This window comes from Fundulus heteroclitus, chromosome 20 (genome assembly GCF_011125445.2).
Source record: "Fundulus heteroclitus isolate FHET01 chromosome 20, MU-UCD_Fhet_4.1, whole genome shotgun sequence".
Classification (NCBI taxonomy): Eukaryota; Metazoa; Chordata; class Actinopteri; order Cyprinodontiformes; family Fundulidae; genus Fundulus; species Fundulus heteroclitus.
Window position 1 is genome coordinate 27,789,604 of NC_046380.1, and position 126,247 is coordinate 27,915,850.

General features: G+C 42.9%; 1 protein-coding gene across 3 annotated transcripts; it reads left to right on the plus strand.

The window, feature by feature from the left end:
• Window positions 1-727: 727 nt before the first annotated feature.
• On the plus strand, window positions 728-120,845 carry foxp4 (forkhead box P4). Of its 3 annotated transcripts, none has more exons than XM_036152093.1 (18): window positions 728-1,339; window positions 42,244-42,423; window positions 65,821-65,910; window positions 80,059-80,181; window positions 85,371-85,517; window positions 90,841-90,979; window positions 94,444-94,645; window positions 94,992-95,090; window positions 97,027-97,125; window positions 101,631-101,718; window positions 103,704-103,787; window positions 105,929-106,154; window positions 106,401-106,477; window positions 106,561-106,662; window positions 111,022-111,143; window positions 111,628-111,694; window positions 113,452-113,624; window positions 114,978-115,125. In XM_036152093.1, the coding sequence occupies exons 2-18, from the start codon at window positions 42,253-42,255 to the stop codon at window positions 115,123-115,125; spliced, it is 2,157 nt and encodes a 718-aa protein (XP_036007986.1). In that variant the 5' UTR covers window positions 728-1,339; window positions 42,244-42,252. The 3 variants fall into 3 exon arrangements, with proteins under 3 accessions (XP_036007986.1, XP_012730347.3, XP_012730346.2); XM_012874893.3 differs by having other exon boundaries at window positions 729-1,339; window positions 85,365-85,517; window positions 90,844-90,979; XM_012874892.3 differs by having other exon boundaries at window positions 730-1,339; window positions 85,365-85,517; window positions 114,978-120,845.
• The last annotated feature ends 5,402 nt before the right edge of the window (window positions 120,846-126,247 follow it).

The following is a 126,247-nucleotide window of genomic DNA, read 5'->3' on the forward strand; positions in this document are numbered from 1 at the left end:
ACAGATTCAAATTCAGTTACAAACAATGCTCCACAGTCCCGATGCATTCGGAATTAGCAATTTTCTATTAAAAGGGAATGTATTATTCATTTTTAATGAGTACTGGTACCTGCATTCAATAAAAATCATATCTAGAGTATATATTATGAAACATACTTTGGAATAATTAAGTCCAGGTAATGATTGAGCCCTCAGAAACACGTACATTTACTACTGTGACCCTTTGGGACCTTTGGAAACTACCGACCCATGGTTTGTCTGGAGCATTATACTAAGGAGTCTCAACTTGGGCCTGCGTTTGTGGACTTCTAGAATAAATTAAGGATCACACAGGCTTCTAATTTAGGTTGTCGGTTTTAATCTAGATTTTTACATTAAAATCAGTTCGAGAAATATTTGTTTGAGACTGGAAAAGTGTGACCAAGGACCGAGCAGCAGAGCTGTTTGGCTTGATTGTGCTTTGTTTTTGGCGGTTTCTGGGCTCAAACTTTGTGCAGGCCAACATCTGTTGCTCCCTGGCTCCACAATAGCACAACTCAGCAAGGATGCAAAGCGGGTCAAAAGATCAGTGCCTTCCCCTCGCTCTCTCTCACACACATACACTCACACACACACACACAGACATACGCACACACAGGGAGAGCGACAGAGAGACAACGCTCCTCGAATGCTGTGCGCCACGACTTTGCGCACCTGCTTTAGAGGCATTACGGTAGCTCAGCAAACTGCCCCCCCGCGCCACACACACACTTCACACACACACACACGCGCTCCGCTCAAGTGATTCAACCCTGATTTCCAAGCGAGCAACAAGACAGGATGCCCAAAAGTGCAGACCGGCGGGGAGGTTTTACGCGCTGATCGGGCTTCTTTGAGAAGAAAAAGCCGGTGGAAGCAGGAGCAGCAAGTGAGGAAGACGAAAGAGAGGCGCGTTGTTTCTCCCGCTGCAACTTGCGCTCTGTGCCAGAGTTTTTAGCGGCAGTATTGTTCCGACTTCACTCCAGAGGGGCCACTCCGAGGAGAGAGGACGCACACAAAAGGGGGGAAAAGGAAAAGGGACTTAACGAGCACGCTTTTGGTCCGCTTAAAGAAGTAATGGTCTTGAGACCCTAGATTTCTCTGTCTGTCGCTCTCTTTTTCCTCTCTGTTTTTTTTTTTTTTTTTTTTCATTTTCATTTTGAATTTTTTTTTTTCCGCGTGCCGTCGGGTTGTGTGCCCCCTTGTTTGTCGCCGTGAAGAGAGAGTGTGGACGCGCCGGGGTCCGAGGAGCAGAAGCGGGCTGTCCACATGGTCCAACCGCGGGTGTGAAAGTTGACTTCTTCAGAAACCGAGAGAACAGGTTGATGCATTATCTCTGCACTCTTACTTTTTTTTAACTCTTCCTGCTTTCCTTCTTTCTGTCCGCGCTTCCTTTGAAACTCTCTAGACGCACAACTTTTCCACTCGCTCAATGTTTGTGAAGTTTTATCATGTTATTAGCCTGTTAGAATAAATAGAGAACAAAGGGACACCGTCATGTTCTCTTTCTTTTTTCTTTTCTTTCTTTCTCTTTTTTTTTTTTGGGTCATTGCTTCATTCCCACTTTGACTTTTTTTGACCCGAAACTTCAAAAATCCCTTGTTCGGCCACTTGTTGTGGTCTTGTTTTTTAATAGCAGAACGATGATCGCTGCCCCCCCTCTCTGTTTGCTACTTTTATATAAATTAGCAGTAGTTTAAGATTTTTTTTTTAAAAAATCTCTGTTGCTTCACTGGCAAGAGACAAGTTTTTATTTCTTTTCTTCCAAATCACATTTATTGACGCGATGATGACCAAAAAACGTATTTTTCCCCCCACATCAGCAGCTCAATTTTGGGGATCCGAATTGAAGAAAGCAACTTTAAATCGGGATTGTATAACAGTTTTTATCATTTTACGCGGATACAGAGTGATTTGTTTGCATTTATTCTATAAAATTGCCCTAATAGCGTCTTTTTAAAGGTTTGACCTTTCATTAAGCTGCTAATAATTAAACCATACCGATTAAAATGATAGAAAATGACTTGCATTCCCTGCCTGGAGATAAAAGGGCTCTTGTCTTGAGAAGAGGGGGGGGGGGGGCTGTTTGAGCTGACATGCTCAATAGGTTTGGGGGAACAATACTTTCTTTTCAAAAGATTCTGACTTTTGAAACTAGAGTCGCTCTGTGAGACCTCGCCGAGGTTTGATGTGTCCGCGATGCTTCCCTCATTTCTGTTTTTTTTTTTTTTTATGTTTCCTTGCATTAGAGGGTTAAGAAACGCACCCAAAATCTCGTATTTTTGGAGCTCTGATGCGAGAAAAACTGTAAAACTGTATTAATACGGATTTGAAACGCGCAGGGCTCCAGGCAGTGCCGGCGCCTTTTAGTTCTGTAGAACACACCGCAGCTAAATGAGCTTGACCATATTAATGATGATAATAATAATAATAATAACAGCCTACATTAAAAAAACGCGACTTATTTAGGATAAAATGCACAGTGGATCGCCACATTATATCCTTCCTTAGATTCGTTATTGTCTTAAGGTGGAAACTAAATGTTTTCCCTCCAACTACAGACCTCCACCACTGAGGAAACTATTTATCATTCCAAAAAGAAAAACAACAACAACGTGTCATGGATAAAAAGGATATTGTAATGACTTACATTTTAGTGTATGTGCATATTTATGCAAACACAAACCAACAACTTTATTTGTGGAAAAAAAATAGTTGCTTTTATCTAATTAAAATACAGATTATGAAATAAAATCAGACAGCAGATCTCTGCGTGTCAGCTGCACACCAAAAAAAAAAAAAAAAAAAGGAGGGGGGGGGGGGGAGAAATGAAATGACAATTAATTGCTGTTAGTTGTCTGTCAGTCAGAGACAAGCATACAGGCCGTGTGGGTGCAACACCCTGACACGGGCATTATTGCCCTGTGATTGATGGGCGCGGGGGCATTTGGCATAATTAATTTTATTTACTGTGTCCTCGCTGCGGTGTTGTGTACCCCCACCTACCCCAAACCCCCCCACCCCCCAGTCCCAGCCTCGCCACCACCACCCTCCTTGTTCTCTGTGGCGGCATTTTCGCGACGTGATGACATACTTTTAATTGCGCTTTAATAGAAGATCCAGCGGGAATGAAAAAAAGAAAAAGAAAAAAGAAAAGATGCTCTTTATCATATTTCACGACCTTGCCATGGTTCAGGATTTAAATACGAAGGCCTTTTCTTTTTTCTTTTTTTTTTTTTTTTGGCGTTGGCGCACAGCCCCAGGTGCGCACCGCATGCGTAAATAACTATTACCATGCAGAGTTTTTCCATCAAGTCGACTTTTTGTATGAAAGCCTGCGCATTGTTCTTTTCCAGCTCTTGGCCTTCTCTCCATCTTGTCGCGATTTTTATCGAAAGTTTATTTTTTTAATTTACATTTTTTACAATAATGCACAAAATCATTAATTCATTTTGAATGCTCGTCAGCACAGTTTTTTAAAAGAATTGTATATTTTCACAATTAGTTTAATTTGGTTTTATAGGAATAAGATAAATAAATACTTCAGACACAATTACACAAATGCACTCTCAACATTTAAAACACTTCCTGTGACTATATAGCCCGTAAAGAAAACTTTCTCAGGTTCATTTTCTAATTTTGAAATAGATGATGATTTCCACTGCTGTTTTTATATATATAAAAAAAAGATTTATCTGCATCGGTGTCTCATCTTAAAAAGTCATCTCTTTTGCATCTTATAAAAAGAACTGCGTTTAGGCTCTTCGTATATTTATATTTGTAATAAGCTGACTGATCATAATTACTGATTTCCCCTTCCAGTTAAAAACAACAGCACCATAAACAGGATAAAGTCATTATGGAGCAGTTATAGTGTGGTATGTTCCTTTTTAGGGCAACGCAACAAAGTCAAAATAAAACAAAAAAAAGTAATGCAGATACAATAAGTAGTTTATTGAAGGAGAAAACTGATAATGTGGAGGAAGCTGAAAGTGTCTGAGGCATGACGACTCTCCCTGCCTGCTGTTGGCTATTGTCTGTCTTTGCAGCCTTTTTTTCCATCTGACTTGCTTCAACACTTTTCCCTCTTTGCTGGATTTTTTTTTCCCCCACCCCTCTTCCTACAGCTTGTGTGTCTTTTGAAAGTCCAGTTTTATCTCATTGTGCGTTTGAATTGCCCCATGTCCCCCATATTCCTATCAGTTTCAAACGATTGTTTCTGTGCTCGCCCATTGCTTAAATGCAGAGTTTTCTTTTTTTCTTTTTTAGAATGGTCCTAAAGTATGTGGAGTAGCGCGTGCACGGCTGGGTGTGACTGGAGCCGTGTAGGAAAACCGTCTAGAGAGACAGGCAATAATAATGAATCTGATGCGCTCTAAAAACCCCTTCAATAGGATTAAAAGCCACCGACGTGATTGTATTATTCCATAAACTCACTCACGGGGTCCTTACCTACAGCATGAGTACATGTGAAGGTGCATGTGGAATAGTGTATGCATCTGAGAGTGTGTGTAGTGTTTTTTTTTTTTTCTTTCCTCAATTCACCTGTCCTGCGCTGTTGAGTGAAAATGGACAGTGTTTGAGGTTTTTAAATGTCCTGTGCGTTGGAAGCATATCGACAGCTCAGTGCTGTCTGTCTCTGCATCGCTGATGCTCTCTTCATTAAAAACCTCTCCCGTCATCCCAAACCCACAAGTCTAAGTGGGCTTTTTGCTCCAAAGTGATGTTGAAGAGGACGAACATACCACTGCAGCTATACATGTAGGGTTTGACCCGTGTTAGACTCCCGTTGGAGAACTGGCACGTTTAAAAGCTGAAGTCTTAATAACCATCCGTTTAGGTTTGGAGAAAAAGGGCGACAATGTTCCCGGATGAATGTTTTAAATGTTGGTCTCGAAGCTAATGAAGTACAGTAAAATAGATGTGTTTTTTTCCCCCCATTTCTACTGACGTGAAATCATATCGACTGCTACAAAAATGCCATTAGGATTTTTTTTTTTGATGAATTCTGAGTAAAAAAAAAAATATGAGTGATTGTTTTGAAGTTGGAATTGCTTTGTAAGTGATTGACTGCACGGTAAAACTGCCGCCGCACCGCTTCAGACTGAGGCCTGATTATACATGTGGTTCTAATTAAACCTGTTATTTAGGAGAAGCTGAGGGGTCGAACGCTTGTGCAAAAACGTGTGCGTCTGTCTCATAATAAATCCCACACATTTTCTTTTTTTTTTCCGAGCTTAGATGTGTTTTCTTGCAGCGGGTCAGGCGGCGGTGCTGCACCGTAAAGTTGCTGTGCAGCAGATGAGGGGAGAAAAGATCCTGTAAGGTTTTAGTTTTTTTTGTGAGTGATATGATGGCGAGATGCACCGATCTATCAGTCAGAGATCGGAATTGACCAATTTTTCTCAAATCAGCAATGGTCAGTAGTCGAGAAGGACAATTTAAAAAAAATCCTTATTTAACAAATGCATCAAATACTCCCAAACCTCCATTTTTTATCCCTAAGCACATGAGCCATTAGCTTGTGTTTTCATGCAATTTTGTTTAATAAAAATCAGATTTTAATGACTTTCTTAATTTTCTGTCAGATTTGAAACCAGTATCTATATCAGGTTACTTGCAGCACATATGTCTGTTTTCAGTAACTTAATTCTTTGGAAAAAAATGTCTAAATTGCCACAAAAAAAAAAGATTAAAAAAGGAAGAGATTTAATGCTCTCTACATTTTGGTTTTGAACAGAACTGTTATTGTAACTTGTGAGTTCTTTCTCTAAAACTTAAGCACCCTCTGCCTTCTGATTGATAACCGTGTCGTTGTGTGTGACACGGTGTTATAGCCTGTGGTCATTAACACGTCTCCGCATCGAAATTACGAAGCTTTCCCTGCATTTTTCAGTAATGCAGGCATTTCACCGACTCTATCAGAGCTCTGCCCCATTACCGGCTGATGGATGTGGGAAGAAGTGACCCAACAGCTAAGAGCGGAAGAGACTGTTTCCTATGGGTGTGGAGGGCTTGGCTTGGGGTTGGAGGCAGAGATAGAAAATATAAGGGGGAAAATCTGCACTCTGTGAAGGAAACAACTGTGTGAGAGCGCCATGCCTGGGTTGTCGTGGCCGAGGAAGCATTAGATCAGCCTCTCCGGAGTGCTGCTTGGCACCTGAGAGTTAGAGCTGGAAGGAAAAGAGGGGGTGGGGGGTGGGGGCTGTGGAGTCTGGAGGACTAAGAGCGGAGCGTGAAGTGAGCCGATCGGAGCGCAGTTTGATTTCAGAGTCATGGCAGATCAGGAGGTCATTGGCGCAGATCGGCTAGAGCACTCAAGATGGTCAATGTGGGCCAGAGAGCAAAGAATGAAGCTGCGAGGACGCCCGTTGTGTTCAAGCGGAGCTTCCTCCAGAAAAAAGCTCTCATCGTTCATTGTGTCCCCCCACTAACTCTGCATTGCTTCTGACAGCTATATTTGTGTTATGGATTTTCCTTCAGTCTGTCCTGTCTTCCTTTCCTTTTCTCCCCTGCCTCCTTCTCTCATTTACTCCCCCCCCCCCCCACAGCCCCCTCCTCCCTCCACCCTATGACCTTTTGTAAGCACTTCATCAGAGAGCCGTTGGTGTTTTGTAAAGCCCCGCGACAAACTGACAGGGCAGCCGTCAATCGAGCGCAGCGGCGGAGAGAGCCTCCCCTCTGAACAACAATGTGGCCAAACTTTCTGCAGCGCCGCCTTTAATGTGTATTGAAGTGATGGCTGTGGTGAAGGAAGGGGTCGGTGACAGCTGCGAGGCGCGGGACCCTGGACGTCACGCACCCGGCGCCCGCACGTTTTGCAGATTTCACCAACAGCCAGGCTGCGTGGAGGAGCGCTGCGCAGCTCCCGAGCGCTCGTTTGTCCGGTAGAAGTCTTCTGAGCAGACGAGAGAGAGAGAGAGAGAAAGAGAGAGAGAGAGAGAGAGGAAAAATTAGAGACTCATCCAAGAGTACGCGGTGAGCTCATGAGTTCAGATGCAGATTTCTCCTCTCATCAGTTGGATTCCTGAAGTTTAAGTAAAAAAGAAATAAGGAAAAAGTTAAGCAGATTTATTTTTAGTGTTTTCCGATATCTCCCGTTACACCCGAATATTCCAATTCCTTCAACTTGGGGGTAGAGCTTAGATTAACATACGATGATAGGAAATTAGCCACGCTGCATTTCCCCCCCCCTGTTTCTTGCCGTCCCGTGCTAAGGGAGGTAATAACCATTTAAATGCATCTCATTATGTTTCTAATCCGCAAAGTATCGAGATGCTGGCTAACACAGGCAAAAAGTGAGGCTCTTTTATGGTATTAGTATTTGTGGTATTAGTTCCAGGGGACATGGGATGCCTACTTAAGCTATTAGCATGTGAGGCGCCGCGGGATGATCCGTCCCCCTGACAGGACGAGCTGTTAGCCAGTGTTAAAGCACATCACAATGGGCTGCCGGGGTTGACGGATTGACAGAGCTCCAGAGCACCAGTCGCCTGGGCCGCCCCCCTTCCTTCCTTCCACCCCGCAGCTACATAACATCTTAAAGATTTATTCACTTAAGGCGGGAGCGGAGCTGGGCAAAGCATACTTTCCCAAAACTTCTGGAGGAAATACGTTTAGAGTGGGCGAATTGGCAAACCGTAGAGGACTGAACGCTTTGTGTTTCTTACACCTTTGACCCCCGTTTTCCTGCTCTTTGCTCTGCTTTGCCATCAAAAAAAAAAGGAGCAACTGGTGGCTTGGCCCAGTTGGGTTCAGACCTAATAGTGTGTGTTGGGATGATAGTAGCTGCAGCTGCTACTGAGATGCATTGGACTGCATGCTCGGGTATTCTCTCGTTTAGTGTAACCTTGCGGTTCTTGCGTGTGTGTATTCACACCAGGCATGGGCAGGTGTGAGACTCTCGTGGTTTGCCATGGTGGCACAGCGAATATATTTAAATTGAAAGAGAACCGATAGCCCTACTGCTAATAAAAAAAACTTATTTGATTGGTAAGGTTACCCAAATGTCTTTAACATGCTTTCATTATTGTGAGATTGACATATAGCGTAAATCAGGAATATAGATACATCTGAACGTCTTTGTAGAATAACATAGGTAATAACAAGCTTATATTGGAGAGTTAATAAGTCAGGGTTGTACCTTTTATTAAGATGACTACCAGGGCTTTTCACAACCCGAAACACTTCCAACTTTGACTTTCTTGTAAGCGAGGGTAAAAACGTCAACTGACCAGCCTGGGCAGGAACAGTCAGGGCTGCATCGAATTAAGCTCCATTAGGCCCTAGATAACTTTCTAGCATCTCATTAACCGGATTTTAAACCGTAGGAACAATACGACAGAAATCTTCTCAGTTTTGAAATCAAACCTCTTTAAAACGTTCATCCCTTATATGTAAATGTAGCCGCTAAAACATTCAGACGATAGAAAGTGGAGAGAAATCTTTTTTATCAGCGATACTGACGATTAAATGAAAGTGAAGGGAATGTGGCTACACAGATATTCAGCCCCTGCAGAAACATATGAAAATCTGAACTGATATAAAATGAGTGAAATCTACCGGTTCTGCCAGGAAGGCCGACACGTGCCACCGTTTCCATTAGGAAAGTTTTACTTTCAGGAGTTCCACGTCGTCAAATCTGCACTCCAATGACGACCAAAGAAAAATGGTTACGCAGACGTTCAGTACTTGTTGTGAGTTCCGGTCACTATATAATTGTTTCTCACATCTCATTAAAAGTTTTTGTTGTTTTGAAGCCATAACCTTTTAGAATCGAAATGATAAATTTATCGGTCGAATGAGAGTAAAGTTTTGCGGGCAGGCCGAGGGAGCAGCGTGAGCCTATAGGACCTCATTCTGCTTCGTATGAGACCATTGCGGCTCGGAGTGTGGACGCGCGCGCACAGGCACGCACGGCTGTGTGCGGTGGGCATTGTTGACCAAGAGACATCTGCCACTAGATTATTCCCAGCTGTTATCTGAATAATTGTGTATCCCCCACCCAACACCCTCCGCCCGCCTGCGCGACACTCCTCCCTCTCCTCCTTCGCTTGCTCCCTTCTTTGCCCCCACGTCATTGCTTCCACCACCTGATGAGACAGAGAGTGATGGGTCTCTTCTTTGGATGCCCCGCTCCTTTTTTTTCCTACTTCTTTCTACCCCCCCTCTCCTCCATGAGTGTGTAAGCTTTTTTGGCGTGTGTGCAAAGAGTGCATGTATCTCCGCAGCCCCCCGGTCACCGGTCGTTGTCTGACATTTGTAGAAGGATTTGAGCGCCTCCTTCCACCACTCCTCCCTCCCCACCCCTGTGGCTCTCGGGGAAATAAAAGTAGCCTAATCCTGGCAGATCAAGACTGCTGTCCACCACAGCTTTACCAGCCTGTGAATTAGAGCCAGCTCTCATGTTCCCGGGGAAGGAGAAGGGGGCGAGCGAGGAGGCGGGTGTGTTTGCGCTGTCCCGACTGCTGGCCTGTGAAGCAGCGTTAACTGTTTGCTGTCGGGGCGTCGGGCAAAGAAGAGCAACGCAACACAGAAAGGCAACAATGAAAATCAGATAAAACATTCTGTTGGATGGCAGGTCTTTGTATATATATATATATATATATATATATATATATATATATATATATATATATATATATATATATATATATGTGTGTGTGTGTTGTTTATATAAAGTTTTAGTTTTTTAGGCCTGTCAAGTTTAGTGATATTAATTTTTTTTTAAATACACCTCAATTGTTTTTTTGTTTTTTTTATAGTTTTTGAAACCTCTGGAATAAGTGTAAAAACAAATGCAAATGATGTTTTTCAAAAAGCAGCCAAATGCAACGCTCTCAGTTTGCCGCACTGCCTCTATATCTACAAAGTCGCACACAACAAAGACCCAATTTTGCTTCTTTCATGGACAGATTTAGCGGACGGCCGGTGGAGCATAATTATATGAAGTTGAAATATATTCATTTGGGCACGTCATTGGTTGTTTTTGGTTTTATTCTGTTACTTTTTAAGCATTTTAAGATAAATGTTTGTACCATTTATAACGCTCGTAGACAGTTTGCAGACTTTCCTTCAGTCCTGAAAGGAATAGCCTTCTTTTCCCATGTTGGGGCTCAATCGTTACTCAGTGTGAAGGACTCCACACTTGCTGCTTCTCTTTTCTCTCCCCTGCATCTGATTGTGTTGCACTTTTTACCATCCACCCCCAATGTCGGTCTCCTTGTTTCTTTTTTCCTCCGTCTTCTCCTCGACTTGCCTGAGTTTTGTGTTCGCTCTGCAGTCTTCCTTACATCCAAGATCTTTGCGGCTCACCCCAACAGTCGCTCCTTCTGGTTAGGCCTTGTTTCATCCGGATTTAATAGTGGACTGACTAGAACGGATCTGGGTTCTGGAAAAAAAAAAATCTGGATTTCAAATATTGAACTCAAAAAGACTGATCTGTTGAGTTCACTATTTTCACTCACCTTTGCGACAACACAACAATCTAAAGCAAGAAGCTCCAATTGCGATTTTCAATACAAAATAATTTAGGCCTTTTTTAAAAAATGACTGAAATAGGATTTTATGTAAAAACAAAAAAATTGTCAGGACACCTCCTTTTCCCTGGACCACAACCTTTAAAAAAGAAAACAACCTTAAAGGGCATTGCTATATTACCTGCCACACGACGTTCATCGGTGCGTTTGGTGACCAGAAATGATGCCAAAATAAGTGCATCTTTCTTGTAAGTGAGGGAACAGTGCAGCAGCCTTTTTTTTTTATCTGCCTAGCAGTGAGTATCAACAGGTGGGGGAATAATAGCATTATTCTGAACGCCTCTGTAAAAAAAACTGGCTTTTGACTCTTTAGCCCAGGAATGGCACGGCAGCATAGTTCGTGTTTCTTTTTAACCGCCAACTATGTGAAGCACAAATTGGCAGTAAAATAAAGCTTTTGCATAAATACTTGACAAATATGATGCACTACAGTGTATATTTGACGTTATGTGGGGAAGCGACGATCATTTCCTCAAAACCTTAGCCCAGTTCCATAAGTTTTTACAAGTGGCTACTGGGCTGTTAGATAAGCGCATGCCAAAAATGCTCATTTGCTCACTGAAGGTCAGAGCGGCTGTGTGCAACCTGTAGCTCTAATCGGTAACTTCTGCCGCGGCAGGTTTCCATTGTCTAAAGGTCAGTCGGGAACCGTGCATTAGCCTCGGAAAGTTGTTAGCATAAACGAGGGAGGGGACCGAGGGAGGAACCAAGGACTAAAGTAAAAAAAAAAAAAAAAAAAAAAACGAGGCCAGGAGGGAGACAGGAGGGGAAGGGCGAGTGGCAAGAAACCCCCGGCATGCTTTTGTGGCGCATGCGCACGGCTTCTGGGGGTGTTTGTGCAAAGTTGGCCTGCAAAAACTGCGCTGAAGGCTGGCTGGATTTGGTTGTGAGCGGCTCCCCCGGGGGGGGGGTTTGCTCAACGAGTGGGTGGAGGAGGGAAATGAGAATGCAAAAAAAAAAAAAAAAAGGAAAAGGAGAGGAGGAGAGCAAAGGGAAAGACAGCAGGCGTGCCATCACAGTTGTCCGCTGTAACAGGGCACAGGCCCTAAGTCGCTGATCTAAGAAGAAACTCCTGGCTAAAGTCTCCCTTTTTTCTTTGTGTCATTTTTTTTTCATCTCCTTCCCTTTCGCTCTGCTTCTTTCTCGGCTTTAAGCTTCCCACAGGTCTGTGCTGCCCTTTTAGTGCTTTCCATTGACGTACAGTCGTGCATTAAGGGAACACAAGCTGAGCCTATTTGCAGGTAATGAGAATAGGGGGGGCCCGCACTGTATCGTAACTTGTTTGACCTCTGTTGGTGGGGTCAAGTTCATCCTGAAGAGGTTGTAATTCTCTCCCCTCTCAGCTGAAACACACGACCGTACCCCCGGAGGGAGAGAGAACGCAGATTCTCTGCTCGGATCTTCTTTATTCCAAGTTTGAATTTCTTTATTCCTTTCTCTGCACTCTGCTGCTCCTCTTCCTTGTCCCCCTCTCTCGCTTCCCTTGGGGTTAATTGAAGGGGAAATTGATAGTTCTGTGCGGTAATTGTGGCTTTGAGAATTCTCCGTCTCCCACAGAGAGAGACAAGGGCCGCAGTAGCGCAGACAGAGCGATGCGCTGTAAGAGAAGAAAAAAAAAAAACAGAGAGAAAAATACGAGCGAGAGAAGCAGTTGGAAAGAAAAATTTAGAGACTCCAACGGAGCCCACCCCCGCGCTGCCGCCACCCAGCTGGGGGTTTGATTGGTTGATGAGGGAGCAGCGTTGGTTGGCTGATGAACTGAGATTTCTGCCCCAACTTTACAAGCCAGGCTCTGATAATCATTCAATTCATTATCCAATCAGCGAGACTTGAAACACCGCTCTTTTTCCTCACTCACTGATTCTCGCTTTGACCCCCTCCCCCCCCCCCCCCCCACCTCACACCCTTCTCCTTCCAATCCTCCCATAGCTCCCCAAGGAGTCTGGGATGGACAGATGAGCGGAGTGCGCCATATCAGTTCGGTTCTGCTCCGCTGCGTGCTGAAGCAGAGAGAGACTTATATTCCACCAATACCCACGCTGACTGGAGGCTATGCCTCACTTTTTTTTTTCTCTCTCTCTCTCTCTCTCTCTCTCTCTCTCTCTCTCTCTCTCTCTCTCTCTCTCTCTCTCTCTCTCTCTCTCTCTCTCTCTCTCTCTCTCTCTCTCTCTCTCTCCTTCAGGAGGGGCTTCTCTTTCTGGGGGCAGAGCTACGTAATTAGTCTCTTTCCAGAAATAGAAAACTAGTTTTTCTACAGAGATTTTATGACATCACTAGGCAGGGGCTGGTGTGAGTGTGAGTGAAATTAGCACGGTATTCAAAGAAAAACAGTTGAGCCCAAAGTTATTCATATTCCAGGCAGATGTGGATGTAAAGTTGTTTTTGCTGTCTCTGATAGGAACTCCAAAGTTAACAAAACAATGTTTATAATAAAACAAAACTTTTCTATTTCCATTCTAATAAAAATGCCATGTTTAATTTGATTTATTTTCTGAAAAAAAAAAAAGGTATTTTCAGACAGTACTGCGATCAAATACTTCTGTACAAGCGTCATGCATGTTTCCACTATTTTCTCTTTGCCGGTAAAATCTTTGAGGTTCGATGACCTTCTTGCCACTCGTCACTTCACCTTTGGGTTTACCAGTAGTAAGCTGGTAAGTTTAAAACAGAAAAGCAAAAACGACTCCAACAGCTGCAAAACTTATAATTTTTCATAATTTTTGCCATACGAAATATTTTCGATATATAAATCTTCGCCAAGATTTCGCATAAACACCAGCTAAGTGTAATATTTATCTTTAAGATAGCTTTGTTATTGATATTTATTACAACTACTTCACGTTTAGGTCCTTATAGAGTAACACAAGCATATGGCAGCAAATATTCTGTCTTGTAATGTTGTAGTAGCGGTCTTTCATTCAGCTGAGGGAGGGAGAGCAGCAACAGGTGAGAGAGGGGCAGCGTAAGAGTACTCTGCTCTCGAGAGCTCAAAAAGGATTTACATCCCTGCTGTTATTTTCACACTTTTTCCAATTGCTGTAAATAGTCTGCTGTTATGTACGCACAAGTATACACGCACATGTACTTTTTTATATATATATATCCCACTCAATTGCAAATATCTATGAATCATAGTATGCTATTTTGAATACTTTTTTTTCTTCTGCTGTGAATATGCCCTTACTGCACAGCCTCCTGTTCTGACATTCTGCTTTTCTACTTTTACCTGCATGTGTATCTGCATTCTTCTATTGGCCTGTCACTTTGCTGCTGGTACACCTGCATTTCCCCCCTGAGGGACAGTAACACATATTTCTATTCTAGTCTTCTAGACATTGTAGTATTGTTGTCCACTTTGTCTAAACATTTAATTTCCAGTGAGTGAACACATAAAAAGGTGTTTATCGGGTTAAAAACAACTGTGCGATGTTTACTTGAAAAAGAAAAATCCATTGATTTAACCCATCAAACACCTTTTTTATGTGTTAACTGAAAATGAAATGTTAGCATAAAGTGGACAACTTTTTTGAGCATATATCTGTATAAAACTCTGGTTACTCACCTTTTCTTTCATCCCATTGACACGACCTTTATTACTGGAAAGGTCTGAAGGGACTTTTTTTTTGTAGTTTGAAACTAGCTTTTTTAAACCTTGGTTTACCTTAGTACCAGTACCCAGCCCATCCCTGGTACATAGCTTCGCACATTTTTCCCCCTTTCCTTTCTAAACACAGTTAAAGTAAAACAAGATGATATTAAGCTGGTTAAGTGGTCGGATTGTCGGCTCCAACAGAGCAGATAGCTTTCCACCTGTTGTTTCAAAATAGTTTTACCTTAGTAGGAGCGATCGTGACGGTTTATGTTTTTTTGTCTACTTGTCCTTCTTGTTGCGATGGGAAAATTGCAGGAGTCTTTTTTAAGCCAGCTGACCAGTAGTGTGCAGCAAAAACAGGTTTGAGACGGTAGAGTGCAGCAAATCTGCTCTGCTTAGCCAGAGAATAATCCAGTCGGTTCAATCCTGAAATGAGGTGCTGTATGGCATCTCATTACAAATTCCTTAACCCATAGAAACAGTGTGGTAGAAACTTCCATTGGTTTGGAAACCAAGACTTTTTGAAGAGCTCTCTCTTTCTCTTGATATATATTTTCTTTTTTACTGCTGAAGCATCCATTTGATAGAATTCCTGTCATTTCTGTCAGCGATGTCCCTTTTCCGCGACGCATTTTTGGCTGTGAAAGTGTCATGTAAGGCTCAAATGCACAAATATATGATGAAAAAGAGAACGCAGTTAACCAGACACTCAGTTCCTGCAGAAACAGCAGGTCTTGTTTTAGCTCCCGGCTTGGTTCTTTTTTTTTTTTTTTTTGTTTAGTCTCTGCTCGGGCCGCCCCAAGGCTGTCGCCCAGGCAACGTAGTACTTGTGTTTTCTTCCTATTATTTAGTTTTCTAAAATTTGTCGGTGTCTTCAGTCCTCTCTTTGACTTTATCTTTGCCATTGAATCATTTTTTTCCACTCCCTCTCTCTCCTCCCTCTCCTCTCCTCTCCTCTCCTCTCTCTCTCTCTCTCCCCACCACCCCTCCCTGTGTGCTTTCTCTGTACGTTAATGAGAATGTGTTAACGAGAAAGAAAGATCTATTGGGTGTAGCACAATTTATCAGAAAGGCAGAGGTTTGGACAAAAAAAAAAGAATAAAAAAAGGCAGAGGCCCCCTTCAAAGAAGTCCTATTCTTGTGGTGGTGAATGTTTGATGAGACAGTGAAAAGTTGCCCCTCTAACGTCATGGTGTCTGAACAGAAAAGAACAGAACCGTTCTAATCATGGCGCGCAGAAAGAAAAAAAAAAAGACTTCCCGCCCGATTTAATTAACTGATAAGAAACAGCTTCAAATTAATTTTTCAAGGATGTTAGATTTTGATTAAGAAACTCCTAAAAGAAATAGACGAATAATCAATTTTTTTAATCAACTTACCCAAATGGTAACTAGTTAATATGATAATTCCAGCAATTAGGGCAAATACTGTCAAGCAGCAGTTTCTATGCATCCCGTTAAAGGAATTATAATATCTTTACATCTAATTATCATGGTGATTTAATTTTTTTGTATGGCTACCTCTCAATTTTACCATTCCCCCTTTTTTTCCCCCCTCTATCTGCCATTCTAGAGATAATGAAATGAGCAGCTGCAGACTTTAAGATGATGAGATTTGTGTAGGAAGCAACCTGAATGTGGCTTTTTCACGTGCCACATTTGAAAGAAAGAAAAAAAAAAGGGGGGGGGGTGGCTTTCACCGTTTCAGTTGGTTTTACATAGAAAGCTTGGCTAAGATCTTTAGATATAATGCAGCAGATTAAAGAACCAAATTGTTCCTGGTCTCTCTGTCCGTCTTTCTGATGAGCAGGTCGCACTGACTCTAAATGTGCTCACCACTCCTAATCCAAAAATCACCTGTTCAGTTCTGTGAAAGGAGGAAAAAACAGATTTATCCCTGAAAGAAGGTAAGATCCGGTTTCTCACGTGCGCGACTGTGCATGTATTTTTTTTTTTTCTTTAATTGGGACACGGATTGCAGCGGAGGTGAGCAAGGGCCAGTTGAGGAGAGAGTGAAGGGTGGGTGGGGGGGGGGGGTAACCACACAGAGACAGAGCTGGCTGGAGATAGGGTTCTTTACTTCAAAGGCAGCTTACAGCCTGGACAAACGCTAAGCATGCTCACATGCTACCGGAACACATACACACACACTCCACATCCAGTGGCTCTTTAGCGTCTCATGAGATGAATATCCATCCTCTCTCACTGTATCCCCTGCTCCCTGTGTGCCCAACATCAGTGGAGTCGGGCCATCAGAGGGAAATATTGACAAAGCATTTGGAGAGATGGAATGGTTCCTTTAATTATATGCTGCTCTTATGATGCATGGAGTTTCTTCGCCGGCTGCTTGCACGCACACACACACACACACACACACACACACACATACGCACACGGCGCACAATCCTCGCCGATCAGCTGAATAGGTATTTCTGGCACCAACCCCACACATATTCAATTAGCAAAACTCATTAGCAAAACTTGGCATTTGTTGTTGTTTTCCCCCCCCCCCCCCTCCTTGCTCAGAATTAATGGTTTTGATATGCTAATTAGCGGGTAATTTAATTTCAAAAGGCCTCAATTAACAGCAGCGTTGTGGACATGAGGAAGTTAAGCAGCATAATCTAATTTGCATTAGTAACGAGCAGGGAGTAATTAGTCTCTAATTAGCCACTTCAGACAGCACTTGTGTTTACTTTCCTAATGAAGTGGAGGGGCTTGCTTTTTCATACAGCGATGCTTGCGTGGGTACATCCAAGCATGTTTATGAGAGGCTGTGCGTGTGTGTGTGCGTGGAGGTTGGGGGTGCAGTGGGGGGGGGGCTGGCACCAGCACCAAAGTGGCATATGGCTTACAGTTTGGCACGGGTTGCACACGTTCACACAAATGCACGCACAAAGTGACACATCCAGACTCACAAAGAGGTCGTCCCCCGCCGTCTGACGTGATTGGACACATACGCGCCGTGGTTTACACTCCATTGAAACAACTCCATGAGCTCGCTTACACATGCCACGAGGGATTGACTGCCTGTGTTTGAGGGTTTTAATATAGCTTTATTTTTTCTGCTGCAATAGCTTGCAATGTTTCTTTCTTTTTTTTTTTTTTTGCTTATTTTGCTGCTTACAGTATAATAATTATAGGGGGGGATTTGCTGCCCCTACCGACCATACAGTATTATACAGATAATATTTCTCTATGAATATTAATTTATGAGAAGAGAAGATATATTTGAATAGATTACAACTTTTGTGTTGTTATTTACTGTTCATGTCATTCTTTTGGCTCCAAGTCAATTTATGGTCCTATTTTGTACCTATTTATTACCATATATTTGCTTCCTGCTTCCTTTTTGTATTCATATACCTAAGCTATTATGTATTGATTTATTTCTCTATGTAGTTTAGTATTTTCACCTAGGCTGTGGGTCATTTTGCTTCCGGGGTGACGCTCACCCGCTTTGCATGCTGGCGGTGGTCGAAGGGCCCAATGGCGCCGATTGCATGGCAGCCCCACTTCTGTCAGTCTGCCCCAGAGCAGCTGTGGCTACAATGTAACTCACCACCGTCAGCGTGTGGATAAATGACTGAATGTAGTGTGAAGCCCTTTGGGGTCCTCAGGACTTGATAAAGCACTTGTACTAGTACACGCGATGCTTGCTTTCAGCATTTTGTTTATGAAATTGTGCTGTATGTCTCATAGTGACTGCATCAATTTGTGATTGCAATCAACAGTTTATTGGTAAATACGTAGTTTACTATACTCCTCTCATTTTCTATTAGAAGGAAAATTGTTTAAATGACTGCAATAACTCCTATCTATCAGCAGATGGTTGCTGACACTTATTTTGCATTTTGTCAGCGTTCATTATCTCTCATATTTCTTCAGATTCTATTGCCAATAAATTGAGATCAGGGGAAAAAAATGGTAATATGGTACATTACAACATTTTCATATCATGGTAATTGAATTAAATTATATCTGAAATTTGAAGATTTTCACAACAATCTTACCTGCATAATTTATGAAAACACAAACAGCAATTTTCTTAGGCACAAAGTTGTGTTGAGGGATGAGATGGCAGCATATAGATATAAAATTCCGGTATTTAGATAGATGAAGGGGCTAATTGATTCAGAGCCCTCATGAATTTTGCCAATAAGTAGTCCTAGAAATTAACAACTCTTATGTATAAATGAATGTAGTCGTATATTATTTGCTTAAAACATTTTGAAAATGCTACGTCGCAGGCAATATATGACAGATACAAACCTTTAATCAAACCAAAATATCCCAGGACAAGCTGCTGCTGGTAAATATTATTTATCAAAGTCATGAAATCTCATGTCCTTGCATTAGACTGCTGGTAAATAACAGGAAATGGGTTCAAATCATTCAAAGAACTGTGACCCTAACCGGTACAAATTCACACATTATCAGTAGAAAATATCCCGTGGCATGTAGCTCCATTTCATAACCAAAAAGCCTCTAGAGGGTAAAGGGATGAATATTTTTATTTTTATAATTTGGCCTTAATGGCGCAGCACTTTTGAATTTCCTTCCCCCGTCTCCCCATACACAATTACAATGTAGAAACATTTAGAAAATTCTATTATGGGATAGGGTTTTGGCGCACCGGCCTGAAAACGATCAGTGGCCCCCATCTTTTCACCCTTTTCAAAAGTTTCTGGAGGCGCCCCTGCATGTCTGCCAGTGTTGACAACACAGCAAAACAATAAAGTGAGGGTAGGGCAGCCGGATACAAAGGGAGATCGATGAACAGACCACACCACTGCTTTTTCTCTTCTATTTGTCTCCCTTTTGAATGAATTTGTCCCATGAAATAGTGAATTAATACACTGAACACATGTAACCTGATTTGTGATGAGTAACTCAGTGACTTTGCCATCACGGCCTGTTTCAAAACAAGTTGAAACAACGGGCTTTCTTCAGATTGTTTTTTTAAGGAAGATGGGGTGGAAGGGGTTTTAAGAGGAGGAGGGACAAGCAGCTGCCCTATTAGTCCAAAGTCTGTTGTTCAGAGGAGGTGGGGAGGAGGGTGGAGCAAAGCCACTGAATTTCCTCAAAAAAGTGTGCACACTTTTTTTTCCACCCCCCTTTGTGCACAAGAAGCTTTATTATGATATGTTGCCACAAATGAAAGCATGTTTAACTCATTTCACATGTTCAGGTGTAGATCTTGTCCTGTTTTTTTTCTTTTTTACCCACAATCCTAGACATATAGGGCAGAATGTAACATAGGGACCCATTAAGAGACGGCTTCTGTGATGGAAAGGGTTTTTCTGACGTCTTTTCTCCGGCATTCTCTGGGAGGTCACCAGTCTGGGTGACTTCCCACAGTAAAAGAGTGGGGTCAGGGTGTCGGCCAGTAGAAGAAGTCGGACTTAGAGGGCATGATTGGGACACACGAGATGTCGTGCACAAATATTCCTACCAGCTCTTCCGTATTTTGTCGTGTTACAGCCACAATCTTCCATGTATTTTTATGGGATTTTATGAGCTAGACCAACACAAAGTAGCACATAATTGCTAAGCGGAAGGAAAAGGACGTTTTTTTTTCTTTCTATTTTTACAAAAAAACAATCTGAACAATATGAAAAGTGCATTTCTATTCAGCCCCTTTCACTCTGAAAACCTTAGATTAAATCAGGGGTTTGCTAGAGAACATCATTGAAGAAGACACATGAAGTAGAGCAAGGCATATAGCAGTTAGGGATAGAGTAGTAGAGAAGTTTAAAGCTTATGGAGGCCTGTTCAGTCCACCATTTTGAAAAAATGGAGCGGCAACGGCAAACCTACCAAGACATGATCGTGCACCTAAACAGGCGGGCCGGGCAAAGAGAGCATTAATCAGAGAAGCACGTAAGAGGCCTGCGGTGACTTTAGAGGAGCTACAGAATTCCTCAGCTCAGGTTGGAGCATCTATCAACAGAATTACTATTAGTCGTTCTCTACAAATATGGCTTTTATGGATAGTAGCAAGAAGAAAACTACTGTTGCATAATAATCCCTTTGCAGTTTGTCACTAACAATTTAGAAGACGTGAAGGAGGAGGTGCCCTGCTCATGTTAGACCTAAGTTGAACTTTTGGGCCGCCATTTAAAGCGCTACGCGTGGAAGAAAACTAACAGTGCTTTTCACTCTGGGCAAATCATCCCCCAAGTGAAAGTAGGCAGCACAGCTTTAGGAAGACTTGACGTGTTGACAAATTCTCTCCGTCCAAGCGGACTGTGAGATGCTTTGCAAAGAAAAATGGATGAAACCTTTAATCTCTACTAAAGTCCAAGGGGTGTGAATACTTTAGTGAGGCACTGCAGTGAACAAGCTTCAACTCCTGCAGAACTGGCATGATTTACACGCGGCGAGGCCAAAAGCTACCTTGGATAAATTTTAATGAATGAAGACACTGGTGATTATGAGCCCATTGCCGATAATGACCTCAGCCAGCAGGTGCACACCCCCGTATTTATTGTCACAAACACCTGCAGACATGCGCATATGGGCACGCAAACACTCACGTGTGTAGATCCGTAAATAGGCAACTGATTTACAAATGAGCTGACCTGTGCGTTGGCCTTGCTCTCAGATAGGCTCACACCCCCACCAGGATGCATAAATCACAATGGACATGCATATGCATGAGCATCTGAGGAGGTGGGATAAGTGTGTGTGTGTGTGTGTGTGTGTGTGTGTGTGTGTGAAAACCAGCCCGAAGCGGTGTTCGTATCGATCACTGAGGCTTAGTTAAGTGCTTTTTATTTCGCTGAGTTAAAGTCAAGGACCACGGACAGGCCTCTCTCCGGCGACTGTGCTGCTTTTGAACGGGCGAGAAAGCAGAGAAGGGGGAAAAAAAGAGAAGAACTCTTGATCTGCTCCTTTTTCTCCCTTTTTTTTAGTGGCATCCGGGGAGCACACATCACATTAATGGAGCAGAGATGACGTTTCACATCTTGTCTCTCTGTGTGGAAGAAGTGGTTTTGGCGTTGGACCTTTGCCTGATGTGTGTGAGCACAATGTGAGCTGCTTTAACCTCCCCTTGTTTTATAGACTTATACATGGCTCTGGATCGCACTGCTGCTAAATTAATTTACACACCACTCACACATGCGTGCCAAATCTTCCTCCCTCTCTCTCTCTCTCTCTCTCTCTTTCTCCCTCTCTCGCCCCTTTCTTAGCAAAGACAGAGCAGAAATTGCCTGGCGAGGTAAATAAATTACTTCCATCGATTGCCGTAGTTGTAGAGTGACTTTATCGCAGTTTGACTTGTCCAGATACAGATCACCGAGTGACAGTGGGTTTTTGTAGCGCGCCGCTGTTGCTGTGTGCGAGTTTTGATGTGTGTGTGTGTGTGTGTGTGTTTGCAAAAATCAGGGTTAAATCTAAGTGATGAATATCTCAGCATATTAAAAGTCACTGCCATGGTGCCGTTTTGGCCACAAGCTGTGTCCAAGTATGTATATCTAATTTAGCGGCACGCATATTGAAAAGCAGATACATGCCCTCAGTTATTAGAGCAGGAGCTTACAGCCCAACGTGTGGCCAGGTGTGTTATTTCTTTGATCACCAATATCCTAAAAGAACTACAGATAGATGGTATCCTAAAACGGTTTAATGCTGTTATCTGCTCTCATAAGTTTTATCTTCATATATATTGTGCTTTTTTTTTTTGCTATTCCTCGATGCTCTAGATTTTGTTCTATTAAAAGAGGTTAAAAGTTCAACAAACAGTATAGCAGTCTTTTTTTTTTTTTTTTTTTTTTTGCCTGTGCGTCTGCAATGCGGGCCGCATGCTGTTTTAATAGTTGCTGTGCCCGTGCGGTCGCAGAGGCCAAGAAGCCACCGTTAAAAGACATAAACTGGAAAAAAGAGCAAGAGGAGGCCCCATCTGTTTGTACTAAACAGTGGAAGAACTGACCATTTAGGGAGCAAACGAGCAGCAAATGAATAAAAGATATCTTGACTACTTTGGCATTACGCCTCAGAACTTTTCCTCGTTCTTTTTATTGAGCTTACATTCCTCAAAGAACATTAATATTTGGTGATGTTTATAGTTTTTTTTATATATATAATTTAAAAAAAGACTTTGCATTTGTCTCTCAGATTTTCTGTTATAAACACAGACGGATGATACAGATCTAAAGCGGTGGTTGTCAGTGTTGGGTTCGGGAACCAAATGGGGGTGGTGTGTGGGGTGTTTGAAATTATATTCAGGATTTAAACTAAATGACAATAATAAAAAAAAGCTGAGGCATATTTATGATGTAAATGTTGTTTAAAAAAATTATATCATTTTAAAAATGGTAGGTGATAAGTGCTGTTTGTGTTTTTGTTGTGCAAAAAATATAATTTTGCTTATTATGATTACAATGCCAAAGAAAGCCAAGCATTTTAGATTAAAAGAGAACTCTAGCGTTGGGGGGTGCCAAAAAGACACCCCCAAAAGTAAACATTGAAAGAAAAGCTGTATTTTCTGACAATTAGCTGCCAGGATCTAAAGGGTAAATAATAAACTCAGAGTATATTGACTCTTCTCCACAATTCCTATTTATTTCTTGTGTGACAAGCTGTTGCCTTTTTAGCGCCAGTTCTGTCTGTGATTATTGTGATACATGTTGCACTCTGAAGAAGTGACAGACAGCAGTAATCCCTTCAGGCCCCAGCAGGATATTGACTCCTCTTCATTCACTGTTGGATTTTAAATGGCAACAAAATAACAGGGACACTGTCATATTACACAGAGCTCAGCAAAGGAGGTAAAAGGTTTTTTTTTTTCTTCTGCAAAGGGAAAAACACAACCTGATTCAGATACTCACAAATGCAAAATTACATTTAATTGCATTTAAATTAATGTAAAAACGTACTCTTAATAGAAGCTTTGAAACGGCCTGTTCAAGTTATTTATTTATTTTGCTTTTTGCATAACTTCTGCTGAGCTGCTAATGAACAAAGCGGGGCCTTTTTTGAGTGTCTGCGTAGCCTTGGGAGGTCAGGTGAAAATGCTAATTCTGTGCTAAGATAGGGGGATAAAAACAGGGGGGGAAAAAAAGGGTCGTTTTAATTTTTTAAAATGTTTGAGATGAAACAATAGTTGCATTAGGAAGTCGTTATAATTGGAGTAAACTGCTGACTGGATACACAGGCTTCTGACGATGGCGTAGCAAGCGCACACTTGGGGGTCTTTTTGTATCAGCGCTCTGTTTAAAAATTTAACTTCTAACGAGCATTAAACAGAGGAGGGGAAAAAAATGAAGATACAAGGAGAGGGCACTAATCAGAGATTGACGGTTCCATTCCTCTGTTACGCTTAAAAAAAAAAGAGAAAAAAAGAAGAAAAAAACCCCAAACATTTAACATCTCTACCTCAGCTTTAGCTGCTCGGAAAGCCTCGGCACACACGCGCCGAAGGAGAGCCGGCAAGTGTTTTAATATCACTGCTTGTGCATTCTAATCCCGACACCTCTTGAAATATAATTCTTTCCTCTATTTTAAATCGCGAATGTGAAATTGCATTAAAGCAGGAGTGTGTGGGCATAAAAGCAGGGATGTTAAATGGACATATGAATGCAGGGGTGAATCCTAACCTATTAAGCACTTTTCTTATTATTTCTGAAAGTAGAGCGTGGTAATTAGTTTGGTAGAAATCCTATAGTGGGGTGGAGGTATGGGTCTCAATAGTTGAGCCAAATTAATTTCTTCTGTCACCTTGAGCATACGTTCCTCTTAATAGGTTTAATTTATTTCACGGTGATTATCTATTTTTTTTTTTTCTCCCTTCCTCTTCTCCTTCAACACTTGACTGTGATGTGCATATTCACAGCAAAACCCACTCTGCTCATGAATGGTGTACTCATACCTAAATATGATATATCTGCAGAGCGTCATTGCAGCTTGGCGGTCGAGTCTCTGTGATCTAAGCGATGGCGCTGTGCCTTTTTTTTTTCTCCCCCCAGAGATCCTTGCTGCTGCCGCTGCTGCTGCTCTGCTCCTGCTGCTGCAGCGGCGGCGGCGGCGGCCTGGTTGTCATGTGATCCGCGCGTCTGGCTAAGAGGTCTGTTTTTCTCAGCACTCTCTCCAAGTCTTTTTAGTCCTAAAAGTTAACAATCGGTCTTGATGTTAAATCCATCAGAAACCTCCGTGTGCCACGAGGTTGCTTTAATAAGCTCCTTCGTTTGGATGTGTGTGTGTGTGTGTGTGTGTGTGTGTGTGTGTGTGTGTGTGTGTGTGTGTGTGTGTGTGTGTGTGTATGGGGTGAGGTTATGGAGGGCCATGGGAAAGGAGCATACCTATGCGGATTAGAATGATCCCATGGACACTTTTCCGTGGGACACGTTTGGATTTCTCATAAATTCAAGCACATTATTTTTCTGTGACATCTCACACTGCAAGGCCCCTTTTTTGCCTTTAAGAACAAGATTACCGCCTGTCGGATGAGCATAAAGTCGCTGTAAAAACTCTACAAACCCCTGTTGAAATACACAAATTTTGTGATGTGAAAAGAAATGTAACGCCGGTGAATCATTTCAGGACTTTTTCCACCTTGATGTAAGCCGATAACCGGTGCAACTAAATTTCTGGAACAAACTGAAACCTTTTAGGAGGAAAAACAAACAAAAGGAATAACTAAAATAATCAGGGCTGCTTAAGTGTGCTCACCCTCTTTAAACTGGCCTCTGATTTACCCTAAATAAAGTTCTGATGTTCTAGTCGCCTTTTCTTGACATTGTCTTAGTTGCGGTCCACGGAGACCTGCCAGAGCTGGGGACAAAATGATGCCCAAGGCATTGGATAAACCACTATCATGAAGGGGAGGACGTTTTTTTTTTTGCTATAGTGACCTTACAAAAGACTGGACGTCCATCCAAAATTGATGAAGAGGAAAACACGTCAGGGTCCTCTTAAGAGACCAACAGAGAACGATCCGTTTTCTTTATGTGTCCGGGTTATGGAGCATTGTGGAAAGAGCAAAGATTTAACCTTTTGGGTATATTTTTAAAAGGCATGATGGCTTCAAAAACAACAACGCGTATAACTAACAGAACAGCATACCCACTGTGCAGCATGGTGAGGGCAGCATGCTTTGGGATACTTTTTCTTCCACTGGATCTAGAGCCTTAGTCAATTAAGGGAGAAATAGTTTAACCTGGTCTCCTTTTTTTTTTTTTACACCTCATTTTTTTTTTTTTTTTTTTTTACCAGGGTTGTTTGTAGTGTTTATATCAAATGTAGCTTTAAACCCTAAGGAGGTGCTTGTGTGTGTTTGGTAGCCTATCGTGGCAGGGATCAGTCGGGTTGCCCTGTCTGGTTTCAACTTGCACTGGTAAATTACACCCAATCACTGAAATTACATCCTATAGACTGTCCCACTTCACTCTCCCCCTCTCTGTGCGTGTGTGCGTGGGACCTAATTGTTGACGTCATCTCTCGGCGCTTTTCCCGTTGTCAGCTTTGATTAGACTCAATGAAGTCCAACTATTTTCGTGTTTTCGTCATTTAGGGGAAGCAAAATGGAAACGCAGCTGTTTGGAGCGCGCGCGTGTGTGTGTGTGTGTTTGTGTGTCGGAGGAAATTGCTTTGTGGTGTGTGGCGGCGGGTGCGTAAGACTGGTTGTCAGCTGGTGAACGCTAGTTTTCATTTGAGTAACTCCAGTAAGGAAAGCTCAAAGGGACAAAACTGAGATGGAGCGGCTGCAAGTCTGCCAGTGAGCAGACCAGATGTCAGTTATTGTTGGAGTCGGATTATGGCAATAACTACAGTTGGCCAACACTAATAAGCAGATGCGTGTGTGTGTGTGTGTGTGTGTGTGTGTGTGTGTGTTTGTGTGTGAGCGATCTAACTCCACTGATAGATTTTAAACAATCTTCATTTCTGGAGTTGCTCTGTATTTTATGACTCCTCTGGCACCTGCAGTGTTTTTCAGAGTTCAGTCTCTCCTTTTTTAGTTTTTCAGCATTTTGGAAATATAAACACAGCTAAAACACATCCAGATGTTACCAGCTGTGCCTCGCCACCACAAACACAGGGCTGGGTTGTGTGTGTGCGCGCGTGCGAGTGTGTGTACTCCTCCAAAGACTTCCTGAACAATTGGCTCGCTCGCTCTCAGACGGTCAACAGGATTGTTGGATTTCGTCGTGCGTCACCGATGCGGTGCGCGACGCTAAGGAAACGCGGCGTCTGAGAGTGACAGCGTGCGTTAGCACGGTGGCTTTATGAAGAATATGAAGAGTCAGGATTCAGGTTCTTCAGGTAAAGACGGCGATTTCAGAACAACGTTGGTCCGCCTTCTTAGTGACATCAGGATTTGCGCTGATGCACAGGTCAACTCATGCTAGCTAGGATTGGGGGTTCTTAAAGTCTTAAAAGTATGGCATGTGATTTAGTAATTTTCCAGGTCTGGACAAGTATAGAAACATATAGGTAGAATATAGAATAAAATGATTGGTGACCGGTTTAGGGTGTACCTTGCCTCTTGCCCAATGACCTCTTGAGATACTCCCCTGTCCCTGTGATGCTAAGCAGGCATAGACAACGGCTGTATGGATTGACTTTTTTTTTTATTATTTCTATAGACTTTATTCCCTGCGTCTCTGTCTAATCAACCCCTCCATCCATGTATCCTACGGTGCATAATCTTTTGGCTGGTTCTCTATATGCAGCTCTAACTCAACAGCAACAGCGGCCCATAATGCATGCTCTTTTATATGTAGGGATTTTGGATCTAAAAAAAACCTTCAGCCATTCTGTTCAGTGAGATTCGCATCAGCCTGGGCAGAATTAAGACGAGTCCGACTGTGAACGCAAAGATGTTAGTATTTGTTTGTAATTTTTTTTTACATAAACACGATTGCCTGTTTGACCCAGTCCTAATTAGCAGATGCCCTTAAATTTCCTCTAATGACACGATCTCATTCTTGGTAATATACACACACGTTGCCGTATGCGACATACAAACACACTTAAATGTCAGCCTGGCGCTGTCTTTTCCCGACGTTTCATGGCGCTGTATATTTTTCGGTGTGTGTCTTTCCTGTGTGCGCGCGGCGTGTGTATTTATTCACGCGCCGTGGCCACGTTGAAGCCTTTCTCCTTGGGGAGTAATTACAGCAGAGGTTTTCTGGCCGTTTTCTCTCATTAGTGTGAATATGGAAGGGATCTCGAGGAACCTCAGTTAGCATGAGCAGCGCACACACACACACACACACACCCTGAGCAGCCCCTGCGTTGGGCAGAGGTCCACAAATGTGCACTCTCCCGAGGCTGGTGGCACGATGACTCAGTTCTGGATGTACAAGGTGCAGATCTGTCGCCGCAAGTCTATTTCGGCGACTGCTGCATCGTGCAGCCGTGTTTGCATATGTTTGTGTGGATTTCTCCTGTTCTGTAGCATCTGGCCTGAACCTCGCTCAAGGCCTTCAATTCAGGTTGTTTGTTTGGGTTTCCCCGAGCAAACAGAGCGCTAGGTCTGCCCTCTGTACTCGGGACTATTCTTGGCTCTGGGCTCGGTTTAGCGCAGGCCTGCTGCCTTGCTCACTGGAGGTCCCTGCAGGCAAACCTCAGTGCAGCCAGAGTCCAGGAAGATCCTGACCACAGTGCACCACCCAGCCACCACAGTGACCCTTAGCAGCTTCAGATGGGCTCGCTCCACAGCTACCCTCAAATGTCATCTGGAGGATTTCGCTGTTGGACTTCCTTCGCTCTGCGTTTTTTTAGGTTGAGGGCTAATCTGTAATGATGTAACAAACCCGGCTTCTGCAAACAAACGGGAATAGACGAGAAGTAGGAGCGGGCTCTGTGCGACCAACCTTCAGCCAGTGGAAAAGTATTTGGCGCTGAGGAGATGTAAAGCGGGGGGAAATGAAAGAAGGAGAGTGGGAGGCGGCAGAGAGAGAGAAAGAAAACAACAAAGGTGGTCAGGACAAAAGCAGTATTGTATCATTGAAATGAGTTCTGAGTTGAGAGCCTTAAAAGTCCTCCAGAGAGCCAGGTCATAAAGCCCATTGGATGGGTTTGGCAGCCGAGGCCAGAGTCAGTCGGGCCTGGCAGTCGAGCCCGCGGAGCTTTCAGTAACAGGAGAGGTGAAAATCAATTCACCGTGAAGAAGGTAAACAATCGGAAATGACAAATATGCAGGTTCTTTCCACTGCTCCCTTTTTTTCATCTCTTTCTATTTTCAGCATTATTGCCGATGACAAATGCTGCAGAATGAATGATTTGTCGAGATCCGTGTCATGAGTGGTCCCAGCAGTGTTCAGTGGGATTGAGAAAAGAGGAGGACTTTTCCACTCTGGCCTTTTTTTATTTTTTCTTATTTTGCTACCCCAAACAGTCACGCAGACTTTTGCAGTAAGTGTCTAAAATACACAAATTGTGCTTTAGCAGTGATGCTGTGAGGACACGAGCACGAGTCAGCACTTCTGATTAAAGGGGAGGAGATCGATTCCTCCTCGTGGATGGAAAAACGATTGAGGGATGAGGCGATAACACAAAGAAAAGGGAGAGGGGGTGAATCCTCAGGGGCCTGTTTTTGGTGGTTAGGTGGCCCTCGGGGGCCCCAGCGGAGGCCTCCATTAGAGGAACGATCTGAACCAGGGGGAGCTGGAAGCAATGTGAGCCTTCCAGGCGGGGGCCAGTCTGTTTAGCAGCAGTTTGTCTGCATTTCCTCGTGACATTGATCCAGAGGCGAGCTGCAGCCGTAGGAAGGCTCTTTGCTGCTGAATGGGCCGAGCTGTGGTTTATTGATACGGCAGAGTGGACCAGCGGAGAGCTCAGCACCCTGATGGTCATTTAGTTAAGACAGACAGACCTTGTTCAATACTTGCGCCCCACAGCTGCCCTGTGGCACAGTAAATTGGTCCGTGTGTCTGTATGCCTTTAGATTTTAATCCTCTTTACTTTCTCCTGTCATCCTCCTCGGATGAACAGATCTGCTGTGACTGGCTGGGAAAGAAATGAAAAGGGGCAACAACATAAAAAAAAAGACAGAAATGTAACGTGCTAGAGAGACAAACATGTTTCACAGGCCCCAAAAGGACAACCGCTTTTGCCCTCGTATAACCCCCCCCCCCCACACACACACACACACACACACACACCCCCATAACCTCTTACCTTCTTGAATTTGAGTTAAAGAAATCAGACATTCACCAACTTAGAATTTTGTGGTCAATTTCTAGACCTCAGCTTTTCTGAAGCTTTAACATGCTGATACGTTAGAGAGCAGCTGCTGTTAAATATGAGTTTTACTATACTTATTTTTAACAGCAGCTATTTTGACATTTTGAACCGGCCTTAGTTTGCTATAGTAGCATTTATCCTGCCTAGAATGACTAAATTCCCATTCTGTCTGTGTTTTCCCTAGAGAATGTAGATCCTTAGTTAATTTTGCTGTCTTCAATAAGTTGCCACGATTTCCAGATCTAGCATTACATACAGAGGTTGAAAACTCCAAGGGATTAAACCTTTGTTGTACTCTGTACAGCCTTCCTGTTACGTGCTGAACGTCTTGCCCTCTCACACAGTTTGAATGAACTAAAGACATCAAATAGAAAACACAGTTTCTTTTTAAAATGCTTCCTCCATCGCTGACTTTAGTTTTTACATCTCTGGTTCTGAAAATATCAAACTTTGAGGCTTCTTCCTTCAGTCACAGTGTCCACACTGAAGAGCGTTGCTGTAAACTCGCTTAGTTTGGTTTATTACGTGATCAGAATAAGATTGGATATTTAAACTTCTTGCAAGTGATGCTAAACGTTGTCCTATTTCAATTACCAGCCAACGTCTTAGTAAAAATCTATTAAACAATGTTTTGGCTTTATTTATGTGGCACTTTTCATTTCAATGCGAAGCTTAAAGTGGTGAACAAAGTGACCCCACAAAGTAAAACAGACATTAAAATAAGAACAATTAAAGGCCAGTAAGCAAAAAAGTGTCAAAGACAAAAAACTCATCTTGGTCAATTTTTTTTAAACTCTCGGATATGTTCAGGGAAAAGCTGGTAAGCAGCGTGTGCTGAAGACTTTGCCGGAGTTCTCCTCTGATCTTTTGGCGAATTTGTGTTTTGTGGTTGTTGTGTTTGTCGAGCATCACCCGCCGAGCGCTAACAAACAAAAGAGCCTGAATCCTCTGCGCCGAAGCTATCAGCTCGTAATGAGATAATGACATGTTAACACGCTCGCAGCGGCAGCAGCTCTGTTTACAGACGAAGACAAACCACAAACAAGACGCAGACGCGCCGAGTCCCTTTCTTCTGCACTTTCTGCTGCTGCTGCTCCTCTCTGGCTACGCATTCCGCCTGCCTGCCAGATACTTGTCAGGATAACAGGTGGATAACAGCACACACTGCGTCTGTCTGATACGCAAGCGCTAGAAAGCGTCTGCAAACCAGATTCCCTAATGAGAAAAGAATGTTGTCCACGAAATTCAGGTTTTCCGTAAAGAATCACACACTCATCAAGCCCCTTTCCTGCCCCGAGCTCTCTTTCTCGGAACATAAACGACGAGGTGGGGGATTCCTCCGTCTCTCGTCACCGCGTTCTTTTACTCGTCCGTTTCATCCCTTCGTTTCTCCCTCTCCCATCATGCAGTGCTAACTAACGTGGGCCACTCTTCTCCCTGCTTGTCTCTGCCGGACTGGGCCAGTCTGCTACTGGAGTGGAACGAGCGCGTGACTCAGTGCTCGTCAGACATATCTGGGCGCCACAAAACCGAGGGAACGGTGGCTGATCGCGAGGAGAGGTGTCCTTCTCGGGCCGGCGTAGGAAACGCGCGCGCTGTTTACGGCCAAGTTATGATGAGAAGGAGAAGGAAAAAAACAAATCTTTGCGTAATGAAACTCTTAGTTTGGCTGTGGAGCAACTTTAAACAAAACAAGACAGAAGTTTAAAATTAACATTCAGATACTTTAACCTTGAAATCTCCCCTTGCCAAGGCACCAGCTCCCTCTTTTTTTTTTTTTTTTTTCATCTGTTAAATGTTTGAGTGTTTGATAGTTTGAGGTCTATAGCAGAACCCGCTCGGGAATTAATGTCATTCATATGCCCTGCGGAAATTACTTTTGAAATGCATATAATCTAAAACATGCAAATGAGGCTGACTTTGTGCACTCTGTTTAATATGAATTATCATTTTGTGAATACCTATTATTACTGCGTACATTTCTCCAATTATATTGTTCTTTTTTTGTCACTTCTGCACGGGGACGCACACGTGCGCATCAGGGGCGACGCGCACGCACACGTGTGTCCGTGTGCGTGCGTGGAAAACGTCTTTTGTGATGGGTGCGTTTTAATGAGGAGTTATAAGGATGGTAATGACCCAGTCCACTTCTCTCTCCCTTTTTTTTTTATTTCACCCGCCTGTCTTGCCTGGCACGCGGCTTTTAGTTTACATAAAGCCAAAGAGAATAGCTTCTTTAAAGACTGAAAACATTCTTCTTCTTTCTTTTTTTTTAACATGGAGCACCCCTTTTCCGGATTTTGCACAAATTTACCACTAAACAAGTTCTTTAACTCCAAATGAAAATAACAAGTCGGAAAAATACAAGTGTTGCTCATCCAATTTTCATTAACAGACTAAAATATTGATGCGTTTTAAAAGTGAACAGAGCATGTTTAGTTTGTCTCTTCCTTTTTCTTCTCTGGTAAAATCGCTCTCCTATTAATGCCCCTGTCCATGAGCTAGACAATTTTTTTTTTGACTCTTTTCTCCTAAATCGAACTGAAGCCATCCCTTTTTCAAACGCATTACCCTAGTAATTTATTTATACTACACCATAAATTATTCTATTAATATTAGCATGTTCCAAATTAGTATGAACTCTCTCAATGTTCCTTCGACTTCTATTAATTAGCGCGCTTGTCACTATAACAAAGATTTTTCTTTCTCTGATAAATTATAAAGGAGACATTTTTTAATACAATGAGAACTGCCTGAGAAATTATTAATATTTTAGTTGTGGCCTGTAAGACAAAAGGAGAAAAAGGGAGTAAAAGAACCGAAAACTAACAACAATGTGGAATATATTATATGGGCTGTCACTGCCAGACACCAGTGTTTATTTTTATTACGTTTCCCAAAAGAAAAAAAACAGAAAAAAAAACTTTGTTTCCGCCTGTGCTCATCCCTACATAATGCCCAGGGATATCATCTTGTCTTAGCACTTTTGGGTAGGATACGAATTAATTACCTCTGCAACAGCTTGGACCAAGTTCAAAAGTACTAAAATTCAATTAATTTGAGAACTGGACATGCTATCATTCTCTCTGCATGTCTCCTTTAAAGTCTGGCCTGTTTTTTTTTTTTCGTTTTTTTTACTGTGGACTTATTCAATTATATTTGATTAAACTCGCTCTGATCCAATCTATTAATTAACTAGGAAATGCGAAGTGCCCGACTTGAAAGCCGATGTATAAAATTATATCATGTCCACTTTGAAATTTATTTATTTTTTTAAGCGCTATTTTTAAACCCATTGTCACTCTTTATTATTGGGAGTTGCTGTTGCCCATTTTTCAGGTATTATTAAATCATTTTATCTGCCTTGTAATGCAAATTCTGATCATAAATGAAATTATTTCTCTCCTGAAGGCAAACCGCTGGAACATTTACCACTTTATATAATGCGATTCTTTTTTTTCCTGTTTCCTCCTCAGCTTCGCCCTTTTATCAAAATCTAAGTTGTCGCATTTAATTAAATTTAAGAACTGGGGTATGTTCTCAATACAATAGAATACAATCAGATTGATGAGTAGATCGCTTTCCATGTTAAAATATTAGGTGAAGGGAATCCCATTATTCATGTGCACCTGCAGAGCTATGCAGTGATATTGCTCCTATCAAACGGGAGGAAAAAAAAGACTTAAAGATAGGTTCATTCAGACTCCCAGACTGCAAGACTTTCAGCAGATAATAGGAAGCCTAAACGTATGACAGCAATGTAACTTTCTGGTTTCAAACCCCCCCACCTGTTCTTATGCACTGCCCCTCAACTAGCTTAAATTGGATTCCTATATGTTTTTCCTCGCTGATAAGACAGGTTCAAATTCAGCTGTTTGGTAATAGTTCTGTTCACAAAAACATTGACAGCTTCAAGTAGTACTTCTGTTGTTCAGCAGTATGTGGGGCCTACCTCAGCAGATACCCTGATTAATCACCCAGCGGATCTCAGCTTGTTATGTTTATGTTCTAAAAAGACCAGAATAGAAAAACTGCTTTAAAACTACTACTACATGTAGTAGTAATCAATACATTATATTATTTTACAGCATTAGGAACAATTGCTTGGTTTAGAATAAAAACGCCTTTAGAGAGGAGGGTATATAGCTTTATGAAACCGGGTTACTCGAGGTAATCATGCTGTAAGTGGTTTTCGACATAAGAAATTTGTCTCTCAAATCCAAAAAAAATAATGAAATCTTCATGTGATCCAGCTCGAAGGTTTATTCATCTGTTTTACCCTCGTGGTCATGCCTATGTTTCCCGGATGACTCTTTTCTTGTGTTTTCCTCCATATTTCCCGTCCTCTCCCTGCGTTTCTTTCCCTCTCCCTGGCCCCCCGCCTCCCCTCGCAGTGAAGGTCATTCTAATAAAGAGCTCTCGTAGGATTCAGCTGCTAATTGCTCTGCGGCGCTCTAGCTGGTTTCAGATCCAAATAAAGGCACATCGCCTTTTGAAACCGCTCTTCTACTCCTTGCCCTGCATTCCTCCTCACCTCTGTGCTGCCGCGTTAAATGCAGCATAAGTGATATTCGACGCTGTAGCTCGACCTCGGTCTCCACTGCCTGAAAAATTAAGGTGAAAACCTTCTCTTTTTTTTTTTCTTCCTTTTTTTATCACCTCTGTGATCACAGGTTAATTTCCAGCTCGCAAATGTGAGGCATACGCGTGTGCTTTACCTCTTAAAGAATGTATAAACGCGCAACTTTGGGCCCAGATAAATGAGGTGTGCGTGAAGTCCGCTCCCTCTACAAATATTTGTGTGTATCTTTGTGTCTGTCTCTAGTATTTTTTTTTTGAACAGACAGCAGTCTGCAGGCTGGTAAATCACTTACTCCACTCTAAAATAAGGGTCGGGGTGAAGGCAGGAGTGTATGTTTGCCCTGGTCATATACACACACACACACACACACATACGGGGCGATCTCACCGGTGCGGAATGCACTGTGTGTTTACCTATGGCTCCAGAACACACCTGACTGAGGGAGGCTAATCTTTATGGGCTCTGTAAACAGGGACTTTGTCTTCAAAGAGCTGCAGGCAGCCGAAGCAGACTCACAGCTCACACATGCAAGTGCAAATACAGATGCATGCCCAGGAGGAAGGTGAGAGGATACAAATATGGTATTGTACTGTACATCGATAAGAATGCCATAGAAAGGTTTATTTTATTTCAGCAATTCAGTTTAAAAAGTCATACTAGTCTATTGTTTAGATATATGTATAGATATATGGAGTTATATATTTCAAGCTATTATGTGGTTCTGGCCTACAGCTACTGACTAACCCTCTATTTAGTTTATCAGAGTCAAAGTCAAACTAAAACTACTTTTAATAAAGACCGTGTCCTAGTGTATGTACAGTATAAGCACTTATTACTGAAGGACATCAGCCTGTGGCTCTGCTGAGGTGTTAAGGAAGCCCGGGTTGCTTTAAAGGTGGCGTACAGGTTGTCTGCATAGCTGCTTCTGTTGACTCTCATCTTCCTCTCGCTAATAATCATAGATTCTCTATAAGGTTGTGGAAAAAGACATGTTTGCTGGTCAATCTATAGCAGATGTCTAAACCAAGACTTGGTTTAACATAGTGGACCAGCAGATGACATGGCTCCCCAGGTCATTACTGCATGGGCAAAAGTCACATCAGACCTGAAGGCAACTTCGATCCTGTACCTCTCCACCCTCCCCTCATACCCGGGGACCTTGACTTCTAAGTGAAATGCACAGTTTACTTTCACGTGTAAAGACAACCTTGGACAGTTGACCAACTCTGGCCAAACATATGTAAAGTGACAGCTGTAGCTCGTGTCCACATCTTTTTTTTTTTGTGTGTGTGTGTGGTGACTCATGAATCAGTAACTTCAACAACAGGCAGTGCCTTCTGTATCTCCCCTAAACCTCCACATGGGTTTTACTTCACTATGCCATGACCATATCGTTCCTCAGTCCTTTTTCTGCCTCTCTTTTTCCCTTTTGCCCAAGTTCCGACTAACATGCTTGGATACAGCACTCTGTGAACAGCCAGCTAGCAGCAGCTAGTAGTTGAGCTGTTAGTTTCTTTATTGTCCTTGTTGAGGGTAAGATTGACTGCCTGTTGTCAAGTCAGCGGTCTTTATCCTCATTTTGTAGGTCACAACATAACATTTTTGTGTTAAAAGCCCTTTCCCCAGTCAAATCAAATCCCATATGGCAGACAGTTTTAGACAAATAATAATAATTAAAAAAAAACAAGACCCTGCTAAGAGAAGACTTTCTTATCACTCTCCCCCCAACAGAAAACCTTTATACCCAGCTGCACAGCACACTGGAGGTCATACCTGGAGGCCAATGCCACTAAATTCTCCTTCTAGGTTGTGAACGCTCTTTACAACCATCCAGAGAGCCTGTTGTGGATGCTGGCTCACAGCTAACTATCTGTCTAGGATAATGGAGTTCACCTGTTAGCGCTGGAGTTGGGCCAGGGCGGCGGCAGATATCTAGCGTTAGCTCAGTGCCGCTAGCCAACCTGGTAGTGATGGCCGGCGGCCAAAGGAGCCTGAGGCGGTGCTGTTAGGTGCTGGCGTTACTGACTCATGCGGTCTGCGTTTCGGGTGTGAATACGTCTATTCTATTTTTGATTCAATGTTTTTTGGGGTTCCTGTAAAGAAAAGAGAGGGAAAAAGAAGCTTTTCCGTCCTCTGACCTTCAGTTTCTCTTTTTGCCGAAGCGCAGAAATACCACAATATTTTCTTTATCATTCCTCACGGTGAACATACTGTATTATCAGCAAACAGATGTATCTGTTAGGTATCGCATTGAATGCTTCCAGCAGTTTGTGGAAAAATAAAAGGAAAAACAGAGTGACAATAGGCCGGCTCACTCCAGCAGATCTCTGTGTGTCACTCGGTGTCTTTGAAAATGCATGTGGTGTCAGAGTCACATATTTAAATGTATTCAGCATGTCTTTAGCAAGTCCTTTTAGCATTTGATGAATAGTTTAAATGATGGGTTGCATGGAAATCTTCATGGGAAGGAGTTTAAACAGGTTCACTCCATGCTCTCCTTTCTACGCCACAATGCAAGTCACTGTCCAAGACATTTATGTTTTTCACAGTTCTTCTTGTTTGTCTTACTTGTAAACTTAAAACAAGATTGATGGTGACATAAGAGCCCAGAGCTGGTCATTGGGGTTTCCTCTGGGGTTTGGGGTTTAATCATACACCCTCAGGCCCAACGTCACGGTTTATGTAGAGCGGGGATCTTTGCCAGGTTTGGAGAGCTGCAGAGTGAGAATATGGGCGTGGAACTCGTATTTCCTAAATTACAATCCGTTGCCATGTGTCAACACTCATGTCCCTGTCAAGAGCATAAATAAAAAGCAGAGTCCCCACCCAGGACTGTGACGCTTTTTACAAATCCAACTGCTTGCTTCAGTGACAGTAAATAGTTAGATTGTCTGGACACAGTGACGGCCACCATAGAGATTTCTTTTAATTAGGTGGTGGCCATTTGAGATTGAATATATTCGCATAATTCGCGCATCAATTGTGCAGATGCATTTGTGAGTAGAATATATATATATATATATATATATATATATATATATATATATATATATATATATATATATATATATATATATATATATATATATATACACACATACATATAGTGGAGTTATCGCCTCTGGTAGTCGACCTGCAGTCCGCTGCTTAACAGACGTTTCACTTGTAGATCACCAAATGTAGTTTTGAAGCAGCCTTCCAGTAATAAGAGTGATAAGTTGCACTCCTTTAGATTACACATTGACGGTCCATGTTTACACAACCAGAGGATATTGCCAAATAACCAATCTGGTCTTGCTTGTAAGCACACAAAAAAAGTGTGAACTTTTTTTTTACCCAGCTGACAGGCTGTCAGTAACATGTGGGAGACTAAGTATTGCAGTTATATTAATGTGATTTGTAAGATTCATTTATTGTTACTCTGTTACTTAGGGAAACATACAAAGCCTGCTGCATTTAGTAGTATGTTTTAAATAACTACATAAGTTGTGCAAAATATAAATACCCTCCTCTTTATAGAGTAACAGAAGGTGATATTACCTGGATAGTTAGCCACGCTATCTGCCTGTGTGGAAAAGGCAACTGCAGTTTTAAAATGGTCTTACTTTGACAAGAGTGCTATGTTGAGTGCACACCATGACTGTCAATGTCTTTTCATGACCACAGATTATTGTTAAATACGCCTAAGCAAAAGAAAAAGGAAGCAAACTGCTTTCAGCCAGCTGTCTGGCAGTGTGCAGCAAGAAGTTAGAGAACGGGAGCGCTCCATTAGTCCAGGCTCCCTATAGCAGGAGAAAACTCCCGTCGCTTGAACGGTAAACCAAATACTTCATAAACTCACAAGTCAACAGAGGCTCCTGAAGATTTTGCTTCCTGATTACAAAACAGGTTCGGCTTCCTGCTTCTCTGATACTCGGTCTCTAGAAGAGTGTTTCTCTCGTGTTCACAAATATTGATTGAACTATCAAAGATCATAGGAATAACCTATGTGGATTCTATTTCAGGGCGACGACTTTAATGTTTTCCAGGGTTGAACCAGCTACCACAACCAGAGGTTGAGAAAGTCAGCAAACAGAGTTCAGGAGAGATAATTCAATAGCCGGATTAAAGTTGAGGGATGATAGAGTGTAGATACTGGTACAGACATTTTTTTCCTGTACCCTTCCACCCTCCTCCCCTCCTATGCATGCCCTCACTCCCAGTCTTATTCCCTCAGTTCTTTGCCTAATAAGCAGCGTTCCTGTGAGCTGATGCAAGGCGCAGGAAACAGAACAAGCGTTCTGGGACTGCTGGAAATATTCCCACATGAGGCATAACATGATAAAGACGTTTTATCTCACTAAGCTGCTGTAAACACAGATATACACATAAATACACGCTGTATACAATTCACTCCCTCCCCCTCCCGCCACCATCCCCCCTCATGCACAAAAAAAAAAAGTAAATCTGCTCTGGCTTTCCATTCCTGACGAGCAGTGACCACGAGGAATCCGACAGGGCCAAACCCTCAGACAAAGCCCCAGAGTCTGCGACGGTGAGCCTTTTGGCTCGGCTTGTTTGAACTCCAAACAACCAGTCGGAGGAGCAGTGGGAAGGAGAGCGGAGCGACAAGGACTGATTATTAATAGTGCTAAGATTTTTGGGAACTTCTGAACAAACGGCGTGTCTTAACAGGACTCATCCTAATTCCTCTCCCGCTCATCAATCACAACAGATGCACGCATAAACACATGCACTCGGTACTTGCTGTGAGCTAATCCATTACAGTACAAAGGTAGATGTCAGTCTCCTGGACACACACACACACACACACACACACACATGCTAGAGTCATCAGAAACATGTTCAGTCCCATTTTCCTTCTTCTCTTCACTATCCCAATTAAAAGGCAAAGAAGGCCTTTTATTTCCCTCTCCTCCAAACACATTCTTTATCTCTCTGATCTGTGCCCCTCCCTCGCTCAGTCCCCTCAGGGTAGTGGGAATGTCTCTCCACACACACTCTCAGGTCAGGGGTTCAACTTGAGAGAGAGAGAGAGAGAGAGAGAGAGAGAGAGAGAGAGAGAGAGAGAAAGAGAGAGAGAGAGAGAGAGGTTTTAGCATGTGGGAGATTGAAAGTGCGAGAAAAAGACCTGCAGAAAGAGTGACGGCGGGTTGAGGCAGGCCTCTGCATGGGTAGCTCCTCTTCACTGCCAGAAACACTTAAAAGTGTCTCTCTCTGAGTGTGTATGTGACTAGCATAACCCTAATCAAAGACTTCAGGGTAGATTTATGCCCCTGCCTTTTTCCCGACCTCCATTACACCAGCTTATATACACCCATTACAGGATATGATAAAGCACACACCCTTTAGACGAGCATAGCACCGCGCTGCCTTGGTGCGAACGCGGGCCGTGAGCCGTGCACGCACCCCGCTCTCCCATTTGGTCCTTGTCCACCTGCGAGCTCCGTCTCTTTATCTGCCTCGTCTTCGCCGCTAATAAGGTCAATGGGGGAAGAGTACGAAGCAGATGGGCGTACAGTACATTACGGCACAGCTCAGTTTAGCATGGGCTAGATAGCAGGCCGGTGATTCATGCTTGGTGAAATGCGTGATGATGTGAGGAGTTTCTTCTGCAGTGCAAAGTCAGTGGACTGTGTGGCAAGATGTGCTGATCACTCAGCACTACGCGTCGTTTCATAATATTACCTCGGGGAGTAATTTGACCCATGAGAGGTCTGGGCGAAAGAGGAAGTGGATTGGCCGAGGGCGAATCAAGCAGGAAGACAAGATGAGTGAAGTCCAACATTAAGTGACTAACCTTAAATGTTGCAATAACACTTTATTTCTCAGCCCTGACTTCTCTGAAGAATTGATACCAGGAGTACCACAGTTGTGTTAATAGCCTTTTTTGCACTTAAGCGTCTTGTGATCTACACATATTTATTACACCCCATAAGCAACTTAAGGGTCCTAACATGGAACGGAGGGTTGAAATTCACCCACCAATATTACCCACCCCCCCTATCCAGCTCCAGAGGGAGTACTAAATCTGAAACCACCATGAACTGTAATACGTGATTGAGGAACAAGTGTGACCTTTTACAAAGCGAAGACAACAGCCGCTGCTGTTTAGTGTGCTGGTTGGCACAGAACAAAGATAACATATCGTCTTCTAGTGTCCATTTACTTGGAGAAATATGTTCGCCAGACTCTGATAAAGATAACACCGTGATTAGGATGGTGCTTAACAACTTGGATTTAAAGCAGTGGTGTTGCACAACTTGCAGACACTGAAGATTGTAACACAGAGCTGAGCCAAGCAGGTGGAGGCTGCAATTTGTAAGCCATGCCTCGCTGATTCCACAAACCCTGCTACGGGATCTAAACGCTCCCCTGGCCTGTGATCTTGGAGGATCCCGTTGTATGATTTGATCTAATCCGCAGTAGGTGGTTTGTGATTGGCCAGGAGGGAAGCCAAGGGAAGTTTCTTTATTAGCGGTGACAGTTGAAAATAGCAGAAAGCTAACGAGGCATCGGAAACTACCATTGTGTTTAACCATTAAGAAGCAGAGAGGTCCGTTACAACTTTTATGCATTGCCCCCAGATTAGTAAATCTTCACCTGCATAAAATTCACTTTTCTGCAGATTTTTCCGATAACCTTTTTTTTTTACATGCCGTAAATCAGTGGTTCCCATAAGCGGCGATTGATCCCGCTTCTGGGGATCTCCAGTCAGCAAGTCTAGGGTCTCAAGATCCTGTTTAGAAAATCAAACTAAATGACATGTTAGAAGAGATAAAAGTGGTACTTAGAAATAAATGAAAGCACTACATTGGCTGCCCATGCTGGTTGTGTTGTCATGATATCCCCGGTTCATTGACTTACAGTAGTATTATATTCAACCAGTAGCTGGGAGCCTCTTACACTGTTACTTGCCAGAATTGTAGGATCTAGTTGTGTAAAAAAAATGTGATATTTTCTTTTTTCAGGATACTACTTTTCCTCAGTGACTTTTTAAAAAAAATAATATGCATTACAAATTGTTTTGTACCCACCTCATAACAATACTCGGCAAACCAGACCATCAGGTATCGTGAAAACTTTAGAAAAATAACCCAACTATCAACCTAGCAGGACGCCAACTCAGCAAGAAAATGTTACTTTTTTTTGCTTTTGAAGGAGCGGCTCGTTTAACAAGCACTCCCACCAGCCCATCTGCCTGCAGACGCTCGTATCCCTCACTCAGTTAGCAATACGCTCAGGTCCCTGTCCGTCTGCAAGCATTCTGGCAGCATTCCATTAACCAAGCCACCAGCTCGCTCACCCGCTGTCAGTCTCACAGGAAAAAAATAAATAAAAAACGTGTGCATACACACACTCACGCAAACACGCACAAGTTCACCTGTTCTTGCCTCAGAGGAAAAGAAAAGTTAGATCCTCTCATGAAATGGCTTTTATTGTTTCCCCAGAAGGCATGGCTTGTACGCCTCTGAAAATCACACACAGTCGCAACACAGGGGGCGGGTGGAATGCCTCGATGGCGTTTTGTGTACCCACTCCGGGTAGCTGAAATAAAAGCCGCAGAACTTTCCCCCTTTAAAAGTGTGCACTTGTGTGCGCTAATTTCTAAAACTGGATGAGGCAGAAAGACGAGATTGAGGCCATCATTAGGAGTTCATAGCCTTGCGTTCTTGTGTGAAGGTTTGTTTTGTTTTGCCGCGAGTGTGCGTGCGTGCGTGCGCTCAGCGTGCATACGTCTCCGCTCTCCCACGCTTCGGCTCCTAACGATGGCAATTGCTCCTGTGTGTTTGCGAGGCGTTTCTCAAAAAAAAAAAAAAACACAAAAAAAAACAACAACACATCCAGGAACGGCTCGTTTTGTCAGGTTTTTGTGCAGGAAACACGCTCTAATTAGGGAGGCTCCTCTGAAGGTGCATCAAACGGATCCGTCTCAAAGACCAACCTGATCCCGGCTCGCACGCAGTGCACACATGCCATATCTGATTATTGGAGAATCGTGTGTGTTATTTAACTGTATAGTGGAGTATTAAGAGCCTTGTCAGTTTAGATTTGCTGCTCATCTGATTCTTATCTGCGAGCACCTGAAACCCACATGCACATGAGTACAAAAAAAAAAAAGTTTCTGCCATAGCTGTTGTACCTCTTTGTGAAAAGTTCAACAACAAAGCTCTTTTTAAACATTAGGGAGAGAAACACACCCGCTCCCATGCTCCATTTCTCTTAGTTTTCCTGCTATGCTTGTTTAATCAGATAAGCGTTTTACTCAATATGTTCTAGTCACTTTAGTTTAATCTTTCCCTGTTCCCCCTTTGCATACAGGTGCCAGTGATGATGGTGGAATCAGCCTCTGAGACCATTCGAACAACACCGTCCAACCAAAATGGAGTCAGCAGCCTAAGCAGCCAATCAGACGGAGGGGGAGGCAGAGAGGGTGGGTCTAATGGAGACACCAATGGAGAGATCAGTCCGGTAGACTTACTGCACCTGCAGCAGCAACAGGTATGTGTGTGTGTGTGTGTGCACCTGAGTGTATGTGCTTTGGGGCTCTTTGTATGCTTCTGTTCATCTCATGCATGCACTGTGTTTGACACCATGTTCAGAGAAACAGCGTCTGCAACTTGTGCAACACGTTTCTAACTGCACAGAACAGTTTGTACACAACAGGCATGGGCCCGTATGACATTCTCACATTGTGATAACCTTGAGTAAAAAAACAAACAAACAAGAAAACAATTCATGGTATCCTCGCACACAAGAGTTATGCAACAACTTTAAACAAAAATGCATAGTATTATGTAGCTGCTTTTATTTTGTAGCGACTATTTCTACCGCAGCTATAATAATACAGTTTAATCACTATAGGTTTATTTTTGGTATTGTTGCTTTTATAGAGGCTAAAGCAAAAATCCAGAATAAGCACCTGTCACATTTAGCAGAGGAAGGTTTTTGCACAGAAAACATCCCATTTTGTGGTTCTGTTGGGGACTTATGGTCGTTTGAAAGAAGCCCGTAACAGCTTATTTTCTTATTTATAATTTAGCTGCATACCGCTGGGTACTGGGCACGCATGCTAATGCATCATGGACCACTCAGATGACATTATGGGAATTTGACACATTATACCAGCATCGTATGTATACCTTGCTGCCCTGCGCCACTTGTCCCTGTTTTCTGTCATTCAGTGCCGTAGCAAACAAGGAGCTTGTGAATGAAAAAAAAAAGCAAAAACAAAAAGTGAGAGGAGTGATTTGATTGGCTGAGCAGGTGCACCAGATGCTGAGGTCATAATCCTTGGTCTAACTCCGGGGTTTAACTCCTGGTCTCAGGTCAGTTAGCATATGTATTACCTCTCTTTACACCCTCCGGTGAGAAATTACAAAAACATCCAAAACTAAATTACGGGCAACCACCGCGGCTCGTTCCCTATCGTTTGACTTTCAGAACTGGTTAATATATTTTGTTAATTGTCAAATGTCCCAACAGACCTTAAGGAATTCAAGTTTTTCATGAGATATTTAAGATTTGTCTTCTAAACAAAGGCAAAAGCGAAGCATCAACTGTGGAGCAACGGGTGTGGGAGGGGCAACTCTGCATTACTCTGTATTTTCCATACAGCGGAAAATAAAAAAAAACAACACTGGTCACTTCGGCAACTTATTAAACCGCAGGGACGGTATAATGCAAAATTCATCTGTCTACTTTTGTCTTCTTTTACGTAACTTTTTCAAACTTTGGCATGTGAAAACCGGCCCACGTCTAGTGCACCCCAGGCTCTGACGTAATGTACAGATGTGACAACAGGTCGATGGCCAGGCCCTGGTAATTATCAGTCTTGCCTGTACGAGCAGCGAAGCGCTCTGAGAGGTTTGCTCGTCAGCGCTTTAATTATCCTCAAATCAAAATGTACCAACTAATTCCACTGGTCTCTGTTCACCTTAAGAATTCATGCACACGAAGTTCCTGCTGATATATTATTGCATGAAAAAGTAAATGTCGCCTGACAATGAAGAAGAAACAACGCTTAACATCTCAGCCTGACCCAAACACTTCAAAGACTGCTCAGACGCTCAAGGAGTTCTAACTTGTGTGTCACAGTGGTGGGAGTCAGTCTGTTATTTTTTTTTCCCTTTATTTTTTTCACTGATTCATGAAGTGGTGTTTGACACGTCAGCTTGTAGCATCAGCAGTTATTGCTGTTTTTCTCCGGTGTGTCAGACCGACTCCTGCTTGCACAAATATTAATACTAAGTCTCACATTATCCATTGTGTCGAAACATTTCCCGGAATATCTTGGATTGAATTTTCTTTTTTTTTTTTCACGTTTCCCCATTCCTTTTTTTTAAATTGTCTGATGACTACTGTCCTGAAGAACAAAAACAATACGTTTTATTGTACAGTTGTCTATAAAATATGTGGACGGAAACCTGCTCATTCTGGTTTATTTCTTTAACAATGAGGCGTTTGAAAGAAGAAATATATTTTAGGATTTGGTTACGTACTATTTATGTAATAAAAAAATTTATAATATCACCACATTCACTGTGACACCTACCACACACCTTTAGAAACAAATATCTGCATCCAGAGAAAAGTATGAAGTTCATAAAAAGTGTCCATGCGGGGACAGTGGGGGACGATCACATCCACATTAACAGCACAAACTAATTTTTGTGGCCGTTGGTCATTTTGCCCCTTCTCCGTTTTGTAACTTTGTAGTTTTGGTCATTAAGTCCTTGGGTACAAAATGGCATTGTCTGCTTGATTTCATACTGACCGTGTGTCAGTGCGCAGCAGAAAGAGGCACATCTTGTACCTTTTTCAAAGGAGGTTACTTAGACACCCAATATGGAATATTTTAAAATGATATTTACACCGAGATAGGAAAACAAAAATGAAAAAAGAATTGCAGTTCCTCTGCCATGCCTGTAGTTGGCGATAATGTCAACAATAGCATGGCAAGCAGACTCAGGTTGTTTTTTTTTTAATCGCTTTTTAATTTTATTTCTCTCTTCCCCACTCTAATTAGTCCTATGACCACATGATGGAAAAGTAATTATGTCCGTGTCAAGGTGGATCTCTCCAGATGTCATAAAATCTGTGAAAATGTTGCCGTTGCAGCTGTGGTTGCTATGCTGCTACGGGACACAAAGCAACACAGGTCATGTATAAAGTAGGCTTTTTGATATGCTAAAAAAAAAGACTTTAAAAATTACCACTTTTCCTTGATTTGGAAAACAAAACATTAGCATGTGCAGAACATATGCAGGTTAAAATGATAGTTTAAGCAATTTGTTTTTTTTAGACATGCTAATGTCTCACATTTTTGAGTGTCTGCTTGTCACAAAGGGTCAGTGTGCGTTCTGGGCAAGGTAGAAACGTGTCTGCGTTGTCTTCAGTTAAGGAAACCCAGAGAAGGAAAAAAAAAAAGCAGGGTTTCCTCCTAGCTAAAATTACTCCCTCTAATTATTACGGTGGAGCCTAAGGTGAGTGAAGAACACTTGAAGCCCTTCACTCCCGTCCCTCTTCTCCCTCCTCATTCTCCCTGTGACTGCATCCTCACCCTGCTTTCTCAGCAAGCTTCGGGACACACACTTATGCACAAACGCATACTTTTAACACCAAACCTTTGGCTGATACAAAGCAGGTCTTTATGCCCGTGGTCATGTCTACGGTCTCAATGTTTTTGCACCTGTGTGTGTGTGTGTGTGTGTGTGCGCACACCTGGTATTTCCTCTTTTGAGCGGGTTACCGACCACAAACATTGCTCCCTCTCGCTTTCCGTCTTTTTTTCTCTTCCCCTCTCTAACTTTACCTGTTTTTCCTTCTATTTTCTGTGGACCACGAAAGACAAGCACAACCTTTCCTCCAGATTCCAACACCCTGTTCACAAAATGCTACATCCACGCATCGCATACAGTCGGTTGCCATAGATCCTCATTTCTATTCGTACCAGCTCACCTTGAGGACCTTTGTGTGGAACATTTTCACATATTTGACTATTCGTTTCATTTTTATGTATATTGTAATGACTCTTAGTCTTGGGTAGTTTTCTATAATCATAGTATAATCACTGGAATTGCCTGTCTTTGCCATTTTATTTCTACAAGGCTAGTGCCGATGTCCCTGTCATCCTGTCTTCTTCCCTGAAAGCTAACAGCACCGAGGGGATTGCTCTGGAGAGCAACCAGCTGACTTTTTAATTAATCTTTCATTTTCTTTATTGGCTGGCTATGAGATAAGTCAACCTTTTCCTTTAAATGTAAACATTAAAACACCCAAACTGTATTAAGAGATGCCAAAATCTGTCTGTTTTTAATGCAGAACAGATTTATTATTTAAGGGGACCTTGTAGAAAGAGGTATCAGAGGGTTCAATCAATGCATGAGGTTTCGTAACACAAAAAAGGACGTTTGGAAAACTGACTCAAATTTTCAAGTTTTCCTTTTCTTTACATGAACAATTTGAAGCTTTGATCGTTTTAAGCAGAGATTCACCAATGAGACGTTTCCTGTCTGATACCAGTTTACGGTTCTACTTGGCATCCGATTTACTGCTTTTGATTTTGTCCAGTTCCAAATTAATTTTGAAGACTGCAACAAAAAATGACTTTTCTCTGTTATTTGTATGTTTAACATTAAATGTAAAAAAAAATGTGTTTCAGAAAGAGGTAGAAAATAAAGGGAACACAAAAGCCTATTTCTCATTTATGTGCCAAAGCGCAGGTCCTTAACCTGCATCTAATCTAACTTTACTAAAAGCTAAACATAATGCATGGAGAACTTAATTTTTTGTTCCTTTCTTTTTGTCTATATATTAAAAAAAAAAAGATTTCAGTTTTGATGCATTTTTTAATGAGGAAAATCATCAGATTATTTAGTATTTCACATTCTGATCAATGGTCAGAGCTAATTAATTTCAGGTTGACTGATTTCTATTAGTTATTTTAGATAATTTTCCAATTTTGTAGAAAAGATATAGTGGATTAGAACAAAAAAAAACAAAACAAAACAATAACAATACAATAAAAAATATGAAGATTTACCAGTGCACCTCTTATTTCATACTGTCAAGGATTTTGCAGGTAGACAGAAAGTTCAGCTGATGGTTGCGACCATGTAGTACCATTTCTCGTAACAATGCAGCTGCCCTGCCAGTTAAACAACATCTAAACAACAATCTACATTTAGCGCAATAGATTACTTCTCTGCTTTTCTGTGAATGATTCCTGTAAAGTGGACCAGGATATAAACAAGTCCTTTCCACTGTCTTGTAGCTGAGTCGACATGAACGCTTATAGTGCGATAGCTATCACGTTTTCAATTACACCCAGATTTACAAAATTACTTAAAAAATAACTAAGTCCTACTTCCGAAGAATAAAAGAAAAACATGAATTGATTTATAGAGTTCTGGTCACATATGTCAGTCTTTAGTTTATGCATCAAAATAAGTTCCAGCTTAGCACTAGCCGTCTTCTGAATTCTCCTGATTGTGCTTCCTCCTCCTCCTCTTCCTTTCTGCTCCATGCTTGAATCTTTCACCTGAAGGTGCAGTGCAGACCACTGTTTGCGCTTAAACACCATGCCGGTGGGCACTGAAGCAGAAAAGACACACCAGCGCGCTCTCAGTGCCGCACACTGACACGCAGAACTCCTGACAGTGCCGTGTTGTCAGAACACAAAGCTGTCTTTACCTCAGGGCCCTTGGGAACCTGAGAGAAATCACAGCCATCGCCAGCCCATCAACCCGCTGAGAGACACAGAGAGAGAGATAGATGGATAGATAGGTACATAGGTAGGTAGGTAGGTAGGTAGGTAGGTAGGTAGATAGGTAGGTAGTTAAGTAGGTAGGTAGGTGGGTGGTCTCTGACTGGGTGGGTGCCTGACACTGGTGGCAATATCAAAATGCTGTAAATTCAGGGTGGCAGTATTGTGTTGTGCGGAAATCAATCGAAGGTAACGGAAATCTAAATTCAAGGTATTCTCGATAGCGTAGAGAGAACTACAATGGAATGGTTTAGAGCATGAGGATGTGTTAAAATGGCCTGGACTTCAGTGTAATTGGGAGTTTTAGTCAAGACTTAAAAATGAATGTTTACAGACTTTTCATTGAGTCTAACCTAACTTGAGCCCCCATTCAGAAGAAATGAAGTTAAAAGGACAAGCGAAGAGGTGGGATTCGGGAAAAGAGGGGGGGTCTGGAAAGAAGAAACAGAGGGATGAGGGAGGGGTGTAAAGCTGAGACGTGTCAGAAAAGGGCGCCTGGGCCTCCCTGTGGAATGTGGCCTGTCTGCCTCCCCAGAACGAACATAGCAGGAAAGAAGGAAGACAGAGGGAAGGAAGAAAGAGGAGGGGTGGGGGGGGGGGGGGTATGAGTAGATTTGCCCCATCATCGAGGAGAGTTGTAGCAGGGAAGACAATGAGCAGAGTAGTAGTAGCCGTAAAGGAGGAAGAAGTGGAAAAGTGAGGGTGCAGCAGCGAGTGCAGGACACTTTGTAGAGGTGCCGGGTGTGGACGTGAAATGATGCATAGCAGAGGAGAAATGTAAGCAGGATAAATCCTAGCAGACCTCAAAGTATATGTATGTGTGTGTGTGTGTGTGTGTGTGTGTGTGTGTGTATTGCTGGGCGGAGGGTGCTCTGACGAGAACCAGGTGTCTTCAATTCTCCTCGTATGTTTAAGTCTCTCATACCTATTTTTTTTTTTCCCCTTTTGGAGACCGTAAACGCTGCCACTTCCCTCTGTCTCCTCCTCTTTCCTCACCATCAATTAATTGCTGTTTGTAATAAAACAGCATCAGTCGTGGACGCTGGTGTTGAGAGGTGGAATAAAAAAAAGGGGGGGCGGGGGGGTATCAGGGAAGAGGAAAGCGATGTTGCCCCGTTTTCCTCTTGGGAGTGCCACTCATCGGTGGACTAAACCAGCCAGACAATCTTTTTCTCTCTGCTTTCCCGTCGAAATAGAGAGTAAGAGGGAGACTGCAGTGGTGGTATCCCTTTCCCCCGGGGCTTAAAAGGAACTCGAGTTGAGAAAAATGGCAGTTTTAGAAATTGGTTTGGAGCTTCGATCCCCACTCCCATTTGTCATGTTCTAGTTTTTTTTCCCCTTTTCTTATTCCTTGCTGCTTCTTTCATGTGTCCACACACAGACCAGCAATCTTTGTTTCTCCCTGCCTCACACACACACACACACACACACACACACGCGCGCGCTCACACACACACAGTCAGACTGGCAGTTACACACATGCAGAGAACTGATGTGGGTTAATGAAGGGTGTAATTAAGGAGCCGCAGTGATGACTGGAGATCAGGAGGAACCGATACAGATCTCAGATATACACAAACACTGATGAAAGATAGCCGCTCTCTGTGTGTGCGCGCGCGTTTGCAAGGAGAGCTTTGCGGACAGATTGGTGGGACTTGCGGTGTGTGTGTGTGTATATAAGTGTGTGCGCATGTGTGCTAACAGACTTTGAGGGATGCTGCATGATTCAGATAACGTATGGCTTCCTGTTAGATTGGCCAGACTCCGTAATTGGTCCTTGTATGGATGGAGGCGGGGACGTTTTCAGGGTGTGTGTGTGTGAGACTTTTTAGCTCCGGTAAATTATGAGAAGTGAATTTTGCTCACTCTCTAGGACCGTTATGTCTGGTTTGACCTCCGGCTTGGCACCGAGTTCACTTTCAGGTCATGGGGGCAAAGGACATGAAGGTGAAGGGGTGCTTTAGGAAAACACTTTGCAAAACACAAGACATTTTTAACTCAAAGTGCTTAATATGATATGGTTATCTTTCCTTATTTGTTTACGGAATTTGTTAATGGTTTTATCGAGAAGATCTGAAGGGTCCATTGTCAGTGTTCAAACCTATTATGTGGGTTTCTATCTCTGAGGATCTGTGCCAAGAGCTGAAACTTCAGCTTTATCTCAATTACCGGTAAGTGGAAGAAAATGTGTGTCAAATGCGTCTTTGCATTTGACACACCTGCTTGTCCCTCTGTCACTTGCTGTGGTCAGTAAATCAGTCCCGGACCTCCTTTCTTGAGTCCCGCCCACCTCCTAAAAGCTTTCCCTTGTGTCTGGACCAGTCCTTCCTCTTTGTGTGTGAGGTCAGCATAGTTCAAAGGTCACAGGAGGTTGTGCTGAGAAAGAGGAGAGGCAGTCGGGGTCGCCCAGCGTCAAAGAACACCCGCTGCTCTGACCACTGAGATACAAAGAAACCTATAGAACAGCGACTTCCGGAGGGAGCCTAAGCGTTCCTGTTACCTGTTATATCTGACCTTTTAATTTTTGTTTTTTTAAATGTATAATTCAGCCATCAGTCAAAGAGCAGCGTGTTATAATAAACTGTTTCAGATTTTGTCTTTTTCTGCCTACTCAAGTCTAGAGTTGTTTGCCCTTCAGCAGTGTAAACATCCACACCTGCAGAAAAAAAACCCATATTTTCTGTTTAATGACTTTCACATGATTCCATCTCCTCCACATTTCACATTCTGTGACTTTTATTTTCTTTTTTTCACATTGAGACCCAATTCTGTGATGCTGAGATATTGCATTTATTAGCATCCATAAAACATTTTTTTTACTGCTTTCTCCACCCACCCCATTGAGTAACACCTGAGAGTTGGAGAGCGGATTTTTGTTCACACCGTCAGTGTCTTTTTTTCTTTAGTGTACTTTGCTTTAGTGTTTCTGTTCTCTGTAACCTTCATGTGTGTATTTGCAATAATAGATAAATAAATGAACTTTAAAAATGGCCTGCCGTAGTTTGACAAATTCCGGAAAATTAGTTGATTTTACATCGCTTTTATGTTTGCTTGCGTAAAACAGACGAATATTTTTGAGAATTAGGTTTTATTGGCTTCTGGGTTGCTCTTGGGAAAGAATGCTGTTGAGCTACAAGCTTGCAGACGGAAGAAATGGTCCACTGCATCAGATCAGCCAGTATGGACACGGTCATGGTTGGTAGCCTCTTGCTAGTGAGAGAGGCTCAGGCACAAGAACAGACAGATACCAGCAGAGAAGAGAGGTGTGTGTGTCCACCTGGGCATGTTTTTCCTGTTTCTGCTGTGGAGACTGGATAACATACACACACCCGGGCCCCTGAACAGTTAGGTTAGGTTTGGTTTAGTTACCATGGAAGTGTTTGGAAGCAGTTCCACTGGGTGGACTTGGTTGGGCATGTCAGATGAATGCCACACATACACAGATGCTTTTGCATGATCTGAGATGGACACTTCTAATGAAAAGTTTTTGTATTCAGAGTTAAAAAAAAAGTTCAGTTGTTAAGTTCTGGTTCTCAGATGTTTTGTCTTCATAGTGGGGAAGGAGGCCAGATGAACAGATGTTTAAATTTGTACTGCTTTCTTTATCAGCTGGTTTTAATTGACATTTTTTCAAGTGATTTATTTTACCAATTCAGTTGTGATTGTAATACAAGATGGTCAAATTGAATAATTCATTACCTTTAACAACCAGTGGAGTGCATCAAGTCATTGACTTTTCAGCAGTGTCCTCACCTGATCAAGCATGTGGTGACAGTGGGGAGGAAGGACTCCATTTTAGCAGGAAGTAATCTCTAGCAGAACCAGACTTCATATGCGTGGTCATCTCCTGCTAGAGGCTGGTATTTGAGAGGACAGAATGTATAGAAAGAAAAAAAATAGAAGCACTGGTCCAGAAATAATTTCCTAGAGGGAAATAAAAAACATTCTTGAATCAAACAAGAGGTACTCCAAGAGAACGAAGACAATTTGCCTTGCTCCTGCAGCGAATGACGTCATTTTGATCTCTCAGTCATCCTTGCTTTGTTTCGACACAATGTTGGGGGAGAACTTTTTTCTCAATGGATGTCTGACTGCTTTACTGTGATTGGACAGGAGGACAGGAGGTTGGAGAAGCAGAAATGTCTGATGCATCTGTCGAACTGTAGTCGCGCTGGCAAAGCCGAGCCTTCAACACCAACAACCCCTGCTGCACCCCTAGCCAAACTGCTAGGGGCGCAGCAGGGGGTGTGTGATATCCTTCAGTGCCTTAACACCAGGCACTCCAAGTATTTTGTGACCACAGATGTTATGGCTACAGTCTCATTTAACCATGTGATTTTGCATTTCTTGGTTATAATCGTTGGTCTTCTGAAGCATGAGGTAACCTTACACAGCTCCAGAGACTTGTTGAAGATACAAGTGAAGTTGGGAACCAAATGATAATGCAAGCTCTCAGACATGATGGGGAGACATTGACTGGTCCTGGAGCTTTCCTAGTCCTTTGACACTGAAATAGCCAAGCGTTACATTGTTAATAACAGAAATATATGTGCCATTAGCTTTGTTACAGTAGCACAACCAAGCACAAAACGCTGGGAAGATAAATATGATAAACCAAAACTTTGAAAGTGCACAAAATTGATAGTAGAAATAGCTTCAGCAACAGCTTTGCCTCGGAAAGAAATTAAAATAATCAAAATCACTTTATCAGGTCAGTTTGTATTTAACTCTGAGACAAGATACTGTTAATGTATATTGGTATTAATTTTGGCAATGTTGCACAGGGGAAGAAGCACAGCCAAGAAACCTTTTTAATATGTGATGGTGCTGAACAAAGACAATTTTCAAGATTTCTTATACTAGTACTCAGGGCCAATTGAATGACATTCAAAATCAGTAAATGACTGAACAGTTTCCTTTTCGGATACTGTGGTCCAAAGATGAAAACCATTGTGCTGTCTGAATTTGAAAGCATGTCTGGAAGACATGCGTATGGCGTAAGTAGCTGTTGGAATTCATCAGACATCAATTATTTACACAAGCTGAGTATTATCATAACAATAACAATGTGCCACTAACCATCAAATAACTGTACCAAGAGAAAACATTTTATACAATAATAAGAAAAAACAGGTCCAAGCACTGGACCCTGTGGCACTCCATAAACTAGTGAGCGAGAAAAATTGATAATGAAATAAAGTGGTTTCTGTCAGACAAATATGATATAAACCAACTTAAAGGATTGCTTTTTTTTATCTTTGTGTTCTTTTAATCCCTACAGTATGTAAAAGAGTATTGCTATCAACAATGCAGCACCGAGATCTTGTAGGTTAAGTATAAAATAAGTCCAGTATCTGAATCTATGAGAATATCTTCAGTGACTTTCACCAATGATGATCTCTGAAACCGGACTGAAACTCTTCAGCAAGCCAGTGATCTCTCTTTTGCCTAAGCCTCATATACCTTTTGTTTCCCGACTCCAGACTCATAGAAATGGATGGACACAGCGAGGGGAACAGAAGAAATCCTAAAAAAGACAAAATGTGCAACGCCTCTGAGGCCACAAAGCAAGCAGTTACCCTGGAAACAGTTGAGAGCCCAGGATGCACACAATGAACATGCACATATACACACCAAACATACAAAAGCTGTGGAGGCCTAAAGTGTTGCTAATTAGCTAGTCTTCACTGGCCCTTTGTGCGAGCCATTTTAAAGGAGAGATTAGAGTCAACAGGGAGGAGGAGAGGAATGTAGCTCTTCTCTTTCTCTTGTTTGCCTTCTTCTTGAGCTCAGGACGAGAGCATAGCAGCCTTTTTCTTCATCTGGTAGAAAAAGTGTAATTTGTTTTTCTGTTGGTTAAGATTTACAAGAACACAAAAAGTAAAATAACAAACACTGGGTATAGTAAAACTCTGTTTTATTGTAAATGTTAATGATTTGAGTCAAAATTGTTTTTGTTTCCTTCAAATCTTCATGTTAAAATAAAAACATGGCTATTAAACATAAAAACAATGTCTGATACGGAAGACTATTTGAAGACTTAACTCATTATCTTTATGGCTTGATGAAGGTTATGCAACAAATACCCACATTTTAACTAACAAGAAAAAAATTATACTGATTAACCACAAAATGTGTTCAAATATTGTGCTGATATCTGCTGATTAGTAAAGAGTACTCCTACCGTCTGACACTCAAACATTTCTTTAACTTAGTGTTTTTATCTTAACAAATGTATATGTATCTTGACAAATTTGAAAACGGAAAAAATCCACAGCAGATTTTTATTATATTCAAACAGAAGTTCCTTTTAACATCTCGATGAACTGCGTCTCTTACAAAATCGTGTAGTCCAGTGCACACTTCCCCTTTTCCTCCGTTTTTTTTCTGAGTTTATACTCCACCCCTGCTTTCCGTTGGGGAAGTCAAAGATTGTGCACTTTTTTAGAAGTTTTAATTTCTTGTATAGCAACCAGCTATTGTTGTGCCTGCCCATTTCCTGCATGTGTGTGTGTGTGTGTGGGCGGTAAGTTCTGGGTGTGAGGGTGTGTCTATATCCATTCCCCCTCAGCCACAACCAGGTGTAAGAACTCTCTGAACCAAGAAACATGAAAGAGTTTTATTTGCATTGAAGCGGGCAGCCAGACTAATACATTTAAAGGCCAATCACTTAGCTTTCTCCCCCCCCCCCCCTGTTCAACCAATAGGGGTCTGGGTGTCCACATTTGCTTCATGTGGATATGCACATTGCAGACAGTCTCTGTTTGTAGGTATGTGTTTTCCTTCTGTCTCTGCGCCAAGTCTTGGCAGTGTCTTGCATGTGTTAACAGTTGGCTTTTTACCCCTTCTTTTTCCTTTTTTTTTTGGTGGGTTATTAATAATAAGAGTTAAACAGTTTCCATATGTGAGGCCTGGTTGCCAGGCTAGTACCGTCCTCATCACAGACTGGCCTTACAAAGAGTCGCCTCTTGCAAGTTGCTTGGGTCGAGCAGAAGCAACAGCTTAAGTTCTGGAGTTCACCCAACCAAGACCTAACACCTAAAAAGGGCCATCCCAAACTACTTAACTGTCTTATGTTATACAAGATTATGTTCAATATGACAAGACACTGTGTCCATCTGTCTCTGAGTGTGTGTGTGTGTGTGTGTTTTCGTTTTTTGGGCTTGGTCTGTCTGGAGAAAAACCTTCCTCTCCTGCCAAACGAGCTGTGTTGAAAACCGCAGGGAAACTGCATATGTGTGTGTAACGTATGACGTGTGTAGAAACTGCTGTAGAGCTATTTGCCATCAATTAGCTGACTGGACTGAGATGAGGCCTACAGTACAGAGGGAGTTAGGGATTTCCTCGCGCTTCCTAACCATGCTCACCTGAGCATTACCTTTAATTGTCTGTGTTTTGATGCCTCTCTGCCTTTACTTGTCAGAAAAAAACAAGCAGCAAACATCTTTTTGGGAGGCTGTGGATTCTTTTTTTATTTCCATGTGTGCGTATGATGATGAATTGTGTCATGACATAAAGCAGCCCAGAGTCTTCAGTCAGCTCCTTTTTACGACCACACGTAAACCCCTGTGATTCAATAGAAACGTTAGATGAGTGTTGGGAGGTGGAAGGAGGGGTTTTCAAACTTCACTAAACAGTCCTGAACTGAGAACCATCTGGAAAATGGAACTATCCCAAGAGTTTAGAGCAGGTCCCTTTTAGTGAAAAAAAACCCTTTATGAATAAAAAATCCAAAATGAGCCAGGGTTTTCAAACATTGCAGCATATTTTGAAGTTCTTTTGGAGTTTTGCGAGTTTTTATTGGATTGGCTCTTGAAGGCGCTCTTTCCTCTCTTTAATGGTCAGTCTGGGCCCAAAGCAGTTTGCTGCAGCCGTTTTAAAACCTCAACATCTCAAACGATGCCTTTATATTGCGGAAACATTACATTAAATAGCTGAAAGGGATTGCTGCCGGCGGACGGTTTCCAAGGTATCCAAGATTGTTCCTGCCTTGTGGCGTCCTAGACAGATTAAGACGTTTAGAGCGTCTTAAGGTCAGTTATTTTGGTGGACAATTTGTTCCTATGGATGAAAACAAATGACTGGAGGGCTGGTTTAGGAAAAGCCAAAAATATGTGATTAACACATGAAAAAGAAAGGAACATACATGAGTAAGAGTTTAAACTAAAGAGGTAAAGTTATGGCAGAGAATAGTTTATTTGTAGCCCACCATGAAATTGACGGGCTTTAGAGAGGATGTGGTTCAAGTTTCTCTGTTCCTACTACCTCTTGGAAACTCTTGATCTCTTGTAAATGTATATGCCCTTCCCTTTTTTCCTACCTCACACTGTTGAATCAACTTTAAACAAATTATTCATGACTGAATGAAAAACACTGCGAGTTTATTGGTTGTTCTTCTGGTGAAAGCTATAAACAGAAGTTTAATTAGCCGTGGCAATGTTTCTGAAAGAAAGTCTACTGTTTATGCCAATAAACCCGACAGTGTTCTATGAAACACGAGACTTAATATTTCTCACTGCTTATATTGTCTGCGCAAAACTATATTGGGTGGTTAAAGTATTTTTAATGTTTTAAATTTTTTATAATTTCACATGGAATTGTAATGTTTATCCCTTTGCCATTAGATGCTAGATGTTAGCCAGTGTTAGGTAGAGATTAGCCATAGGAATGCTTTTGGGTCTGTTAAAAGAAAAAGAGGGTCTCCTCATAAGGCCAACAGCTGCATTCACTAGACTTGGCTTCAATTTGTAAGCCCGGACAATCTATTTTAGGCATCTGTTGAAGCCATATCTGCTCCATGAATTCACTGTGACGAATGAGGGTATGGGCAACAGATTTTTAGAGATGAGAGGGGAGAAGTTGGGGCACGAGAAAGACAGAGTGCTTAGCGAGAACAAAAAATGCTTGAGAAATTTATGGTGAAGCACACATTGCGTAAAACGGCTCAGAGATACAACAGGTGATATAGATGGAGTCAAACAAAAGATGAATAGATGGGTGTCAGCAAACTTTATAATCCCAAGAGCCATTTTTGCACTTATTCTAAATAAATACAATTGTTTTATAGAGCCATAAAAACTACATTATGTTTGTTTTATGTATAAATACCTTGGTACACGTATTAGATCTACAATAATTTGATGTTTAAGAACAACAAAAAAACTTAAACCTTTAGATACCAAAAAAAATTCTTAAGATAAACAGTCCAAATTTATGGAAAATGATGTAGGAGGAGGAGGAGGTGCTTCTAGATGTCTGGATCAGGTAGATGGGTAGGAGAGTTTTTGGTATGCCTTCTGGAAGGAAAGTTAATACGGAGATTTGGTGGTGGAATGAGGAAGTACAGGAGTGTGTTCTGAGAAAGAGATCGGTTAAGAGCAAGAGGGTTACTGTAATGACTGAAGACAGTCTCCAGGATTATAGAGAGATGCAGCGTAGAGTGAAGGTAGAGGCAGCTAAGGCCAAACAGAAGGCCTATAGTGTCTTGTATGATAGGTGAAATAAGGAGGGAGAGAAGAATTTATACAGGGTGGCAATATAGAGAGACAGAGATGGAAAGATGATCAGGAGGTTAGGGCGATTAAGAATCAAGAGGAAAATGTACTGACAGGTGCAACAAGGATGATATGGAGATGGAATGAGTACTTTCAAGAGCTGATGATTAAGAAAAACAGAACAGGGAAAACGTGCACAGTTGTGGCAGCTACAGAGGAATACAATTGATGAATCATGCTAAAGTAGTAGATGCTAGACTCAGGTCAGAAGGGAGCATCTGTGAGCAAGAACACGTACCACAGATGCATTATTTGCTTTAAAGAAATTGATGGAAAAGTACAGAGCATGTCAGAGACAATATTTGACAGAGTGTAGAGAGAGGAGCTGTGGTATTATGTGAGGAAATCTGGAGTAGCGGAGAAGCATGTTAGAGTGATTCAGGACATGTGTGAGAGCTGTAAGAGAGTGGTGAGGTGTGCTGTAGACGTGACATAGGAGTTCAAGGTGGAAGTGGGACTGCATCAAAGATTAGCTCTGAGCCCCTTCTTGTTTGCTGTGTTGATGGACAGGTTGACAGATGAGGTTAGAAAGGAATCCCCATGGACTACGATGTTTGCAGATGACGCTGTGGTCTGCAGTAATAGCAGGGAATGGGTGGAGGAAAATCTAAAGGTTGGAGGTGTGCCCTGGAAAGGAGAGAAGTGCAGGTTATCTGTAGCAAGACAGAACACATGTGTGAATGAGAGAGACTCAAGTGGAGCCGTGGGGTTACAGGTAGCAGATCTAAAGAAGGTGGATGATTTTAAGTACTTAGGGTCAACAGTCCAGAATAACAGTGAGCATGAAAAGAGGTGAAGATATGTGTCCAACGGGTTTGAATGGGCATATAAACATGTCAGGTGTGTTGTGTGATACGAGTATCAGAGAGAATGACCAGAAAGGTGTCCAAGATGGTAGTGAGACCAGCGATGCTCCATGGTTTAGAGACATGGGCACTGAAAAAGAGACAAGGGAAAGAGCTGGAGGTAGCAGAGATGAAGATGTTGAGGTTCTCTTTGGGAGTGATGAGGATTAATAGGATCAGGAACCAATACATCAGATGGACAACTCATGTTAGATGTTTTAGAGATAAAGCCAGAGAGGCTTGACTGAGACAGTTTGGACATGTACAGAGGATGGGTAGTCAGTACATTGGTAGAAGGATGCTGAGTTTGGAACTGCCAGGCAGGAGACCTAGAGGAAGACCAAAGAGGAGATTTGTGGATTAATTAAAATATGACATAAAGGTAGATGTTGTGAGAGAAGAAAATTCAAAAGATATAGTTAGATTGAGACAAATAACTTGTTATGGTGACCGCTACAGGAGAAAAGCTGGAGGAAAATTACAATATATATTTTTTGCATTTCTCAGGTCCAGCATTTTTAACTTAAGAGCCACTAAGGATTGCCTAAAGATTCACATGGCTCCAGAGCCACAAGTTGCAGACGCCTGCACTAAATACTTGAGAATCCATTGTGGCAGTTATTCTATACCTCAGTCATACAGTTATTCTATACCTCAATTGCCCTAATTTCATGTTTTGCCATTTCACAAAAACTGTAAATGTTTTTTAATACTGTTTGCAATGCAATGTGGTAGGTTAATCTGGCCTTTCAAGCACATTTCATAGTGTCATACTAGCAATAAAACATATATGGGAGTATTTTCTCAAAATGTTCTATAGTTGCATTGTGGTGTAGTGCAATTGTTTAATGGTCGATGTATTATCTTAGCTGAATTTCTTGAAAAACCATTGACTAGATGGCTGTATGTTTTTGCCCAGAGACTCCACCAAATCTCTTTAATCTCTTTATCGATCAAAGGAACAGTCAGCACTAAAGGCGTATAGGCTTCTTGAATGACTCCCATTTTGTAGTGTAATACACTCACTGGTCACATCATTAGGACATTTTTTTTCTTACCCATTCTCATGCTCAGTTTGGACTTCATTTGCTGTTTGTGTTAACAAGCATTTCAAATTTTGTTATCATCCTTTTGGAAAATCAATGTGCTTTGTGGATTGCATTGCATCCCAGACGCATTACATTTTCTCTGTGATCACGAGTACCCAAATAAGAAGCAGGAATCAAAGATAAGGAAAACTTAGAACTAAGAAAACCTGTTGATCCTTGGAGAACAAAGCTGTAGTGGAATATAAATTAAATAGGCTACAGGTTTTTATGGAGTTAGAAGGTGTTTTTCAGTGCCAAAGTGAAAAGAAGCAGCACAAATAGATACAAGAGATCACTAGGATCACCCGTGGGGATGGCAACAATGCCATAGCCTTATCCCGGCTTTCAGCTTTAGTGACACCACTTGAGGACCAAAGATATAGGAAAACGGATGTAGGAAGAAAAAAAAAAAAGAAGATCCAGCGTTCCTTTCTGAACCCGGTCTCTCCCACTGATCCAAAATCAAAAAGCATGAAGACCTGTAGAGAAGCAGCTGGGTGTGACAAGCTCTTTGCTGCATCTTCCCCCCGCGAGTCTGTTTAGCACTGTCTATCTGTCGCTCTCTCCTGTAGAAGAAAGGAACGGAGGAGAGTCGCTCTACAAGCGAGCCTCCCTTCCTTCACTGTTGAGCTTGCACCAGACTAAACTGTTGACTATCTGCCAGGGGGATATCTGTTTGGCGTTGCGGAGATCTGTGGCCTCAGAGTCTGGTTTTCCTCCTTAGTGGACAGATGAAACAATGAGCTCCTCTCTCATCCTCTCACATGCTCCTGTTTTTTTTTTTTTTCCGTCTCAGCCTAAAAGCTGAGAAATCTGATACCACCTGCCTCCCCCCTTGGCCTTCCCAGCTCCCTCCCTCTTCTTCCTCCATCTCTCTCAAGGACAGCCCACTGTCTGCCCTGAGGGCTGTTTATCTCTGGGGGTGGGTTGGGTTTTTTTTTTGAGGGGGGGGGTTGTTTCGTTTCACCCGTCAACAATGGACCTCAGTCAGTGCTGACGGATTACTCCAACATATGGTACCCACCTGTCTCTTTCTCTCTCTCTCTGTCCCCCCCTTCCACGGTCTCCTGTTTGCTTATTTCTGCGTTCTCTTGGACTGTGTGTCACCCGAACACACTGGGCAGATTAGAGGCCAGATTCATCACACACACACACACACACACACACACACACACACATACAGGGTGACCTGTTTGCTTTGGCAACCTGAGCCATATACGCTCACACATACTCAAACTGAGGAGGCCTGCATCCCTTTTTTTTGTTGTTCTTATTTGAAATTCCCTTCATAATAGCACATCCGAGTCATATTCAGCTAAAGCAAATTTAATATTTCTTGTACAAGTGCGTTCTTTCAAACACATCCTGACACCTAAGCTGCAAAATCATTGCACAGGTTTAGTAAAACAAAATTTGCACCCTGTTATTTTTTTATGGATTTTCTAAACCCCTCCTTTCCAAGAACCAAAGTTGTCAGCCTTTTTTTTTGGAATCCTGCTAAGGAGAGAAAGTAGCCACGACTGTGAGTACACGTGTGTATGTGTGTGTGTGTGTGTCCTGTGCGTGTGTGTGTGTGGACATGCAGGTATGTGCATGTCTGACCCTGCTGAATTAAAAAATGCACAGTTATTAAAGGCTGTGTCAGAGGCGATGATTTACAGAGGAGCGCGATGACAAGTCAGAAGAACTCACACACCGAACCGAGACACTCACACTCACCGGCACACTCACACTGTGCTCCCAGGCCTCCAAGCTGAGCGGTGACCTCCTCACCCCTCCTTCCCCTTCCTCCTCCTCCTCCTTCCCTCCCTCTCTCGCTCTAATAAAACCTGTCTGACACCGCTGATGGGTGCATATGTGTGTGTTAGTGTGTGTGTGTGTGTGTGTGCGCACGAGTCTGCGTGTGTGCACCGCGGCAGCACAAAGACTCTGTTGTTGGGCCTCCCTCTTAGGCCTCTCTCATATTTTCTTTAAAGGTGCAGTGCGCCCCCAAGAATGCCACAAGGGTAAAGGGGAGTTTAGGGGGGGGGGGGGGGGGGGGGGTCTTGAAGGAGCTGGTGTGAGAGAGCGTGTGCGTTGCTGTGTGTGGGTGGGTGGGGGTTCCACAGAGAAAAAGCCAGGGAGTGAATATGAAGAGTAGAAATGAAAGAGAGAGAGGTCAAAGAAGAGAAGTGCTTCTTGACAAAGTAGACATGAGTGGATGTCTTTGCTGGTGGTATTCGTATGTAGGTGTGGACATGTGTGTGTGTGTGTGTGTGTGTGTGTGTGTGTGTGTGTGTGTGTGTGTGTGTGTGTGTGTGTGTGTGTGTGTGTTCATGTTCATAGGTGTGTGCACCAATCTGGCACATGTTTTCCTTATATTGTCAAAGGTTAAAATTTAGGGCTTTATTCAGCTATAACTAATTCAATTTAACTCTGATTACATACTGATACAAAGGATTCAGTTTAAATACAGTCTGTGAGCTCCTATGAAGCAACATTGTAATATTTCCTCTTCATTGTGGCGTTAGCTACAGAATTAACAAATTCACAAAATCACTAATTCAGACCTCTCTTCAAATCATTGTATCCATGGTTGCAGCTATCTAAAGTGCTAGCTAGGTCCTTTGGTGACCAGTTGCAACAAGTTAGCCATTGGCCAACAGCAGTTTTCATCCAGTGCTTAACAAATCATTCAGATCTCGCCTCCCACTCTGTTTGGACTACTTCTTTTCTGCTGAGTACACAAAATGTCGCTACAAAAACAATTTAAAGCGGCGAGGGGCATTTTCAGTGCTTTAACTGAACGTTTTAAGCAACAATTTCTGTCAACACTTCAGGTCAACTAAACAACTGCTTCCTATGTAACTTTAAAATAGAAGTTTAAAATACAGGGCGATAAGCTAAAAGCACTTACCTTCATACCCAAACCTCCAAATAATTGCTCCCGGTTATTTTTGCTGGAAATGTCATGCTGACATGCAGCCAGGCGCTCCTGAGATGGACTTCATTTCAATGAAAAATATTTAGCCATTGTATTATTAGGAGAGCAGCTCCAGGTCAATTTGTACCAGTAAAGAAGTCCTTTTGTACCCATATTCATAAACCACTGCACTGTTATTGTCCATTAAAGTAAAGCATGGTTAATCATTGTGATGATAGATAGTAAAACAATACTTAGATGTCGTCCATGCTTCAAATTAATTGTAAAGTATTTTCTAAAGACTTTATTTTACGCCCTATTTCCACTGTACGTGGTTATCATCGGCATTTGGGCCATTTTGCTCCTATGACATATGACAGATTATGACCTCCAAGTGGAACCAAAGGAACCCGCAGCCCTATGTAGGTAGGTATCATATATTGGAGTTATATAATCACATTCCCTCATGCTAGGAGATTTTTGAAAGTTACTTTAGATCTGCAATTGTTAAAGTAGACACAAAACATCTGGCGGACAGATACAAATGGACATGTTTGGTGTCAGACGGAAGGTTGCGTCGGCTTGGAAAAGACTGAAACTGGGAGATACAAAATGTTGCAGGGGCGAAGTGATGAGCAACCTTTGGCAATTTGTTACATTACAATAAAACCGCAGCCATTCCAGAATGTTTCATTACTGAATAGGACAGCTTTAAATGCGTGATTTGAAGTGAATCGGGGAAACTCAGTACGATCTGAGCAGTATTAATACACACGTTTTTGTTGAGTTGTTGAGTCAACAATCTTCTACTCAACAACGTCAAGTATAAAATTGCCAGGTGTTCTGCTTGTAGGGGGGGTAAATCAAGTTTCCAGTACTAATTGAAACTTTATCCCGCCCATACTTTCTCTCGAGAAAATCTAATCTTTAGTCTAGTAAATTTGAACAATTTGCTCTTAAGCTGTGCCGTATATCTTTGAATCCACAACGGACTTCTTTTAAAGAAATAGGTAGAAAAGCAAATTCACACTTTTTTTTTTTTTCTCTTTCTTCGATCCTTGCCTTTCAAATATATACATACACACCTCCAGTGATGCAGGCGCAGGAGAGGAGACAGGCATCACCTCCGCTTGGTTGTAGCGTTTATGAAAGCCATAAATGGCTCTTTAATATAGTGGTAATCAGGGTGGTAATTTGGGTGGAATTGTCCCTTATTGTTGCCAGACAGGCCTCCTCAATTCCTGCCAACATACACTCACTCACACACACACACACACACACACACATGCACACACACACGGAGTAGCTCTTGGGCAGACAGGGTGTTCGAGGAGTAATTCACACCACATGCCAACAAACTGGGCGGTTGTGTTTGTCTGTGTGTACGTGTGCGTATGTTTGTGTCTGATTTAATGCTGAGGTCAAACCAGTAAAAGGGAGGGGTATTGTTCCTGGGCCTTTTTTTTATTTTGCTTTTCTGTTAAAGTGTTAAAATTCATGTGAGTGTGTACGTGAGAGAGAGAGAGTACAGGCACGTCCATGTGTGTGTTTTAATTAGGGTCTCGGCGAAAGCAGCAAGTGTGCTCGCTACAGATGGTTTTCATCAGTCTGACTGCACAGAGAAGTTCTCTCTCTAGCTTTTTCCTGACAGTCTAATCTCTTCTTAAACTTTTTTCCTCTAACTAAACATTAGTTAATGTACCCAAGCTTCTAGTTTGACAATCTGCTCAAGGAGTGTCAGTGTGTGTAGCATTTTCTGAAATGATACAGATTTCTCCGGCTGAGTGGCTGAGTGGGAGCTTCCATGGCGGTGTAGGCTATCCCTCAATCCGGCCGTTAACTCGCAGACACACACGCACACACACACACACACACATGCACGGGGATGCACACACAGGGTATTTCATAAATCAATATTTACTAAGGAACCTTTCCCTTTTGAGTCAGAGGAAGCAAATGTGCATCCTGCTGTCTCCCCTCTCTAACCCGCCGTCATGAGGTCGCGCTTGCGTGTCCGTGTGTGCGCTTACTCTACGTGCAGTGGCGGCGCTCGCGTTAGGCGATGGGTGTTTTCTTATTTTGTTTTCAGGGTTGGGTAAACATTCCAGCCAAAAAACACACACACACAAAGCGATTCGCTCGTTTGGTCCTCATGCTGGAGAACTGGACTCTTTATCGCTGCAAGGGGTGTCACAGGAAAGGACACAAGGGCGCAAACGCGGCCTGGAAAAGAAAAGGATGTGCTTAGAAAGCAGGAGAAACGGCTTAGTTTGCAGTATCGGCGGGGATGAATCGGCAACACCCAGGGGCAGAGGGAAAGAATGGAAACGGAGCTGGTGAGTGATGGTGTTGCTGGTGTGTAGATGGACAGCACTGCAAGGCAGACAGGGGGAGAAGCGGGGTGGGGGGATGGGGGGGTTGGGGGGGTGGAGGAGGAACGGGGAGTTGGGCAGTGGTTAGTCGCAGCTCTTTCGGGTCTCATCAGGGGAAGCAGTTCCTTACATCACTGTGACAATACACAAACACAGTTCAGCGCGCACGCATGGAGATGGGCTGACACACTTCTGTCTCAGAGGATGTGAAGAAGCCACTTTGCGCTGTCCTCAGAGGAGAGAGCAGGGGGGGGGGAAGGGGTTGTGGAACGTGGAGCAAACCAGAGAGGATGGGTGGAGAAACAAAAAGAGAGAGTGTGAGAGAGTTAAGAATCAGGAGATTTTGAAGGTAATACATTTAGACACAGACAGCCTCATATTCACACTCTGAAGCGTGGTGAACAGACTTGTTCATTTACAGCCCCTCGCAAAGGTATTTATTCCCCCAGAAACCTTTTGCCTTTTACCATTTTCCAACCCAACAAGACTGTTTTTTTTTTTGGGAGATTTAATGTCACTAATAAACACAAAGTAGCATATGACTGCGAAGTGCAAAGATTGAAAAACAAAATCTAAAAAAGTTTGGCATGCCTTTTCATTTAGCGCCATTTCACTCTGCTTCCCCTAAATAAAAGTACGGCCAACACCATTCAGAAGTTACCAAACTGGTAAACAAGAATCCACCTGTGTGTGAGTTAATTTCAGTATAATCCGTGTTCTGTTAAGGCCTCGGTAGATCGTTAGAGAACATTAGTTGACCGAATTGCATCATGAAAACCAAGGAATACAACAGACAGGTCTGGGATAAAGTTGTGGTGAAGTCTAAATTAGGGTTATGTTATAAAAAAATAAATAAATCACAGATCTTGCAGAGCACTGTTCTACTCATCCTCTGAAAACATATATATGGATCAAAACTACCAAGATAACAACTATTAGTATCAGGGAAGCTGGTTGGTGTAAATGGGAAAATTATGGTGTTAAATAATAGTGCAGTTGTGGGAGGAAAAAAACTTGCAATTGCAGAAAAAAGAGGCTCTACAAAGTATGACACGTGGGAGCTGAATACAGATTCACAATACAGTTTTCAGTGTGCATTTTGTAATTTGTCATTGTCCTTTCACTTTATAATCATGTTCAACTGTATGCTGGTTTATCACACAACAATTAAAATACACTAATGTTTGTTGTTCTAATGGTGCAACATGTGAAAAAGTTCAAAGAGGTTCAATTCTTTTCAGACTACCAAAACCAAGAGCCTTATGTGATGCTAATTTAAAGCAGCACATGCCGGGCCTTTCTTTCAAAGGTGCGACTTTATTGATATGTGAAATACATTTCTTATTTCCCCATTTTTCCATCTCCTGTAGGCACTCCAGGCAGCCCGACAGTTCCTCCTCCAGCAGGCCTCTGGACTCAACTCCCCTGGCAACAACGAGGTCAAGCAGAACCCCGTGCAGGTCAGAGCTCACACACATGGATGGGCGACCCGAGAGTTGCTCCGTCCCCTTCAGGGACGTACTTTGTTGGCAGCTGCATTGTTGTGTTGTTGTTTTTTTTTAACCAACCTTCCCATCTCGCAGATTAATACCGGAGCGTGTTCCGTTTCCCTTCCTTAGTCGGTGTGCATGCATCTCTGCTCCTTTCTCTCTCTGCCTCTGTTCGTGTGTGTGTTGGACTGACTGAAAGAGGCTTTTGTAGTTTCTGCGTAGCGAGCTGTTTTCAGAGCTAAACGCCACCGAAAGAAGAGAGGGTGAGGTTAGCCGGAGTGCAGGATCCCCACTAAAATACACTTGAGCTGGCTTTAATCACAACAGGACACAAGCACTGCAGCGTAGAACAAATTTGCCCGTTCTTTAAATTTGTACAGTTGGATGATTGCATGCAGAATGGTGATTTTTTTTTTCCCCCTTCCCTTTTTTAACTGTACCTAACATAAAGAGCGTGGGGCAATAGGTCTGTTGGAGCAGCAAGCAGTCTGGTTATTGCATTATGCCTCATTATTATGTCACTTAACAAACAGACAGATGGATTATGACTTTGTAGGGCTTGGAGACTGAGGACTTTTGTGTGCGGTGTCTGAAGAAAATAAGATGCTCATAGAGAATAGAACTGTAATCCTTGTCCAGATTATTACATGCAAATTAGATCCAGACAAAATTTGTAACATTCATGTTGGAAAAAACATTTTTAAATAGAAAAAACGTTTTAAATAGAAATGTCCTTATCTTTTTCGGTAAATAAACTCTTTCCCATAGAAGGGCAAAATGTTACAGTAACATCACACAAAGTTTGGAAGTCAATTAAAAAAAGAAATGTCTGCAAGGACCGCTTTTTAATTGCCAAGTGACCACTTGGCAATGCACAAATACTTCCCACTGACAAACATGTCTAAAATTATATTCTCGGTTTTACTGATTATACTTTAATCAGAGCCTTTCTTTGGATCGGATATGTTGAGTAAAATCTTCTTTTGAAATAAATTGATGGCTTCCTACGATAACAAAAAAACAATGACAACTGATTGTTTTTAAAATCTGCTCTGTAACATACTTTCAATGATTTAAAAAAGATTTATATAGTAAATCATGAAAAAGAATACGCTACTGTTGCTCCTGTAAACACTTCCTCCCAATAATAGAAAGCTCTGTTGTGTGCCTATGAGGAAGCATTTACACAATAAACAGGACTAAATGCAGGTCAAACGTACATTTGGTTGACCTGCTTCATACCAGCATCTTCTATACAAGACAGAAAGTGCAACCTTCCCCCTTCATCCTCGTTCCTCAAACACACTCATGTACAGACCCGGCTCCACCCCGCCTCAACTCTCTCCATCTCTGTCTTGTTTGTCCTGTTTGTTGCTGCCTGACCTGCAGAGCCTCCACGCACTTGCAGGGCATCCATGCGACGTCTCTGTTGTCTGAGCTGTCAGCTCACATCCTAGCAACATAAACACACAGACACAATCGGATTTACATGCTGGCGAGTGTGTGTTTGGCTCCTCCCGACCCAGAATACATGAAAAAAAAACAAATGCATTGACTCATAGCGAGTTTTAGATGTGTGCGTGTTTCTCTTTAGTCCTATTTAGCTGGTTTTACGTATTCCTTCGTATTTGTAGTTTTGAAAGGTAATGATTTAAAAGCCTAACCAAGAACTGGACCTTCATAACAGCCTGAAAAGAGGCCCTATAAAAAGGTCAAAGGTTGCTGTTATCCCCAGATGCAAAATTGCTTTATGTTTCGTCCCTGATTAAATAAGCCGGTTGTTGGTTATGTACCAGCAAAAGATGCACTGATCAGTAATTTTTGTGGCCCATTTGACTCTGATTTTGTAAAACTTTCAACCAAAGATTGTGATTTAAGGCAAGTCCAACTTCTGAGCTATAAATAATTTAAATTTTTTCATTTTCTACTTTCTGTATCAAAAGTATATATTGAAAATGTTTTTTCAAGAAAGTGTTTATTGCAAAACAAGTTACGTTGCAAAAACAAATAAAAGTTACATACAGTGGCTATCACTTTGTAAAATCTACAAATGCAGAAAAATCGTCTGTTGTGACGTATCTGCACACAAAATCCAACCGCAAAAAGTTACAGGTTATCTCTTTTAATCCTTTAGGACACATATTTTTGCTCACTAACTTTTGACCTTTCTTCTTGACTTTTTTTTTTTTGTCCTCATAAAAACGTAGAGGTGTGATATATATAAACACAACTTGTTTAGAAAAAGAAAATCTAGGATTTACTATTATGTCTTAGATTATTAAATAATTCATAAATTTTAACTACACAGTCTTGAGTAGTTCTAATTGTTATGATTGAGCATTACTTATTCCAAACTTATTTTCAAGCTTTCTGTGTGAGAGAGCAGAGGTAGTGTTACACTGAAAAACCACCTGATCACAGAGATGACATTTTAAACTGCTATTAGCCTCCTTTATTAGCATTTTGCGCAATTAGCACAGTTAGCATTACGGTCCCTTTGTGGACTTCTTGCTAGGTAAGTATATCTTAGCCTGAAGTCTGACATTTTTAAAATGACTTCCAAGTTTTCTTATCCAACAGATGGAACTGGCTTCTTTAAAATGATCAAACACCGCAGTTTTAATGCCACGCAGTTAGCTTCCTGTTATTTGGTGCAGTCCGATTCCCCTGTTGAGCTAGGCAGATGGAACAACCATCGCACCTCTATATGGAGTTTCTTTACAGGTGTTTTGCTTCCTGTCTGATGTATTCTTACCTCGCTAACAACTTTTACTCCAAGGAGAATAGCTGTCGGTTTAACGTGCTAGCAATTATCAATCAGTCAGTGCTCATTTGTACGGCTCTTTTCATAATCAGTGAAGGCACCACAAACTGCTTTACAGAAGATTAAATAAATACCTGGCTTGTTTTAAGATTGGTAAAAAAAAAAAAAAAAGCTTCTGACCAGCCGATTACTGATCAGGACCGATTTCTTTGTGCGTGTTTCATACCTTTGTGTGGCAGTAGAAGTCACAGTTAGCTGTTTATCAAACTTCACTACGTAAGCCTGGCTGTTAAAGGTAGATACTTTTTAATTACTGTTATTTCAGGATTTATGATCACCTTTAAATTGTGTTTGTGACAGAATAAGGGAAAGGTGAATATAAGGGTAAGCGAAGCAGACATTTAATGTGGTCAATTCTAAAGGTGACAGTAAGCCACCGCATAGCAACACACGTCTAGATCAAAATGGCCGTCCCCAAGTTGGCTCCTGCTGCTCGGCTCTCACACATGCAAATGAGCCTGAGCCAATAATGAGATATTTAGGAGCTCGATAATTAGATTTTTCCCGTCTCTCTGAGGGAGAACGGCGGAGACAGACCGGGAGAACGGGGAAGACTTTCTTTTTTTTTCGTTTTGTCTCGACTTCTCTGGAGAAACCTTCGTCTGCGTTGACAGGCGCCCGCCCACTACTCTGTGCCTACCCTCAGCCACCCCGCCACTCTACCAAATCATATTTCTTTTCTTTTTTCATAATAGAGGGGAGGATCTGAGCGGAGAGCAAAAGAAGCTCAGAGATCGTATCTTCTATATGATTGGTTGCTCAGAGAAGGTTTGGCTGATTGTGAGAGATGGTATCAATCTACTTTGTGAGTGCGCACATGCATCAGTGTGTGTGTGTGTGTGTGTGTGTCTTACACTGTCACAGGTCATGCCCAGAAGAAACTTGACAATAGCACAAAAGTAGATGAGCACTGGCAGAAAAATAATACTGTGGCTGACGAATTCCTGCCGCCATTGTTGAAAGAGAACGTGTTTTTCAAAAGGGACTTGTTTTGGGAATGCCTCGGAGAGTTGTGAACAAATAGCATCAGAACAATCCGAGAACAGCGCAGATACGTCAGGGAGAACGCTGTGGAGAATCTTGATGCAGGAAAAGCCTGTGCAACAATATCCCAACACCTGACAGACCGCCGTTCAATCAATCATCCGAAAATGGACAGGGTATGACACAAATGCAAACCTACCAATATGCTTGCATCCCTCCCTGAGAGGATAACCATTAGTTTTGCACTCCACTAAATCTGGCCTCAGTGGAAAGGTGGTAAGAAGAGAAGATTGATGGAAGTGGTACAGGTCTGCAGTCTGACAGCTAACGTCTGACAGAAGCTGCTCTGGACAGATGAGACAATAATTCACATTCCTGGCCTGCGTGCAAAACGGTACGTCAGCAGGAAAACACCATTGCACGTTGCTCTTGAACGCACCATCTCCGCGGTGAGACTTTGTGGTGGAAGCATCACGCTGCTGGGATGCTTTTATTTAGCGGTGACGAGGAAGGCGGTCAGAGCTGATCAGGAGATGGGCGTATTTACAACATGATGGCACGGCAAGGAAACCTGTTAGAGGAGATGGAAGACTTTAGACTGGGCCAGAAGGTCACCGTCCAACAGGACGACGAGTCTAAGCTTTCAACCACAGGTAGAATGGTTCGGATCAAAGCATGAGACTTAATCATTGCTGTTTACAGACACACACAATGCAAGATCAGTGGCTAGTGAATGCTAATGAATGGATGGATGGATGGATGGCACTGTTACTGTTACGATTAAGCTTGAGTAAATTTGTGTCTGCCGCGTTTAATCTTTAATAAATAAATACAGGGAGGCACCGAAACAGTCTAATTCCCCTTCTTCGTCTTCATATGGACACACACCGAGACGTCCCTCTGCAGAATTTGGACAATTTCACACTTCAGATTTATGTTAGTCGTAGATGTTAGCCGTAATTGGCCACCGTCACCCTAATTGCGTGTGGCATGAGTGCCGCTTAGAGAATCCGTGGGCACGTAGCTGGCTGGCAGTGGGGGCATTTTGCGGATTACCCAAAACACGCGCAACGTGCCGCACGTTCTCCACTCTGCACCCATTCTGCACACACACACACACACACACGCACGCACGCAAGCCGACACATATGCACCACTTGGCAGACACATGCTTGGCACACTTAACAAGCTGGCACTTGGCATGCTCACATAGAGATTACGGCACGTGCTTGGCCGTGGCCCATACGTAAGTAATTGAATACCGCGGTGTCCTGTTTTCATGTATTATTGAGGAGCTCGTTTAATTAGGAAAAAAAATTAAAAGGCTCATTAGGCTTATGTTAATTAGCTTGGCTCCCCGCTCTCTGGAGAGGGCTTACACCGGCCCAATAGGATGGAGGGAGAGGAGAAGCCACACTGACAGGAGACAGGAGGAGCAAACAGTCATGCCGTTCTTAAAATACAGGTAGTGTTTTTTTATATATATATATATATATATATATATATATATATATATATACATTTTAATCTGCAATCCAAATGTGCTGCGTTCTTCTCTCAGTTGCTTGTGCTATTCTTTATTTTTTTGCAGATTCTTTATTGAAACTCGGGTCAGAGGAGCCACAAAAACAACAGAAATTTAGGTTCAAAGCCATCTGACTAATCATTAAAACAGTTTGGCAGAATGATCTTGAAGTTCTCCAGGGTCTGTGGGACGAAAATAGTTCCTTCTTTTGTTCAATTTTTTTTATTTTGTTTCAAAGTGTTTTTCCCAAAGCACTCCTTTTGTCCACTTAATGAAAGTGCTTAGCTGGCAGTTTCTCTGATTTGATGTGGAGGGAGCTGCTGCTGTTGCAGCTGCAGCTGCTGGGCGTGTTGGGAGTGCCGTATGCTATCCTGACAGTTTGTGAAGGGTGCTCGCGAGGAGGCTGAGCCCTCGGTGAATTGGGTTCGACTCTGGACTGAGCGCTGGACAGACAGGCTGGAGAGGAAAGGTTCGGGTCTGGCCACTCAAGTGTGAAAGTCTTATTTTGAGATTTGAAACATGAGTGAAATCAGTAATGAAATATGGTCAATAACGGCCTCACACTTCCCAATGAAGTGCCCTGGCTGTGTGTAGGTCTGCCGGCTCTGAAAACGTGTTGTCATTTTTATTCTGAGGCACTGGGGCGTTAGATGGAGGGGAGGCGGCAGCAGAGGAGGAGGATGAGGAGGGGAGGGGGGGATTATCCACTTGAACTTGGTGGCCTTTCACCGGCCTTGGCTAAGTTTTTTTTTTTTTCTTTTATCTGTCCCCAGTCAGAAAGAGCTGTGTTTCATGCCTTTATACATGTGCTGTTTTTACATTAGTGGGGGGTAGCATTAGCGTGGCTATCGAGCAAGTTTTATCGGAATTACAGAGTATTTCTTTGCTGAGCTAACGAGCCTTTACCTGCAGCAGCAAGAGTAGCTTGGCTTGTGGTTGTGTTTTCGTCGTCGCTCTGTTACGAGCGACGACGAATCTGATTGGTTCATTTGGCCCGTCTATCACCAACATAGGCCAATCAGCTAACCAGTATTTTCGCCCCTTCCCAAAATTACTTCAACGGAAGGTTTCCAGATGGATATGCGGAGCAAATCTATCTGGCGGAGTCAGGTAAGGTGTGCGGGGCCAGAAAGCACAACTCCCAGCTGACCCCTGTTTGCCACCACTAATATCAGGTCCCTGATTTTGTACCTACGTTTCATCTCTTTCCATACTAGACTCATCTTCTTTTATCATTCATTTCTTTTTGCAGATTTATGGAGATGAATCATAAAAAAAATGCTTAAATCTTAGCTGTAATTGGATTTCATTGTATAATAGACAGGGCTTTGAAACCGGTTCAAGGAACGAAAACGAAAACCGGGAAATTTTTGTATTTTACAGGGAACAGAAACGAAACCGGAAGCGTTATTATTTTTTATGTTCTGGAACTGGAACACTTATTTAAAAACGCTGGAGATAGGCACCAGCACCCCCCGCGACCCCATGAGGGAGAAGCGGTTTGGAAAATGGATGGATGGATGGATGGTAACCGGTTAATACCAGTTTTATTTCGTTCCTCAAAGTTTTCGTTGCCTAATTAAAAAGGTAATTATTTTCCTGCGCACGTTACCATGACGGCTGAGGGTTCACTTCCTGTGTGACGTCACGTCACACATTCGCTGACTGAATGGAGAGAGAGCGGTGTCTCCACTAGAGCTACACATCTTAAATAAGAGGTAAATTACGATCCATCGTTAAGTAAAACGCTCATTCCAAACACAATAGCAATAGCTTTATTTGTCAAACGAAAGGAACGAAATGAACCGTTCCGGGAACAGTATTTTTTTGGTCTAACCAGTTCGGGAACGTCAATTTATTGGTGGAACTCATAACCGGAAACGTTATAATTCCGTTTCTGTTTGGAACGAACCGATTGGGGAAAAAAATCGGTTCAAAGCCCTGATAATAGATATGCAGCCAAATTTTCTTTATCACATTTATACATATATCTACTGTTATTATAGTCCTAAAATACCCAAATTACTAACAATGAGACGGTTTTGTCTGCAGCTCACATTTTCATCGGCTTAGATAGAAACATTACTCAGCAAAACACAAAACGCAGGTTTGAAGACCGTAGACAGCCCATGTAACTGACACATTCACCTGCCTTCGTCTCCCCCCAGAGTAATGTGGCCCCTGGCCCTGCTTCAGATTAGCAAGAGGAAGGGTGCTTACTGCACACAATGGGGCCCTTTTTTACTTTCTGCGGTGGCCGTGGCCCCGAGCTCCAAACACCACTCTCAGCGCAGTGGGAACTCCTCCGCTGTCTAGTTTTCACTTAAACGCTTTTCGGGGTCTGCCTCTCTGTTTTCCCCCTCTCTTGCTCCCGAACCCCCTTTTTTTTTCTTTTTTTTTCCTCCTTTCATTTGTTCGCATAGCGAGCAAGAGACAGGCTGTTTACCTGCGGCGACACAAAGATGGAGGCAGCGATACCGATGACAGCTGCTGAGCGAACAAATCCTCATCCAACAAGGATCATTTGTACGTCAAGGAGCTGCACGATGCAAATGCAAACTGCTACGGAGTCAGGATGTCAGATGACAAACAGATAGCACATCTGGGCGTCCTCCGGCTTGCTTTCTGCTGATATGCCATTGGATTTTTTATTTTTTTTTACCAAAACAAAGAGAAGAGCGTTGATATGAGTGTTACCTTTAGGTAAAGTTGTCTCTTAAACAGCTATGCAGTAAACAAACCTGTCCTGATGCACAGCGATGCGCGTGTACGTGTGCGACAGGAAGTCAGTCCGTTGCAGCGTGAGGTGGTAATGCTCAGTGACAAGGATAAACAGCGCTGGGGTTTGCTCCTTCCAAGGTAGGGGGGGTGAGGAGGAGGACTGTGTCAGCCTCTCTCTTCCTCCTGCTCCTTCCTTGTCATTTTTTCAATTATTCCTCTCTCCTGTGTGTCCCCATAGACCCCAGAGGCAGAGGCTGCATCATTTAAACCGAGAGCCTGTTTAGATTCTGATTATAGCTTCCTTTCTTCTCACCATTCCCTGCCATCTCTCTCTCTCTCACACACACTCTCACACACACACACACACACACACACACACACACACACACACACACACACACACGCTACTGGCCTCTCACTGTTGAGAGATCACCCGAAGAGGCACATTTGTGAGGCTTTCATCCCTCCAAAAAAGCTTGTGTTTCATGTCCATACCTCACCTGATCCAGGGGTGGCCTATTCAAATGATCAAGATTCAGTGTCCTACATGTCTGCGACGTGTCACTGTTCTAAAAGGCTGCAGCTGGCCTCCCCTGATCCAGTCAGTAGCTGCGAGATTAAATGGGGTCGCTACAAGTAAGTCCAACTTGCACGCAGAGTTTTTACATCATTCCTGATCCAACCCGGTACTTAAAGCCGGGGGTTCATGTACCAGGTCCCCCGAATCAACAGATTTACTACTACACACCAAAAAAATAAAAATAAATGAACTTTTCAATCTAAATTTGGTCCTTTTATGCTTTAAAAAGGGGAGAACCTCAACATAAGCCCACAATTGTTCATACCCCTGTCATATTTGGATGGAGAATCATTCTCCTTCAACCAGTAAGTTGTTTTTTTTCTGTTTGTCTCTCAAAAGGTGATGAAACACTGTAAATGACGCCTCAATTTTCAGCTGAATTATTTATGTTTTTTTTTACATTTGAACTAAAAATAGATAATTTTTTTTTACACATTTCCCCTGCTTTTTTGATGATTTATCTTTGGTGATGAGATTCAAGTCTCAGAGGTTGGAAGGCCTTATGGCCATCACCCTAATCTTGAGCTCGCCCAGAAGGTTCTTGATAAGATTTAGGTGAGGACGCTGGATGAGCAGCTTCAAAAATGAATATTACTTCAGAAGAGCTCCTCTGCCTTTTTATAAAATAATAATAATAAATAAGGTATTTTTGACTGAAAGACTTCTGAGTAATACTTCCTCCAACACGCGCACACTTGTTGTATGAGTGGTACATTGCAGGGATGTACCAACATCTGGTGTTTTTGTTTAGTTGAAATCATTGCAGTGCCTCGCTCTGCCTTGGACCGTTTACACATTCTCCTAATCTGTTGAAAAATACTTTTCAATGCTAATTTGATGTTGTTGGGTTACTATGTTCTGGCCCCCCAAAACTGTGTTTTTTTTAATAGTCTTTCATTAAAACAAAGACACCGATCAGGTTTTTTTTGGCAGGTTCAAAACACTTTCTTAATTTTTAATGCAGAGCTTATGCAGACGCCTTGGCCTGTTGGTCCTGTTTGCCGGCTGGTTTGATATCAGACAGCAATCCTTCTTCCCCTTTCCTGAGTGGCAAAAAGCTTCCCTCCCCAGTTAGAATGAAAAGTCATCAAGGGAGAAGAGGAGAGAGGGATGAAGCCTCATTGAAATGCAAGTTACATTCCCTGATTTCTCTCTCTTCTCTCCTCTGGGACTTTCATGCCTTTCTCTTCCTTCTCCTTCCCATCTTTCTGGGCTCTCCCTGGCTTCCCCTCCCTGCCTTTGTGAATCAGTTAAACTCCCTCTTCAAACAACCCCTCTAATTACTCCTCCGCTCTCTGTAAACGACAGGGCTGTCTCCCGGTTTTCTCGCCTCCTCCCTCCCTCCCTCAGCTCCCTCCATCCATGGCAGGGGTTAACCTCTGTCAGCTACTGACCCCTCTGGAAGTGTGAGTCTGCCTGTGCATGTGCGCACTCATAGACTTGCTGGCAACTTTTTCTTGCATTGTTAATGGTACGAGAGACGATTTGTTCTTTTTTTTTTTTTTTTGCTCCGTTATTACTGGTTGGGCTAAATACGGTGGAGGTTTTGGGACTTTTCACCTGTGTGTGTCAGCATGTGGACGCCTGTGCGTCTTCTTCAGACTCCGGGCTGCGTTCTGTTCCACCGCTCGCTTATTTCTGCTTGACAGCTCAAACACTTTTCTTATCTTCCAGCCATTATTTCTCAATACTTCCTCCTTCCTTGCTACGTCCTTGCCTTTCCTCCTCTCTCCTGTCCTATCCCCGCTCACCTCCCCCTCCCGCCTCACCTCTCTCTTCCCGCTAATCTACCACGCATCTCTCTCTTTTAAATTAACATGCAACATGAAAAAAATGGACGACAGTAGGGGGAGAAAAAAAAAAATTAAATGCATTTAATAAATCGCTGACTTCAAATCACCCTGCTTTTCAGACTCTCCCTATTCAGAGTCCAATGAAAGGGGAGAAATCATTCACCAGGAGAGACAAAGCCGAATGAAAATATAATTCTGCATTGTGAGGCGCTTTTGTCCTGGCCCGTCAAATCGCTAATGGTGAGGCTTTTGTTTTGCGCCGGGGCTCTGAGGCTGGCGGTGTCGCATGGCGGTGGCAACGCATGCCCCATAATCACAACGCTTTGTGATATTAGATTATAGGGGCAATTAATGGCGTCAAACCTTAACTACTCAACATTCAGCCTGCCACGCACACTCGCACGGGCCCCGCACATGCGGTTCTGGCATCACAGCATAATCCAGCATGCAGAAAGGTGCTATAACTCCAGTAATTATTACGCCTCTGACTTGAAAATGTCAATGGTGGTGTGTATAAAATAGAATGTATGAGTAGTCGGCGAGGAAGAATGGGATGCACAAGAGCAATTAATTACAGCTTTTCATTTGCCAGCCTAGACTGACAAGGCCCGGCGGCGGGGGCAAGCTGGCATGACGCCAGGCGGCACCCATCACCACCCCCATCTTAATCGCTGACACCCCTAACCACACCCCCCCCCCCCACCACCCCCCCCCCCCCCCCCCACACACACACACACACACACACACACATCTCCGTCGCCTGTTTCCTTACCGACTGCCACAACACCAAAGGGTTGCCTAACGCACCCCGGCTTTGACTCCCGCCTTCTTTACATCTACTCCTCAGACACAAACCCTTGCACTGCTACACAGTCAAAATGGTACCGCAGCTTGTCAAAGACGATTTTGACTCTTTCACGTTGTGTCATGTTGCCACTTAAGAGTATTTAATTGGGATCATATGAGACGTTAAGTGCGCGTTTGTATTTAGTCCTCTTTAGTGTGATACCCCTAAGTGAAACTTATTGCAACCCTTTTACCTTTACAAGAAACATGACTGGTAAATGGAGCCATCCCCCCCCGACCGTGTATAAATGCATCTCAGGTTGGAGAATCTGTTGACAGGTGCAGCTTTTAGTCAATCATTCCATAAATCTGGCCTTCGTGGAAGTGGTTAGAAGAAAGCCTTTGATGGAATAAAGCCAAAAGAAGCCCTGTTCAAAGTTTCCCATAAACCAAGTGGGAGACTTACGTACCAAACACTATTCCGGACCACATACTACACATCAGTCAGAACTTACCATCCCCAGAGGGAGACATGGTGGTGGAAGGATCATGCTGTGGGAATGTTTTCCTGCTGTGGGGACAAATAAGCTTGTCAGAGTTGATGGGAAGAGGAAGGTAACTAAACATAGCCTCGTGAGACCATCCTGATCTCGCGAGCTTTCAAGCTTTCACTCGCAGATCAGTCTGGCTACTTTCCGTTAAAGAAAATTTGGAGCAGTTCACCAAACGAACGTCCAATCAGCGTTGGCTTTGAGGCGGGTTGAGGTGTGACGCAACGAGAAGCGCGACAGTTCAGTCTAAACAACATGGCGGCTTCGGCCGATGAAACTAGCGTTAGTGTGGCTATCGAGCAAGTTTTATCGGAATTATAGAGTATTTCTTCACTGAAACAAGAGCAAAACACTGCTCTAGAGGCTTTTCTCAGAGGAAAAGATGTTTTTGCTCTTCTCGCGACTGGTTTCGGCAAGAGCTTGTGGTTGTGTTTTCATCGTCGCTGTTAGTACGTCACATGCTTCGTTGATCTGATTGGTTTATTTGGCCCGTCTATCACCAACATAGGCCAATCAGCTAACCAGTATTTTCGCCCCTTTCCAAAGTTACTTCAACGGAAGGTTTCCAGATAGATATGCGGAGCAAATCCATCTGGCAGAGTCAGGTTAAACTAAACAGGGACCACCCTGGAAACAAGTTGGTCAGAGGCTGCAAATGTCTTTACAGGTTCACCCCCTAAACATACAGCTAGAGCGACAATGGAATGGTTTATGTTGAGAAATATATCCAAGTGCTACAATGGCCCAGTCAAAGTCCAGACCTAAATCCTAAAAAGAATTAGAAGGAAGACGTTGAAAGTGCCGATCACGTGCACCGTTCTATCCTGTCCTAATGAGCTTGAGCTATTTTGAAGAGACGAATGGGCAAGAATTTTAGTCTCTGGGTGCAAAGACATCCCCTCAAAGAATGAAAGGTTGCCCTACAGGTTTAGACTCTGTATAAATGCACCCCACGCTTTGTTATTGTCATTGCAAAATAGCTTTGCGGACGAGTTTAAACATAGCAGTGGACTTACCCATCTGTCCACTGCGTTGTTGTAATACTTCCCCATTCCTCTGCCAGTGTGTGCGCATGGAACATCCATCCATCTATCCATCCATCCATGGATGAATAGATTTAATCTACCGTTGACGACACGCCTCCATTTCCCTCGTAACTTCTCCCATCCGTTCAGGTGGCGAGTAGATGGACGGCTCTTCCTTAAAAACCGCTGTTTTATCTCAGACCCAGACATATACACACAAATTCTCTCATACAGGTCATTATAAATAGTTATAAAGTAGAGTTGTTTTTATTTTTCCTTTCAAAGTCGCCATCATTAAAACATGATGTTTATTGATGTTCAGACAGTTTGAGAATCCTTCAGATGTATAAAACTAATCTGTCTCATCCCACTCCCTAAATACGTTCAAATTCTGCCTGTTTCATCCCCCTTATTAGCTGTATTTTTTATAACTGCTGTTGCACCAGGAGTGATTCAATGCAAAAGTGCTTCGTCAGCAGGATTGCTGCTGTGATTTTTTTTTCCCTTTCTCTTCATATGTTGCGTGTGCTCTCACTTTCAGATTTGTGTGGTTAAGCCTGTCACCAGAGTTGCAGTGTTTGTGATCAGATTAGCATCTCGGCACATTTTCAGTGTACAATGCAAGAACATTAAGGAGGGTTTGCACAACACATCTGCAAAAATCACAACTCCGCACCGTCTCCCTCGCTCTCTGCTTCTTTAGCTGCCTGCAGCTTCGTATCTGATGAGATATCCATCTCATCAGATACCCAACTTTGTTGTTCCCTTTTTTTTTCCCTCTTAGCCGGGCCGGGGCCGTGCTGGGGAGAGAATCGGCGGCAGTCGTAATCATGTGTTTATAAAAGCAGATAAGATTTTATATTTTATTGGTAGATTGCATATCTATCCTTTCATCTCTGCAGCCACGGAAAATTGACAGTTTTTAACAGTGCCAGCCTTGTGTTGGGAAATGTCAACGAGCGCGAGTGTGTTTTAGTGCGTCTCTCTGTTTGTCTTTATCTGATGTTGCCAGTTTTTTTTTTTTTTCCTCCTTTCCTTTTGCAGTGAGTGACAACAGAGAACAAGAGGCAACACACCTCCCTGGCTTACCTGTCCGTGCCAGCCTGCGGTGTAACCAGCTTAGACTGCAGGCTGTTTATTTTAAGTTGAGCGTTCAGTTTGCGGGCGCTGTCATGTCTGAGGCTCTCTGTGCCGACTGGGTCTCTCTACTCAAAGCTTCCCCTGCTGACTGATGATGTTGCCTTAGTTTTGCAATGCTAACATCCAGGTGTGCTAGTAACATCCAGGTGTGCTTTTTAACGTGGGCGCCTCTTCCCGTCTTGTCCTCAGGTGCCTGTGTCCATGGCCATGATGAGCCCGCAGATGATCACTCCTCAGCAGATGCAACAGATCCTGTCCCCTCCTCAGCTCCAGGCCCTGCTGCAGCAACAACAGGCTCTGATGCTACAGCAGGTAAAAACTACAGGCTCTGTTTTTTTGTCTTTTTTTTCCCAGGGCTTAGCTCAAATATCCATCCTTTGTATATGACACCTCCTCCTTGGCGACAAACCCGTCCTCTTCACGTGTGGTTTGACTTCCTGAACATCCTCGATTCATCACCCGTACTTAGTCACCTCAAACATGTTTTTTGAAGACAGTTTTAGCAGAGCTATGTCAATGGTTTGAATTTCTGCTTTTTAAAAAAAAAAATATGTACATGGCATATTTTTGAGAATTTTAACCGTCCCAGATCTCGTTTTATTTGCCTTCCCACAAAAAGAGCAAAGGTTTTATAAGTCGCAAACATAATTTTTAGGAATCTCTGATCAGCGTAAACGTATCAAGTTGCTGGTTGATCATTTTAAGTGTTTTAGATTTTGAACTAGAGATGATCAAATCAACACTCTGAAGCAGATATCGTTTGTTGTTAGTGGCTAAAAGATTGCAGGTTGTGTTATTCTCACCATAGTATGAAATAACTTCCATGTTGCGCATCACTGAGTCTCAAGCTGTCACATTTATTATCATCCAAATGACCCCAAAATGCTACTGCCCCTAAAGATGTAAAAGTGGTCGAGGCTTCTTTAATGCTTCAGCGTCAGTATCGAGGAACCACATTCATTCATTTGCTGACTCAACACAACAGAGCAACTAAATAACCGTTTCCTTTCCTATTTTGAAATAAGGCTCTCACATATAGATAAGGAGTATCAAGCCAATAGCCTTCACATTTTTATTAGAGGCTCATTTTTCCACTTTAGACTTCACCAGATAGAGTCAAATGTAAACACTGCAGCTGGGTCGTACTGTGCGAGTCTGACTTTACTTTGAAGAGCAATATGGTGTTACACCCAGGGTTCCTCAGTCTGGACACGTCTGGAATTTCATTTAAGCGTTTTCCAAGTCTGGATAAAAGTGGTCAAGTTAAATAAGTGTATGAAAAATATTTTCTATGTACAAACTTTATTGCCCATTTAATTTTCAAAATGCTGTCGTTATTTCTTTTGCCCTTGAGTTTTCTCTTCTTTACATACTTGCTTGTGTTCTTGCTTTCTGGCTGCCCTAAGTTCTTTTTCTTTCCTTCTTCCCTTCCCTTTAGTCATTCTCTCTCCCTTATGCGATTCCTTGATTCTTTCCTTTACCTTGTGTATTTCCTCCCTTCTTTTTTCTCTTCCTTTCTTCCTTCCTTCCATGTATGCGTTCTTGTGTCCTTCCTTCTTATCTAGTGTGCTTTGTTATTCCAGTTTCTGTGTATTTACATCTTGCCCTCTGTTACTAGTGAGCTCTAATATCTCATATTTTGAGAAGTCTCCGTTGAGCCTGGAAAAGTGTGAACATTTTTTACATTAAAAATGCGTAGCATGTTTGGGAAGTTTTTACAGTTATGTTTTTTTTTTTTTTGAGAGAGCATGTCTGCATACATGTGCTCAACCACACGGACGGATTTGCCTTTTGACATCAAAATATGAGTCATAATGAATCAGGAGTGTGTGTGATGCTGATGCCTGGCCTGGCTTGATAGTAGAGGTTGCCATGTCGACACTACTCAATAAACACTCTTCAGCTGTAGTAGATTTGTCAAACATCGCCACACCAACACATCCCCGCCTACCTGCACGAGCAAAGCACACATGCCGACCCATAAAGGGTGTGAATTCGCCTCTTAACAGCGTGGAGACGCGGGAGTAATTGCATGGTTGGGGTAGTCTAGAAAACTGGAGCGTAGACTGTGGATTTAATAGGAAGGGGTAGCTTTAGGCAAGTGTAAATTGCGGTGGGAAGATCTGACAACATGTATCACAATGGAAACGGGGGAAAGAAAAAAAAAAGTGTTCTGGCTTTCTGGGAACCGACACACAGAATGACAGAGATCCTCCTCACTGGTCCTTCTCTTCACTTTATTTTATTTTATTTTCTGTAACGAGGGAGAAGACGATGCGGGGATGGGGGGGTTGATAATGCACTCTCACTCACTGCACCGCTAATAAAAACCACTGAGTTTAACATTGCTCTCCCACTTAATTAACCACAGTATGGGCCACGCACTTAGTGTATATCTGCAAATCAGGCACTTTTACCCACACACACACACACACACACACACACATACACACAAAGGACAATCAACCAACACATCACCCACTGAAGCATTAAATTTCATATCCCCATGGCAATAGTGCCCTGTGTAAGAGTGTGTAAGTAAGTTTTACAGCCCATTGCTACAAAGCGCATGTGTTTTAGCACGGCCAGCCTTTTCTTCGATGCACGCTTGTGCGTTAACCTTTAAGTCTTTTTCTCGAGCCCTCACTTATGCTATGGCTGCTTTGCCTTTCGTTCACTGTGTTTTCCTCCAAAGTCAAGGTCATGGTAATAGGCTGGAGAGGTGAGTGCGTCACTTACACATACACTTAATGTACAGAGCCACTGAATCAAATCATTAAAAGACTGTAATTATCACTTAATTATTCCTTCAACTCACCACTCTGCAGCCGAGGGTGCACGCGGTTGTGTGCGTGCGTGTGTGTGTGTGTGTGTGTGTGTGTGTGCGTGCGCATGCGTGCTCCCCAACGAGTGTGCGTGCTTGCATATGCATTTGTCTGTGTGATTAGGAGGCGATCAGGGTTAGTGACGCAGAAAAGAGAGATTAACTCTGCCTAAGGAGTGATAAAAGAGGGGAAAGACAGATGGAAAGTAAAAGAAAGAGCAGCAAGAAGGAATGAGTCCTGCATTTAAAGTGAATTAAGCACAAAAAAAAAAAGAATTGAGGGGGGGGGGGGGTGTTTGTTGGGGTGAAGCTGTAAATTATGCAAAGGAGAAACTGTGGCTGAAACTGGTTAATGTGAAACAGCTTTGCAAAGGGGAGTGTGCAGCGAGGATGGGCAGCGGCGTGTAGTCTGCTCGCCGTAGGGTCAGACGAATGAGAGACCGAAGCAACTGCTGCGCTGTGAAGTCATTCTTTGCTGAAAAGCCTCTTTGAACATTTGATGCACCATGAAACAAAGACAAACTGCAGATGGACGCATGTACAGGCTGTTCTCGGGAGAATAACCTCCCCTCCTCAACACTCACACAGACTGAGATGCGCCGTGTGGTCAGCGAGTTTTCCTCTCCTCTCAGCTGAAGATTGTAATCTTAATGGAGCTTCCTGGGTAAATTAATGACTGCTAACTCAAACAAACAGACATGCTCTGGTCAGTCAGAGGACGCTGTGTGTTTGTGTTATTATGGGCATTAGTGTGTGTGTTTGTGTTTATGTGTGTTAGATCCAGTCGTGTGATATCTTCAGACTAAAGGGTGTCAGTTGTGGTAAGCTAAAAATGTTGATCTATAAACTTCTTACTGTGCCGAAAGCTGCGTAGCTTTAACAGAAAGCTGTCTCTTATGTCAGCGTAAATCCAGCTGTTCTGCAGAGGCCTGGGAGGTTTGTTAGAGAACATGAGGGAACAAAATGCATCGCGAAGAACTAGCAGCACGGCAGACATGCCAAGGTGAAAGCTGTGAAGAGATTTGAAGGGAGGGTTGTGCTATAAAATAACAACAGAAGAATGGGGCGTCTCGCAGAGTTTGGTTCGGTCCGTCACAAATGAAAGAGTGCGGCACAACCGTGACTCTACTAGGAAATGGCAGCCCACCTAAACTGACAGGATGGACAAAGAGAACGTTAATCTAAGAAGCCCCCAAGAAGCTCACGGTAAATCTGGAGATCTATATCTCATCTGTTAATCTGTTTTCAGATTAACCGTTTTTTAGTCATTCCATAAACCTGATCTTTATGGAAAAGTGGCAAGAGAAGGCCCGTTTTTTCCAGTTATCTACATCCTTTATTATTAAAACGCGGCCTGGCCTGCTAATGCATAATGTTACATGCATTATATTATCTATGGAAGCCAGTTAAATGCACGTTGCCCTGAACACATCGGCTCTACCTCGACACATGATGGTGGCAGCGTCATGACGTGGCCATGCTTCCCTTCAGCATGGTCAGAGCTGATGGGGAGATGGATGGAGGTAAATACAGAGAAATACTGGGATAAAACCTGTTGGGGGCTGCAGAAGACATGGGACTAGTGGCCTAGAGGTTCACCTTCAAAGGCGACGTCTCTAAGCGTACGGCCAGAGTTACAACAACATGCTTTAGATCAGTGGGGTCAAATTCTACTCTTCGAGGCGGTGTCCAGCAACTATTTAATGCGTCTCTGCTTCAACACGCCTGAGTCAACTAATCAGGTCATCAGCAGGACTCTGGAGAACTTGACTGCGTACTGAGGAGCTAGTTCAGCCATTTGAATCAGGCGTGTTGGAGCGGGGACTCATCTAAAAGGTGAAGGACACGGGCATCTCGAGGACCCAATGCTTGACACCCCTGGTTTAGATCAAAGGATATTGATGTATTAGAACGGCCTGGTCCGGACCAAAGTCCAAGTGACAATACTTGGCAAGAGCTGAACATTTCTGACCACATATGCTCTTTCTCTAATCTGGCAAATTGTTGCTCTGGATGAGCAAAGCTGATAGAGCCAAAGCCTAAGAGACTTCCAGCAATACTTATTTTCCTTTACAAAATGCACTCCTTTGTGTTGGTCTATCACATAAAATCGCTGTAAACGAGAACGGTGGTGGTAAGGGGAAAAGACGTGAAAGGTTCAAGCTGCTCCGCTTTAGCGAGGGACTGTACGTGTCCCACGTCTTCCTTTTTGTACCAGCGTGCTCGCCTGCAGGTACGTTTCAGGCCCGCTCCGCGCGCGTCGGTCGGGCCTGCATTGTGCCGCGATCGGCTCCTGCAGTCCGGAGCGTGAACTCTGTGAGCGATCTGAGGGCGCTTAGCCTTGACGCGCGCAATCGGCCCGACGCGCTCAAAAGAGACGCACGATGTACCTCGGCAGTCTACCCCGGGGTCAGTGATTGCTTGTTGCGCGTGGTTTGTCAATAAACCACGCAGCGCCAAAACAATACCCAGCGGCCTCAACTGAGAGCGGAGGAATTGAAAACATCTGTGCTATCCGAAGGCTCCTGTTTAGGTATTGTCCCACAATTTCAATGCGGGGAATTTCTGTAGTGTTGTTGAGGCTTTTGCAAATGTGTGTTGGGACTCACTCACCTCCCACTTCTTCCCCCCTTTTCCTCCCCCCCCCCTGCCTTTTTGCCACTGTCCATAGCTACAGGAGTACTACAAGAAGCAGCAGGAGCAGCTGCATCTACAGCTTCTGACTCAGCAGCAGCAGCAGCAGCAGCAGCAACAACAACAACAGCAACAGCAGCAGCAACAGCAGCAGCAGCAGCAGCAGGCCGGGAAGCAGGCGGCAAAAGAGGTGAACTTAGCCACGTACTCTCTCACTCCGCTCAAGCACACTCTGAGGTACCGAAGTGTCTTAAAATGCAGGAGAGTGGTTTACATGCAAAAGTGTCAAGAAAAAAAAAGACGCAATGTCTTCTCTAGAAAGGAAGCAAAAGCTATTTGTGGGAAGGATTAACTCCTTTGGTTGTCAAATGGTCCCTGACTAGACTACATGGTTTAATGTATCTGTAGGCCTACATTCCTGAACTTTTATCAACCTTTGAAACCGCTGATCTTGGCCTGTTCTGTCCTTAAATAAAGGATTCAAACTAAAGGTGACAGACCCCTTCCAGCTGTAGTACATCTCTGGCCCTTAGTACTGTTAACTGGAAAGTTGCTAAAGAAATTATGCTTACTTAATTGCTTTAAAATCGTTTTTAAAGCAATTAAGTAAGCGTTTTACGTTTTACGTATTTATCATGCATTTGAAGAAAAAGCTCAGAGATTTCAGCCTAAAATCGGGACAATCGGGCACATCGGTATGAATGGCACATTCATGACAAAAACATGTATAGGTGCAGCTACCAAATACTTTAAACACAATTGTAGCTGCTTTTCCTGTGTTTTTTCCCATATTTTCACAACAAGTAACATTTTACAAACACTGTGGTGCTTTATGGACCAACTTTCTGATTCATATTTAACGCTAAATGCAAATGAATAGCGGCTTTACGTGAACTATACCCGGCATCTCTAGCCATCTTCTCCATTGCGACCGGTTTCCCTGTCGCTTACCCACAGCATGATGCTGCCACCACATGTTCCACAGCGGGTTTAGTGTTTTCAGGAAGATGTTCAGTGTTACATTTTTGGTGTGGATGGGGCTTCATACTAGCTTTTACAAAGCTAAATACCAATAAGTAATCTCACTGAATCTATTTTGCTCTGATAGCAGGAGGAAAAAAAAAATGTCTGGGGGAAAAAAAAACCCGACCTATAAAACAATCAGACATTTTAACAAAAATGCTACAGTTTACATGCTACTGAAGTAGGTGTTAAAAGGGTAAATATCAAACTACATATAACAAAAAAACAGGAGAACATTTTGAGTGTAGCTAGTGAACAAAATGTGCTCTGTCTTCCTGACTGTTCACCTTTTAGGGCTTTATCAAAGTTTTAATGCAGCAGGGTCACGGTTGAGGTTGTCAAATGCAGCAGAAAAAAGGCAAAATCTGCTCTTTTTTTGGTGTGGCTTTGCACACACACAAACTCACACACAGGACACAAATCTTTCAGTTTTTTTCAACCTGCATTTTTAAAAGCGGGTTTAAAACATCTTTTTTCTTACCAAATGTTTTTGCAGATAAGAGTTGCAGATGCAAAAAAAAAAAAAAAAAGTGAAAAGCCCCTATTAAAATTACTTTTGCGAATAGACAGAGGCTTTACCTTTCTCTGTCTCCCTGTCTCTCACACACACACACACATACACACATATATGTGTTTTATCCAAAAATCCAGACTCTTGCAGGTTTAACCGGCACTGAAGTAAGCTGCAGCAAGCTCAGCCAGGATCAAACTGTGCCACATGAAGGAGAATGCCCATCTTTTATGCATGCTTAATGTAATAGACACTATAAGGTACAACAATCTCTGCGTTAATATGTGTACAATTAGAATCCTCATGTGATGATAATGATAATAGGAAACAGACAATGCATGGGAGACATGTCTAGAGAAAGAGCGTATGCGAGACATTTCAGAGAAACGCAAGAAGCGGCACATCCTTGGATTTGTCCTCCTCCTCTCCCAGTGGGCAAAGCCCCCCACCCCCACCCCCTCCGCCTCAGCCCACATGCTCCTCACTGACAACGGGGCAAGCGACTCAACCGTGACCAAAGCAAACCAGTTGTGGTTGCCTCGCATGTTGAGCGAGTGTCTTGAATTGCTTTTCCGTTCTCCCCCGTGCTCCTCCGCTGTCCCAGTTTTCAGGTTGCTTGTCCTGTGACAATGAGACAAGTGCAAACACTGGTCACACAGCCACACTCAGGCTTTCGATGCGTGATGGTCCACTAGCCAAACACATACACCTGGGGGAATATGCCTCCCAGCAGAGCTGCGAGTAGCCGATGTGGCCGAGGCCCTCTCTCCAGCAGCCGCTGACATACTGCGCATTAATTAAGACCTGCCATGTATTGTCATTCAGATGCTATGAGACGTTTATATAAATGTTGTTTTGCGTTCCAGTTTTCCCCCTCCCTGTTTTTCATAATCTTAACTGAGCTTTGTGGTTTAAAATCACCAGAAAAGAAAGAGGACTACTGGAGCAAAAGGGGAGAAAAAAAAAAGCAGAAAGAAAAACTCCTCCTCCTAACTTTTAGAAGTGTTTGTACATCAGTGACTGTGACTTTTTGCCCTTTTTACTCAATGCTACAATTTCTTTTTCACGTCCGCCGCTTTGTGGAAGCGATGCGTTGAGAGGAAACGGTGTATGCGCGCGTCGAGCCGCGGTTCGGCGTGTCGCCAGAGCATTTGGGACTGGTCAGAAGTCAGCTTAATGAAGTGACTCTGACCGTCACAAAAAGATGCGTGCTTGTGTGTACGTGTGCGTCTGCGGCTTGTCCATCCACGGTCGCCTGTGTGTGTGTGTGTGTGTGCGTGTGTGTGTACGTGGGCGTGCACATGTATGCTTCTGTGTGACTGGCAGGCTCAGACAGTGTGTGATGTGCTCATAAATCACATTGACAGCCTGTTACTGCGCTAGCTTTGGCCACTCAGCCACAGCTAATGTAAACAGAGCGCAGGCACACACACACACACACACACACACACACACACACACACTCGCTCAGTGTGTGTGTGTTATAAAGAACCGTAGCCATATCTCAGGAGACAATGAGAGGCAGAGGGAGGGGGAGAGAGAATGGACAGCCAAGTTTGAAAAGGAGGGCCAGGGGCCTCGGAGAGAGAGAGAGAGAGAAATGTAGGAATGAAACAGATACAATCTGCTAAGACATTCCGATCAACAGTTTATTTCAACCAACAAGACTCTGGTAATTCAGTTCAAAGTATTGAACTGTCTCAGCATGTCAGAGATTCTCACTCTGCGAGAGGTGATTGTTCCCAACTTACGTTCTGGTGCGTGTAATGGTGTAACAGGCTTTGGAGTTATTATGCTTGGTCATCTGCATTTGCTCTTAAAATCAGAGATGCACCAACCAGGTTTCCGTGTCTGATGTCCAGTCTCTGCTGTTTATACAGCATTGATTTTATTGGACTTGGTTGTGTCAAATGAGATCTCTGCTGGTGACCCAAAATTAAAAAAAAAAACCTGAACTTTCTCAATTGAACAGTCTTAAATACAGGGTATGTTTACTAAAAGATTGTGCTGGATTTGTTTCCTACTTCCTGGAGAAATCATTATCAGATTTTGATAATCAGTGGTGGATATTTTTATTTATTTTTTTTACTTTCCCACTTCTTCTTTTATCCTCCATTCTCTTGTCCAGTTTGCTCTTTGTTTTAAACTTAGCAGAAAGCTGCAGTGGCACACAGACTTGATAGAAAGTTGGTGAAAAAGTTGGATTCCAAAGAGAAACATTGAAATGAATAAAAAAACAAAAAAGAAACAGAGAACCGTTGTTCGGGGCACCTTTAAAAGATTACATGACAAGCAGGCTCATCAGTAGCAATATATAAATAAATTAAAAGGATCTCGGATGAGTTTCACTGTGTAATCAAGGATTTGCGAGACGATTTTAATTCCACCTCAGCAAACAAGTGTTTGGAGCTCTCTGTGAAAAGAGTCTACATGCAGGCAGCGTCTGCAAATTGGCTCTGAAACAAGCTGTAGATGTGCAACAAATCAAGTTGTGCAGTTCCCCGTGTGACATTAAATTATCCATGCAAAGAATATGGTGCTGGTAGTTGTCATCCGCCCACCCCCCCAGCTCGCCCGCAAACACACATAAACACAGCGCCACCCCGCTTTTCCTCCTCAGGCACCAAGTCTGCGAGGAAATGACCTATTTGCCCTTCCTGTGAGTTCTTCAGAGAGTTTAACGTTGCTACTCTGTATCACACACAATGAGAAGCTGCATTTATTTAGTGTTCAGCCCCACCAGTTATCCGCGAGGGTTGAACGACACCTCTATGGTCAGCTTTGGGAAAGGGGTGGGGAGCAAATAGTACAGGTCTGCTGCAGACAGAGAACACAGGAAAGGGGGCATTTATCACCGTGACACACGCGCACACAGGCATTAACGCCAAATGCTATGAAGTCTTCCCCACTGTAATTTTAACATGCCCGTGTCTTAGTTCCACATTCTCAGATCGGACTTTTAAGTTTTCTTTTGATGTAGAAGGTGATTCATCACTTTGTCTGTTAGCAGCAGAAAATTAGTGCATATATTCGTTGCTTTTATTGAGTTCATGTCAATGTGTGTTAAAACTCACAATGTCTTTAGAAAGAAAAAGAAAAACATCTGCATGCGCTGAACTTTTTTCGCACGTTGTCACATTATGACCACAAACCTCCGTGTGTTTTATTGGGATTTTCTGTGATAGACTTGTACAAAGTACTGCGTGGCAGGGATGTGGAAGGAAAATGATGAGTGGGTTTTAAAACGCAAATCTAAAAAGTGCGGCAGGAATATGTATTCCGCCCATTTTAATCTGATAATGAGCAAATAAAGTCAAGTGCAACCAAATGCCGAAGTCAGCTAGTTAGTAAACAGAGTCCATCTGTGGGTTATATGAAGTCAGTACATAGAGCTGTGTGTCAGAGTAATCCATCAGAGGGTTATGGGAGAACATTAAGTGGACTGTAGCCCTAAACACCAAGAAAGAACCCAGCAAGAAAGAACCATACTAAGACATGGCTGTCCTAACTGGCTGGTAGACTAAGGATGACATTATTCAGAGTAGCAGCCAAAAGATTTTGGATAACTCTAAAATATAGCTATTTGTCAGAACTGTCCAGTCAAAGTCCAGAAAATCTTAAGTCTTAAAAAAAAATTCTTGCAAGACTTGAAAATTTCTCCCCTTGCAATCTGTTCGTGCTTCATCTGTTTTGCAAAGAAGAATGGACAAAGTTTCGGTCTACAGACATGCAAAGTTGGTTGAGGCACAATAAAAAAAGACTTGCATTATGTAATCCAAGGGTCATTCTCCGAAGTATCAGCTTACGGGCGCTGGGTAAGCAAGAATCCACGCTTTTCAGATGTTCCTTTGAAGAAGGAAAAAAAAGCTACCAAATGTAACCGGGCTCAAAGGTTATGAATAGTTTTTCAAGGCACTGTGGGTAATTTGGAAGCGCAGCTTAGCTTCTCTGACCTCCTTTCCTCCTCCCTGTCTCACAGCAGCTAGGCAGTAAGCAGTTGGCTTTCCAGCAGCAGCTGATCCAGATGCAGCAGCTTCAGCAGCAGCACATCCTCAACCTCCAGAGACAAGGCCTGGTTCCGCTGCAGCCCACCGCTGCCATGCAGTCTCTTCAGCAAGGTACGTGCGCGCACGGGCATTCGCAAACAGAAGCTGCGACGGGGGGCCCGTCCTGAAACACGGGCCTGACTAAACACACACGCGCGCAGCCAGGGCCTGTGCCCAGCGCTGCCTGTGAAGCCCGTTAAGTTAACCAGCCTATAAAAGATAAAAGGAAACATGATTGGAAGGTTTGTGCAAAGTACTCATTTAGATAATAGGTAAAATATGTCACTAAGCCCCGCGCCTGCTTAGAGAGATGTGTGCATGTGTGTGTTTGTATTTGACATTATCCAGACACAAGAAAAAAAAATCATCCTTCTCCTATTCCTGTGCCCGACGGATTTTTTTTTTCTTTCCTTTTGCTACGTGTAACTTCTCCCACAGTCCCTTCAGCTTCTCAGCAGAGTTTCGCAGCGATAAATGTTGACCGCTGCTGGCCCGCCCTCGGTGAACATGTGTGTGTGTGCCCACTATTGTGTGCACAGTTGCGCGGCAATGCTTCACACATACTTTTGAGCGCTATCTCACTCGCAGAGAATGCCTTAGGGGCTCTAAAGTGGCCGTAACATTGCTAAAGCGCTGACTGAGTTGACCAAACAGACCCATTTCCTTCCCCCTGTTTTTGATCTTTCACTTTTTCCCCTCGTGCAGACTCGCATGGAGTCACTCACAGAAGCACACGCATCCATACTGCAACAAGGTTAAACTTTACCAAATTAACGAAGATTCGGAAACATTCATTTCCGATCCAAAGGTCCCCAAGAGGGCAAGTGGATTTATTTGTATTAGAAGGAAAAACTTGACTTGGTGGATAAGACTTGAGGACGAATTGGTGCTAAGAGAGAGCGGATTTTTCAGACAGTTGCAAACATTTGGCTTCGGCGTCTCCTTCTCTTTCTCTGCTCTCCCTCCCTGCATCTGACTGGAATTTCCCTGCAGTGTGAAAGAGCTGGTCCATTGTGACAGCTCAGCCAGGCGTGAGCCAGAGCATTCCTCTGACCAGCCATGCCACACAAACACGCAAACACACTGTTGTGCTCTGTGAATAGGTGGTATGGGGGTGCTGTGAGGGGTCCAGCCACGGCTCGAGTTAATTTCTACGACTTTAGGGAGAAGAACGAAGACTTCAGATCACTGTATACACCCATTCTTTGATAAAAAGAAAAAGAAAGACAGAGTTCATGTTCCAACCCGAAGGGAATGCAGATATTTTAACAGCAGGTAACTCTCTATAGCTGTGTGGACTGTCTCTCTCTCTCTCTCTCTCTCTCTCTCTCTCTCTCTCTCTCTCTCTATATATATATATATATATATATATATATATATATATATATATATAAAACTGTTTGAGAATCATCATGCAGATGAAGAAACATGGCAGACAGGTCAGGAAGGAAGCTTGTGGAGATGTTTAAATCAGGGTTAGGCTTTAAAGTAAACGTGCAAGCTTTGAAGATTTCAAAGAGCACTGTTTGTTCTGTCATCTGAAAGTGGAAAAAGTATAGCAAGTATAGTACGACCATTAACTTACCGTCCACCTAAAATGGCTAGCTAGGAAAGTAGTGTGTTAATCGTAGAAACTGCCAAGAGGGCGGTGTTAACTCTGGAGGAGCTGCAGAGATTCCTCTGCTTTCCCGAGAAAACTAGAAGCCACTCGGAGCACATTGGGAGATCCATCTAGCTAAGTACAAGGCGATCCTGAAAGAAAAAGTAGTCAAAACTGGAGTAGCAGAGGTTCATCTGCCAGCATGAAAACAACACGAAACACACAGATGGAGCTGCCATAGAATGATTTACTTCAAGGTTAACTAATGTGCTAGAGTGGCCCAGTCAAAGTCCAGACCCAAACATCAATGTTCACAGATGCTCTCCATCCATCCTGAGTGAACGGCAGCTAGTTGGCAGAGTGGGTGAAAAGGTCTGCATCTAGATTAATTTGGTTGAGAATTACCTCCAAACATTGTAATTGTAGTAAAGGTAAGTTATACAAAAATGGTAAAAATACTTTGACATTTAAAGTTGTAATTTGATAAAAGTTCAAAGGGTATGGATACTTTTGCAATGCACTTCTTATGGGCTAACAGGAACACTCCCATCCTTTAAAATGGGGACCTGTCAGCTATTGTTGGAGAAAGTTATGATTTTTTGATTGCAAATCCATCCTCGCATGCTTTGTTTATTTTACACTTGGCACTAAACTACCTTCCATCTGCATTCTTCAAAGTTACATATTTATTTTTAATTGAACAGACTCTGGTGGTTCAGGCTTCCTAACATAACAATCTTGAACCACTTTACACTTTCGCTCTCTGATCGTCTCCGCAGATTGGTTTGGTTTCTCGGATAAGTACTGCACACGCGCGCGCGCGCACACACACACATGCACAGAAGGCGGTCTGCACACTTACACCGCTTCATTTTTCCAGAGTGAGAACTTTTGTTTTGGCGGGGGCTAGAGAAGAATGCAGACAAAGCAGACATAATATTTGGATTGCTGCGAGGTCCCTGTATGTGTATGTGCACGTGTGTATTATATTAGAGCGAGTGCATGCTAAAATCCGTCGGGGAAGGCTGTGGCATTTTCAGGCGTCTCTCCTTCTCTGTAAAATTGGACCAGGAATAATATTGCTGCGAGCAGAAGGAACACAGAGGGTGCACTCACATTTTTTAACACAAACAGTGGCGCTGATGAAGTCCGTATGCGTCAACTCCCACCTTAACTCCGTATTTTTCACTCACTAGTTTGACGCTAATAAAGCCAGGTCTCTGAATCAGTCAGGAAAGAGCCGGTTCTTTGAACAGGAACATTGGAGATGACATGCTAGTGGCCAAAATGACATTTAAATAAGTCAGTTCAATAGATCGGGGGACATTGTGGTTGGGGGTAACCAGTAGGGGTGTAACAATACATCGATCCGCATTGATAAAATGATTAATGATCCAATAGCATCAATGCAAAATGAAAATATTGATCCATATCGTCATTTTTAGGATGCACCTTTATTTTGAAATTTCCAAGGTATGAGACGAAAGTTAACAGGGGATTTATTATTATTATTATTTTAAAAATAGAGGAATTAGAAGAATGTTTTTGATTATTGTTTCTGCTTAGAAAAAAACATGTACAAACCATGTTTTTTTTTTTTTTGTGATAAAAATAATATTAGAGTTAGATTGGCAGATGATATCGCATAATATCGATCACATCAATAGGAAATTGTACCAGACTTTCTTATATCAGATAATATTGTATTGTCATTCAAACAAATCGATGTAATATTGTACTGTGATTAAGCTGGTGATTTACACCCCTAATAAACAGTTCCAACTTCATAATTAGTGACACCAGTTCATCTACATGTGTCTGAGTCAGCTGCATTGGAATTAACTTTATTCTAGACCGTCATCTTATTTCCTCGCGAATTCAGTCAGTGCGTTACGTGTAATCCTTTGCCGAGTTAACCCTGCGACCCTTTCTACAGCAATGTGTCCATCAGACCTCCAGCAACTGTGGAAGGAGGTGTCCGGAGTGCCGAGCGCTGAGGACGCCCTCAAACAGGCCGAGGGCCTGGACTTGAGCACCAACAGTTCCAACACTACCTCAGCCTTCCCCAAAGCTGCCAGTGCTCACATTCCACTGCACAGCCTGCCCAACGGACAGAGCCACACCCCAAAGAGAGACAGGTAAGGAGTGCTTAAAGGGACTACTTGCAATAACCACGCATGCATTTCTTGTCTCTGTACTTTTCATTCAAACTATCCTACTTTCTCTTTTGGGGGTAACTTATTCGCAGCTAAGCTTTCACACCTACATATATACCATTGAAGAGCGTGTATATAATACTGGTCTTAAATGTACGTTTGGTTCAGTAAGCTCAGACCAGGCAGGAGAGGTTTGGAAAGCAAAGCTGGTTTAGTCCAACAATTGCTACTGTGGGGGCAATATTAGAGATGCATGTGGCAGGTGTTTTTTGTACCACACACGCTCCATGGCTGTGTGGCCTCTCACTGGCTTGTCTTCGTCTTTAAGAGCCAGACTGTTTGAGTGGATATCCTCCTTCACCAAGGCAGACAGCGGAGACGACCATGTTCCCCTTTACTCCAAAGGCAGCCAACCTCCCACCAGCCAGTGAGTAGCAAACACACGTACACACATGAGAGGACAACGCTCAGACCGAAAGATGTACTAACTAAACTAATTTACGAGGAAACGTTGGCCCCTATGTTTCAAGAGCAAAGACGGCTGTTTAAGACTTAGGCTTGAGAGTTGACGTAGACCGAAGGGGTGAGACTCCACTCTCATGAATAATGTTGAACTCATGAAATCAGGAGGGAAGGAAGACAGAAGGCTAACCACAGGTTGTAAGCCAAAGACAGCACCTTGGACTTATTATTATTGTTATCATTAGGAGTAGTAGTAGTATTGATTATAAAATAAGGTGCTAAAATTGATAAAATTCTTAAATTATCATTGGTTAAATTAGGCCTAAGGATAAAATAGTATAGGCTTTAAATTCATGCTCCACTGCTATAGGCTGACTAGATGTCGTGCACCTGGTAAGAGAGTACGTCTTTGTATACTTTAAGCTTTACTTTGACTTTTACTTGGTAAAAACTTGCCCAGTAACTTGGAGGGAGTGTGAAAGACTTGAAACTTTATTCCGACCAGGCTGTTGAAGCCTTGAGACTGGACTTAGACTTGCCTCCCACAGAGTTGAGACTTGACCTGGACTTACCCATCAGAAATCTGAGACTTAATGGGAACCTGCCCCCCTGATTTGCTCTTCAGAAACTTGACCGCCACTTGGACTTGTCGATGTTGAAGAACAGGCATGAGAGCGTGAGATAGTAGCGGAGCAGCGTTGTCGCATTCTGACGCACAGCGCCTGCAGTGTTCTGCCGAGGTTCTGCTTAAACTTTGTGGCCTCGAGGATCACGAGGAGGGTAGCACTGCTGTGTTAGCCCACTAAGCTAATGCATGGCCGATGTGGAGAACAATGTGGTTAGCAGCAGTTTGTCATGTCTGCTTTCCGAGCTGCTTCTGAGCTGACTCGAGCACAGCCAGCCAGCGCAGACAACCCTCGCGCACAAACGCGCACGGATCGCTCTCCAGACGGCACATCTGATCAGGAAGAGGGAGAAAGTGAGGCAGGGAGACATGTTTCCATCTGCGAGACAAATGCTTTTTGTTAGACAACCTTCTGATGTTGATTTGAGAGAATCCCCCCCATCCCAGTCATCATACGCACCTACTCGCTTACACAACGCGCGCACACACACACACACGTATACACACACACACACACACTTCTAAACTCATGTAAATAAATGGGGAGACAGCAGTCGGAGGCACAGCTCCAGGTCTGAACCACATCTGCTACTGGGCGCGCACACGCACCAACACACAGTTATTGCATTTGTCCAAAACCAAGCATGGCCTGGCTCTTTTATTGTCGCACTCGTTTAGAAGCACACACACACACACACACACAAACACGCACGCTCATAAAATGTAACATAAGCACACGTATACACACAAACACACACACACATAGGCTCACCACAAAAGAGCAACCAGCAAATGACAGCAACCACCACCAATCAGTCATGGCTGGTTGGTCCTGTGCCGGCTCCGTGTCAGCTCCCGAAACAGTAGAAGACGCACCAACACTAATATACAAACACACGTGCAAAACACACACCAAAGGCAGAGAGCTCGGTCACGGACTTCAGAATGCGCCTCTGAGGTTGTTGGACCGATTCCCTTTTTTTTTTTTTTTCATGCCTGGCTTCTGTAACCAACCCCCGCTTCGCTCTGTCCTCCTTCCCGTGCTCTCGGCTCGACGATCTGCACCAACTAATCACGGCTAACCACACTCAGATGGCCGCCCGTGCGCTCTGCTGCTACGTTCACATATTGCATGCATGTGTTTCATAAAGCGACTAATAAATATTTAGCCGTTTCCTATACAATTGTGTCTGAACCCAGAGAGTATGCACAAGGGGCGTGACGTCTGTTGCGGCGGCTTCGCTGATGTCTCCGTTTCGTATGTGTTTGTCCACAGTCACGAGGAGCTCAGCAGCTCCCATCCCCTCTACGGTCATGGAGAGTGTAAGTGGCCTGGCTGTGAAGCGCTGTGTGAGGACATGGGACAGTTCATCAAGTGAGTCACCAAGAAATACCTTCTATGACCTAATGGTGTGGTGCAGCTCCAAAGTATGTGCTTTAGTACTGTTCGCTTAATGCAGCTCAAGACACATCACTGCTTTAAATCCTGCATTCAAGGTAAATTATAGGCTGAGTCCTGTTTCCTATGCTTGTACCTCTTTGATTTAAGTTGGCTGTTCTTTGCTAACTTGTCACCTAATTTAAAGGGACACACAGTAGCGGCTAAAACCTTCCGCTTTGAATTGGGACGATACGTCAAAAGGCCAAAACATCCTTAAAGCTGGTCGACTTCTTCTGCGGATGCAAACTGGGCGTCGTTTTGCCCACGTTGACTTAGAAATTGTCTAGCAAGCAAAAGCATACAAGCATACAATTTTATTACTTAACTCTGGAGGAGCTAGAACAGAACAGGTGTTTTATCAAACGTAGTTGCATGTGCGGACTTTATTCCCTGATGTGCATTGCTGCTTTGTTGGCAATAAATTGCACGGTTGAGACGGCCTGCTACTGCAGCGAAAAGCGATTATTAAATAGGTTACCAACTGCAATTGTGTCGCTATACAGCATACAATAATTGCATTTGATCATATTTTTTTGTAAGATATTGATCTTTATTGTTGCCTTCATAAAACCAACAGTTGGAAAGAAAAATCGGAAAAGTAAAATTCCTGCCAACTGTAGTATTTTGTGTTAAAAACAGAAAGTACCATTATTGTTGTCGCATTAATTCAAAATTCCTATAAAAATGACATAACTCTCCATCCTTTTTTTTTTCTACTGTGTTTACTGGGAATATTAGACAATGACACCAAGCATATCAACCACTGTGATTTCATGCTACAGGGTTATACAGGGTTGTTGGGGAAAAAAAAGAAAGTTAACTAAAATAATACATTTGTAAATTTGTTGGTAACTAACTTACCAATTTCTAACTTTCTAGTTAGAAATTACAATTTGATGTTATACTACAAAAAATACAACAAAAAAAAATACACATTTAGAATCCCGCAATCTCTGGTTTAATTTTGAAAGTCGGTTTTAAAAAGCGAGATGAAGAGCTAAACGTGATCTGGTTTTGAACCATCATATTATTTACTTTTGCAGAGATTTATGAATAACTTTCTTTAGGCGTAAATCCGGAAAGTTCACGCCTGCAGTCTGAAGCTCGAGTTCACTCCTGTTAACCAAAATCCACGTTTAAGTTGAATCTTCGCGTTATTTAATGCAGCACGTCAGTCATAGAAATCTCTGCGGAGTTCTGCATTTTCCTGAGCTTTTTTTTTTTTTTTTTTTTTTGATTTATCTTTTGCAATCTGTTGCATCACATTTGCTCTGAGGCACGTACATGTATGCACACACACACACACACACACACATCGTATGCGCACAAGCTCACTGGTGCACATTGTCAGGTGTGTAAGCTCTTTGTTTTCTAAAGATTCTTTGAGTATCTGCTACACACTGCCATATTTAAGTTTTTACTTTAACTGTGTTCGGGTTTTTTTTTTGCCACTTTTTGCACATTTTTGCCCCCTCAAATCTTCCTTTTGTTTCTTCTCTGCCATGTCATTTTCACGTTTGGAAATACACTACGCCTCCTCCTTATCGAGGCTCTGGACTTCCCCCTCGGCACCCCGGCTTCTAACGAAAGGCCTAACAAGCCCCTTAATGAAGCCCCGCACAAACTTACACTCATTACCAACGTGGGGTTTGTAGCTGTTTGAACAGCGGGAATTATTAATAAGCAAGAGTGACGAAATAAGTATTCACACACACAATCACAGGGGTGTGCGCGCGGATGACGGCAATGGCACTGGACGGCCGGATCAAAGCTTGCGAGCAGGCTGGGAAAGTTTGGAGAGGAAAGCTGTTGTTTGGTGTCTCGTTTCACGTAGCCCGGGGGCAGATGGAAGCAGAGCAGTCGCTAAAAGTGAAAGATCGTGAATGTGTGTGTGTAAGAGGAGAGATGGGAGGGGGGGGGGGGGACCAGAGGCAGCGACAGATAATGCCGTCAGTCCAGCAGCAAGCTCCCTCCCAGCCAGCCTTAGTCATCGCCCCAGGAGGGGAAAAGGGTAGAGAGGAAGAACAGAGGAGGGAGACGCTCCACTGTTTCGAGTCTTTCTTCTGTTCTGTTCTCTTTACTCTGCCCACCTCCCCTCCATCCTCCTCCTCCATCCTCCTCCATCCTCCTCCTCCTCTTCCCTGTCCTCTGGTACAATACTCTGGCTGTGGTCACCCAAAGCTGGGTGTAATGTGGGTTAAAGGCTTGTCTGCCAGCGCACTGAGGAGTAAACAGAGCCTCTTTGTCGGAACAAACTAGAGGGGGAAAAAAAAAAAGAAGAAAAAGAAGCAAAAAAAAAAAGAAACTGCTACTGTTTATGACCCGGCTATAGAGAGAAAGAGAGAGAGCGGAGGGGGGGGGGGGGGGGGGGTCAGATTTAGTTGGAATACGTGTGAATCATAGGCATTTGGGGAGTTACAGGAGGGGGAGGGGGAGAGTGGACAGAAGTGTGAGTGAACAAGAGGCAGAGAGAGCTCCAGAGAGGGGGAGCTGGAGAAAGAGAGATGGGGGTGAGCTCATGTTTTTGTTATTATTATCAAGCACTTGTGTCGAGCCATCTATCTGCCTAGATTAGTCGTGCCATGACATCATTGTTTTTGTTTCATCTCGAGTCTTTGCCTCGTGTTGGAAAACTTCTTACTTTCTCACACACACACACACACACACACACAATCACACACACACACACACGTTTCCATCTGTTACACACATTAACACTTTTTAACCATAAACTAATCAAAGAAATGCCTCAAGGATTTAATAGCCTAACATCCACCTTCCAGCACTAGCAGGTCAGCAAAACCAGCAGTAAGAGATACACCCAGCCTTCTAAAACTATTCATACTGATTCTAATTTATTTAATATTCAGTCACAAACTTCCATGCATGTGCTTTTGATTTTATGAGATGGATCAACACACACACCCACACAAATACAAAGAAAACAGTTTTTGGTTTCCACAGAGAAAAATCTGAAAAAGTGTGGCACGCATATTATGTCAGACCTCTTTTACTCTCATACCCTAAATAAAATCTAACAAGTTGTCTTAGGAAGGCAGCGGAGGTTTGTTGGAGAACAGGAGTGAACAGACAGTATCAGACAGACCGAGAAACGCAACAAATAATCCAAGTTTTGAACATCTCAAAGAACCATGCTCGGTCCATCATCTGAAAGCTGAACGCGGATGAGACAACTGCAGATGTAGCAAGGCGTCGCCGTCGACTTGAACTAACAGCCAAGAGCATTAATTAGAGAATCTGCCAAGAGCTGCAGGAATCCACAGCTCATGTTGACAGGATGCCGATTAGTTACAAACTCCTCAAATCGAAGTTAGGAAGAAATGTATGGGGAGAAAGCCATACGAAGTCAGAGGCGCATGCGGAACGGGTATATGTGACAGAAAGCGTCCCCACAGTGAAACTTGCTGGGTGCACCATCATGATGGTTTTAAAACGAAATCCTGGAGAGACCTTCTATGATGACAACGTTACTTAAAATACATGCATCAAAACATATTCATGGGTTAGAAAATCGAGTCAATTGTCTGTGGTAAAACTTGAAGAAGTGCTGTTCACAGGAGCCGTCCATCCAGTCTGACAGTCTTTTTTTTTTTCATTCAAGGAGGGGCAAACTCTTGAGTCTGTGAATGTACAAGGCTGGCATGGACTTACCCCAAGAGACCGGCCGCTGTAATCACAGCATAAGGGGGCTCTACAAAGGATTGCCTCAGGCTGAACATATAAGCAAGCCAAACTTAATATGGCATCATGCATTATTTTACTTTCTGTTCATAACTCTGCCCCACTTTGCAATGATCCAGCACATACATGCCCCACTAACAATGTATTGAGGTTCTAAGGTGACAAAATGTGGAAAAAGATCAGGTTTTTGTGAGGGGCTGCGTGTGTATTAGCGCCCGCCGCTGAGGCCGCTACAACCCGTGAATAACCTTGGCGATGACAGACGGGAGACTGGGAGGAGCACGCTGGGAAAGATCAGGAGGCCCCATATTTGAGGAAACAAGCGGCGACACCGTTTCCATTCGCAGACACACTTAAGACACACCAGCTTTAATAAGCGAGGTTTGACTCGCAGTGCGCCCTGAGATAAGGCCGTGTGTGCGCGATAACATATGAGCTCACATCCAGGTGGTTGTCTTGGACCGAGTGCACAAACACATAACGCAGCTGCCGGGTCCATCGCTAGACAAAACGAGCCTCTGAGATTAGGATTTATTTTTATAGCGCCGGAGCAGCTCATAACTCAGACTAAACAAAACGAAAGCCACTGAGGTTACTCGCCGCTTCCCTCACGCCGTACGGTATGAACCGATGCGACGATAATCTCCCGGCCTTAAAAAGGTCTCAAGCCGCGTTTCTATATTCGCAGGAACAGCTAACTCTGTTATTTCCCCCCTTCTGCCTCTCGTTACCTCCAGGCACTTGAACAACGAGCACGCCCTGGATGACCGCAGCACCGCTCAGTGCAGAGTCCAGATGCAGGTGGTCCAGCAACTGGAGATACAGGTGGGTCTTTCTCACACACACACACACACACACACACAAAACTAACATTACATCCCATCACTAACGCACAGACGCCTGATTTTCATACGCTCGCAAACAACACGGTGAAGGCTGTTCCAGCCTGTCAGTGGCAGAAACTTGTCTTTGGTGGGGCAGAGTTTATGGAGAGCAGCGGAGCTTGTAATTTAAAAGGAGCAGTCAGCAGGGAAGCTGCCATCGCCGCTCCAATTATAAAGCTTCTCCGGTCACCAGCACGAGAGGGGGAGGAGAGGAGAGGCAGGAAGGGAGGGAGGGAGGGAAGGAGACGGAGGAGAAAGAGACACCAGCGAGAAGGGGAAGGCCGCGAGCAGATCTTCTCAGGCGGTTCGCTTAGGAGATCATCTGAATAACGCTCTGTGAAAAAACAACAGCAACATATCTATAATATAATATTTATAATAATATAAATAATGGTTCTGTTCTCCCAAAAGGGACAAAGTGGAAACCCTGTCACAGTTTCCTGAACCAGGCCTAGTAACAAGTTCAGTTTGCAAAGGTTGAAAATGAATTGATTTAATGAACACGAATCATAAAATACACCTTCTGAGCCAAATTAACAGCTTTGCCATGAACTAAAAATCATTACAACTCTTTTTTTTTTTTTTGTGCAAAATGAAGTTGAGCAATATATAACCATGCACCGTTTAGCACGTGCCGTCTTTTACACTTTCCAACAAAGTTTATCTCACATTTCGAGACTTAAAGAAGGCAAGAGCTAGGCAAAAAAAAAAAAATGGCAAAATGGATCTTTATAGAGAGAAAAAAGAGAAAACGTACAGAAACCGAAGATGACATAAAGGGAAACAAAACACATGGAAAGACCCAGCGGGATGTGATGTGACAGCAGCAGGAGGATCTGACCATGAATGAAAAGTCTGGGGAGCACATATACACACGGAAGGAGTCATTAATGGTGCAGAGAACGGTTGAGACCAAACACCTCCACGTGGAGCGGCTATGGCAGACTGTGAGGGAGAATGGCTAAAATATGCTGCGAGGGGAACCCAGGGGGAGGTAAGTTATTAGACCAGTCACGGCGAATCAAAAGCACCAATGCAGTCACAACTAAACCCAAGAAATCACTACAGGAGCACAGAACAGAGAAAACTAAAGTCCAAACCCAAAGGATCATGTTTATATCTGCTTAAGTTTCTCACATAAACTGTAAAGTTGCTCTTATTTCTTTTTTTTTTTTTTTTTTTACCAGAAGGCAAACTGACCTCTAAAAGCCCCCGTATAGACGACAGGGTCTGAAGTGTGGCGAGTGTTATGGTCAGCTTTTGTGTTTGCAGCAGGGCTAAACATCGTTTAGCTGAGCCCCTGAAGCCTCGACCGGGCAACGCAAAGTGACAAAGAGGCAGCAGGTGTCACATCACATCAGGAGAGCCATCCCTCCCTCCCTCAGTCCTTGACACGCCGCTTCATTCCCCCCCCACACCCCCCCCATCGCTCCCACACCACACACCGCACGTCCAGACACAGGCCAGGCCTTGTGTTTACATTTCTCATATTCATGCAATGACACACATATCTGAAGCCGGGGGAGTAAGAAGTTGCTGCTGCCGACTGTCTGAGTGCGGATCTGTTTTTTTTTTTTTTTTTTTTTTTTTAACGTGGGACATAAAAAAACAAAAAAATAAAAAACACCACTTTCACAGGAACAAAAAAAAAAAAGGCCTCAGCGTCTGCACACGCTGCAGCGGTACCCCATTAAACAGCCGTTAACAAAGTCAAACGGGGGCGAGCGTGTCTTCGGGGCTGGAGGAAGTGTGGCAGGGAGAGCTGCGGGTGCCGAGGCGCCTCGCTCTCATGTTCGCCACTTTGCCTGAGGTGTAATTGTATTTGTAATTCTGTGTCAACACCGCATTAAATCAATCTGAGGGTAATGAAATGAGATGACATGTATTCTTTTTTTTTTTTTGTCCTCTCGATTGTGTGTTTTGCAGCTGGCGAAGGAGAGCGAGCGACTTCAGGCCATGATGACCCACCTGCACATGCGCCCCTCGGAGCCGAAACCCTTCAACCAACCTGTGAGTACACGCCGGCACCCTAATGTCCAGATTGCAGCACCTCGCATTCTCTTCCTCTGGATGGGACGTCATCGTTTGTCTCCGTCTCTCTCTTGCTTGGTGGCTATGCCCCCTATTGTTCAGTGAGGGTTAATGTGTTATTTCTAAACGGTAAAAGGCTTTTGTCCTGCCTTACGCTCCATCTTCCATCCAATATTTTTCACCTTAAAGTTTACTCCCTTGAAAATGATGCTCTTGCATCGCTCCAAATCCGCAGACGGGGGCGTTACATTTGAGCGTTTCGCTCATTCAGACACTGAGTAAGCTGGATTTAATTACACCGAGCAACTGTTTTTCTCATCCCTCGCTGTAATTTAACTGAATTGCTGGCAAATATAAGATTTTTACGTGGCTTTGTTGCGCGCGTGTGAACGTGCGTCCCGCCGCCGTCGGTCGGCGAGGTGGTTATTAGGAATCTAATGAATATTTCATTATTCGGATTGACGAGGAGTCTTATTAAAATATGAAGATGTTGAAATTAATTGTCAATTAGAGCTAGAGTGTCTTAATTTGAGAATATAAACGAGAGCGGCTGAGTGGCGACGTGTGTGCGCACGTGTGACCGTGCGACTGGATGATGTGTTGATCACAAGGGGATCAGCTGCCATTATCATCTAATGGGAAATCAGGAAGGAGGCGTGTTCTGTCACCACTGGAGACGGGCCTCGGGGTCAGGGATTGGAGGAGGAGGGGCAGAGGAGGAGCGTCGGGAATGGAAACAAAGCTTGGCCTCAATTAACGGTGTTCGACTGTTGCTGTGGTGATGGGCCAGGGTTGCAGCTTTAATGAAGTACCTGTTAAACAGCCCCGCCCGCCCTCCAGTCAGCTTAAATGGTATGGAGAAGGGTCAGAGGAAAAGAGGAGGTGATTCACACATTTTACATCAATCTAGACAACGCGCACACACTCTCACTCTGGTTTTAATTAGTACTAAACTAGAAAGCCCTACAACGCCTTTTCCCCGAGAAGACTGGGAGGACTAGTTGTGTGTGCTGCGTGTGTCTGTCTGCGCGCTCGTGTGTGTGTGTGCGTGTGTCTGGCTCTGCCTAATTGGGCCGAATTGGTCCGTGAAGGCAACGCCACCACAAAGTGCAAGTGTATGTTCCCCTTCCTACAAACATGCTGTCGTGTGGTTTTGTTTTTGTAAGCACAGGGTTAATTGCAGCCTGCGCTCTGAGTGTGTGTGTGTGTGTGTGTGTGTGAATATCTAGGTATGAATCCGCGTGCATGTTCTGAGACTGCAAATACTCGCTGCCAATGACGTGACCCCGTAGTTCCAGGAAGTGCTTGAGGCCGCCTTTTTCAATCCCAGCTTTCATTAGATAGAGCAATTAGTATAGATGGATCAGTTTGATACATTGAGGCTTTTCTGAGGCGTTGCATCAGCCCAATGCCAAAAAAAAGCTGTATTTTATGAAAAACTACTGTCACACACGACGGCGAGATAATAACTCATCAGTTGATCACGCCGTCTCGCAAAAGTAATCGAGGCCTCGTGAGGCTTTTCACGTTTTGTCACGTTACAGCCATCGTGCAGTTCTGAAACATAATAATGCGTTGATCTGACCCGTCCCATTGGAGGCCATTATTCCCCAGGATTGCCCTGTATTTAGCTCCATGGATGCTGCAGAGAGATGTACAGGGTCCCATCTAAGCAGAGAGCTTTCTTCCACATGCCCTTTTGGCATCAAGTTTTAAACGGGATCTATGACTTTTCTTCATGCCGCTCTCCCGTAAGTGCAAGACGTGTTTTGAAAGCCGTATATAATTTTCTTCTTCTTTCTATTAACAATTATGCGATGCTCTATTTTAGTCAATCTAATAAAAACTCAGCAAAATACTGTAAAGTTTGCGGTTGGAATGCAACAAGATGTGAAAAGGTCCAAGAGAGATTAATAATTTTGCAAGGTACGGTGCATATAGAATATCCTGAGACTTTAAGCCTTTTAAGCATAATGTCAGCGAGTAACTTTTTCGTCCTGAAATAATTTCAAGGTTTCATTTGTTTTTTTAGATTACAATAGGGGATTAAAGGAAATCTCCCTGCTAAATATAAACCTAACATATTCTCCCTGCCTCTTTGATTTCTGGTCTCTTTCTAGCTGAACCTGGCTTCCAGCGGCTCCCTGTTAAAGAGGGACAGCGAGGCCTACCCAGAGGGTCTACCCCACCCGCCCACCTCAGCCGCCACCCCGATCACGCCGCTGCGCCAGGGACCCTCCGTCATCAGCTCTTCCAGCCTGCACACACACTCCCACTCCCACACGCACCCCGTCGGCCCCATACGTAGGCGCAACTCTGACAAGTACTGCACCCCTATTGCCTCAGGTAGACCCCCAACAAGCACACACCTCTTCCTCGCCTTCCTCTCTCGCTCTGATCGCAGCTTTGGCTTTTTTTTCTACTGCACTGCCATCCATAAACAGCTTGATCATTTCTTATTGGTCAGCACCTCAGAAATGACTTAGAACTTTGCGAAATAATGTATTGCTGTGCTTTCATTTTAAATTGTGGATTAATTGCGTTAAATATATTTGGCTGTATCCGTGATCCTGTTTGTCGTCTTTTTATCAGAGCTCGCTCAAAACTGTGAGTTCTACAAGAATGCTGATGTCAGGCCTCCTTTTACCTACGCCTCTCTTATACGTCATGTAAGTATCGCCTACTTATCTGTGAAACTATCCCCCTGATGGCACCCTCCTCTCATGTCCCACATCTACCCGTCTTCCTCCAGGCCATCCTGGAGTCCCCAGACAGACAGCTGACTCTAAATGAGATCTACAACTGGTTTACAAGAAAGTTTGCATATTTCAGGAGAAACACTGCCACATGGAAGGTAAGGCCGGCCTACGAGCCGTTTCTTTATGGCTGAAGTATTCCTTTAAAATGTTGAGTTTATCTTTTCTGTTATCATCTGAAGTTTGGGAGACGACAACTTCAATTTGTGGAAAATGTAAAATCGCACAATAGCAAAGCTAAACTACGAAACGTTATGTTTGGGTTTCTTTGGAGTAATATTTTGAAAAACAAATAAACTATGGTGCTCAACACAACGGATTAAAATGGGATTGCTGGAAAGTAATTGTGGTCCATACTTGTAAATATTTGTCACTTTCAGGCCCAAACGACTCTCTCCTCTCCACAGTATATACAGTTCAAAAAGTAATAGTAATATCATCTTTATTGTCATTGAAACATACATTGAAACATACATTACAACGAAATTTGTTCTCCGCTTTTAACCTATCACCCTTGGGGAGCAGTGGGCTGTCATGTGTGGCGCCCAGGGAACAATCTGGGGTTAAGGGTCTTGCTCAGGGACCCAGAGTGCCAGGACCGGGGATCGAACCGGGTACTTGCAACCTTCTCTGAGTGCAAGCGCGCTGCTCTAACCACTAGGCAAACACTCCCCGTGTAATTACAACCAATGAACTTTCAATAGTTAATGTACGGGTTCTACTCTAACACTGAACTAATTAATATTACACATCTAAATGTATAACCCATCCATGTGGTGAAACAGACTGGTGGCTGGATCATGTCGAGGAGATGCTTTTCTTCAGTGTGGCCAGGGAAGCTGGTCAGAGTTGATGGGAAGATGGACAAACCTAAACACCGGGCAGTGATAAGATAAGATAAGATAAGATAAGATAAGATAAGATAGTCTTTATTGATCTCACATTGGAGAAATTCACTTGTCACATCAGCTCAATAGTCAGTCAATAGTCAGGAGAAGGTGCCAAAAGTAGGAAAGGGTGCATCAGTTATATACAGTGTATCTTCCTATATACAGTGGATCAAAAAGAAAATGAGAAAAAAAATAAGAATAAAAATACAATAGATGGAATAAAACCTGTAAAAAAGGCTTAAGACTGGGGCGGAGGTTCATCATCGAGTAGAGCGATGACCTTACACATACAGCCGGAGCTTCGATAACGCAGTTTAAATCAAGGTGTCAGAATGATCTGGTCAAAGTCCAAACTTAGAGCAAATTTACTTAGGTTTTATTTTTTGCAAGAAAAAAAAGCTAAAATGTTTTGTCTCTAGATAGTAAAAAGTAAAAATCGGTAGATATACCCCAGAATCGGACAACATTTCCACTTGTCCTAATTAAAATACATTGATGCTTGTGACAAAATTAGAAAAGTACGAATATTTGTGCAAGACGCTGCCTCAGTCAGAGTAAAACCCCAAAAGGCCGGTACAACCCCTCATTACAGAGAAGGCTCAGGTGCTGACCCATTCTTTTTTTTGCCAAACCTCTACTCATATTCAGGTTTGGGACATAAAGAGTGTCAGAAAGTCTTGAAAAACGAAGACAGCAGCCTCCTTATGATAGCTTTGAAAAAGGAGGGATGGGGATGATGATAGGAAGAGGGCCGCTGCAGAGGTTAAGAGACAAAGGTTCCAGGAATATCTTTACCCCCTCATCTGACTTTTATGAATTTTAACTATTAATGCCTGGTCTGTTTCCTCCTCCATTCGTCTGGAGGACCTTTAAATATAGTCGTGGCATGGCTTTATGTATTTATGTAGCAGCCTAGTGAGTCAAATGGGGCCGCAGAGATGTATGTCCTTTAATAAGTCGTTATATTTCATGAGCAGAGCGACGGTGTCAGGTGGTGGAAGAGACAGAGAGGGGCAGGAAACGAGGAAAAGATGAGAGAGAGGAAAAAGGAAGGCATGAACAGAGGCGTGCGACGGTTTCTTTCAAATCTGATTATAGTCAGTTAACGCGCTTCGTAATAGCAGTGCTTATGTTTAAAAGTTAATTGAATTTTAAGGAAATAAAAAGCCTCAGGTGTTTTTGTATTGGAATATTAATGATATAAACAGAACCTCCCACAATTAATGCCACCCATGGGGAAGATGTGTACAAAAGGCAAGTAAATAGTTAAATAAAGTTGGTCACTTTTTCCTGTTTCTCTGAATGTCTCTGGACTTTTTTTTTCTACCTCACTTACCATAATGCTCACTGTGCATGGTGGCGAAAAAACATGGCTCTTTATCCAGCCTCGCTTGTAACAAGTTATATTTGTTTGAAATTTTTTCAAAGGCGAGTCGGTATGTCTTTTTTTTGCTTGCTATCACTGCAGAAAACCCGGCTTCAAATAGTGGAAGTGGCAATAGTTGTGGAAATCTCAGGGTATTCTGCCGGCCCTTTAAAATGTCCTTAGTGACGAGCAGGATCAATTCTTGACCAATAGTGAATGGAAATTCATACAATACAGTTAGCTTCCAAGTAGGATACTCTCAGTACACTCGCTTTTGTGATGGCCCTCAGGGGTCCCATACATGCGTCTTTACATTCATCAAGAGTGAGTCGTAGAAGGATGACACTAAGAGAATCTGACAATTTCAAAATAAAATTATCTTCATACTCTGATATTAGTTTTTCTGTGCGGCCCTGTAGCAAGCGACCAATGGATCAGTACCGGCCCACAGCCCGGGGGTTGGGGACTGCTGTTTCCTGCCTGTGAAGTTCTGTTGTCACTCCTGTTTTAAAGAGTGGCTTAGAGGAATTAGCTTTAGTGTCACATCATTTTTACCTTAGGGTAAGATTAAATGAGGAATTGCAAATTGAAAGTTCATTGATACACTGACCAACTTAACAAATTGAGGTTTATTTATTTTATAGTAATAATTGCACAACTTTCCCCTTTCCTTACTTGTGCTCTTCCATCATTTCTGTTGTTCTCTCAGTGTCCTTTATCCCATCATTTCTTGTACTCTTCATTCTTCCTTCATTTGTTTTACCCATCCATCCATCCATCCATCCATCCATCCATCCATCCATCCATCCATCCATCCATCCATCCATCCATCCATCCATCCATCCATCCATCCATCCATCCATCCATCCATCCATCCAGTTTCTCCATGCTCTATATTTTTAAAGACCACCAAATGTAAGCATATTCTATATAAAAACAATATAAACTTTGGTATTTTATAATTTGAAATAAACGTGAAAGTCTGATAACTCTGGAAAGTCATATCTGGAACAGTGATGGAAGTTTTCTTTTCTACATGTGTAGAAACCCTGCAGGTTGTATTAAATTTTTGACCAAACAGGCTTGTTCAAACATTACCTAAATGTCTAATTCACCTGCTCACATTAACGTTTTTTTTTCTTTGTCCATCCCTCAGTCCACCCGCCTAATCACTGACTTGCCACGGCATTCAATTACTTGCAGCATTAAGACCAAGTAGCACCTGCAACCCAGAAATAAATTAATGTAGTTTTTCTTTTTGTTTTTCCTTTCTCGGCTGTGTGTAGGTTCAAGCTTTCATCTGAAATTTCTGCCTTCTGTTGTTGCACCTCTCGCCTCCAACGCTCACTCCCCCCCCCCCCCCCCTCCTCCCCTCAGTCCAGAAGGGAGTGGAGATGAGTGGCACATGTGCTGTGACCCACTGTAAATGACTGCTAATGTTTTAACTGGGAGAATTAGGCTTTCATCACGGAGACGAATGCAAATAACGCTGCAATAGCACCGGTGTCTGGTGCGTGTTTGTGATTTTGTGTGTGTGTGTGTGTGTGTGTGTGTGTGTGTGTGTGTGTGTGTGTGTGTGTGTGTTTGCACTGTCAGGGTGGCAGGCGGAGATTGGGGTCAGACTCATTTACAAAACTTAGCATCACGGCTCGGGGGTGGGGGGTATGGGGGGGGGGGGTGCAGGGTTCCTCCTCTGATTATGGCTGTGTGTAATTACGTGTGCGCGCGGGCTACTCTCTGTGTATGCTTGCATTTGTGTGTGTGTAATTACGGCAAAGAGTGATGCACGCCTGGCCTGTCCCTCCCTCTCGGCTTAGAACAGCGTGTCAGAGAGAATATTCAGGATTTAATTATAGACGAATTAAAATTGGTAATGAAATTGGGCATGAACAAACTACAAATAGCAGATGAAAAGGGAGGCCTGTCCCTGGGGGGCTGAGACGAAGATAGCGGTGTGCCTGCCTGCCTTCCAGCCTGCTTGGCTGTCTGAGTGTGTTTCTGTTTGAAAGTGTGTGTGTGTGCTGATGATGGCTGATTAGAAACAATCCGAGATAAAATAACGCTTCGAGAAAACTCCCTCTTCCTATTGGCTCTGTTCAGGAAGCTACAGGAAAACATAAAGTGATGGGTAGAAAAATAGAATAAAGTTCAAAGTTTCGGCTTGTTTCAGTTTTTTTTGTTGTTTTTTTTTGTCTCCCCAGAATGCAGTGCGCCACAACCTGAGTCTGCACAAGTGCTTTGTTCGTGTCGAGAACGTGAAGGGGGCGGTATGGACCGTGGACGAAGTCGAATACCAAAAGAGGAGACCACCAAAGATGACCGGGTGAGTGCGCGTAAGCGGCGCGAGGCTGACGAGACTGTGAGGTTATGGGCGCTGGCACCATGATTGCCTGAAACGGATCCGCTGATGTTACCCATAAGGCAAATTACCCCCCCCCCCCCCGGCTCGTGTGGCGTGCGGTGTGCGGCGCTGGATGTGTTTTTCCTTGTTTGTCGACGCCGTTCGCAAAGCAGCTGTACGAGATGCAAGGTGGCGGGGAAAACCTTGTTAGCGTGTGTAAACAGATGTTCCCTGCAACCATCGGGGATAATTACGAACACCCACCTGCACGCCAGATATCAGACGCGTTCGCAAGTGTGTTTCAGGCAGCTGTTTACACTCCGCGTGTGTTTGTGTGTGTAGAGTATTTTGGAGGTTTGTCACAGCGTTTGATTGAGGTGACATTGTTTCACATGTGTGCAAAATGTGTGGGTTTAACGTCCTCCCCCTTCCTTTTCTCTCTCTCTCTCTCTCTGGCTCCGTGCAGAAGTCCCACTCTGGTGAAAAACATGATTTCAGGCCTGGGTTTCGGATCCCTAAACGCCAGCTACCAGGTAGCACTTTGCTTTCATTTCTGCTTCTCTTCCTTTTCCTAAAACACGCATGGTAGACAGTAATAATCAATAATAATTGGGAAATTAGCGTTAGGTAGTGAAAAAAAGAAACTGTAGAGTAAAAACATGTTGAGGTTTCCACACCGTAGTCCTTATTTTATAATCTGAAACATGAAAAATGTAAGTTACTGAAAAATTTAGGGTTTTTTAACATTAGTTCATATTTAAAAAACATATTTGATCTTTGATTCACCAGACCTCTACATGTTTTGTTGTCTTTTGTTTCCCACATTCATTGTTTTGGTTTTTAAGCTGTCGACATGCTACATGTACCACTTTTGAGGCCTATATCAGTGCTATTTAACAGTAGTCATGCCTCTAGAACCACAAACTTTATTGTATTTTTATCTGGATTTTATGTGATGAAGCTTTGAGTCAATACTTTATGGAGGCCCATTTCACTTGCAGTTACAGCAGAATGTCCTTTGGAGCATTTTTATGTCAGCTTTGCCCATTTTTATTTGCAAGATTTTACGTTCAGGGTTGTTTTCCTGCTGGAAGACGAACCTCCACACCAGCCTTAAGTCTTTTCAGGCCTTTAAACATGTTTCCTCTCATGATGGTCCCGTTTAGCTCCATCCATCTTCTTATCCTCACTGACCATCCTCCTTGTTTTTGATGCAGAAAAGCATCTCCATCATGTTTCACAATTTGGTTCAAAGTTCACAACCAGTCCTTTCTGAACTGTTACAGATTTTGAAATGGAGCTTATCCAGTTGCCACTCTTAAGAATCAGAAGCTAATTTGAGCATTGTCTTGTTTGAAGACTTGGGGAACACACAGGTGACAAAACCCAACAAGGAAAAGGTTTCAGACTCCGATTTGCAGAATGTTTATAAAAAATGCGCAGGAACTTTAAAACGCTAAATGTGTAGAAACCGTAAATCAAGGACAACCAACGTCAAATCCCTCTTATAATTAACCGATTCCCTAACTGCACTCACTCTGACTGCCTTCACCCACACATCAGCTTTCCACACTCATGCCCCGTCTCACAACGCTCCACCGGCACACGGAATACACCTTAGCTACAGGGATGATTTATAGTGTCAAGTAGTTGTCAATTAAGGTTACTGCATAAAATTATTGCCTGTGCTCTGAGCCAGCGAGTATTCCTTTTTGGCTTTCACCGTTTCTCCCCCTGCACGAAAACGGGGAGGCGGGGGGGAGCCTCTCAGCCGGCATCCAACCTGCTTTCATCCGGCGTTTGGATGTGAGCGTGCAGAATGAGGACAGAAGCGGCTTTCGTCAGCTCTGTTGTTTTGCCTTCTGCAGACACAGATGTGGCACTTATGTGTCTGTATCTGAGCTGAGGTTGTGGCTCTGTTTCTCACAACATGCCTGTTGAGACTTTAGTATGATCTTACACTTTTTGACAGGGACCTACAAGGAAAAACTCTTTAGGTGGAAAGTACTGTATTTAAGTGCCCCCTAGTGGTTTAACACGACGCTCACTGTGGCCTAAGATGGAAATGAGCACCACACGAGGAAGATTTGAGAAAAATACATAAAGCACCTTTGTGTTCCTTTGGGACTTTATCCATTCAGTTAAATCAGGCTGTAGGTCTTTTTCTGTCGGTCAAACTTACTCGGAATCAAAATTGCATCGAAGATGACTGAAGTCTGACTCTCGTAAACTTATGCCACACGTTTTGACGTTAAAAATCATGACTGTGCCTGTGGGTCTGTGTATGCAGGCGGCTCTGGCAGAGAGCAGTTTGTCCCTGCTGAACAGCCCCCCTCTGGTGACCCCTCCGTCTGCAGCCAGCCTCAACATGCTGCACGTGGGCCACGATGATGTCAGCTCCACCGTGGAGCAGGTCAACAGCAACGGCAGCTGCAGCCCCACGCTCAGCCCTCAGCAGTACAGGTAGGAGCTCCCGTCACGCCGAACCCCTTCGTGTGGTTTAGCAGTTTTTTTTTGAGGTCGGCATGGAAAAACTTCCATGCACACGTCTGATTTAGATCAATCAATTTGGAATCTGACAACCATGACATGGACTGTGCACATAGAAAATGTGGGATTTAGGGCGTCACCTCTGGTTGAGGGACTTTAAAAGCACATGTGAGCTATAAAAAAAGTTAATAAAAACAATCCAAAAATATGTAGATATAGCTGTGAATTATTATTCTACTGAGGGTCACATTTAAACTAGGAAATTAGACAAGAGAACTTGCTTGTTTTGCAATTCCAAAATAAGCTTGAATCTCACTGAACTCAATTTGAATGCAAGGGCTGGCTTGAATTAAGGTATGTGTGTCTGGATTTGAGCTTGAAACTAAAGCTGATTGTAGTGGAATAAGATAGAAGCAGAAAGGACAGAGGGCTTTGCTAAAGTATTCACGCCCCTTGAACTTTTAGCACATTTTGGCACAAACATCATTGCAAAGTGAAAGCAGTGCATAACGACAAAATCGTGTAAAAAAAAAAAATGGATTGAAAAAGTAAAAACATCCAAGCAACCAATTGCCTGTACAAGTCACCTAGTCAGTAAACGGCCTGTGTGTAGTTTAATGTCAGTAGGAATCCGCCTGTTCGATGAAGGTAAGGATTTAGAGAACTTTAAACCAGGGTTAACTTGTCAAATATTATTCCGAGCCTTGAACATCTACCAAGATCATTTTCTGAAAAAAAAAAAGGGGGGGGGGGGCGAGTATTTTGTAACAAATTTATTAGGTATTTATTTGAAAATGTAGGGCACAACTACAAGCCTACAAAGACATTAATGTCAGTCTTAACAGACAATTCAATTCAATTCAGTTTTATTTATATAGCCCTAATTCATGAAACATGTCATCTCAAGGCACTTAACAAAATCAAAATCAATCAGATTATACAGAAATATGGAAAAGGTTGCTCTGGTCAGTCCACCAAGTTCCAAAATGGCATTTGGTGGACTACATGCATGCATGGATTAAAACTAACACTGCATCGTCGCCATCGCAGTGGTAAAACACGGGATGGGGTGGAATCATGCTGTGGCCTTCTGCCTCCTCAGCACGGAGCCAGAAGATGATTCTCCCCAACAGAATGTGATTACAATTGTTGCCTGCGATTCGAACGTGGCAAAACGTGAAAAGAGTTCAACAGGTGTCGCTTTCGCCAATGGATTTGCTTTCAGACATGTTTGTGTTTTCTGTAAGGCGCGTTCAGGTAAATTGGTTCTACAGGAATGAGCTGGCGGCGAGCACCTCACTGACCGCTCTTTTCTCTATGCCGCAGCCACCAGGTGCACGTGAAGGAGGAGCCCACCGAGGTGGAAGAGGACAGCCGACCCGTGTCCCTGCTGGCCGGCGTCACACACAGCCTGCCGTTGCCAAGCGACGAGCGCGATCTGGAGGAAGATCTTCCCACCGAGGAGCTGGAGTAGGACGCGCCCGCTCAGTGGATCAAAAGGGCCGGGACGTCTCTGCGATCAGTCCCATCGGCCTGTCATCAGCGTAAAGAGGAAAAAAAAGGCATCCGTACACCTAAGAGAAAAGAGGACGAAAAAAAAGAAGAGAATTTTGTTTTTAAGTTCGTTTTAAAGAAAGCTCGAACAACAGAGAGTGACATTGAGAAACTCAAAAAAAAAAGAAAAAATCCAACAAAAAAACAACAACAGGGTTTAGATGACTTTTGTTACGTTCAGCCGCAAAAACCTGACTGTGGAGCACTGCTTTACCTCTAGGTGTTGCTTTTACAACACTTGGCCCAGAGGTGTAACACCACTTTATTCATACACACTCTCTCAAAACCTGTGCACGCACGCACGCACGCGCACACACACACACACACACACACACAAACATACTTGTTTACCTGTCTCTGCGAAAAACCACATGTCTCGGTAAGGGGGGGGAAAAAACAAAAGAAAATATCCCTAAGAGGCATGGACGCTCTCTCCTCATACCACCACTTGGCATAGGCGCCTTTCTCTCTGTGGTCTCTCAGTCGGAGGAGAAACACTGACGTGCGTTTGAAAGAACAAGACGCGCACAAACACGTAGGATCATGTGTATATAGATTTGGAGAGGTCGCCGGGGGCAGGACACCTCTCCTCTCCTCCCTCTTCGAGTCAGGCACGCGCTCTCTTTCGTACACTTTGATTCGACTGAAACGAAACCGAAGGCCTTTGGAGACGAGGGAGAACGAAGAAGCGGAAGGACGGCGTCGCCTTGCTCCCTGTCCAGGCCTCAAGACAGCAGCGGGACGTCACTGAGGGACGTTTTTTTTTTTTTTCTTTCTTTTTTTCTCTGTCTTTTTTTTAACTATTTACTTCTCCGTAGAAAAAACAGAAGACATTTCTCCTACCATTACCACAGCCCACCCTGATCCCCCCACCCCTCCCACCCGAAAGACTGCAGGAACAGGTGCTCCTCTTCTTCTGTCCTCCGTCTGCAGATGAGCATGGGACACTCTGGGGAGGAAGAAGAAATGACGGGAAGCAGCGAGAGACGAGGGAAGGAAGTGTCCACAGAAACTTTGTGACAAAAAAAACAAAACGAAAACAACAAAAAAACACAATTCTGTCTGTGATTTTGAGAAGTAACACGGAAAAAAAAACGTGTGGTAGCTTTTGTCATTTCCATTTAATTTTTTTATTGTTTACTTTCGATGATCGATATTCCCATCGTGGATCTCTGCTCTTCTAAGGATGTTTGTCTCTTTTTTTTCTAAGTTTGTAAGTTGTTTGATTTACTCTGGTTGTCCGCACCATTCCATATAAGTATTTGGCAAAATAATAAGTGGAGTTTTTCTTTTCTTTTTTTTTTTTTTTTAAGCGCAGTATTGTCCCAACTGTCCTGCCCCTGAACGGCTTTTCTGTCCCAAGCATAGCAGGCAAGAAAATTGGAAATAGCACTTAAAAGTTGCCAACAAACCGCCAACCTTTTTTTTTTTTTTTTTTTTTGTTAAACTTTATTTGAATTCACTCTTTTGTTAAGTTGTGTATTTACTTGAGATGTATTTCTAATGCTTTAAAACACACATATATATTACTGCAGTCAGAGAATACCTCATCCCACAAAGGTTCTGCCCCGAACTGTGTCCAAATTGATTAAGAAGAAGTAAGGGGAGATATTCCTTCTGTGGGACACCAAATGTGGCAACTCTGCTCAGCCTCGACTCAAAGCTCTATGGTTGTAATTGTTACTGTGTAGAAGCTATCTGCAATTCACTGTGTGAGTTTGTGTTCAAGGAATTAGCATGCTAGATTTTCTTTTTTTTTTTCTCTCCTGTGGGTGTCGAAGAATAACTTTTCTCTACAGTTGCATACCAAATTTAAGCATCTATTTTAATCTAATATCCTCTTATCAAGTTCCCGTTTTATTTTATTATTTTATTTTTTGTTACAGGTAACCAAAGAAATACGAAGAAAACCAAAAACCTTTTGCTTTATTTTATGTTTTGTTTTGTTATGGGTTATTTTATTTTTTTTCCTCTTTCCGAAAACAGGCCAAAAGACAAAGAACCATGACATCTTTGTTTCCTGTAATGATATTCACATGAGTCTTGTCCTTAAAACGCTTAAAACTTAGCAGTGCTGATCATTCCAAAAAAACCAAAGTGTGCAAAGCAAGCTTGGATGGGTGGATGAGGCCAAAAAGAAAAATGAATAAAAACAAACCTTGCACAGTTCCTCTGAAAAATACAATGCAGAGAGAAGAGAGTTAGAAAGCACTTACAGATGAAACCCAGCCTCTCCTATTCCGTACATTGGCCCATTTCCGTTTCAAACTATGGTTCTTGGACCCTGGAGCAGACCCTGACAAAAAACATTTCTCTGTGAGCTTTGTTTTAGGTATCAGAAGGTGTGCAATCAAGAAAAAAAGGATCTTTCAACAGAAATCTCCTCTGTGTACATGCTGAAAGTGTACTATAACAGGCTTCAAAAAGTCACACTGTGGGACAAAGAGAAATTATTTGGAATATGTGTTACAAATAAAGAGGGAACATCTAATGTAATGGGGAAAACCCCCAAGGGATAAATTTTTTTTTTGTTTCAGATGGGTTTTGTTTTCAGACTTTTCTTTAAACCGAACCGAACTTCAGATGTTTCTTTTTCAGTTTTTTTTTTTTTAACAATCTTTCCAGTGACTTTGAGTTCAAACAGGACAGTTTCCTGTTGCAAAAGAGACTGAGTGCAAAACACATACCTGGCAGGCGGAGATGTTGAAAAGAGATAAAATAACCAAAAAGATAATAATACTACCTCCTTTTCCAAACTGTTCAACAACAAGCCAGAGGGAATCTGAACTCTCTTTAACACTTTTGTCTCTACTCTTCCTCAATGACAAGACCAAGAATGCCAAAACCTACTTTATGACAAGGGTTGCCTGATATCAGGAGACATCCGGTCGGGATGTTATTGTTGAATATTGCAACGATGAGACTGATTGCTATTGACACACATTCTCCTCACTGTTCTTTTTTTTTCCCCTTTCCGTCATCACAATGTCCCCATCACTGTTGCTGAGCTTTAGGGTCTCAGTCTCTTAAGGTCTATTTCAGGCGTGGGCATAAAAGACAACCAAAGTCCATCCAACGGATTAAATTTGATCGATAAGCAAGGCGTGAATGCATGAAACCAGAGATATTATCGCCTAAGCAACATTGCATCTTTTGTGACCGCGATAACTGCTGCGATTCGGTACGTTGCGAAGCTCTAGCTGTTAGGTGACTCCATGCCTTGTCTACTCAAACCCCCCCCCCCCCCAAACAAAAACAAAGCTGTTTCACTTTCTATACTATTAAGAATGACTACCTCTCCGTAAACCACATCTGAAAACACTCGCTGTGTCGCAAAATACGTCGAGAACTGCTCGCTAACTACAATTTTTAGTTCCTTTCTCCACCCAATTAGCGCTGAGCTTTCTGAGGAAAAAAAAAACCAATCAGTTGCATATCTCATTATTGGTCGCCAGAAGCTGCTTGCGTACGGCTCTCTCTTGTTTTTTAGAGGTGGCGATGGGCTACAAAAACAAAAAACTGTAACACGCTTACGCATACCTGAACCGGTTAAAAACCGAGGCTCAGAGCATATCCAGGTATCCAAAGACCAACTCAACAAAACACTGAAGAGGTCCCCGAATCTCCAAAACTCATCACTACTAGTCAGACCCAAACCAGGAAGGACGGAACCGCTGCCTCCAGAACGCAGGCGGTTCCTGACTTGTGCTTTAAGGTACACCTGTAAACAAGGCTGTTTTCTACCGATGTAGATTGTTCACAGGTCACCGTGTAACACTGCTTTCTGTAGCTCGGCATTAGGCGATGCATTCTTGTATATTGATTCTTGGCTCATCTCTCCAATGCTTTTTTTTTTGTTTTCTGTTTTTTTTTTCTTTGCCTTTCTTTTCTTTTTTTTTCTGCACCTGTTCGGCTGTTGTAAAGCTTTCAACCTGGATTCCATTACTGTACCACTAATGCTGAATATATGTATTTATCACATTACGTGCTACAGGTATCTTGGTTTAAATGTGTTTTTGTTTCTATTTTTTTTTTTTTTAGTTCTTCATAAAACGTCTGGGACGCAGATTATTATTTTTTTTTTGAACTGTATTATCAAAATGAAAAAAAAATGCTGAAAAGAATTGAATTTAGATCAGTGGTTTAGGAAACACCTGTTTGTATATTTATCTTAGCTAGATCTATTTTGATACTTTTTTTGTCTCTGTATTGCATTTATGCATTTTTAAGGAAAGAAAAAAAAACGACAAAAGGAAAACAAACTAAAAAAGTTTCTTCAATGTGTATTGATACCTCAGATGGATTTTCTTTTTCTCTCTCAAAGACAGGACCAAAACCTCTGAAAAGAAAACGAGAAAGAGGAAAAAAAATGTAAGAATATGTAGCCCCTCACTTGCTTTAACAAAAAAAAAAAAAAAAAAAAAAAAGCAGAGCTATAGAAAAGTATTGCTGTTGGTCCTTCCAGGTGCCAATACGTGTCCTTGCTCCCTGTGACACCTCCCTCTTATCCCCTGACCCCCCCGTCATTCCTGTGCTGAACTCTGACCCGCAGAGCTGCCAATCATCTGCAGGTGCCAAGGGGCCGAGTCGGAAGCTGAACCGGTGGCGACTCGCTGCAGACTTTATCTCCACGTCCAACAAAGGCAGATTAACGACTGACACTGTTGCATTCTTCTTCTTATTATTATTATTATTATTTGTTTGTTTGTGCTTATTTTTGATACTCCTCCTTTTGCTTAGTCTCAAAACCAAAATGTGGAGTGGCTCTTCGAGATGCAGCTCTGACTACCAAAGGCATTGTGAGCCAACATTGCTTTAGTCCAAACTCCTGAACTGTAACCAAACTGCAACCAAAACCAATGTCACAACCTTAACCAACCAAAAACAAAAAAAAAAGAAAGAAAGAAAGAAAGAAAGAAAGAAAGAAAAGACCCAAGCTACTTCCAAAACTCCATCTACTTCACTTACCGCCCTTGCCGATAGCAGTTTCCCCTCATCCATTCGCGCTAACAGTGTTTCAGGGAGCGGTCTACATCCCTTTGGCTTGCGTCTGATTCAGAGGACTTAGGGAGAGCAAATCCTGACGAGTGATTGGACAGTTCTGAGGCGTCATGGGAGGGGAAAGGGACTCTCAAAGTGGAGCTTTTGCCTGATGGTATTATTATATAGACCGCCAGATTTTGATGGAACTACCACTTTAACGATCCTCTGGTTAAACCTTAGGAATGTGTGTGTACATTTACAGCAGTGACTCTCTTTATTGATTCTTAGTTGAGTTTACCTGTTTACCTCTCTTTATTCCTTTGGTTTTTTTTGTTACGTTTCTTGATGTTTGAAAGTGTGACCCGAGGAAGAGGCGGGGACAGGGACCAGGGTGGTTGCTTTAGACAGACAGATGATGAGCCCGGCCCTTTGACCCTCCTCCCCCGGGGTAGCCATGTAATGCCAGTCACTGCCCTTTTCCTTCATGCTGTATAAAAAAAACACACAAACATATATCTGTGTATTTGTAACCTGAATCTTCTTGTGTCTGTCCATGCAGACAATAAAAAACTGTACAGTAGATCTAGTTGCATGTAATCTGTACTAATTATTGACAATGGCATTATAAAATGCAATAAAATACTTATTACACTGTCATAGGCTGTGTCCGTCTTTGTTCTCTTGTCATCCTACCAGTTTCAGTTCTAGTGTTTGGTTGGTTAGTGTCACATTTATTATTGTTTACCGCACATCTGTATGATCTAACGCAACACATTAGATGAAAATGTAACCCACAGTGAACCTCTTATTTATATTCTTTGTTTTAATGACTCATTTGAGCCTTTCTTTTGCAATGATTTTTAATTTTTTAAATAGGCAGATTATGGACAAGTTTTGAATTTATTGCGCTTTTTTTCACAATTAAACATACAGGCTCAAATAAATAGATACACCCCTGCTAATGATTAAATGTCCCGTTGGGAGTTGCATAAAACACACTTCTTCTAGCCACCAACGAGACCCAAATATGTAGTTGGATAGTTGCCGTTGCCTCTTTTTAGAAAATGTAGATATTATTTTGATTTGTTGGTTTGTGGGCAGGGACCTGCTTTTTAAGTATAATCCAGCAGTCTAATGTCTCCCAATGTTGCCCATCCCCAAAGGGTTTGTTGTGTTTTTGAGATTATTGTCCTTGGGGAAAACCCAACTATCTACAAACTCCAACCAACTAGCAAGCTGGGGTAGAGGTATGTTTGTAAAGTTGAAGAATTTGGAGATTGTCCTCCATCCTCATTGTTCCACCTAGCAGCAGTAAAGCAGACCCTCAGGATGATGTTGCCTTCACCATGCTTGGCAGTTTGCACAGTGCCACACCTTACTCGTTGTCATTTTGTGCATTTGCTTAATATTTTGTCCATTAACACCTTTCTCCAGAAGACCACTGACTTGTCCCTGTGGGAAGCTGCAAATGTGAGTCAAGCTAAGCTTAAAGGTTTCTATGTCATAGCAGGAACTTTTTTACTAGTCCACAACTTGTAGGTCTATATTGATTACTGTGGGCAGTGACACTGGGACACCACAGCACCAATCCTGCAGCACAGGCTTTGGCCACGGTGTTTCCTCGGTTGCCCTTGAACTTCCTATCAAATTTCCTTTTATCTGAGGGTGAGAGTGAAATTTAAACAACATTCTGTGCTTCAGTGGGACGATAATAATAAAAAAAAAACATCAAAGGTTGTTTTGGAAGGGACAAAGCAGACTAACAATCAGCTTCTGGAATGGCTTCAACCTCAGCACTATTGAAAAGCGATTGCCTATTTTTTTTAATAAAATGTCTCCGTGCCAAGAAAACCACCAGTATAGTGCTGATTGAAAGACTGGTCCATTATCTAGGTCATGGGTCTCCATAATGTGACCCCTGGAGGGATTTTGTGCAGGCCCAACTGCAATTCAAGAACGATTTGGCCCCCCAGCACAGATGGTTGATGTAGTTGGAGGCTTTTTATTTTTAATTAGGGCAAAATGATTACAGACAAGTTAAAAATCTTCTTCCAATTGAAAACATTGGCTACAACAAAAAGTATTTGTCTTTTAATAACCAAAAGGTTTACATTCACTTTAATTTCATATTAAATTGAATCACATCTATCCAAGGATGTTTACTGATAAACAGACTTTAGTGCACATAGCCAGCTTTTTAGTTCATTTATTAAAATTGTCCAAATATAGCCAGCATTTAAAAGAAAGACCGAGCGGAATCCTCGTCTTTTTGCTGAGAATAGACAAGAAGATTTCAGTCAAACATAAAAGAATTTGCACACTGGATGACCGTCTTGTGCAAAAATCTTTTATTTTTATTTTTATTTTTATTTTTTATGTACAATGTTTCACACATCCCTTTCCCACAGAAAAACTGATTACTTTGTTTAACTAAAACATTGCAGCCTCATATTTTTTCCGGAGCAGGTAAAGAAATTTACCAAGTTTATCACTTGACAATTTTGGCCCACGTGACAAAAAGTTTTGGACTTCTCTAATTTAGGTCTCTTTGTGCAACCAGCTATGAGACATTTATCCCAATATTAGTGGGGCATTTGATCATGTGCTGATCATAGAAAAGCTACAATAACTTTAGAGGATGTTTTTTTTTTTTGGGGGGGGGGGGTCCCCAGATAGCTGTAGGTTGTTTAATCATTCCACTTTGTAAAAAAAAATCATTAAAAGCCCAAAATGTTGCATATATGTAAACTTCTAACTTGCACTAAAAGGTGTACACTCACTGCTCCTTGTCTTTAAGGGGATGTAGCACAACATAAACTTTGCTTACAAATGTTCATCTACTATAAAATGCCATTTCTGTTCTTTCTGAACAGAGTAGCAAAGGTATCAAGAATCTCCTGCTATCAACTTTAGTGGCATCAAACCTGAATTCTTGCACAAAAGGGGTTTTAATCAAAAGCAAGGGATGCTATATGATAAATCAATAACGTATTAAGGGGGATTGGGCATGTAGGTGTTTGAGCAAAGCTCAACCCATTTCTGGATTAAGGAAAAACGCTTGGAGTTAAAACTGCTCAGCAAGGTGGGCCTTCAGGGAGGTCAGAGTCTGTTGTGATACAGTGAGTGGCCACCAGGAGGAGTAAACAACCCAGAAAACACAAGCAGCATCCAACAAACACAAACCCAGCAACAAACATTCCTGACTCCACTGTCGCCATACGGCCAACAGGGAGGGCCAGAGAGCACAGAGGATGAAAGTATCGCCCTATGTGAGTCACACTTGAAGGTAAAGAGAGTGATATGAAAACAGGTGGATGAACATGTTGCACAATCAACATGGTTTCATTCACGCAGGTGAACAAGAAGATTGTAGTTGGCTATATTGATTTAGATATGTGCGTCCTTCGTTTTTCTTCTGCCTCCTCGCCTCTTGTGTAGGTGTGCTGCATGCCCTACAGCTCATCTTTAAACCTCAATAAGGTGTCATGGATGTGTTGCTTCAGGGGGAAAAAAATGGAAAGTCTCTTGAATATTTTTTTTTTTTTTTTTTTTTGGAAAGTTGAAACTTTGTTTAATCTTGTGCTTTTAGTGAACTTCTCTGTTATTCCGCTGGGAGGAAACTCATTCCCGACGTTTAAATCCCAGCGACATTTGGTTTTGGGAGAACAAGCCCCCCCCCCCCTCCCCCCTTCCCATCCCTAAGCCTATTATATAGCCGCAAGCATACAGGCACCCTCACACACATGCACATATTCTGCCAAATATACACAGGATGAATACTGAGCAGAAACATAGCACAATGTAGTTGTGCAGTGTGAGCCAAGGTACAGAGCAACACACGAAGAGGTTATTTTTGATGTGGAGCAGAGGTGTTTGGGCCCAAACCTGAGAGGCTGAGCTGGTTTTCTGCCCTCTCGTCGGGGACAGAATAAGCAGCAGACCTGGGGTGTGTGCAGATTTGTTGTTGTGGAAGTGGATTTGCACGGCTCCGTCCATGTGCACGGACTCGCTGCGCTAAATCAATATGCGTGTTTGTGTGATCGGGTGTGAGCGGAGGGTGTGAACGTCTGCAAGTCCCAACAGCATGCAGAGCACTGAGGTCCAGGCAGACCCTGTGAGTCATAAAGTAAATTCACTGAGAGCCATGCTCACATCTCCTCCTGTCTCTGCCCGGTTCGCTCATTTTGTCGTCCCTCTCCCTTCTTTGCCTCCTTGTTAGTGGTTGAAGCGGTGGGCCACCTTCCAAGCAGCGACTGACTCACTGAAAACAACAACAAACGTGTGTATCTGCTGCTGCATGCATGCACATCCACATGGATCCACTTATTCATCCCGTCTTTCTTAAAATTGTGATCTTATCTATAATTGTGTCTCTTTTTACTCTGTTTGGTTTCCAAAAGGTTTGATGTCCAACTATGTAAGCATTTGGCTTTTTTTTTTCTTTCTTATTTTGCTATCGCTAGTGAGGAGAAGGGAGTATTGTGACTCACTTTTGACATGTACAGGAGTAATTTTGTCTTAAAATAATGTACATTATTTAATAAGACAGAAATGTCTTTGTTAGTCATTGCAATTGTAGATAAGAACACAATTTGTCTTCTACAATAAAAAAATAGTGATCATATTTCTCCTATTTTAGATTCCCTTCATTGGCTCATTGTAAAAGTATGTAATTTAAAATTCTTCTTCTAACGTACAAAGCCTTTAATAATCAAGCTCCATCATATATCAGAGCAGGGGCGGCTCTAGACAGGGGCCCACAGGGGCCAGTGCCCTGTAGAAATGGTCCTGGCCCCTGTTATGGCCCCTGTTATGGCCCCTGTACTAAAGGCATAAATTAAATAAACTTCTTACGATGTATGTATTGGTGAAGAAACCACACCTGATTTGTCACTTTTGACCAATTTAATTTTTTGTTTATTTTTGTTCTTTACAATTTCACCCTAACAAGGGTTTAAAAATCAAGGTGTTTTACTTTTAGCTTCAGCAGCATTGAGCTGGGATCACAGTTTTCATCTGCTAGATCAGGGATCTGAAACCTGCAGTATCAGAGCCACAAGTGTCTCACTTCATATTAAGCGATTAAATATTGCCCTGTTTTATGATTTCGTTCTTTTATGTGCCCCTGTGAAAAAAACACTGGCCCCACCTTGGCCCCCCTGGTAAATTTGGTCTAGAACCGCCTCTGTATCAGAGCTCTGATTACCCCGTATGTTCCTAACAGAGCACCTCGCTCTCAGACTGCAGGTCTGCTGGTGGTTCCTAGAGTCTCTAAAAGTAGAATGGGAGGCAGATCCTTTAGCTATCAGGCTCCTCTCCTGTGGAACCAACTCCCAGTTTTGGTCCATGAGGCAGACACCCTGTCTACTTTTAAGACTGATCTTAAAACTATTCTTTTTGACAAAGTTTATAGTTAGAGTGGCTCATGTTACCCTGAGCTATTTCTGTAGTTTTACTGCTATAAAGCATTGGGTATGAATAACTTCAAATTAGCTGATCTTTATTGTTCCTAAAACTGTTGAACTCTAGTCTCAAGTCCAAAACCATACATAACACCCATTCTACTATCTAATGCTTCCTTAAAAAAAATGAAGCCAGAGCAGACAATATGTGTAAAATGAAGTAGTTCTTTTTACCATGATTGTTAGTGCAGTCCCGGCTCCTCACACCATGGTGGCATCAGAAAACTGAACATTTATGGCTCTGGATCACAACCGGAGCAGCTGGAATGAAATCAGAGATGCACTGTTTTTACAATGACTGTCCTCTTGATTTCTAAATATTTAACAAAACTCACAGCTGTTAACAGGTAAGCCCATGTACTCTTCACCATGGGAAATCTTCTCACACCAGCATTTCCTGCCACACAAGAAGGCATGGACAGACAGAGCCGACGGAGCAGACGGGCCCAGCTGGAGAACAAAAGCATCTTTGTGAATGATTGGAACCACATTTTACCCTCAAGTCTCTCTGCACATACTGTTTCTCATGCTTGCTTTCTCACCGCCAGACATTATACTTTTTTAAAAAATGCAGACAAAAAACATAGAAGGTGTCAG

Bases quoted from the DNA above. Each gene is read 5' to 3' on its own strand.
- foxp4 (XM_012874892.3), top strand. From the start codon at position 42,253: ATGATGGTGGAATCAGCCTCTGAGACCATTCGAACAACACCGTCCAAC. The intron at 106,155-106,400 runs GTAGACCCCCAA...TCTTTTTATCAG, and splicing joins CTGCACCCCTATTGCCTCAG to AGCTCGCTCAAAACTGTGAG. The intron at 106,478-106,560 runs GTAAGTATCGCC...GTCTTCCTCCAG, and splicing joins ACGCCTCTCTTATACGTCAT to GCCATCCTGGAGTCCCCAGA.